The sequence below is a fragment of the Asterias rubens genome, chromosome 16 (assembly GCF_902459465.1).
Source record: "Asterias rubens chromosome 16, eAstRub1.3, whole genome shotgun sequence".
Taxonomy (NCBI): domain Eukaryota; kingdom Metazoa; phylum Echinodermata; class Asteroidea; order Forcipulatida; family Asteriidae; genus Asterias; species Asterias rubens.
In genome coordinates, this window is record NC_047077.1 from 11,095,296 (window position 1) to 11,217,936 (window position 122,641).

The 122,641-nt window shown below is 38.2% G+C and overlaps 7 protein-coding genes and 8 non-coding genes across 17 annotated transcripts; 8 read left to right on the top strand and 7 right to left on the bottom strand.

The window, feature by feature from the left end:
- Positions 1-878: 878 nt before the first annotated feature.
- Positions 879-13,792, bottom strand: LOC117300987 (squalene synthase-like). The gene is made up of 9 exons (XM_033784862.1): positions 13,728-13,792; positions 12,058-12,163; positions 10,059-10,156; positions 8,399-8,582; positions 6,367-6,495; positions 5,542-5,733; positions 3,823-3,999; positions 2,575-2,727; positions 879-1,549 (listed from the first exon to the last, which is right to left on the bottom strand). Exons 2-9 carry the CDS (start codon positions 12,151-12,153, stop codon positions 1,349-1,351), a joined length of 1,230 nt encoding a protein of 409 aa, XP_033640753.1. The 5' UTR covers positions 12,154-12,163; positions 13,728-13,792; the 3' UTR covers positions 879-1,348.
- Positions 13,793-16,381: 2,589 nt separating this feature from the next.
- LOC117300589 lies at positions 16,382-25,028 on the bottom strand. Its single transcript, XM_033784250.1, has 6 exons — positions 24,894-25,028; positions 22,850-22,985; positions 21,012-21,144; positions 20,287-20,361; positions 19,323-19,452; positions 16,382-17,832 (listed from the first exon to the last, which is right to left on the bottom strand). Exons 2-6 carry the CDS (start codon positions 22,967-22,969, stop codon positions 17,595-17,597), a joined length of 696 nt encoding a protein of 231 aa, XP_033640141.1. The 5' UTR covers positions 22,970-22,985; positions 24,894-25,028; the 3' UTR covers positions 16,382-17,594.
- Positions 25,029-25,382: 354 nt separating this feature from the next.
- Positions 25,383-32,824, top strand: LOC117301185 (protein archease-like). Its single transcript, XM_033785090.1, has 8 exons — positions 25,383-25,736; positions 26,355-26,379; positions 26,986-26,996; positions 27,970-28,080; positions 28,262-28,344; positions 29,601-29,653; positions 31,062-31,098; positions 32,334-32,824. Exons 1-8 carry the CDS (start codon positions 25,565-25,567, stop codon positions 32,421-32,423), a joined length of 582 nt encoding a protein of 193 aa, XP_033640981.1. The 5' UTR covers positions 25,383-25,564; the 3' UTR covers positions 32,424-32,824.
- A 4,757-nt stretch (positions 32,825-37,581) lies between these two features.
- Positions 37,582-57,518, bottom strand: LOC117300687 (dual specificity protein kinase CLK2-like). The gene is made up of 13 exons (XM_033784417.1): positions 57,241-57,518; positions 54,754-54,887; positions 49,976-50,231; positions 47,551-47,686; positions 46,518-46,587; positions 45,730-45,846; positions 43,322-43,412; positions 42,487-42,562; positions 41,676-41,770; positions 40,626-40,755; positions 39,876-39,958; positions 39,218-39,297; positions 37,582-38,041 (listed from the first exon to the last, which is right to left on the bottom strand). The coding sequence occupies exons 1-13, from the start codon at positions 57,382-57,384 to the stop codon at positions 37,762-37,764; spliced, it is 1,692 nt and encodes a 563-aa protein (XP_033640308.1). The 5' UTR covers positions 57,385-57,518; the 3' UTR covers positions 37,582-37,761.
- A 2,167-nt stretch (positions 57,519-59,685) lies between these two features.
- Positions 59,686-67,413, bottom strand: LOC117300868 (UPF0705 protein C11orf49 homolog). The gene is made up of 7 exons (XM_033784721.1): positions 67,174-67,413; positions 65,929-66,031; positions 65,511-65,641; positions 64,476-64,646; positions 63,120-63,324; positions 62,116-62,280; positions 59,686-60,278 (listed from the first exon to the last, which is right to left on the bottom strand). Exons 1-7 carry the CDS (start codon positions 67,214-67,216, stop codon positions 60,248-60,250), a joined length of 849 nt encoding a protein of 282 aa, XP_033640612.1. The 5' UTR covers positions 67,217-67,413; the 3' UTR covers positions 59,686-60,247.
- Positions 67,414-75,024: 7,611 nt separating this feature from the next.
- On the bottom strand, positions 75,025-90,426 carry LOC117301147. Its single transcript, XM_033785043.1, has 4 exons — positions 90,255-90,426; positions 86,533-88,015; positions 80,056-80,112; positions 75,025-75,717 (listed from the first exon to the last, which is right to left on the bottom strand). The coding sequence occupies exons 1-4, from the start codon at positions 90,276-90,278 to the stop codon at positions 75,587-75,589; spliced, it is 1,695 nt and encodes a 564-aa protein (XP_033640934.1). The 5' UTR covers positions 90,279-90,426; the 3' UTR covers positions 75,025-75,586.
- On the bottom strand, positions 81,057-81,128 carry Trnaa-cgc. Its single transcript has one exon. It is a non-coding gene; the product is annotated as a tRNA-Ala (tRNA).
- Trnaa-cgc lies at positions 81,409-81,480 on the bottom strand. The gene has a single exon. It is a non-coding gene; the product is annotated as a tRNA-Ala (tRNA).
- On the top strand, positions 82,834-82,905 carry Trnaa-cgc. The gene has a single exon. It is a non-coding gene; the product is annotated as a tRNA-Ala (tRNA).
- On the top strand, positions 83,642-83,713 carry Trnaa-cgc. Its single transcript has one exon. It is a non-coding gene; the product is annotated as a tRNA-Ala (tRNA).
- Positions 84,087-84,158, top strand: Trnaa-cgc. The gene has a single exon. It is a non-coding gene; the product is annotated as a tRNA-Ala (tRNA).
- Positions 84,521-84,592, top strand: Trnaa-cgc. Its single transcript has one exon. It is a non-coding gene; the product is annotated as a tRNA-Ala (tRNA).
- Trnaa-cgc lies at positions 84,920-84,991 on the top strand. The gene has a single exon. It is a non-coding gene; the product is annotated as a tRNA-Ala (tRNA).
- Trnaa-cgc lies at positions 85,819-85,890 on the top strand. The gene has a single exon. It is a non-coding gene; the product is annotated as a tRNA-Ala (tRNA).
- A 2,589-nt stretch (positions 90,427-93,015) lies between the features above and the next one.
- On the top strand, positions 93,016-121,504 carry LOC117300997 (DNA (cytosine-5)-methyltransferase 3A-like). 3 transcript variants are annotated; one of them, XM_033784871.1, is made up of 23 exons: positions 93,016-93,139; positions 95,645-95,698; positions 96,960-97,061; positions 97,827-99,387; positions 100,556-100,626; positions 101,712-101,852; positions 102,616-102,717; positions 105,283-105,453; positions 106,304-106,411; positions 107,311-107,497; positions 107,972-108,079; positions 109,302-109,346; positions 110,199-110,278; positions 110,717-110,764; positions 111,778-111,897; positions 112,751-112,964; positions 113,781-113,929; positions 115,099-115,189; positions 115,939-116,087; positions 116,814-116,899; positions 117,888-117,963; positions 119,142-119,260; positions 119,680-121,504. In XM_033784871.1, the coding sequence occupies exons 1-23, from the start codon at positions 93,026-93,028 to the stop codon at positions 119,828-119,830; spliced, it is 4,047 nt and encodes a 1,348-aa protein (XP_033640762.1). In that variant the 5' UTR covers positions 93,016-93,025; the 3' UTR covers positions 119,831-121,504. The 3 variants fall into 3 exon arrangements, with proteins under 3 accessions (XP_033640762.1, XP_033640763.1, XP_033640764.1); XM_033784872.1 differs by having other exon boundaries at positions 113,784-113,929; XM_033784873.1 differs by lacking the exon at positions 96,960-97,061.
- The last annotated feature ends 1,137 nt before the right edge of the window (positions 121,505-122,641 follow it).

Sequence of the window (122,641 nt, forward strand, 5' to 3'; positions counted from 1 at the left end):
AACCTACATTTATACCAGACAATACACCTTCAATGTTTACAATAACATTTGATTAACAATAATTTAGCACTATTTACTAAAAGTGGTGTCAAAAAATAAAAATTGTTACAGTGATTTATTGGTGCAAATTAAAATGTCAAGTAATAATCCACAAGGGAAACTAAAAGGGTAAATATTTTTGGAAAAAACATTATCTATCAACTGCAAGGAAGTCCGATAAACAACAATAGGCGGTGCACAAACAAATAATTGGTAAATAATGATTATCAATTATGTAAATTATATGAGGCTCTGTGCACGGCCTTGCTAGAAAAGATATTTATATTCCAAGAGAGTTTTTTTTTTTTTTTTTTTTTTTTTTTTTTTATTCAAGTCGCCTGACACAAAGGCCTGAAGGCCACTTCAAGGTGTGGGCTACAATTATTTTTTTCCAGAGGAATTGCGTAAGAACTCTTCTGGAAATTCAATAAAATTTTAATAGGAATTCCTTGGGAAATTCTTAGGAATTCCATAAATATTTCTCAGGAATTTGGTGCGACTTTTTGAAGAAATTTATTGAGAATTTAACAGGAATTCCATAACAATTTAAAAGGAAGTCACTGGGAATTTTTTTTTGAAATTCTATTGGGAATTATCAGGAATTCCATAACAATTTTCAAGAAATTTCTTGGGCAATTCTTAGGAATTGGAAATCCATAACATTTTAGAGGATTTTTTGGGAAATTGTACTTTTGTTATGAATTCCAGGTCTTAGGAACTCCTTTGAAAGTTTTAAAGAATTCCTTGGGAAATGTTCAGTTATTCCGATATAATTTCTCAGAAATTTGTTGGTATTTTTTCCTTAGGAATCCCAGTTCTTAAGAACTCCTTCTTAGGAATTCCTCTAGAATTGTTCAGGAATACCTTGGGAAATTCTCAGTTCTCAGGAACTCCTTTGGAAGTTTTTAAAAATTCCTCTGATATTCTAAGGAAGTCCATAACAATTTCTTAGGAATTTGTTGGCAATTTTTGAGGAATTCTACAGGAATTCCTTATAAATTGAGATAGTAAATATCTGAGTGCCATAACTATAGCTGATCATGACAACCATCAGGAATTCCATTACAATTTTCTAAGAATTTGCTCAAGAATTTTTTAGGAATTATTTGGGAAATTCCTAGGAACTCCTTGGGAAATTCCTAGGAATTCCTTAAAAACTGAGATAATGAAGTATCTGAGTGCCATAACTATAGCTGATCATGACAACCATCAGGAATTCCATTACAATTTTCTAAGGACCTGCTAAAGAATTGTTTAGGAATTCCTTGGGAAATTCCTAGGAATTCCTAGGGAAATTCCTAGGAATTCCTTATAAATTGAGATAATGAAGTATCTGAGTGCCATAACTATAGCTGATCATAACAACCATGATGGCCAAGGAAACATATAGCGGAGGATACAAACTGTGCGTCGCTAACTGCTCTGAAGATCGACTCAAGCTCAAGTTGATTTCAACAATCTTTCTCGTTAACTCAGCGGAGGAATCTTTAGAGGGTATTGACCTGCTAATCTGAAGGAATACAAAACAGAGAATATTTCAGAGAACAGTTTTAGAATAGAAACTTCATGTTTAAAGACAGTGGACACCTTTGGTCTCGAAATCAAATTTGTGGAAAATTACTTTTTTTCTCGAAAACTACTCCACTTCAGAGAGAGCCGTTTCTCACAATGTTTTATAACTACCAACCTCTCCCCATTACTTGTTACCAAGTAAGGTTTTATGCTAATAATTATTTTGAGTGATTACCAATAGTGTCCACTGCCTTTAAACCTTCAAGTAGGAATTACACAAAATGCAAGAATCGTATCTCAGATTTACATTGGTATATATTGGTATATTTTGTTAACATCATCATTGTGACCAAAACATCAAAATCTAAATAGACAACAATTAAACAATAATAATAAATTGGAAAAACAGCAAGGGATAGCACCAACCTGGTCTGATTGGCAACATATTGGGCCACAGTACCTTAATCAGAATACTGGCTTCTTATATAGGGCGTAGGTGCCCTGTAATAATTATACAGTATTTCCTGCAAGATGTGGGACTACATTTGAATTATGAGAAGTCCTTTTACAGCACCCTGTAATCAGGGCTGTATGCTTCATTTCAGAAAGGGTAAGGGCACCAAGGCATTTTCTCTTTGGCAAAGGGCACCCTATGAGGAAATGGTAAATTTCTACTGGAGCATTTCAAGGGCACCAAGGCAATGGCAAGGGGCAACGGAGGCAATCGCCTCCGTTGCCTCCGTGAAGTATCAGGCCTGATGTAATGTGTTACAAGGTGCTGTGGCGCAATTTGCTGCGGATCAGACCAGGAACACCGGGGCAAACACCTTCTCTTAACGATAAGTGCACTGGGTTCATTTACGTGTGTACACAACACTTTGCAAGCCAATACATGGTGCTATAAAGAAATAAGTCTCAAACTTTAAAATGTAGCTCCGCTGTACCATGCAGGGAATAATACTAAGCACCTAGGGGTGTGGTAAAACGCTATAATAAGATTCGAGTATTATTATTATTTATTACCTGTTGGGTGTGGTGATGGATGATGGCCCTGATGTTGGCCATACTCGTTGCTTCCATCATCATGCTGACCGCTTGACCCTTACGAATCTTGACCACTCGAGAGAATACATCAGGATTGTTGTAACACTCGGCTAAGGTAGCTATGGCCATCACCTGTTGAAAGAGAAGGGTAATAGATTGGGTTTTGGGCAGAAAAACGTAGTGTAGACTTATATAATAATGAATAGTAATAATTAATTGATTTATCAATCTCCGATTCCATTAAACGTAGACAAGCGCATTGAAAAATCATCAAGAAACAATATTGGAAATTATCAGGAAATATGTACAATAAAATCACTAGGGGTAAGTTTCAGCTTAAGTCAGTGCCTACTTTGAACAGATGTTCCTGATGCATCTAAAACGTGAGCCGTTTATATGCTAAAAAAGTAGGGGAAAAGCCAGCCTTTCTGTTTAAAAGTGGGGTCATACATGTAGATTGGCTTTTGTCAACTTACTGGCTCGGCCACGACACGTCAATCGAATAGCTAGGTTGGGACCATGTTTTGAGGTTATTCGGTCATAAATTGGTCAAGTAAAGGGTCTAGGTAATTTTTGTAGGACACAAGACACAATGTCCACAGATTTACATTAAAGTTACACCGTTTGAAGATAATGATAGTAGAAAGCTTCCCTTAGAATATTACTTGCCGAGGTGCTGCATTGTTTTTAGTAAAACAGTGTCACCAAAATACTTGTTTTACTCGTTTCTCAAAAAATACAGCACCTCAGTAAGTATTTTTTTAAGGGAAGCTTTCTGCTATCACTACCTTCAAACGGTGTGAGTTTGATGTAAATCTGTGGAAATTGTGTTGTTTCCTACAATAAGTACCACGACCCTTGAAAAGAAAATTATTTTCATGACATTGTTTTACTCATTTCTCAAAAGCTACAGCACCTCAGTAAGTAATATTTGAAGGGAAGCTTTCTACCACCACTATCTTCAAACTGTGTGAGTTTTATGTAAATCTGTGGACATTGTGTTTTGTGTCCAACAAAAAGTACCCAACCATCGATTTCACAAAGAGATAGGACTCGTCTTATCTCGAGTTAGGACGAGTCACTCGTCCTAACTTAGGATCAATCTTAAGGTCTGCATGCTACAGTGCAGGGTTGGGACTCGTCCTAAGTCATAAGATTAATCCTAAGTTAGGAAGAGTTTTTTGAAATCGACGGCTGACCCTTTAAAAGAATGATGTTATACTGCACCTGAGGAATTGCACAGAAGTTGAAGACGCTCTGGTTATGAAGCCTAGACATGTATTTCAAGACGTCAGGAACGTGATGAAGAGCGTTGGTGACGAGTTCATTCAGGCACTGTAAGGAGGACGATAGGTTTTCTCGCTTCTGGAAGTTCTTCAGTTCACTTGTGTATTTACTCCATGTCTAAAATAAAAACAAAACCTTGAAATTGAGAACTAAGTCTTTGTTAAACCAATCACTTGGTAATCATTTGCATTGTGTTGTTTTTGATGTAACTACTGTTTACTTCTATATGTAGGCCTATATATATTTGTTCACAGTAACAAGATAATTTAATTAAGATACTAAATACTTCTGACTAGCACCCCACCCCCCCTAAAAAAAAAGATTTTGAAAAGGTAGGGAGATAGCCAACATAGCTTAATAATAAAAAATAATAAAAGTGGCTTCTTATATAGTGCGCATAGCCGTCACTCAGTGACGCTCTGTAACATTCAGTATTTCCTGTAAGATGTGGGACTACGTTTGATTTATGAGACCTAATCCTTTTGTAGCAGGAACACTGGGGTGATGAACCCCTTCTCTTTAAGATAAGTGCACTGGGTTCTTTTACGTGCGTTAAACAACACACGCTTAGAATGCTGGCATAATAATCTGGAGGTCGCAGGTTTACGTTCTGCTCTGGCAAATATTTCTTTCCTCAAACTTATTAACCAAATACATCTATGAGAAGTGACAAAAGATGTGTTTATTATGGGGTAAACAAAGAAAAATATTAAGTAACAAAATTAAAAAGAAATGGTACTGTTCTGATAGGAAGAAGCAGGAAACCAGATTCACAAACAAACCTACAAGTTCAGACAAACATTGGACACAACAAACTACACTGATACAAGATGCATAAAATAGATCAGAGATAATACAATGGATTGATGTTTTTTTTTTCACACACAAAATTCAAAAAATAAAAAAATCAAATCAAAAAAAAAAAGAAGGAAAAAATAAATTAATAAGAATAAAAAAGTGATTATCAATAACATACATCATGCAAACATACAGACATTTTACAGCGGCCCATAAAGACTAGAGACCTTTACAAAGCTAACATATAAATATACAAACAAATAATGCACTGAAGATACAAAACTATACAACAAAAGCATTACACAAATAAATGGGTTTTGAGCAGTGTTGTAGCTATCGTCGATGGTGCTGGGCGGGCCTGCGCAGAACTCACAATTTTTGCCCAGCACAAATACATTGTGCTCCAAGCACAGATTTCCCCCTAGAATAAATCATTGTCCACTGTGCATTGATCTGAGACACAGCTAATGATAAGGAGTATCAATTGTCACTGACAAATAAAAACAGTCAAAATTCCATTCAACTTATTGCATGGCCCCCATACACCATCATGAAAGCTTGAAGAGTAAAGGCCCGGTCACACAGGCCCTGATAACTAGAGCGAAAACGAGAACGATAAGAATGCAAGCCCTCGATTGGTTAAAGTGCTCTCAAGAGAATCCGCCCACGCTAATTCAACCAATCGAGGGCATGCATTTTTATCGTTCCCGTTTTTGTTCTCGTTATCGGAGCCTGTGTGACCGAGCCTTTAGAGTGTGTTGGCCTCCTGGTTTTTTTTTTTTTTGGGGGGGGGGGGGGGTTTGGGAGGGGGGGTCTTGGGGGGGGGGGGGTAATGGACATTTCTGGACTTTAAAGAAATACCTCTTTTGGCCAAAACTCTCTTCCTTCTAGACTATCTTCGAGATAATCTCTGATGATGTTTGTCTTCTGAAGGAAGAGTCCCATGGAGTTAGCCAGATATGTGTCTTCGCCAACGATGGCATCTTCAAGATGAGAGGCTGAGAATAGTCGGGAGAGACCGATACCAACCAAGCCAGCTACATAGTGGCAGTACTGAAGATAAGAAAAGAAGTTTAAAAAAAATATATAAATGGGTACATTCGTCTCTGTAAAACTACCAAGAACCAGGCCTCGTTGGGATTAAACCAATAGTTGAAAACCTCTTCACCACACATTGATTCCCTTATTACTAGTTCTTATATAGCGCATTTCACAATAACCGTCTCAATGCACTTTACATTCGTCATGTTAGTAGTAAGGTATCTTGCTCCAATGCTGTAGTGCTCTTCCACTGTTTAAAAACTTGCTGAAAACTCATTAATTTAAATCCTCACAATACACTTAGCTCCTTACATGTCTTGACAGTAGATTATTCATTGTATTTTTATTTTTATTTTATTTTTTTTTCTGTATTTCTTTTCTGTTGTAGGTATATATGTATTGTTTTTTGTTCTGCGCCTAGGAATAGGGTCTTGTACACTAGATAAATGGCGCATTATAAATGCATTAATATTATTATTAATATTATTGCTCCAGGACACAAGAGTCAAGACTGGGATTCAAACCCACACTACGATGACTTAACCACCCCAACTTGAATTTGATGCTCATAACCACTCGGCCATCACTCTTCTATAAGATCGGTTTGTAATTATTACTAAAATGTTAGGACAGCTTTATGCTTACCAGATCCCAGTCCTTATTCGTCACAACGTCTCGCTGAGCAAACTCACACATACCATTGCCCATCTTATCAGTGATGTCTGATATCACAACACGATAGCACTTGGAAAGACTTCGAAACTCATGAGCAATCTGCATTTAGAAAAGTATTTTTGAAAAGTTCAAATAATTTGTTAGTTTCAAATCTATCAAAATGTTGCTGCTTGGAATTGTTTCTTCTCCTTTTCAAGAGTTGTTCAGAATCCCTGCGTTCAGAGTGTGGAGATAATGGTTATTACAAATGTACACAAACAAGCAGGGATTTTGGCCTGGTTCGTAAAAATGTACTCGTACAAGTTTTTCATTGACAACAAAATATTATTGTAAATACATTAATGGTCTCATTCCCGTTTTTTTTTTTTTTTGGTACTCGCAGAAATATACTCAGGAAAAGTACTCACAGTTATAATCATGGAAAGTAATCATTATACTTGTGATACTCAACGAAAAGTAATCATCGGATCATCACTCATGGGAAAAAGAGTCCAGTTCAACTCTGCATTAGCTATCATCCATACTACTACAGGGTTGTATGCTTCGTTTCTTATAGGGCAAGGGCACCAAGGCATTTTCTTCTTGGTATAGGGCACCCTATGATGAAATTGCAAAATTGTACTGGAGCATCTCAAGGGCACCAAGGCAATGACCAGGGGACACGGAGGCTATCGCCTTCGTTGCCTGCTTGAAGTATCAGGCCTGCTATTAGTACACGCACAAAACACAACTAACCATGTTTTATAAACATGAATATCCCTAATTGCTTTAAAAGGCACTGTACACGTTTGGTAATTGTCAAAGACCAGGCTTCTCAATTGGTGTATCCCATCATAAGCATAAAATAACAAGCCTGTGAAAATTTGGGCTCAATTGGTCATCGAAGTTGCAAGAAAATGATGAAAGAAAAAAAACACCCTTGTTGGATGAATTTGTGTGCTTTCAGATTGGAATAAAAGATTTCTAGCTAGAAGTCTTTTATTATTTTAGTGAGAAAATACCTCTTTCTCAAAAACTACATTACTTCAGAGGGAGTCGTTTCCCACAATGGTCTATCAATAGCCCTCCAATTCTCATTACCAAGTCAGGTTTTAACTTAATATTTGTTTTGAGTAATTACCAAACGTGTACCTTCCCTCTAAAAGAGTAATTTAATGTTTAGTGATAGCTGATACAATGGTATTGACACTGCACTTCAACAAGTTATAAATAATCAGGCATTTCTGATAGAGACACAATGGAACTGCACTGATTATCTTTTTTTCAGAAAAAGGATGATTATCCTTTTTCAGAAAAAAGGATAAAGCTGATAAGGCTTGTCTAGAACTCTAACTTTAGTGGCAACTGACAAAACATAATAAAACAAATTTCTATTTTAATTTAGTTCTGCAACTATAAATTAAACAGAGAAATACATTCTGTTAGTAATGCTTCTCAGATTAAACTTTGCGGTATAAAAAAACTACAGTATATATCTGTTTCCATAACTGCAGTACTTAAAATACTATCCAATGCAGCAGTATTTCTTACCAAGTAAGTTTTTATTACCAATAGCTTTCATAGTCATAATCAAACATATCAGACCCTTTAAAGGAACAAGTTGCCTTGAATCGAGCGAGTTGGTCTATAAAAAGCGTTTTTAACCACTTGTTATGAAACGCAACGATACACACAAATATGCCTCAAAATTTTAGGTTTTCCTTATACGTCATGAACTAACACGGCGCACCATTTTGAGGAGTCAAATGTTGGACTCCATAAAATGGCCAACCGTGTTACACATAGTTTACAAAGTAAAAGGAAAACGATACAACTTCGAGGCATACTTATGTGGATCATTATATTCTACTTTTAAAACATCTTTCTAACCATGCATTTTATAACAAATGGTTACGAATGCTTTTCTGATGCATGGTTCATTAAACGCCTTTATAGACCAGCTCGCCCATTCCAAGGCAACGTGTCCCTTTAACTTAGAGAAAGACAAGGAGCAGTGCTTTACCGACTGAAAGTCTTCCAAGACGATACGATCCTTCTCATTGCTCTTTGTGTAGGTCCACGTTGTGTCTTCAAGATTCTTGTAGAATGTCTGCAACATTGGGATCTTCTCCTTAAGAGGGATGGTCATGTCATCTTCCACTGTGTCCAAGGCTCGCAGGACCAGGTAGAAGATGCAGACCGCATGCCTGTATCAAACAATCCAATGCGTCTGTTGTTTAGTACATTATCGTTTTTTGTGTCGCACAAAAAGCCAGGTCCCTTTATTGCTTACTTAAACATTTCACACAAGGACTGATTGTCTGCAGGAACATTTCCATCATTGCATATTTTTACCTACTGTTAATGCTTGCAATGTGTAATAATATGGAAAGGTTTGCGGTAACACCATATAATGACTACCTCTGATGAGTCGGGTGGTTCTAAAAAGAACCGTTGGTTTCAACTCGACATTTCATTCAGTATGCTCTGATGTCCACCATGCAAAGTTTCAAATCCTACTTATGTATAATAATGTTTTGTATTTTAGATTTTAGAACTTTTGCATTTTGCATTTTTAAGACTTTAGGATTTCAATATTATTTAGTTTGTTTACTAACTGTTGCTATAATTCCGTATGTTCTTAATATTTAGTTTGTCTATATGTTCAACACCCTAGAACATGTTCACATGATTAGGACGTTTTGGCATTATTATTATTATCGTTTTTTATTTAAATTGTTCTCTTTAGAAGTGTTTTCTTTCAGTTTGTTTATCCTCTTTTATGTGTTTTTAACAGGTATTTTTAATTGTTAGTTCAAAATGAAATTCGATCGTTGGATCGCAAATTTTTTAGTGCTTTAAATAAAACCAAAACATATCAAATCACAGAAAATTAAGGGGGAAATCAAAACTACAAAGAAAATGTTCTCAAATAAATTGGGGAAAAAAAATCAGTACAAAGAGCATTTATAGATTGCGAGGTTAAAAAACACACGTATCTTTTTTTGTACGTATAGAACTACTCTAAAACTTGTGTACACAACTACTACTATAAATCTTGTGTACACAGCTAGGCAGTGACAGCACAGTGTGATATTACTAGCAAGTGATGATGTGCAATCAGATAATTAGGGTTTATTGTATATATATAGTATACAGTGCTAACACACATTGGTGTATATGGGTAAAAGCCAAAATTAATATTCTTTATCCCCGATGCAAATTTTAACATCTATTATATACAGCAGCTTGGTTGCTACAAACTGGGACAGCGTGAAATGATGAATGCAATCCTGACTCTAAGTATGATTTACATACGTACAGTGTAGGTTTTTTGACATTTGAGGGGCTTTCAGTTTTACAGGTGTTTCAACAGCTTCACAGGGCCCAATTTCATACAGCTGCTTAAGCACAAAATTCTGCTTTAAAAGCAAAAAATCCACGCTTAGTAAAACATTAGCTTAATACATGTCACAAGCAATGTATATGGCATGAAATTTAGGCCAGTAACATACATGAGTAGAAGAAGCGAGCTATTTTCGTGCTTTACCCATTTTTTTTATTTAAAGCAGCTCTATGAAATTGGCCCCAGGTGCACAAACTGTAATTTTTCCCCATTATTATAGCAGGACTCTGTCTACTGGAAAATATGTGGACCACAAAAACTGCATTTAACCACATACCTTAGCTCTCCATCTAATGCCTGTATGACTGCAGCAAAACTTCTGCTGGTCAGATTAAGGTACTTATAACATGTCCTGGCAGTACTGCTCAGCGAGGCCTGAAACGAAAATACAAAGTAACAATTTGAAGGCGGTGGACACTAGTATTGGTAATTACTCAAAAAGAATTGTTAGCATAAAACTTACTTGGTAACAATCAATGGAGAGCTGTTGATAGTATAAAACATTTTGAGAAACGGCTCCCTCTAAAGTAACGTCAATTTCTAGAAAGAAGTTATTTCTCACACGTTTTTGAATTTGAAGTAACAGATTTTTGAGAAAGAAGTAATTTCCCACTTAAATATGTGATTTTTTTTTTTGAGACCTCAGAATTAGATTTTGAGGTCCCGAAATCAAGCATCTGAAAGCACATAATTCCGTGTGACAAGATGATGTTTTTTCTTCCATTATTAATCTCGCAACTTCGACGACCAATTGAGTTCAAATTTTCTCAGGTTTGTTATTTTGTGCATATGTTGAGATACAGCAAGTGAGAAGACTGGTCTTTGACAATTACCAAAGGTGTACAGTGTCTTTAAGTAAATAGACAGGGAAGCATTTGTCTTGTCTGTGAAAATTCCTAAGAATGATTTGTGGGCCTATGTCACCCCCATAGTCTTTATTGTTTTTTGTTTTTTACCCCAAAACTGATGTGTGTTAGCACTGTATACTCGGGTGGTAACATGCATGTGATCAAGATTTTTTCACAGGACTCGGGAAAGTACTGAGTATACAGTGCTAACACACATCGGTGTATGGGTAAAAAAATGTTTTTTTAAAACAATTAATATTCTTTATCCCCGATGCAAATTTAACATCTCTTATCCCCTTCGTCTTGTTGTTTTGTATTAGTCACCAATAGAGGGCGCAACATCAATTGCCTCGGATGAGGCTGGCTTGGAGCGACTGGCATGTCAACAAATCTGGAATACTGGGCCCCAAAAACCTATTTAATTACGTACCAAAATATGGACTCTTGGGAAAAATATCAAATTACAATTAAGTTATAATCAAACACATTATACAAACAAATTCCTGCAATTATTTTTTTTCCAGTCCATAGTAGCTATTTCAACACTGTAATTCTACAAACAGGAAATACATGGTTTATGCAGGTATCATAACTCCTGCACTGTCTTGTACAAAATCATAATTGTGTGTACATGTGTGCAAATATTTAAGTTGTGCTGGTCAGTGTATCCTGTTCTAATGCACTGTAGGAAGGTTTCAATACAATTCTGCTGGTACTTTCACAATAGGTCAGTTTTGCTTTAACAGTTTAAATGGACGAAATTGCCGAGTGGCTGTACAACTGTAGGTGGCCTAGCTTAGGAACTGTGATTTGCTACATGATATTTTGAGTTGAAACCAACGTTTCTTTTCAGAACCACCCCAACTCATTTGGAAAAATTAACAATTTGAGGTGGAACAAACACATTTACTGAGAGGGATTTGAACCAACGACCTCTTGCTGGTGCTCTTTCAACTGAGCTATCTAGTTCTATTTTGTCAATATCCTTTTACATGTATACCCGGGCCGTGTACCCAGGGATCACTGGTTTTGATTCACAAAAAGTTAATGATACAACCTGGGAAGTGACAGGCAGAGGATCACCGTTTATGTTTTAAAAAAGTTCTCATTTCGCGAATCAAGTGGTTTATTACTAGATATTTCATCAACAAAAATTGTACTTGTAGAACTATCATTACGTTCGGTTTGCGGTAACACCATGTGTGCTTACTTTCTGGCTAGGTAGTAGTTAAAAAGCACAATTTTCAGTCCTTTTCAGAACTGAGAAGTCTCCCGAATTCCGAAAATCTACTCTGTTCAACTCTGCAGTGGTAGAATATAAAGCAAGACAAATTTCCACAAAGAACGAATCAACTTAGCAAGTAGAAACAGAAATTGTGTTATCGCAAACCAAACCAATGACTTTTATAATGAACTATTAAAACTCACCAAGTTTTGTTTAGATTTTGTGGGACCGCCACCAATCTTGTACTTGAGCAGCGCAAGTACCTCATCAGGATGGGTTATAGATTTCAGCAGATCCATCGCTGATTAACTGTTTTAAAAAAAAAATGGATTTCAATTAAAAGCTTGAAGATGGTAAGATTTCTATAATCATTGAAACAGATAACTACTAGATATTATGTCCACAGTTCACAGACATTTTTTCAGGAAAAGTTGTTGACGATTTTTCTGCAAAAGTATTTCCACAATGATTTTGTACTGGGTTAGTTCTAAATATTAACCATTCAATCAAATACATGTTCATAGAATGTGTGTTGCGGTTCATCAGTGGTAAAAATTTTGCTAATTGGGGGCAATATTATTGCTTGTGCTAGCATGGAGTTAGCCCTGGTAAGACATCAGTCAGTGCATGGAGTGTGCTAGCCCCCACGAGCACTCTCACATTTAATTTTTAGGAATCATGAATTGTGTGGCGAATTGTGAACCAGAGGTCAATTTCTACAAAACTTTTTCCCTGACTTCATGAATTTAGATCGATCCTAGGATTTCAGATGAGTCCCAGCTTTTAATAAGACTGTTCCTACAATTAAGAACAGTCATAGGATTCTCAGGAATGGTTTCACAAAACTTGCTAAAAGCCATTGGCAGTTTTCGGTAAACTGTATACAACTGATATAAAAAATAACAAACCTGTGTGAAAATTTAGGCTCAATCGGTCATCGGAGTCGGGAGAAAATAATGGGGAAAACCCACCCTTGTTTCCGCACGTTTCGCCGTGTGGGGCAAGCTGTTCGTCGCGAAATAACGTTCTGAAATTTTAAACTTTGCGCGTTGCACGCGAGACTGGAAGATAAATTAGTTATAACATGCGCGCTCGTGGAATACGAAAAAATATAGCGCGTCTGCATCCCATATCCTTCGGCCTCGTTGGATATGGGACGCAGAAGCGCAGCTATATTTTTCCGTATGTCCCTTCTTCTCAGGTAAGACAAAAATTTGGTGGTTTTGGAGTTAATTAACGGCGGATAAATTGGTGGCGACATGCAGAAAATTGTCCACTATTTCTCCTTCAGAAAAAAAACAGATCGTCTGCCATTTTCATTTCGCTTAGCGTCCGCGCTTCGTAGCACCAAGGTCAAAAGTTACAAACATACACACACTACAGTTCAGGAGTTTTTAACCGCGTGATTGTAGCTACTGGGCCCAATTTCATGTCTATGCTTACCGTCGAATTCTGCGTTTCAATCACGATTCCCCGCTTGTAAGTGTAGAATGACTAGTAATAGTAATGTGGAGTATGCACACGCGCGCAGACGCCCAAATTCGCCGCTAACCCGTGAAATAGGCTTGCCGTAAGCACGGAATTCCCTGCTTCCGTAAGCGCCGATTCTGTGCTTACGGTAAGCAGAGCCATGAAATTGGGCCCTGATTGTTCTTTAAAACTGTTAAAATTTTTCCCTCGCGCCTGGCTGGGCTACAAAAACTGCAACTTGTGCAAGTCACAAGTGCAAACTAAAAAGTAATGAAATGTTCTTAAAAACAAGTAATTTTACCACAGCATTGATTTATGAGACTGAAACATCTCAGGTACAGTGCTGCTTGTTAACAAAGGAACAAATGCTTGTTAACAAATTAAAAAATCAGGATAAACTTACCCTCGCATGAAGAAACTGCGACTGATCTTGGCGAAAAATGGATCAGCTGATAATCTTGATTTGCATGCTGTGACTGCAGCATAGAAACCATGCACTTCAAGGTGGGGAAATTTTTAAGCAAGCGGAGCGCCCTCTGTTGGTAAAACAATTGGTAGGCGGGGCTGTTTTTCCTACTTATTCTGTATTTTGACAATGTTACAAACAGACTTTTAAAGGAACAGTAGTTCATTTTTGACAGTTTTTTTCCCTAGTGAAACTGAATAATTGTTCCCCTTCAACAGGAAACATAAAGCCTGTAGTCCCAAACGCCTGAACCAATTATTGTCAAACATGAAGACCACTTTTTACTAGAAAATTATATTATGGAACCTTCAATATAGCCTTTTATTGTTTAAGGGGGGAAAAAAAGGAAAATAAATACATATTCTGATCTGTGACAATAACTTGGCTATGCAAGCTGGAGCCATCGATACTAAATTTTTAAAAGCAGTTATTTTAATTTGAGTGTGCAGTGCCTCTTGTCATGTCAAGTACAAGTGCCTACCTAAAAAACTACCCCGCCCCAGTAAGACTTATCTAAGACAAGTGTCCACAATATTGATCCTGATTTTCATGTTGTTTTTTTTGGGGGGGGAGGGCTTTGGCTTTGTAAGAAAACAAAACATAGTATCAATCTATCTTATCAAAGATTATCCAGTTGAAAAGTGAACGAGTGCAAATTCATCCCATTATTGTAGGGTCTACAGGACGCCCTTATTTTGTTTAATCAACAAAAAGAAACAATGAATAAAAATGCAAATTAATTGATTATGTTTTATTACAGAGTAGGAATATTACACTTTTAAGAAATTTCGCCATAATTTTATGAAATCTTCACAATTTTCAACCAGCACAAAAGCCGAATGGAAATTATACTGGTTTTAAACAAAACTGTAAAATGTTTTAAATACATTATTACTCTGTTCTTTTGTTCGTAATGTTTCTTTAAGAGGGTGCAATGGGTTTTAAAGCCTTTATTTTCTTTGTTATTAGTCGGTTCTTGAGGTATACACAAAATCTTCATTATTGTAGTACTATTACTATGGTACTTTTTTTTCTAATACTGGGCTCTGCTTTAAAGCAATTGGACACTTCCGGTACAGAAAAAGAAGAAAAAAAGTTCACAGGTTTTCTAATAGCTTACAGGGTTTACAGAAGGTAATGGTGAAAGACTTCTCTTGAAATATTATTCCATGAAATGCTTTACTTTTTGGGAAAACGTTAAAACAATTATCAATTCTCGATAGCGAGAATTACAAGTCATCATGACACGGCGAAACGAGCGGAAACAAGGGTGGGTTTTCCCGGTATTTTCTCCCGACTCCGATGACCGATTGAGCCTAAATTTCCACAGGTTTGTTATTTTATATAGAAGTTGTGATACACGAAGTGTGGACCTTGGACAATACTATTTACCGAAAGTGTCCAATGGCTTTAAAGCAAAGAATAAACGCTTACAGAAGCAGGGAGTTGCATGCTTGGACTGATTTATGGGGCTAGCTTACAACAAGCGTAGTTCACAGGCTAACAGGGATTTTTTGCTTCTGGACATGCCTACTCGCCCCTTTCTAGGCTTTGTACGCTAACACAGCTAGTACAGGGCCAAAACAAATCAATTTCATAGAGCTGCCATTTGACATGGTAGTTTGGCTGGTGACCTTATACTGTAAGCATCATTTGGTAAAGCTAAGCTACTTTTTGTGCTTAAAGGAACATTACAGAATTGGTAAAAACAAAAATTGTGAAGATCACGGATTTACATAAAACTTACATGATCTGATGATGATGATAGTAGAAAACATCCCTTGAAATATTTCTGTCTGAACTTTCATATTTGATGAAAAATAAATAATCTAATTGTGATTTGTTTTACTCATCTCTCAAAAACTACAGCACGTCAGCAAGTAATATTTTAGGGTGCTTTCTACTATCATTATCTTCAAACTGTGAGAGTTTAATGTAAACATGTGGACACTGTGATTTGTGTCCTACAAAAAGGACCATTTAAGATACAACAGCTGAGAAGATAATGATTATCATAATAATAAAACATCAACTTGAACCTAAGAATTTAGATTTACTAAACATACTTTACTTTTTTACAAGATTGGCCATTAATTACTGCCTTTTTTTATACAGAACTGTCATATTAGATTTCTACACATAATTCTATATAGATTATTTGTCCAAGTGATGCTAATAGTGCCAGAACATTGACACATTTTTCAAGGTAAAATCCAAGAAGCTAACATTGTTAGACATGTTAGAACTCATGAATATGGTTTAAAGGCAGTGGACACTATTGGTAATTACTCAAAATAATTATAAGCACAAAACCTTACTTGGTGATGAGTAATAGGGAGAGGTTGATAGTATAAAACATTGTGAGAAACAGCTCCCTCTGAAGTGACATAGTTTTCGAGAAAGAAGTAATTTTCTACGAATTTGATTTTGAGACCTCAAGTTTAGAATTTGAGGTCTCGAAATCAAGCATCAGGAAGCACACAACTTAGTGTGACAAGGGTGTTTTTTCTTTCCTTATTATCTCGCGACTTCGACGACCGATCGAGCTCAAATTTTCACAGGTTTGTTATTTTATGCATATGTTGAGATACACCAACTTTAAAGACTAGTCTTTGACAATTACCAATAGTGTCCACTGTCTTTTAAAAAAATAATAATAATAACCTGAAGCCTAGGCGATAAAGATAAGATAGACGCTAAAGCGTTTGTGTGTTCAACAAGAACAGGCAGGTAAGGGCTAACAATAGTATGAAATTGGAATTGTTCAGACCAAGATAACAGCATGCGCCATACAAAACACCCACAGTCATTCAAAAACATAACAGAGCTGAGCTCAGTTTTAGGGTTTTGCTTTTCGCGAAATTCTGTGCTTACACAATTTTATGGGCCTCAAGTGCAGAATTCCTTGGTCAGCAGAGCCGTGAAGTTGGGCCCAAATCTGCAGGATATTATGACTTGACATAAATAAAACCTGAAGCCCTGCCACAAAGTCTGCAACTGGAGACAGAGCCCATCAAAAATACTTGAGAAAGGCATGGAGGGAGATTAAAAATACAAACCAAAAGTCTAAAGCCCTTCTCACACTGTATCTCTTATCCCCGAGAAAGGCCCAGGGACTTCTCTTACCCCCACGGTTACCGCAGGGCACTTTCACACTGTGTCCCTGTTCCACGGGGTGCTGTTGGCATGTTTAAAGAAATACCCCCGGGTTTTACCGCTTACCTCTACTCCGGAGCAGGGGAGGCTATTTCCCCGGGGCATGCCCATTTTACAGGACAGACTGGGGGAAGACTGGGGGTAAAACGATCATAGTGTCAATAGGCCGGCCATTTATCTCCTGCAGGCCTGATACTTCACAGTAGGCAACAAAGGCGATTGCCTCGATGCCCCTTTGTCATTGCCTTGGTGCCCTTAAAATGCTCCAGTAGAAATGTACAATTTCCTCATAGGGCGCACTTTAACATGAAAATGCCTTGTGCACATTCCCTTTCAAAAAACAAAGCATACAGACCTGCCCCTGGGACAACCACACGGGAATAGACCGTATTTAATAACCCCTTCGTTGCTATGAAAGTCGCCATCTTGTAGGGCAAACCGTATGCGTGTCTAAAGGCGTACATCAAAGAAGCACGCAACACGCAGCGTTCCCGGTATGATTTCTAGGGCACATGTACGCGCACACACACGCACACACTTACAAACGCCATGTTGTAGGGCAGATATATGAGTAGTGATGTCATATTCAATGTGGTCTATAGAATAGTGTGAATAAAAAGGGCTTAATATTTCTTAGCTCACTTAAAATTACAACATACGAGAGAAAACTCGCAGACCCTTGTAGACCATGTATATTGCACCAAGAGCGCAGAAAAGCAACTCCCTGCGATCACGTCGGATGTTATCATTCTCCATGATGGCTACCTTCCTAGTCAGGAGATGAAGATGGCGCTGTAGTGCCTGCACGTCGAGGGCGGGGCCACTTTCTATCATGGAGGAGTTGTGTTGGAGCTTGGAGGAGCCCAAGGGTGTTTCGTTGAGGCCACTGAGGAGAAAACAAAAGATTTAAAGAGATAATAATATTAATAATAATAATAATAATTTTAAATGTTTATATGGCGCTTATTCACACACCAAGGGTGTCCCAAAGCGCTTCAAATTATTACCCCTGGTCACTGGGCCTTAAATCATTCCTTAAACCATCGGCGGTAGAAGAGCACATTGTTCATTAAGGGTCCACACACATTTGCTTCGAAATTGCGTGGTTTTCCTTTTACTTTGCGAACTAACACGGTCGGCCATTTATGGGAGTCAAAAATTTGACTCCCATAAATGGCCGACCGTGTTTGTCGACGAGGTAAAAGGAAAACCACGCAATTTTGAGTGATACTTGTGTGGATCATTATATTCTACTTTTAAAATATCTTTCTAATCATATGCATTTTATAACAAACGGTTACAAACGCTTTCCAAAGACCAACTCGACCGATCCAAGGCAACGTTTTTTTTGGGGGGGGGCTTTTCATTTGTGCTCGGAAGGTCTTTCATACGTTCAGTTTACAATTCAAGGTGCTGCGGCACATTCAGCAGCCCTGCCAGAAACACCCCAAACCCCTTCTCTTAACGGCAAGTGTAACTGTGTTCTTTTACGTGCTGTACACACAGGACCTTTCGGTACAGAAAAATTTTAAAAAGTTCACAGATTTACAAATAATTTACAGGGTTTACAGAAGGTAATGGTGAAACACTTCTCTTGAAATATTAGTCCATGAAATGCTTTACTTTTTGAGAAAACGGTAAAACAATATAAATTCTCGTTAACGAGAATTACGGATTTGTTATAAACACATATCATGACACGGCGAAACGCGCGAAAACAGGAGTGGGTTTTCCCGTTATTTTCTCCCGACTCCAATCCGATTGAGCCTAAATTTCCACAGGATTGTTATTTTATATACAAGTTGTGATACACGAAGTGTGGGACTTGGACAATACTGTTTACCGAAAGTGTATAATGGCTTTAAAGGATTCAGGCACTTTTTCAAAATGTCCACAGGTTTACATTAAACTTACAGGGTTTGAAGATTATGATAGTGGAAAGCTTCCCTTCAAATATTACTTAATACTGAGGTGCTGTAGTTTTTGAGAAATGAGTGAAACAAGTCACAAAATAATTGTTGTCTCATGAGGCCAAAATTATTTTAGCATGTAAAATCCCCTTAACCAGTTCTGGTATTATACCAAAACCATAGCATAACTGGTTAATACGTTTTTACATGCTAAAACTGAGACGAAAATTATTACTTTTACTCATTTCTCAAAAACTACAGCACCTCAGTAAGTAAAATTTCAAGGGATGCTTTCTACTATCATAATCTTCAAACTGTGTTTGTTTAATGTAAATCTGTGAACACTGTGTTTTTCGTTAAAAAAAGTACAAAATATTACCCTTTTTAAGGACAAAGTTTCATGACTGGGACTCAAACCCACACTCTGCTACGGAAACACCAGAGGTATTTATTTTTGAGATCTTACTTTTGCACAACTCGATAATTAGCACTATGCTCGTCTGGCTTCAACACGCTCTGGTCACCAACTGTAGGGAATCTTACATCATCCATTTTCAGTGTATGGGGAGGGGTGGTTAGTCCGACAACTGTGTCAGCTGAGAAAAGACACAGACAAATAAATTGTGTTAAACAAATTTAATGATACCATACTGATACTTAATGGTGATTATTCACATTTTGGGGATGCAAAAGTTATAGTAAGTTTAAGAACACCCTTTCATCAGGCATGATATTTGGTCCTAAGAAAAAAGTCTATTGACTGCAAGGGTTGACCTATACCATGAAAGAAGTTCATCAGGCTGGTAAAATATCAACTTATTAAATGAATTTTCTATGGAACACAGCCAATGCTCACGTAATTTTTGTTTACGTTTCGACTAGTTTCATTAGTCATCCTCAGAACCAGGCACCACCAGCTGGTTGGTGGCGCTGTTTCCTGCTACGACCACTGAATGGTGGTTTGGCCGACTGGGAGGGTACGAACTTTCACACATATGGGACCCCCTCATACCCCAAGTTCCACCCCGGGGGAGGACACAATCGGCCAAACAGGAAACAGCGCCACCAACCGACTGGTGGTGCCTCGTTCTGGGGATGACTAGTGAAACCTAGACCTACTTGTTCATACTGTGTAGAGCTTAATGTTTCAGCCTACTTAATCACAATACTCTACTTTTAAATCATTATACTCTACTTTTAAATCATTCTTTCTAACCATATGCATTTCATAACAAACAATTTCAAACACTTTTCATAGACCAACTCGAACGATTCAAGGCAACATGTCCCTTCAAAAAGGAAGACTATCATGCCTGTTACAGAAGGACTACATTTATCAGAAAATTAGTGCATCACCAAACTCAATTTGAACTTGAAGCCCCGCGGGCAGAAAGTTTATTTTTTAAGGGATTATTCAGAGGAAATCTAACCTGTGGGGAACGGCGTCATTTCTTCAAGATCCAGATGCCTGGGTGTTTTTCTTGATCCAAAGTGCGTATCTGATCCTGTAAGTATTAACAAACAAACAAACTGTCAGAGAAAAAAATTGGTTAAACCTTCTTTTATCAATTCATTCATTAAAAAAAAATACAATTCCTTCTAGAAATGATGTACAACTGTAAATCAAACGAGGGAAATTTAAGTTTCTACCGGGAAATTTCAAAAGACACCTCATCAGTAAACAGTTAAGAATCAGGCCTGATGTTACTATGTAACGCACACTCTGACTGCTGCTTCTCATTAAATTTTTCGCTCAGCGAACAAAATTTGTTTAAACACTCTACAGGGAGTTTAAAAAAAAAGTATACATTTAGAAAAATGTATCCCAACTGGATTTTTTATAAGTTAAAAAAAAAGAGTAACTTAAAGGCAATGTACAATTTAAAGGGAAGGTACACTTTTGGTAATTGTCAAACACCAGTGTTCTCACTTGTTGTATCCCATCATATGCATAAAATAACAAGCCTGTGAAAATTTGGGCTCAATTGGTTATCAAAGTTGCGAGAAAATGATGAAAGAAAAAACACCCTTGTTACCAAGCGTGTACCTCCCCTTTAAAGAGAGAGAGAGTGCTAACTTTCTGCTTGATACTGGCTGTTCCGTCACAGCGCAAGAACAATGCAGGTTGACCTTAAGGCAGCTTTGGGGATCTTACCTGCAATCATGATTCTTTCTGGTACGTTCATGGCGTGGGCCGGACTGTTGGTCATAAAATCCAAATTTAACTCTTCCGAATCTGCGTAGGAATCGTCTGCGCTGGGTTGGCCCATGCTTAATCTGGTTGGAATCTAGGCATGGGGAAATCCAATCAAAACGGAGTGATGCATTCTTCAGGAATGATTATTTGGTAATTAGAAAAAGGTAAATCTACACATTTACCGGTAGACAGATTTCATTTCTTGGCCACATTTTAAGTCAAGAGAGGGCGCTATGTACAAACACACTGGGCCCAATTTCATAGAGCTGCTAAGCACACAAATTTGCTAAGCATGAATATTATTCCTTGATAAAAACAGGATTACCAACTAAATTTCAATTATTCCTTGTTACTGGTGTTCAACTGTTGTTTGCTCATCCTGAAAATCACGTTAAAATTTGGTTGGTAATCCTGTTTTTATCAAGGAAGAAAATTTCATGCTAAGCAAATTTTTGTGCTGAGCAGCTCTATGAAATTGGGCCCTGATTAATTCTTAGCGGTTAAAGAGAACCCTCTGTTTAAAACAGTTCATTCATTTTATGTGCGTCATTGGTCCAGTCTAGTGGAGTTTAAGGAAATCCCTCTAGGTTTCCTCTTTCCCCCTGTGGCTTCAGATTCCAGAGTGGCGGCTTGGATGCTGTTAAAGACAGTGGACAATTATTGGTAATTGTCAAAGACAATTTGAGCTCAATTGGTCATCGAAGTTGCGAGAAAAATATTACGAAAAAAACACCCTTGTCACACGAAGTTGTGTGCTTTCAGATGACTGATTTCGAGACCTCAAGTTCTAAAGTTCTCGAGGTCTTGAAATCAAATTCGTGAAAAATTACTTCTTTCTCAAAAACTACGTTACTTCAGAGGGAGCGTTTTCTCACAATGTTTTATACCATCAACCTCTCCCCGTTACTCGTCACCAAGAAAGGTTTTATGCTAATAGTTATTTTGAGTAGTTACCAATAGTGTCCACTGCCTTTAAGAGCCATACCCCACCCCGGAATTGTGACAATATATTGCACGTTGGCATACACTACTGCTAGAACTATGAAGTTCATTCTGCCATAGTCAAGATGAAAAAAAGAATGAACCTTAAAAAATGTAAATTTTTGTTTTTACCCATATACACCGATGTGTGTTAGTACTGTATACTCAGGACTCACCCGAGTTCTGTGAAAAAAATTCACAGGCATATTACTATGGTAAATGGTTCTAAAAGAAGGCATACACTACATAGTGGTGTCTTGCCTCATTTCGAAATCCCACGAGGGGCAGTTCAGTATGTTGATTGGGTTTTCAGTCACTACCTGACTATATGTGGGTTTTCCCTAGAATAGTTCTCTGGGGTTTTCCTCTCACATCGGAAACTAAAACTTCTCCATTGCCTTCTCCCCTCGTCCAGCTGCTGAATAGTCTTTAAAGGCAGTGTACACTATTGGTAATTACTCAAAATAATTATTAGCATAAAACCTTACTTGGAGACGAGTAATGAGGAGAGGTTGGTAGTATAAAACATTGTGAGAAACGGCTGCCTCTGAAGTGACATAGTTTGTGAGAAAGAAGTAATTTTCCTCGCATTTGATTTCGAGACCTCAGATTTAGAATTTGAGGTCTCTAGATCAAGCATCTAAAAGCATACAACTTTGTGTGACCATGGTGCGACAATGTTTTTTTTCCCACTAATATCTCGCAACTTCGACGAGAATTATCATAGATTTTTAGATGCAGAATAAGTTTAACGTCATTAAAACTTGAAAATTGAATGGCGGACAGACCGTTTGAATTTTGTTTGTTTTAGTTACCTGCATTTTACTATTGATGTCAGTACTGAACTCTGTGCTATAGTGCATCTGTTGTAACTCATCCATTTCTTGTTCCATCTGGTATTTTATGTCGTTACCCCCGGGGTCTTTACTCCCCATGACGCCACTGATTTACCTGGAAATAACAAACAAAAAAAGTAAATCAAGATTATTATTTATTATGAACATGGCTGTATTTTAAAATGCATAAAATGCAGCTTTGCTACCATGGTCAATGATCAGTGTCACTCGATAGATCACGTGATATGGCTGCTATTTTGGATTCTATCGTGTGCCAATATGGGAACAAGTTTGTTAAAAAATTAAGTGAAGACAAAAACAAAATTTCTTAGTTTAACTGCAGTCTGTAATAAATTCTGATAAATATTGTCTACAATAAACAAAAATAAACAGATGGGTTGATTTTCTCCTGAAACCAAACATGGCCGGTCTGAAATGGTGGAAAAACAGAATGTTATGAAGTGTTTTTGCTGGGGGGGGGGGGGAATGCTTGGGGGGGGGTCTTGTACTGTCATGCTCTGTAATATCTCAGGATTCTCATTAAGTAGCCATAATTATTTCTTAGGACAAAAAATTGATAACATTTTTACAATATTGATAAAATGAGTTGATGAGTTTTATTTATTTTGCACGCCATACTAGCTTCTGAATATTCATTAAAATACCAACCAATGAAAGTCCCTGAAACATAAGTTCTAAGCTCCATTTCATAAGCTCCATGCATTACCATTAATGGCTGACATTCTCTCGAAATGTAAGACCAAAACTTTTAAGATTTTAACACACAATGAAGTGCAAGTGTCTTGTAGAAAGGTTGGTGAGATGATTTTTTATAAAATCATTCAGTTTTTGATAATATGAGCAATTTTCCCTTTACAAATCGTATCGGAAGCCCATGAGGAAAAGTTTCCGTATGGCGCCACCACTTTTTCATTCGAAATAAAATAATATAGTATCTAATTTACCTGATTGATATATCGCTTTTTGTAAAAATTAGTGAAAAAGTGGTGGCGCCATACGGAAAATTATCCGCCCATGACACCACACCATCATTACATCATCTCGGACCAACCAAAAGAGGACACTTTAAAATATATGGATAACTTTCCGTATGGCGCCACCACTTTTTCACTCATTTTTACAAAAAGGGATATATCAATCAGGTAAATTAGATACTATATTATTTTATTAAAGTGGTGGCGCCATACGGAAACTTTTCCAAATATATTGGATAACTTTCCGTATGGCGCCACCACTTTAATTTTGACAAAAAGGGATATCTCATTGAGGTAAATTAGATACTAAATTATTTCATATCGAATGAAAAAGTGGTGGCGCCATACAGAAACTTTTCCAATATATATTTAATTAATTATACTTAAACCATGGAGGTAGAACTCTTCTTCTTTTTTCTAGTTACCTACCGCATTCAGGGCCATGACAGGTGCGGTGCAGATGGACGGATGTCAAAATCAAACAATTTTATATTTTTATAAAAACAGGAGCACAGCCACAGTGCCCCATCCAGTCGGAAAAGTTTCCGTATGGCACGTATGGCGCCATCACTTTATCGAAATAAAATATAGACAGTATCTACTAAACAGTTTATCAATTTGTTTTGTAAAAATTAGTCAAAAAGTGGTGGCGCCATACACAGTCACAATCAGATAGTTATCCATCCAGTCTGCTTGGTACCTACGTGTAGGCTGTATGCAGAAATTTAGGAGTCCATTTCATCAGATCACTGGAGATCCATTTTTAAATAATGATTCACCCTCCCCCCCCCCCCCGGCAAAAACACGCCCCAAAATACCAAACTCGAGCTGTCTCAATTTCATAACTTGCGCAAAATCGACAATTTGTCTCCCTCTGACGTTTTGCTCAATCTCGAAATTGTGCAACACACTAATGAGCAAATCCGAGAATGCTCTCAACATGATAAGGTCGATGACGAGAATGAAAGTAAATGAATTGAAAGCCCTTTTTGCTGTTCTTGAAGGAACATTAGAAGAAACAAACTTACTTCGTATGGTCTACAGGTACTCCTGTATAATCTCCAAAACTTACGCAGCCGCTCAAACTGAAGAAATTATTCAAGGCAATAGTGGACGTTTACGGAAATGTTGACATCAGCAATCAACATTCTCAGCTAGCACTGTGAAAGTTGAGAGGTCAGAGATGGGTACCAAGTTGAGGCTGAAGTAAATTATTATTCGTGTTGGGTCTAAATTTTTAGTTTCGGTCAACTGCTACAAACGGCCGTCACCCTCAGTATAGTGGGCTGAGCGCAAAATGATTTAAAAACCCTAAATGCACCTATTTGTTACTCTTTGTTGTTTCAAAAGTATTTTCCCCTTTAATTACACTAAACATTACAATTTAACATGTTAAAACTCGCCAAACCGAATTTCCAAGAAGTTTAGATTGTGATTCTTAAGAAAACGGCTGGAGTCGCGAGACTACGCGTACAAAATAAACCGCATGTGGGTGGATGATTGCACCATTTCTACAATGCGCACGTAATGCTAGATCGTGGAAGTAAAACAACACGAAGTATACTACACTTACAGTGTACTGTAATTCCACTCAATTTATGCGAAATGCTGTAATGTTAAGTGTTCCTCATTAACCCAAATATTCATCAAGTTTAGGAAGTTATCTCAATAATAAAAGTCGTAAACACTACTAAACAGCATGGCAGAAGAAGTTGCAGAAACTACGGGGATTGACCCAAGCGACAGTCCCAGATCTCCCGGGGAGAAAGAGCCACAGGACGGCGTGGACTACGCGGAGGGCGATGAGGGCGAGGAGGCCGCCGGCGGGGCGGACGACTGGCAGGATATACCAGAGGGATCCAAATTTGAGTGTGAGTTTAAATGGCACATATTGTGGTTTTTTTCCTTGATTAAATATTTCCAGCTAATTAAATTAGTGAGTATCAGGTTTGTCCCAAATACCATTTATTATGGTACAGAAATTAAATGATTTAGTGTAAACAAAAAAAAAGGATAAATTGATGGATAAGATAATTTATTAAAAACTATAACTTTATATGAAGACAAAACAGTCATGATCACAATGGTTTCATGTGAAATGTGACATAATTTACTTATTATCTTTGACCAAGAAAAACTGCAAGATGAACTAAATTTGGGCCAATATAATATTGCATTTTCAGGATTATCAGCACATTACCAAAAAATCCTGATTCAAGTCTAATCACCATTTTTTTTTTTTTTTTTTTTTCAAACTGCCTCTAGCTACCGGGCAACCTCGGTAGTCTAGTTGGTAAGACCTTACTCTATGGTAAGACACTGCTCTAGAATTGCAAGGGTCGTGGGTTCGAATCCCACCCGAGTAACATGCCTGTGATATTTTTTTCACAGGACTCGGGAAAGTACTGAGTATACAGTGCTTTATACACACATCGGTGTATGGGTAAAAAACCAAAATTAACACCATTTATCTGTTTTTCTTCCATTAGTTCTTGACCACACCGCAGATGTACAGTAAGTAATCCAAAACAGTTCCTTTTAAAACAAATGAACGGTAACATTTTCCAGCTTTTTTTGTTGATGTTACAAGAGGCTGGAAGAGGAACTCATTCAGTTCATTCTTTTAGGGTCATTATTTTGTGGAGCATTTAATGATTATATTTTTTGTTTAATGGACTTTTAAAATGGTTTATTTATTTAAAATGTCATCGCAGCATACTGCTGAATTGCGACATTATTTACATACAATCGTTAACAAGCTTTACAAAAGAAATACATAATGAAATATTATTTTAAAAAACAAAAAAAACAAAAGCCTGCCTGAAATGTGACACTGACAGTTTTTAACTGTTGATTTGAAAATAGTAGAAGAGCCTATTGATGTGAAGTGAAAGCTAAATAAGCATCAATCTTGTCAAAAAGAAATGTACAGTGCCTGGAAAATAGAATATAAATACCACACAGTTGACTTTTTGAATGAGTAGGTTAGTTGATAAAAAGTGAAGCGGAGAGTTTACTTTAATTCACCACATTTTGTATTATAAACGTACATTTTTCAACATATTGATATTTGGTTGACAACTTTTATTAACCAACTTTTTATTTTTGTTTGTTTTGTAGGTTGCATTCATGTATCCTTTTGAAGTAGATTGATTAAAAGACACAACATTTTAATAATGAACTCAGAAAGTAATGAAGTTTGTGGGAAAATCTTTAAGATTTGGCAGTCACAAACAACACTTTTAGTGATATAGGGTCCTCAAACTGTTTTCTCAACAGATGATGTTTCAGATGATGGAAATATTTCTCTGAAAGAATGGTTAACACCAAGATTAGCTATAAATTACCACTTAATGTTCATTTTGTCTTGTGGGAACAATGGGTTCAACCAATACACACATGTTCAAAACTGGCTTACCTGACTTGGTTGTGGTCACAAAATTAACCTTAATTCACACAATGTCAAAAGAGTATTTTTAGGTCACCTGGTTTTTTGCAACCAACAGAAATGCAGTCAACTTTCTAGAACTCTAGAAAATACACAGTTTTTGTCTATTCAATTGGCTGGAACACTCACTGGCCCTTTCAACACTGTGTCTCTCATCCCAGTGGATTACAGTTCTGGGAAGGCCCAGGAGTTTTTTTACCCCATGCGTGGTTACCATGCATTTTCACACTGTCCCCACCTAGGTCCCTATTCAATGGGGTTCCGGCTGCACCTTTCCAGACACCCTAGAGTTTTACCACTTAACCCTACTCCGGAGCAGGGGTGGCCATTCCCCCATTTGCCGGGGTAGATCAGGGGTAAAGAGATCCAAGTGTGAAGACCAGTTTATAGTCGGTCGCGCGACGGTCGGGCGATGGAAATCTTGACGTGCGATCAAAGAAAGACACATTTTTTAGGCCTCAGTGATGACTATAAACTTTGTCCTGTGTCAAGATTTCCATCGCGCGACCAACTATAAACCGACCTTGAAAAGGCTGGCTGTTATTCCCCAGGGTTGCCCCCCAGAAATAGAGAAGTGTGAAAAGGGCTTTTTAGAGTGACTTTTCTACACCATTGTTTGTACACATTTGTATTTGCCTTAACTGTATCTTTCTCAGGGGGCGACACGTTAAAAGAGTCGTTTGAGTATGTTGCATTGGCAATGTTCGCTTACATGACAGAAATCAGCAAAGTAGACAAATTGACAACAGTTACAATAGAAGCAGAAGGTGAATATCTGATTCTTTTTTTAATGTTTTTTTAATCATTTAAAACCTGTTCATATTTGATAATGTATCAACAGTATAGTTTGGTCATAGTATTTTGATGAATCTTTGTAGTAACAATGTTTGAACCAAGCAAAGGAAGGCATTAATGTGGCAACTTTTTATTTTCTATATTTTTTTTCAGGAGATGACATGCTTTCGTTACTCTATCATTTCTTGGATGAGTTCCTGTTTGTATTTTCAGCTGACCCATTTTTTATTCCTAGAGTAAGTATGGCCATGTTTCTATTTTTAAATCCTAACCAACAACCCTCACCACCCTAAACCCTTACAACACTGAACACTACAATGAACCAACCCTAACCAACCAATCCTCACCACCCTGACCCTAACAGCCAACCCTAACCACCCTGAACACTAACCAATCAACCCTAAGTAAAGCTTCACCCTCCTGAACTCTAAACCAACCAACTCTCAACACCCTGAACCCTATTCAACTATTCCTAACCAAACCCAACCACCCTAAACTCTAACCAACCAACCCTAACTAAAGCTTCATCACCCTGCACTTTAAACCAACCAACTCTCACCACCCTGAACCCTAATCAACCAACCCTAACCAAACCCTCACCACCCTGCATACCCTTACCCCACACAACCAACCCTCACAACCATGAACCCTGTAACCAATTACCCTCACCACCCTGAACCAAGAACCATCAAACCAACCAACCCTCTAACCACCCTCAACCCTAACCCCTAACCACCCTGGATACCAACCAATCCTAACCAAACCCTCACCACCCTGCATACCCTGAACCCCAACCAAACAACCCTCACCATCATGAACCCTTTAACCAAACGACCCTCACCACCGGACCTGAACCCTAACCATCAAACCAACTAAACCTCTCACTACCCTGAACCCTAACTCCTATTCATTCATTGGTGTTGCCTGAGTTTAGTGTATAATAAAATAACCCCAACCAACTGTCACCACCATGAACCCTGTAACCAAACGACCCTCACCACCCTGAACTCTAACCATCAAACCAACTAAACCTCTCACTACCCTGAACCCTAACCCCTATTCATTCATTGGTGTTGCCTGAGTTTAGTGTATAATAAAATAACCCCAACCAACTGTCACCACCATGAACCCTGTAACCAAACGACCTTCACCACCCTGAACTCTAACCATCGAACCAACTGAACCTCTCACTACCCTAAACCCTAACCCCTATTCATTCCTTGGTGTTGTCTGAGTTTAGTGTATAATAAAATAACCCCAACCAACTGTCACCACCATGAACCCTGTAACCAAACGACCCTCACCACCCTGAACTCTAACCATCAAACCAACTGAACCTCTCACTACCCTAAACTCTAACCCCTATTCATTCCTTGGTGTTGTCTGAGTTTAGTGGATAATACAAAAAATCCAAACAGCCCACGTTTAGCAGGTTTTCCACGGGGTGTGTTTTACCCAGACACTGATGTTTTATTGCTTATTATTTTTGCAGGAAGTAACAATTGATGAACTAGATTTAGAGAACTTTAAGATAAAAGCCACAGGGTAAGTAAACTCTTTCAGTGAAAAAAAACACCACTCTCTGGCTTATTATTGTCTTTCTTCTCTTTTTCCTTTTCACTGTTTTTTTTTTTTTTAGGTTGTTTATTTCTGATTTAAAGGTAGGGCTTAGATTGTTTTTTTGTCAACGTTATTTATTGCCAAAAGTGATAAAGAAAAGATAAAACTCACTGTGTGAAAGTTTCACAAGAATGAAAACTGTCCAACTTTAGCAAGGTGAGAGCGGGTACCAACTTTATCTCTGGCTGCAGCATTTAGGAAAGCACACCAAACCACAGAAATCTTACAAATTATTTCTCTGTTTGAAATCTTTTTGAGTGACAAATTCTCCAATTCATTTTTACTTCGAAGGCAATCCTTTCGCAGTATTTGGTTACCACCAAAAGCTGCAGTGTGGGGCTACTCACCAAGTAACATTTTATAACTGCTTATTGTAAGAGTTTTTGCCAGTCTTCATGTTTGACCACACCTTTTTAAAATCAAATGAACTCGCATAGTTCATATGCTTTGTATCATAAACAAATGCAGACGTGCCTTGGTTTTTTTTGTCCATTTTTATGGTCTTTTTCTGGATATTGATTTCTTTTTTTGTTGCTTTGTATCATAAACAAATGCAGACTTGCCTTGGTTTTTTGGTCCATTTTTATGGACTTTTTCTGGATACTGCTCTTTTTTGTCTTCTTCTTTTTTTTTTTTTGGGGGGGGGGGCGGGGGCAAGGGTTGGAGAATTTACCAACCATGAATGCAGTATACTGCTGTGGATGTGGGTGGAAAACAATTCCCAATACACGTCAAAATACACAATGAATGCCAACTGTATTTGTGGTGGAGGTGCCCCTGACCTGATACCTAACAAGCTCCCAACAACAAAGAAGCGTGACATTAAATAACAATAGAATGTTGATATTTTAGATCAATGGGAACACCCTGCTGAGCAGTTTGCAGTCCCCAAAAAAATATCGGGTGGGGTTCTGCTGGGTTGCTGTTTACTCTGGGTCTGGGTGTTGGTTTCTACACTTGTTTGTCTTGGTTTTGTTAAAAGAAAAAAATTATAACAGAAAAAAAACAGGTTGGACAAATTCCTATAATGTCAAGAGTAGAGAGTAGAAGACATTTCTAGGCACGTATTTTTTTTTTCTTTTCTATTCTGTGGTAAAAGTTTATTTCAAGGCACTGGACACTATTTGTACGTTTCATTCAGCGTTGGGGGCTTTTTACGTCATAATCTGTCAAAATTTGTTAGGAACTAAAAAATCATACTGTTTTTTTTGTTTTTTACCCCCAAATTTGAACAATGTACATCTAACCACACCCTCTAACAGGCATTGGTTGACATACATTGTTCTGATTTATAATTTTGTTGACATTGTTTATTGTCATCTTTTTGTTTCAGGCACGGAGAAACATTTGATTTGACGAAGCATCCTCAGGTAAAGTTAACAAGTCTTTTAAGGCACTGTACACGTTTGGTAATTGTCAAAGACAAGTGTTCTCACTTGGTGTATCCCATCATAAGCATAAAATAACAAGCCTGTGAAAATTTGGGCTCAACTGGTCGGCGAATTAGTTGCGAGAAAATTATGAACAAAAAAACACCCTTGTTGGACGAATTTGTGTGCTTTCAGATAGGAATAAAAGTCTTCTAGCTAGAAGTCTCTTATTATTTTAGTGAGAAATTACCTCTTTCTCAAAAACTACGTTACTTCAGAGGGAGTCGTTTCCCACAATGTTTTCTACTTTCATCAGCTCTCAAATGCTCGTTACCAAGTCAGTTTTTAAGTTAATATTTGTTTTGAGTAATTACCAAACGTGTACCTTCCATTTAAGCAAAAATATCTGCTCAACTTTTAAATTTGCACTTCAGTGGTGTGATACAAAAGAGGGGTGCCATTTGCAGGCCTGCAGCCAATTTCACGAAATGCTTGGATTAATCCTATTTCGAGTTAGGACCAGTAACCCGTCTTAACTGAGGATGGGTTCAATGCGTCCTAACGTCTTTGGATACGGAAATTATCTCGTCCTCAGTCCTAAGTTAGAAATAGTTTGGTGAAATCGACGGCTGGTACTTTAAGGAGGCAACGAAGGCGATTGCCACCATGCCCCCGATCATTGCTTTGGTGCCCTTAAAATGCTCCAGTCGAAACTCACAATTTCCTCGACGAAGGAGAAAATGCCAAGGATGTAAAAAAACAAAGCATTTGCGAGTTAGATTCGAACAAAGTCTGGTACAATTACTAGCTTTAGTCACTTGAAGGAACATTACAGATTTGGTTTTGCTAGCAAAAAAGTTGCTTGCAGTGTAAGCACTTTATTTAATCCACCATATACATAAACTGACACACCTGTAGAAGTTTGAGATTGATCGGCCATCTGGGTCACGAGAGAATAGTGAAAAACCATTACAAATTTTGCGTTGCATCGATGCAAAAAAAAAATTAATAAATGCTCACTGAGCGATAAACTCAAAACGCGTAATTAGATTGTTTATTTTTTATACACTATGAAGTTTCAGACAGAAATGTTTTAAGGGATGTTTTCTACTATCATCCTCATTAGACTGTGTAAGTTTTATGTAAATTTGTGATCTCCACGATTTTCGTTTCTTACCAATTCTGTAACGTTCCTTTAAGTTTGTGTTAAAAGTTGTTTCCTTTTTGTATTGCAGGGCACAGAAGTGAAAGCAATCACCTACTCCAATATGCAAGTCCATTCAGAGAAAGACACTCACGACATCTACGTAATCATTGATATCTGAAGAGAGTAACGACATTAGTAATAATAATAATAGTTGCTTCTTATACAGCGCGCATGTCCATCACTCAGTGACGCTCCTGGCGCTGTAGTTGCTTCTTTTACAGCACCAATATCCGTCACTCAGTGACGCTCCTGGCGCTGTAGTTGCTTCTTTTACAGCACGCATATCCGTCACTCAGTGACGCTCCTGGCGCTGTAGTTGCTTCTTTTACAGCACCAATATCCATCACTCAGTGACGCTCATGGCGCTGTAGTTGCTTCTTTTACAGCACGCATATCCGTCACTCAGTGACACTCCTGGCGCTGTAGTTGCTTCTTTTACAGCACGCATATCCGTCACTCAGTGACGCTCCTGGCGCTGTAGTTGCTTCTTTTACAGCACGCATATCCGTCACTCAGTGACGCTCCTGGCGCTGTAGTTGCTTCTTTTACAGCACGCATATCCGTCACTCAGTGACGCTCCTGGCGCTGTAACATACAGTATTTCCTGCAAGATGTGGGACTACGTTCGTATTATGAAACCTTGTCCTTTTACAGCACCATGTAATGTTTTACAAGGTGCTGTGGCGCAATACACTGCCGATCAGACCGGGAACACTGGGTTGAACCCCTTCTCTTTTTGATAAATGCACTAGGTTTTTTAATGAGCGTTAAACAACACATGGGACCAACGGCTTTATGTCCCATCCAAAGGACGAAGGATCAAGATTAAGTGTTTTGCTTAAGGACACAAGTGTCATGACTCCTGATCCCGCACTTTGCTGAACAGCAGAGCTTGAGTGCAGCGCTCTTAACCTCAGTTCTTAACCGCTAGGCCATAATTAGCATTCAGTCAATTGATTAATAATAATAATAATGACGAGTTTTTATATCGCGCTTAACACGCGTGGCCATTCAATAGGAGACTTTCCAACGCTAGGCGGCAGCAGACATACCGGGTAAATTTCCATTGTTTACGTAGTTCTGAACATGCGCATAATTCTGAGAACAATGGATTTACCCGGTAAGTCTGCTGCCCTCTATCGTCCCAGAAAGTCTCCCATTCATTCCTTGCATTGGGTTGTATACAGCCTGTGCAACAAATATGCACTATTAAGCTATTAAATCAAACACAAGAACCATCTCTGGCCCTCATCAGGTACCCATTTACCCCTGGGTGGAGAGAACCAGTGTCTTGCTCAGGAACAGAAGTGTCTTTAGACCTTTAGGATAGACTAGTCAGTAAATGTTTGTCACGGTGCATGCTCTTGCGGCATTTTACTGCTCTCTTGATGTTGCTGGCTGCTGACTGAAGTTTCCCACAGAGTAGCAGTCTCGTTTTTATATTTGCCAGAGAGTTTTAGGCTAACCTTACGGCTAAAGTGCATTCCACTTTTAAGAAACCTTGGTGGCCACCTGTTCAGTCGAAATATGACGTAAACTAGAGGGTAGTACAAGTCATGGTCACATACGATAACGTTCACTTTGATGACATCCCACAAAAAAAAGGTTGCCTTCTCGGTATTATCTTGGGATTACGACATCTGAACAAAAATATCTTTTCATTGTAAGTGGTTAGACTGCAGGACTTGCAATCACAAGGTTGTGGGTTCGAATCCCCCAGCTAACTGCTGATTTCACAATGACTAGAATAAATATTGTTGTCTAGTTAATGAATCACAATTTCTTGATTTGTGTAATTCATAATCATAGATGTTAAACCAATGTTTGTGAGAGAGATTGGCTGTTGCCAGCTTGGTGTTTTTATCCCTTAGTGGGAGTTTGCCGAGTTCCCTTCATGGGAAGATCATTCAAACAAAAGACTACAACTGCGTTTCTGCGAAACAAGTAAAATATATATATTTGGTTTGCGGTAACACCATGTGTATATCTACTTGCCAGGTAGAGTTTGTTCTTAGACATGTTAGAGAACTGTCTTGCTATATTCTACTACCACGGAGTAGATTTATCAGATTTTTCGGGAGACTTTTCAATTCTGAAAAGTACAAAATCTACCTGGCAAGTAGATACACACATGGTGTTATGGCAAACCAAATATATATTGATACCTCACCATGCAATGCCTCAAGTCAAGCAATTTAGATTAACAGACTTGGTTGAAATAGCATGGTTATATTTTCCTAATGTTGGCTTTTCTTGTATGTAAGTTATAAATAATTTTACATTTTTTAGAAGAAGAAAACACAGACTATTTTATAATTGATTTAAGGCTAAAAATAAATATTATTATATATCTTGTAGTAAAAATAGAAAAAGATGCAAAGAGACAAAAAGATTCAGAGTGTAATTTCATCAATATTTTATTTCAAAGTTGTTGTACAGTTGATAATTTGATAACAGGCTTTGAATTTCATCTTTGAGAGGGCAAGGCCATTTTCACTCTGCAAAGGGGCAACAAAAGTCAGGACCTCCTTGTATATCCAGGTCTGTGACATTTAATATAATTTTTGGACACTGGACACTATTGGTAATAATACTATCATAAAACCTTTTTTGATTACGAGTATTGGGGAGAGGTTGGTGAGAAACAGCTCCCTCTGAAGTGACGTAGTTTTCGAGAGAGAAGTAATTTTCCACGAATTCAATTTCGAGACCTCAGATATCTAAACGCACACAACTTTGTGTGACCTTGGTGCGACAATGGTGCTTTTTCTTTCATTAATATCTCGCAACTTCGACAACCGATTGAGCTGAAATTTTCTCAGGTTTGTTATTTTATGCCTATGTTGAGATACACAAGCTGTGAAGACTGGTCTTTGACAATTACCAATAGTGTCCAGCACCTTTAATCATATTTGGGGTAAAAACACACAGAGCGGAAGTGTAGCCTTCATCACACTCTGCGTGCTGGAAAAAACGCACTTGTGTTAAAATGATATAGCATTGATTACATGTAACAAGAGACAGACATCATACAAGTGGACTTTTCTTTAATTAAAGGCAGTGGACAATATTGGTAATTACCCAAAATAGTTGTTAGCATAAAAACTTACTTGGGTAACGAGCAATGGAGAGCTGTTGATAGTATAAAACATTGTGAGAAACGGCTCCTTCTGAAGTAGTGTAGTTTTTGAGAAAGAAGTAATTTTTCACTGAAATATTTGAACTAATTTTGAGACCTCACAAGTGAGGTTCACGAAATCAAGCATCTAAAAGCACAAACTTGTGCAAGTTTGTGAGGCATGGTGTTTTGTCTTGCATTATTCTCTCGCAACTTTGACGACTAATTTCAAATTTTAACAGGTTCGCACCAAGTGCGAAGAATGGACTTTGACATGTACCAATATGTCCAGTACCTTTAACCAAACAATAAAAGATGCATCGCCTCATTTGAAAACTATCAGTCACATAACACATGCAAATGAGTAATTTAATCAAAGTCTGTTGTGAATTCCCAAAGGATTTGCTGACAACTTCAATATGCCCCAATTTGTGTAAACACCAAAACAAGAATAAATTGATCAGAGGAAGAAAAAACAACATGAAACCAATTGTGGGAAATCACACAAATAGTTATCAAGTTTGTTGTGCAATTTTGAATAAATACAAGTTTTAAATAAAACAATTACATATAATCCATACAACTGTGTCTAATTCATGGGTTAACTAATAATCAAACTAATAATCGCAAATGGATAAATGGGCTTGATAAGGCTGTACCTGAATTGGTGACAACAGCTATGGCCAAGACTGTTGCTAAGGACGCCCTTACTTCAACACTTATTTGTTGATTTTAATTAGTTTTTTCAAATGTATGTGATGCCTTTTTTATTTGATGACCTTTTGATAATTAAGGATGTGATATTACAATTAGTGACCCCCATTGCGCTGAGCCGACGATTTTGCTTCCGATAGCAAAAAGGTCAATTATATTGTAGGACAACAAATTAAAACTTATACAAATGCTGGTATTCTTCAATTCCTAATTCAGTGAGACACAACTTTCAATTCGTTCACTTTCAAACTTTTATGTTCAAAATGGAAGCATCTAATAATCTATAATTCTAAATGGAAACAATTAAATTAACGGCCTCATTATTTGAGTTAATTTATTACATATCTAATCTATTTTACATCAATATACAACAGTTGTTCTTATGGGGTAGAAGTTGGTTTTTGTTTAAAGGGTACTTTTTGTAGGACACAATACCCAATGTCCACAGATTTACATCGAACTCACACAATTTGAAAATGATGATGGTAAAAAGCTTCCCTGAAAATTGCTGAGGTGCTGTAGTTTATGAAAAATTAGTAACAAAAATAATTGTCGTCTCTATAAAATGTATTTTCGTGTCATTGATTTACTCATTTCTCAAAACTACAGCACCTAAGCTAGTAATATTTTAAGGTACGCTTTCTACTATCACTATCTTCAAAGGGTGCAAGTTTAATGTAAATCTGTGGACATTGTGTTTTGTGATACAAAAAGTACCCAAACCTGACCACACGTGGCCAGTAGTATGGTTACAATTCACCATATCTTTAATTATGCGTGCGTAAGGGGTGAGATGCTAGCTGGTTTGACAAATAGATAGTAGCGAGGTTTAGCTGCACATTACGCGAGCAAACATGTGAACATGTGAACAAATTGTATTGTTTTTAGGTGACGCCACCACTTTGGGCTTATTTCATGCTCATGTACGCAGCTGTGCGCACGTACAAACCCGACGTGAAAATGTTAATGGCAACTTCACGTATGCAAAAACAAGTGAGATTTTAACTACAGAATTTGCAATCACGTTGCTCGCGGAACGTGCAGCTCAACCTCCCGATTTTATTGCTTCACCTTCATTAAAAAAATGACGTGGCTGTCACAATTAACAACAAAACAAAGTCCAAACAATGGGAGAACAAAGAGAATCCTCAATTATTTTGTATTTTCATTTTTTAAATATGTTTTGAGAGATCACCTTGCATCAGAAGGCCGTATGACGACTTCAAGGTGAGCGCTACACTTAATTGATTAGGGCAATCAACCCAAATTAACTGCCACCAGGGGAACATTGCCACTTACTCCTGGGGCTGAAACAGGGTTACCCCCTTCGCAGTCCGTAAGGATGTAAGCATGGGTATCATCCACAAAGAGCCTGGCTTAAAGAACAGACTTTGACCAATCTTTTAAAATTACAAGTTCATTTATTCATTTTTTTTTTTCAAAAAAAAAAAAAAAAACACAAACACAAACACGACACCATGGTAGTCGTAAAACATGCAAACACAGATTCATTCTGGAGAGTCTGTCCATCATGGTGGGGAAAAAAAATAGCCTAATCCTATTCTACTCCAGATGATCCAACAGATAGTCTGTGGTTTATCAGGTGAGAGGGTTGTGGCTACCGTCACCTACTAAGACTATGCGATTTCCTGAGAGGCGAATGCAGTTTCTGGTGGCTTGGTAGATCATCGAAGTAGGGGTGATCCAAAGCGTCTGCTAGCGTCAGCCTCTTGGCAGGGTCATACTCCAGCATGAGTTCGATCAAGTCAAACAGCAAACGATGCTCTTCAGAGTTTCGTGATCGTATGTAATGGTGGAGGGGTTTGCAGTTCTCGCGGACATAACGCCCCGAGGAGCTGTTCTTGTCCCAGTCCACACAGTTGCGGTAGAAGTACTTCTGCTTCCTGTGGAACAAGAACGGCAGTTATTTTAAGGCACCGGACACTATAGCTACTAAAACAAAACAGACACTTTTTGCATAAGAATTCACTTGGTTACGAGCATTGTACAAAACATAGTGAAAAAATGGCTCCCTCTTATAAAGTATTGTAGTGTTCGAGAAATTCCTAGTTCATAGATCGAAACAACATTGAATTTTTATTGGGCAGGTATCAATTTTTCAGAAGCTCGCCTTTCGTCAAGGCCTTTGTGGATTAACCGAATCAAACTCATAAATAACTCATTGGCACAGGATCGTTAAGGCCTCATTTGCTGCAGGCCTGATACTTCAAAGAGGCCACAAAGGCGAGCGCCTCCATGCCACCTTGTTGCCTTTGAAATGCTCCAGTAGAAATTAACAACTTCCTCATAGGGTGCTCTTTACCAATAGAAGATGCCTTGCCTGCCCTTGCCCTTTCAAAACGAAGCGTACACACCTGTTGTTCATACAGGGTTTTACACTCACAATATGAGAAACTTCCAGTGTTTGTTTAGTGTGTGGTCTGGACCAGTTTCATATAGCTGCTTACGCACAAAAGGTATCTAAGCGTAACAAAATTAGGCTTACCACAACAACCATGTCAAAAGTACCACTTGTGGCTGGTATCCTGCTCATTTCTACTTGGCAGAAAATTTGTAAGCAATGTTTTCTGCTTAAAGACACTTGACACCATTGGTAATTGTCAAAAACCAGTCTTCTCACTTGGTGTATCTCAACATACACATAAAAAAAAAAACCTGTGAAAAGTTGAGCTCGAAGTACTTTGAGCTCAATCAGTCGTCGAAGTCGTGAGATAAAAAACACACTTGTCACACAAGTAGTTGTGTGCTTTCAGATCCTTGATTTCATGACCTCAAATTCTTAATCTGAGGTCTTGAAATCAAACTTGTGGAAAATTACTTCTTTCTCGAAAACTACATTACTTCAGAGGGAGCCATTTCTCACAATGCTTTATACTATCAACCTCTCCCCATTACTTATTACCAAGAAAGGTTGTATGCTAATAAATATTTTGATCAATTACCAATTGTGTCCACTGCCTTAAAGGCACCTTTATAAAATTGGGCCCAAGTTCCTGGTCAAGATACTGAAGTGGAAAACAAGATAATGATCAAAAGTAAAAACATTTCATATTTCTTACCTAGTTTTCTTGATCATAGTTGATGGCATTGGACCTAGAATGACCTCCATCATCGATAGATGCTCTCTGTTGTCATGAGTCTAAGAAAAAACAACAAAGGGGTCACAATTATTCTTGAACAAATTTACTATTATTCATATTATTATTTTTGTTTATTCGGCATAACAAAATGAACAAGACAAAATACAGAAATAACAAAACTAAACAGCAAAGACAATTAGCCTGGAAAATTTCAATTAAATTTTGTTTATTTTACAAAATACGTCACCAAATAAAAAGTCAAAGACTAAAGGAATTTAGTTTACAATTAAATAACATTATGAAGTAGATAAAAAATATGTTATTAAGTAAAATAATATTAAGTAACGTAATATTTAAAAGATTACTTGAGTGAAGAGATACAGACAAACAGGAATTGTCAAAGCAACTTTAGAAAAATAAATAAACAAAAAACTGATGGACACAAAATTACAGAGGGAAAAAAAATCAAGTACAAAACGAGAAACTGTGTTAACATTTCCTTTATTTTTTTCTGATTAGAATCAGTGAGAAAAAAGAAAAAAAAGTTAAACGGTTCACTGGAAGTCATAAGTTCCGTTCAACTATTTAATAAAAAAAAAATTGACAGCTGTAGTTTGTTTAGGTCTGGACCACTTACCTGGAACAGTGTAAACCCTGTGTAAAGTTCAAATATAATAGCACCAATGCTCCATACATCACAGGCCTGATCCCATCCCAGTTCTGTTGACAAATACATAATGATAACAATAATAATAACGAAGACATTTGTAAAGTGGCTTACGCAAAAGCCTAAACAGAAAAACAAAATAAACAATGAGTGAAAGATACAAATTTCAAATAAGAAGAATACAAATAAACAGCTTCAAGCAAATGAGTAAAGAACAAGCCAGGTGAATATGCAAAAAAATTGCTTGAGTACCGGTAATAATATTATTTAAATTGCACATACACTATGCAGGTTACGCAGCTTTCAATTTAGAAAACTAATCAATATTTGTCTTAAGAATCTCCTTAACTCCTGAATGACGCCTTCTTTTGGTTTCAAAGGACACGATGCCTTGAATGGAGCAAGTCGGTCTTTGAAAAGTGTTTGAAACCATTTGAAATGCATATGGTTAGGTTAGAAAGACTGTTTTAAAAGTTGAACAAAATGATTCACACGAATATGCCTCGAAATTGCGTAGTTTTCCTTTTATTTTGCGAACTAACACGGTCAGCCATTTTGAGTTTACAACATATAAGGAAAACTATAGAATTTCGAGGCATTTTTGTGTGGATCATTATATTTTACTTTTAAAACATCTGTCCAACTGCATACAAATGCTGTCCATAGACCAACTCGCCTGATCCAAGCTATGTGTCCCCAAGTTAATCAACATATCTTTACCTAGTAATACTTCCAATGCTCTGTAGTGCCTAGTAGAGACAATAGTGCTATGATGTTCATGCTCGAATGTCGCTGACCCAAAGTCAATCAGACGGATATCTGAACACCTTACCGTCTTCTCATCCCGTTTCTGTATAAAGAACAATGTGGATGCTTACTGGGGAGGAATTACCCTGCTTTGGGGGGAAGATCAAATCTGCAATAGAACTCCGCAGAACAAGAAGGGTCTGACACAAAACACTATGTACACAGTTTACAAGTTTTGAGAAGAGATTTGAATGTTGTGGTACAAAGACAAGATCTAATATTAAGTGGTAGAGAGTTCCAGATGCGTGGCGCAGCTGAAGAAAAAGACCTGTCTCCCCATGAGTGGCGAGACTTGGGTTCAATGAGAAGAAGTATGGGAAAATGATGATAGTAATAATAATAAGACATTTGTAAAGCGCCTAATGCAAAAGCCTCTAAGCGCATTAAAGAAACAATAAAATAAACAATTAGAGAAAGATACAAGATACAAATAGGCAAATTACAAAAAAGAAGCTTTAAACAAATGAGTTTTCAACGAGGACTTAAAACATTGTAAAGTATTAGTTTCCCATAAAATATTGCTTGCTAAGGTGCTGTAGTTTTTTGAGAAATGAGTAAAACAAGTAATTTACCCCACTACAAACGAAAATTATTGTAGCATGTAAATTTTATTTTTGTGAAATTTTGCGACGTTAAAAGGAAAATCTTGCAATTTCGAGGCAAGTTTGAGTGGATCATTATATTCTACTTTTAAATTATCTATCAAACCATTTGCATTTCATAACAAAGGGCTTCAAATGCTTTTCAAAGATCAACTCAGATCCAAGGCAACGTATTCCTTTAAGGACACAAGTATCGCAACAGGGACTCGAACCCAAACTCTGCTGATCAGAAACAACAGAGTTGAATTCGGTGCTCTTAACTGCTCGGCCACAACACTTCCACAATAAAGCTATAAAGCAATTTGAGACACAATAACTCACAATGAGAATAGCTGTGCTTGAACCTGTTCTTATTACATACCTTTGATGGGTTATAGTGGATGTCATAGTCGGAGCTGACAAACAGGATGTTCTCTGGTTTGAGGTCAGTATGGGCTAGCTTCATATCATGCATGACTACGGACAGAACAAACAGCATTCATTCAAAACTTACTTTTTCAGAAAGATAGATTATTGATGTTATGAATTCTGAGACCCAATTTTGAGCACCTTAAAAGGGTTTAAAAAGGTGCTTCAGCGCATACAGTAGCCACAGCCACGAACACGCATACAGTAGCCACAGCCACGAACACGCATACAGTAGCCACAGCCACGAACACGCATACAGTAGCCACAGCCACGAACACGCATACAGTAGCCACAGCCACGAACACGCATACAGTAGCCACAGCCACGAACACGCATACAGTAGCCACAGCCACGAACACGCATACAGTAGCCACAGCCACGAACACGCATACAGTAGCCACGGCCACAAACACCGCGACGAACCCTTCTCTTTTCGATAAGTGCATTGGGTTCTTTTACATGGGACCAACAGCTTTACGTCCCATTCGAAGGACAAAGCAATGACTGGGGGACTCGATCCCACACTCATCTCATCAGAAAAACCAGTGTTTGAATTCCCTGCTCTTAACCGCTCGGCCACAACACTTCCACTTGCAGTGACTACATTGACCAATAAAACTACTTGGTGGACTCTTAGTGTTTCATAAAAATATACAATGTAGACAAAATTACAATATCATAAAAGCACTTACATCATAACAGGCACTTTAAGGGCCAAGTCTGAGGTGATGGTTTAGTCATGTCTCCCTATGGCTTATACTCACATTTGACTGCATAGCATAACTGGTACGCCATGTGTCGGACTTGGTCAATTGGATATGGAAGATAGTTGTTATCCTTCTGCAAAATAACAAAAACAAAAACAAAAGTTACCACAGAATCTTGTGCGAAAGGCAAAATAACCAACTGATCGTTAAGGATTTGCGTACATTTTGTAACATAAAACACAATGTCCACAGATTTACATTAAATTTAAACCGTTTAAAGATAATGATGGTAGAAAGCGTCCCTTTAAATATTACTAGCTGAGATGCAAGCTTCCCTTTAAATATTACTAGATGAGGCGCTGCAGTTTGTGAGAAATGCGTTGACAATGTCACAAAAATACCTTTTACATGCTATTTGCAACTTGTTTTACTCATTTCTCAAAAACTACAGCGCCACAACAAGTAATATTTTAAGGGAAGCTTTCTACCATCATTATTTTCAAACTGTGTGAGCTCAATGACCAAGAAGTAATTGACTTACATGTACCTGCAATTGTTTTGTTATTTACTTATTTGCATAATGGAATATTAAAATATTTCTGTTATCTTATGTAATCAGCTTCGATCAAATAAAAGAAATTTAAAAATAAATTTTAATTATAATTTAATTTTACGGAAAATAACAGAATTGTTTAGATTTTAAGAGCGATGGTTTTTGTAATTTAATAATAATAATGGAAACTTTTATAGCGTAGAATCCGCCGCAAGCGGCGCTCATGGCGTTGCTCTACAAAAGAACAACCAACAAGCAATGAAAGTAGCAATACACCTTTTATGGGGTAAACCAAGCAGGTAGAATGCATCTCAAAGCTCTACTGTTGTGCGGACTTACCAGGAAATCGAATACACTGAGACCAAGTACCTCAAAGGCTAGACACATGTGACCATGATAGTCAAACCAGTCTAGCATACACACACATAAACTGCAATAGAATCAGACAAAAAAAGGTAATCATTACCAATGAAATGCCAACAAAGACTGCCAAAAGCAGCCGTTTAAAGATGGGTTTATGGGGTTTTCACTGACTTTCTCCCCTAATTGTACTGTTACAATGCATTAAATATAATAATTTGGGAAGCTAATCATCCTTACTTGCAGCTAAGAGCTGAATTGCAAAAGACACGGCTACAATGTACGGGAAGCAGGCATGCAAGGGCGCCCTGACAGGCAGACACATCAACCGATCAGACCACGAAGCACAGCCAGAGATTAAAAGTGTTTGTTTTTTCCCAAGGGAGGAAAACCGGATGGTCTCGAAAACCCTTGTGGCACAGCATAGAACCAACGCACAACTCAACTCACATATGGCCCTGGCCGGGAATCGAACCGGGTCACCTTGGTGAGAAGTAGTGCTGGGCGAATAGTGAAATTTTGATATTCGGATACCGCTGGCCAACTATCCGAAATTAACCGGATATTCGAATAGTTTTTCTCGCCGCTAGAGGGTGCTATTTAAAAAAAATAAAAAAATAAAATATTAAAAATATTTGTTTTTTGCCGCTAGAGGGCGCTGTTCGTTTGTGAATGAGATCGTATGGGCGGATTGATATTAGTTTTACACAGTGTCACTCGATTCATTCATAAAAATAACCAGATCTAATTTAAAGATGGCAATTTGCTTTTTCTTTTGATTGTGATTGACTCTACGTGAAGGAAAACTTTCGTAATCTTTGAACAAATTACGTCAGAAATGTCATTGTTTTAACTCTTCACGGAGGTGAGCATAGTTAAATACTTAATTTATGCTGTTTTATGCTGTCATAATAGAAGTTTCTTAAGGATTCAGACAAAACATTCCTATCAGTTGTTGCCCGACGTCTGCGGATATTCGGATATTAAAAGAATATCCGGTTACTTGGTTGTAATTACAGAACTATCCGGTTTATAAATAGGTATTCGCGCCCTATGCGGATATCCGGTTAAGAAACAAAAGGCATTCGCGGTTACGGATAGGAAAACCTATTCGCCATTAACCGAATATTCGAATAATTCGCCCAGGCCTAGTGAGAAGCAAGCGCTTAACGCACAAGCCAACCATCCCCCCCAAATTATTAGTACATATGCAAAATGTAAAACAAATTCGTTTTACATAGGTTCCAGCTTCTTTTTACAAAAGCAGTGGAGAGAGATTTTGCCATGATGGTCTTAATGTTAGTCAGAGGGATGTCTGGGTGTCTTTTGGACACCCCTTTAAATTCGGACACCCTGTTTTACCTATCATTTTCACATGTAAATATATTGTAAGTGAACAATTTGGACACCCAGTTTTTAAATTTCCAACAATTTTTGACACCCTTGTACCAAATCCTTACTAATAAATAATTACACAGCATTTTTAAAGGCGCACTGAATCTGATTTTTTAAAAAGGCGCCGGTCAAGATGGAAAAGAGGGAATTCTCAAGTGGTAGGGAAAACAAGTGTGAACAGAAGAGTGAGACCTTGTTGTTTCCTTAAAGACCTGCTTGAACGAAAACGTCAAGTCGTGAACTTTGCTGAATTCCACTTAAAATGTTTTCGATGAATAAGGAAATCAAGTCATATGATTATAAATAGGTTTCAATTGTGTAAAAAAACTATCATTTTGTATGCCCTTGTCCAGAGCTTTTCTGCGAGATTTGCGAAAAGCCCCGTTACGTAATCACTCTCAAAACGTCATAAGTAGATAAAGCCGCTTTGTTGCAGCGTGGATGTATAACAAAGCAAACTCCCACAAATGACGTCAGCGGCATTGTCCTTTGATGCCCGCTCTCAACAGCAGAAGTGTTTTTAGTTTTTCAAAAAACCTTTAGGTAGGGGCCTGATTTTTTAATCGATAATTACGAAAAGTTCAGAAGTATACACATATCAAAATTACATTAAAATGGTGAACAAGTGCATTATAAACAAGTAAAAATACCATTTCTGTTGAAAACATTCCGCTCAGGTAGCTGTTTAAGGTTTTCAGGAAGTGAATTCCAGAGCCTGGGTGCTGTAATGGAAAACCCCTGTCCCTGTTGCTGGCTAGACGAGACTGTGAACAAGGAGCATGTTGCTGGTGATTCTAAGACCTGGCCTTGTAGTACAAGGAGTTAACAGGTTTTGAATGTAGAGTGGAACTGAACCTTGGAATGCCTTGAAAGTGAGGATTGTTATTTTGAAGTGGATGCGTTGTTTGATGGGAAGCCAATGTAGATTATAGAGGATGTACTAAAATCTTGGCCAGGGTTGTCCCCTTATAAACCAGAGTAAAGCTACTTACCTCTTGCCGTCAGGATCTCTGCTTAGTAACTTAGTTAAAACATTAATCTCCAGCTTAGCTGCTTCGGTGTATTTCTCAATGTTCTTGATGACCTTCAAGGCAATGTGGTTATTACCCCTGTGGGATTAGACAATGGAAAGATAGGATGTAACTATTCACTGATGTTAGAGTAAGACTAGGGATACATGTAAGCTTGAAGGGTCTATGTCCACAAATTTACATCAAACTGACACGTTTTGAAGATAACGATTGCAGAAAGCTTCCCTGAAAAAATTACCTGCTGAGGTGTTGTAGTTTTTGAGGAATGAGTAAAACAAGTCACCAAAATAGTTTTTGTCTTAGTGAGACAAAAATAATTTCAGCATGTAAAACAGATTTACCATAACTGTTTTTCTCATTTCTCAAAAACTACAGGACCTCAGCAAGTAATATTTTAAGAGAATATTTTGTCCATGGCTTTATAAAAGAAAAGCTAAGTATCAGGCCTAAAAAATAACCTGCGGCACCCACAGCACTTGGCGTGGTGCCATTTACTGTGATGCCCTTTGCAAAGTTCCAATACAAATTTAACATTTCCTCGTAGAGTGTCTGCCCCCTTACCAAAGGAAAACTGATGCGCCCCTCCAAGAGCGAAGGGAAAGGCCTGAATGAGGAACTACTTCTAAGATGGGAATAAAGAAAAGAGAAAAAGAGGAGGAAATCAAGATGGAAAGGCCTGAATGAGGAACTACTTCTAAGATGGGAATAAAGAAAAGAGGAAAAGAGGAGGAAATCAAGGTGTGACTCACTCTGATTGCATATCCTTGCACTCAATCACCTTCCCGAAGGTTCCTTCTCCGAGCGTTCCAATAACTTCATCTAAATAATCAAACATGAGGGACGGAGACAAAAAGGCAAATCGTCCGGCATTAGAATGTTTCTTCAACCTAGTGAACAATGATGCATAAGTTTAACATGTAAGATCGAAAAGCAGAAAACACCTCAAAAATGGACAGTAAAGCGGTAGGACACAGTGGGATGGGGATGGCAACATTTTTATTGAACCACTTAGTGGAAAATGAGTTTGATTTTCATTAACCATGTAACGCTAAGCAGCTCTACAAAAATGTGCACAGAATGCGAATTTTAAAGACCACAACCGAAGATAATGCAAACTATTAAAAGGCACTTTGGAAACAAGATATTCTGCAATTTGTTTTTTCCTTCAAGACACTATAAGACACACACTGTATCTGTGTTGAATTGAACCAAGTTTAACACTTCCTGTTTTGCGAAATAAAAAAACATTCCATGGATATTCCTTTGTGTCATTTTAGGTATAGAATGTGGAATGTCAATAGATCAGGTTACAAAACAAGAGGCCATTTTAATACTTTGCATCGTTGCTGAACAATGATGAAATATAAAAACCGACTACACAGTGTATTTATATGAGTTAAACACAAAGAGGAAAAGCTTGAACTTGCTTTAAAAAAATTTAGTTTAAACTATCTGCAATTTTTAAAATGTTGACAGCATATATCTGACAACTGTGAGTAAGAAAACTGTCTTGTTGAAATTTGGCCACAATTAAAAAATAACTGGAACACACACAAACACACACAATTCAGTTAGGGGTAATATATATGTAAAAAATTAATGGGATGTCTAATAATAAATAAAAAAATTCTTTATAAAAAAAAAGAGAATAACAAAAAAGCCTTGAATGGTTATTGCATAGTTGTTATTTGTACGTGTCTGTCGTGAGCGTTTGTTGACAATTGTAAACAGGAGATTATAAGGCACTACGTAAAAAAGATTACGGAGCATTTGAGACTGTACATCTTGCTTGAAGGACGTCCCCGGCACGGTACACGAGGTGACCCTCCTCATCATCAATCACGCCTCGACCTTTGACCTCCTCTCTATGACTCCGCCCCTCATCTCTTGTACTCCGCCCTTCTTCTCTACGACTTCTCTGTACAACCCCAAAGCAAAGCAGCGCCACCAATCACATCAGGGCAACCACATCATGTGACACAACAGCAGTCGGAGTCGACGGGACGCAGCAGACAGCAACGAGGTTGAGGATGGTGTTGATGGAATGGACAGATGTTCGATCGGCAATAGATTCGTAGTTGGTACCACAGGTTGTTTTCGTGTTATGCGCCCGACAAACGGGGTGGTTGTGGTGGTACATAATATAAGAAATAAGACAAGGATGCAAAACGGCACACAAAATCTTGGTCAATCCAATGATTATGTGTAGGATCAGACAAAAAATATCACAGGGAGAGATGTAAAAAAATAAATTGTATAATAAAAAATCAAAATCAAAGTCCATTCTCGTGGCTAGCCATATCAGTAAACTAATGCTGAAGTTTGCAACTGAAATGCCATTTTTTCCCTCTAGTTTTAAGTACATTTCCACATGTGACCACAGATGGGTGGCAGTAATATTTTAAGGGGTATTTAATACTTGAGAACATAATAATTTCAGGAGTTTGAAGGAAAATAAATGCTGTGGCAAATTTAGAAATTCGTCTAAGAATGGCAACAACAACAAAATTGCTTTCTCTCTGACTCCGACTTAGACAACGGGAATCAGTTTCAAGTGAGCACTTGATCGAATGCACTAAGTATAGTCGATTTAAAGCGCCAATCTAGTACATCAACCAGGAAATAATATTACGCTTTATCTCATTTTGGAGAAGATTTCACCAATTGGTGAACAGTTGCCTTGAGACGTAATTGTGAAGATTTGACTCCAATAGGGAAACTTTGGAATGCTAGGTGGCAGCAAACTTACCAGGTAAATTTCCATTGTTAACCTAGTTCTGAGCGCATGCGCACATTACCGAAAACAATGGATTTTACCTGGTACAGGTACCTGCAAGTCTGCTGCCACCAAGCGTCCCAAAAGTCCCCCATTAAAAACATGACATATTTAATAAAGATTTTTAAAAACCCAGCCTGGATTGACTGGATTGGCTCTTTAAATTATAATTTGAATTCCAGGGCAGGCCTTGAATTAACAACAGCAACCCAGGACAACTGCCATGAGTGCTCCTTGCGTTTGACTTAATTCCTAATTTAAGTGCACTTCACCAGGGGGACAGTGCCTTGCCTCTCCAAGACCTGCCCAGGAAATCCACATACATTGTACATAATATTTGAATGCACAATGTCTGTTCTTATATCCTAAGAATTGTAAAAAGCCTAGAAGAAAAATAAACACACGTAGGTTTTTTTAAGGCTGTGCACACCAATGGTATTTTCCCCAACCCAGAAAAAAAACTCTCACTGCTTCACTTGAATGCTTCATACTACTTTTTGAAGAATAGAAGTTAAGTGTTAAGTCATCTTCTTTCAAACACGCAAATGTGTAATTGAAATAAAAAATATAAAATAAAAATAAAAAATAAAAATAAAAGAACAGCTTTGTGAAGTGCTTTTAGTTTACTCCAAAACAAATAACAAAGAGAGATAAAAAATGCCCTGAACAAAAACCAGAGGAAATCAGCGAGTTTAACTGATGCATGTTTGCTTTTTGGGAAGACATTGTGTTTGTAGATTCCCCTCTTTTTTAATGTTCTGTGTTGATTCAAGGAGTAATCAAGGAAAACTAAGATTTTCAATGGTTGAACTTGTTTCATTTATGAGCAAAAACAAAAACTTTTGCGAACTCTTCCAAAAGTGTACACTTCCTTGACAACCTTCAAATCATGCGAGAAAAGCAGTTGGAGCTCAACAACACTTGATTGTTCAAAAGAGCAATTTTTTTCATAAACATGCCAAAATAAATGAAGCAATTATTGTTGTTTAAACAACCAAACATGCTGAGGAACTGTTGAAATTTTTATTTTCTGATTCGATTTTTGTTGAAATCCATCTACTTTTCTTAGTACGAGTCTTTGCCCTAGAAACCAACACTTGAGTTTGCGTTTCTTTGATTTCAATCCAAGAATCATAAATACCATTGAAAAAAATGTGAAAAACCGTTTGAATGTTGACATTTAGATATAAAATTTGAACGCTTTCCGATTGTAGTTCTCAAATCAATCTGGTTTCCATGGAAAAGAAAGTAACATTTATGAATCGCTTAAATCAATTCTTCGTAAGACATTCATTGGGACAATGCTGCATTTAAAACCCAATAAAATCTAAGCTCTTCATAATATGCTACGCTCGTACCTAGTCACAAACATATATCTAATGACAGTCACAGTGGTGAGTCTACGACTGTTTCATGACTTGAAATACTGACCCCTGATGATTTACTGTGCGTGTGATGACGCCTGTGTTTCCTGTGGCGTCTACTCCTCCTATACTCATCACTGCGGTGGTGGTAGTCGCTACTTGGCTCTTCTCTTTCCCGGTGGTAGTAGTAATCTTGCTCGTAGTAGCCGCCGCCGCCGCCCCCTCTGGGTGGGGAATCTCTGTACTCGTATTCGTGGTAGGGGTCGTGGTAGTGTTGTCTTCTCGAACATGAAGTGTAGGAACTTTCCCTCCTCCGTTCCTGGCTGTAAATGTGCAACGGATACAGAAAATTTTTGATCAAATTAACTATAATTTGTGAACTGAAACCACAAAGCTAGAACTAGAAAGTACAAAAATTTTCAAAGCTTTTCAGTAGAGGTCATCTTCTGATGAAGCAACTTAAATGATTTTTTTTTAAAGGTACCATGGGTACATGTGCATTGTACATAAAATTATCACAGGACTGGAAGACAAGGAGGCCATGACCTCTGTTGCCCCTTCTCTTGATTTTGGTGTCCCTTCAAACGTTTCCCAAAATCTTCAAGGTTTTCCAATGGAAGTGCCCTCATACCTGTCCTGTATGCTTCATTTTTGAAAGGGCAAGGTCACCAAGGCATTTCCTGCTTGGTAAAGGCCACCCTATGACTTATGAAGAAATTTTGAATTTCTATTGCAGAGCATTTCAAGGGCACCAAGGCAGAGGGCATGTTTGAAGGCAATTGCCTTTGTTGCCTCAAAGAAGTATCAGGCGCATGGAAGTCCCCTTTGCAGAATGAAAATGGCCTTGCCCTCTCAAATAAGCAATACCAGGCACTCACTGTCACTGTCAGTGCCGTCCAGCATCATCATGATTGTCCAGTCGAAGTCACTGACCGACTGATCATTGACTTTTTACTCTTTAGTGCTTAGGACCAATCAATTGGTAATTGGTGCAGGAAAGTGGATACTTCCTTCAGACTAAAAAACTACAGGGTTCGCTAAATATGTTCACCATTGTTTAAATGCGTAGTGCGTACAGTATCTCGAGAGGTACAATACAGTACTCCCTGAACAGTTTACCAGGGAGAAGTCATTGATGCTGTGTACCATGGGAAAAAGGGTCAACAAGCTTTTGGTCATTGACACACTAGAACTACAGGCCTCGGCCTGTGGTGTGGTGCAATGTAAAGTTTTAGCCCTGATTTTGGCCAGGAACCTCCCAGTATCTACTATTTATGTTAAAGGGAAGGTACACATTTGGTAATTACTCAAAACAAATATTAACTTAAAAACTGACTTGGTAACGAGCATTGGAGAGCTGTTGGTAGTATATAACATTGTGGCAAACGACTCAAGAAAGAGGCATTCAAGATAATCTTCAAACATTTAAAAACAGGAAATACAAATTGCTTACTGCAGACATAGGCAACATTCAAGTTGCAAGAAAAGAGGAAATGGCTGATCACACTTTACTTTTGTACAGTGTTTTTTCGGTTCTCTATGGCTCGTTTTGAAACGAAAAAAGAGGAAATTAGCCGATCAGCTGAAAAATTGCATGCCTGGTACTGTCAACACCCTTAAATAAAAGTGACAGAAAAAGCAGGGTGTGCCAATGTAGAAAGAAAGACATGATACCCCTACGGCGATAATCACTCAACCCATGTATGGTATGACTAGACCATGTTTTTTTCTGAATGATTGCAAAAAATGGACTCTCATTGTTTGCACAGTAGGAATATCCGAGACCCATGACATGATTGAAGCCCATGGCCCACATGAAATGCTTCCCTGCAATTCTTGACAGCCTGGAAGGGGGATATAATCATCATGTGCTTAAACTTCACCAGTGTTAATTGACGTGGCTTGTCCTTCCTGAGAATCAATGGATATACATGTAACCACAATGCTCTCTTCTAGACATACATTGTAGCAAGAATATTCAGAGAGCTGTGACTGATACGGAATGGATGGACTTATGTTATGTACTGAATAGACAAAGACACATGAACCAAAATGATTGAAGCTGTTTGTGAATATTCTACGTGTTCAACTCATGTACAATGCAGGTCTGACATCTGTATTTCATTCTTATAAGGACAAGGCAGACTCTCACAAAAACAAAGAGCCTCTATGGGCAAAAATGTATCTGGAAAATTTTATAAGGTACAGGCCTCTACATTTGGAAAAAGGTGGGGGGGGGGCATTGAATCATAAGGTTGCCTACAAGAAGTATTACATGTATTAGGACTGACAATATACGTACGTACTCGGGTGGCTTCATTATTATCTTGAGTAAGGCAGGCCTGCCATTTCATCTTGAAGGGGCATAAAACGATTTTGAAGAGGGCATTTGCATTTGCAAATTCGGACCTTATGTTTCGTGTTTTAAAGGGCAAAGGCACCAAGGTGTTTTCTCATCGGTAAAGTGCACCGCTACTGGGAAATAATACATTTTGATTGGAACTTTTCAATAGGCACAAAGGCAATGACCAGGGTCAGCAGAGGCTGTTTGCTTTATAAACTGCCTCCTACATGTAGTAACGACTTGAAAATATTCCCAAGTCTTATGAAAGTATTTTGACGGGGCATGAAGGCCATGACCAAGGGGCAACATGGGCCAATATGGTCTTTGTGTAACTTCAGGCCTGCTGCAAAATCATCTGAAGTCTTGGAATCAAAGCAGGATCTATTATTATAACCAACATTGTGTACATGTAGCATGTGTAAGGGAATAATTACATTACAGGTTAAATTTTTGATAGTTTTAAAAATAGCTATGTTTTTGTTTGTTTTCTTCTAACAATTATTATCCGTCTTCAAAACTTAGGAAAGTAAATCCTTTTATATGTTTTCTTACACGCCCGTAAGACTAGTACGAACATCTGTGGGAGACTATAAAAGATGTAAAAACATTAAGCATTTCCCCAATAATACAGTTGAAGATTGCACTTTATGGCATTTGTACACAACCAGTTGAAGCTGTGCCCTGGCCTTGGCACACATTTCAATTCCTTTGTAAAAAAAAAAACAATACACAGGAAAACTAAACCTTCCCTTGCAGGTTTTCTCAAGCCTCAAGAAGTGCTGCTATTATTTGATACAGCAAAGGACAGAGGTCGAGTTTATTGTTCAACCATTATACAGAAATCAAACAATGGTTGCATGTAAAGTAGTTGGCAAACAAAGTGACACTCTGCCAAGGTTTTTTATTTCTGAATTGTTGGGTGTTCGATTCCAAAACATTGGCCTTGAATATGGAAGGACAAGGGCACAGTCCCATTTTTTGAGTGTGGAAAATCTTATAAAATTGATCTGCAGTTTCTCAGCAGAGTGTGATGGCAAGACTCGTTCTTAAAGACACTGGACATTTTTGGTAATTGTCAAAGACCAGTCTTCTCACTAGGTGTATCTCAACATATGCATAAAATAACAACCTGTGAAAATTTGAGCCCAATTGGTCGTTAAAGTTGCGAGATAATGAGGAAAGAAAAAACACAAGTTGTGTGCTTTCAGATGCTTGATTTCAAGACCTCAAAATCTAATTCTGAGGTCTCAAATCTAATTTGCGCAAAATTAAATCTCTCTCGAAAACTACGTCACTTCAGAGGGAGCCGTTTCTCACAATGTTTTATACATCAACCTCTCCCAATTACTTGTTACCAAGTAAGATTCTATGCTAAATAATTATTTTGAGTAACTCCGGTGGTCTTGTTATTATTAATAATCACACCTCACTGAAATTGAAACCGATCAATACAAATATCGTTTCCAAATTAATATCGCGATATTCGATAATATCGTGATATCGCCCAAGCTTAGTGCTAACTGCAAAATTCTGCGCTTACGATAACCATTCTGCGCCTACGTGCAAGCGCTGAATTTCTGCACTAGCTGTGTAAGCGTAGATTGCCTAGCTTTGTGAGTACACAGGTGCAGAAGCAAAAATTTTCCGCTAACCCTTAAAATATGCTTGACATACATGTAAGCACAGAATTCCCTGCTTTTGTAAGCGCCAATTCTGTGCTTATGATAAGCAGAGCCATGAAAATGGGCCCAGATGCCTCAAGACTTCTCCCTGTAACTCCAGGCCTTAAAAGAAGAAGTTGTGATATTGTTTATGAATCTTGTGCAATTTTTAGTATTTCATTATGATGGCGAAGCATGGTTTTTGATGAGCTCATGTACAATGTATTCCTATTCATCTGTTTTCATGAGACTATAAAAACTTACCTGTAAATTACATGACAAGGCGTTTCTCTTCTACATTGAAAAAAAATGTATTAAAAAAAATATTTAAGAGTGTCCTCACATCAACAAATTCTGGAATCTTTGCTCCCCAACATCTTTCAAGTCTTTAGAAGTTTACCTGAAGTGAATAACATTTTTCAAGTACAAGTATCCTTCCGTTTCTTCAAAACCTAACCATATGGGAACTCAAAACCCAAACTGATGGACTCTGATTATCAGTCCGGAGTCCAAAAGGTTTAAAACTTCAAAGCCTTCACTGGATTTTTGCCTCAGACCACTCACTACATGTAGACCGGTTCATACTAAGCTTAGTTCATACTTCCTGCCAATGCAAATGCGATACAAGTTTTGATGTCACAGGGCTGTTTTCACAGCAAATGTTTCGCTGGAATTGAAGCACAAGTCACAGAGCTGTTTTCGTTTTCGCAGCGAATATTTTGCAGGAGTTAAGCACAAGTCAACTGATGCGAATTCTTTGTTGCAAATTTGTGTCGTCAAAATTCCTATCACAGCATTCGTAGGAAGTATGAACCGGGCTGAAGAGTTTACCATACATACCTTCGTGACCTGTATCTATGCGTCCCGTACTCATCACCATAGTAACTCTTGCAGGGCGTGGCCCTCCTCCGTCTGTGCCGATAATGATTTGAGTACCTACTAGTTGAACGTTGTCTGTGATGTGACCGAGGCATCTAAATAATGTTCAAAAAGAATGAGAACCTCAAACTAAATTTGATCATGTTGGATGGGGCAGTTAGTCGCCGAGTTCAACACTTCCCTTTAAACAAATAAGGCATATCTGGATGACTTTGCGTCATAGTGAATCATGAAATGAGTGAAAAGGTGACAATTGTCTTAAGCCGGGGCAACTAGTGCCACTAGTGTCAAAGTTGCAACTAATGATTGCTTAGTCGACTCATGACTACCGTTTTTCAACTAATCTGTTGCTTGTGGCAACAAGACTAATAGGAAATAGTCACGACTACCTGCTTGGTGAACCAATTGGTTTGGTCACGATTATTCACAAAAACATAGTTTACTTTTGAAAAACAATCAGACAGCAGTGACACAATCCTTCAACCCTGTTCACTTTAGCTTGAGTATTACTATGCTGCGGCTGCGGCAAACAATATGGTGTGATGCATCTTGGCAATTTAAAAGTTGCGACTATTTGAGGCGCGACTGGTCGAGTAGTAAATAGCACTAGTCGCCAAGGCCTAATTGTTGTATTTGATACTTTTCCTTCAAAGTTTTGTTGGCGTGAATATCATTTTTTTTTTACCATCATGTCATGTGCATTGCGCACACGTTATTTTGTTTCTCAACTCTTATTTTTACTTGTTTGAAAATCCTGACTATTTATAAATAAAAAACGGCATCATCTTGATTATGAATCACACAATTGAATTTAATATAAAATATTATTATTCAACCCTTTTCTCAGGCAGTGGATAAATTGTTACCAATTGTGAAAAAACAATTCGCCGATAATCCTATTTCAATGGTAACAATTTGTGTCCGGACACTGCGTACCTTTGCCATTTCGTACCCTGGACACGTACGAACGAAGTGACTTTGGACACTTCAGACCTTGGACACTTCGTACCTTCTTACAAGACACCCCACCCCATACCTTCTTACAAGACACTTCGTACCTTCTCACGAGACACTTATTCGGGATTTCTGCATCGTTTATGGCTATTTTGTGCTTTGTGATCGGATGATGAAATAAAAGCTAATCAAACCAATTATTACTATTTTGTTGGGACCAGACCAAGGAGCCATTTTGACGATTGCGTGATTCTTTGACTTTAAAATATTTGAACAAAATATTTGCGGAAGATGTTGTCCTACCGGTAATTAACTTATACAAAACATTAATTTCACATTAAAAATGACACTCACATAACAAATTATTTAAACAAAAATTATAATTCATTAGATATTATTAATTTTTATCTCAATGAACATAAAATTATTGAGGAATACACATTTTAATGAAGGTACGAAGTGACTCCACTGAAGGTACGAAGTGACTCAGCTGATGGTCACTTCGTACTCTGCCCACGTTACAAAGTGACCAATTTGTTTATGGTACGAAGTGTCCCGAAGGTACGAAGTGTCCAGGGTACGAAGAGTGGCAAAGGTACGAAGTGTCCTACATCCAACAAATTGTCAGAAATTTACTGTACGGTCCGACGATAACTATATATTTAAAACAGCGTTTTAGATTTGTTACCGTCATGATTGTTGTTGGTAAAAAGCTAAAAAAATACCACAGCCTGTGTTTAAAATTAATTTAACAAAGTTAAATTAAAATAATGAAGTTTCTAAATAGGCCTACTTTCCTTTACTTACTCGATTATAAAATTATTTTGCTTGATTTTTTTTAGATTTAGTTTAGTTAGGCCATTATTATTTATACTTCATTGCACACAACCAATAACGGCCGAAACACTAAAAACACTGGCTGAACTGGAAAAGTTTCCGTATGGCGCCACCACTTTTTCATTCGATATGAAATAATATAGTATCTAATTTACCTCAAAGAGATATCCCTTTTTTTAAAAATGAGGGGAAAAGTGGTGGCGCCATACGGAAAGTTATCCGCTGAACTCACTGATGTGTGCTTCTGAACAGGTTTTTGTTTTGTCCGTCATTCCACAATCACTCAACAGACTCAATTATTTAGCCACAGACCCAGTCGGACTGACTCTCTCTCTCACTCTGCTCTGGCTGCTATTTCGAACGCTATTTCTAGCCGTGTCTTTTTATTTTTGGAATTGTCTACCTCCATCAATCAACCCTTTTTCCTGTAAATATTTCTCTTGAATCTCAAATGATTTTTCATTCAAGTTATTAATTTCAGAGTACACCGGCAGAATGTTTTGCGTGTCGTCCTCGGGCGCCATTTACATTTCATGCAAATTACAAAGTCTAGACCATATCGCACACAGTACACCGGCTTGCTGTTTTTGTACGACGTAGGCCAGGTCGTAGAGCATCCACGGTATAGAACCGCATAAAAGTCATGCATGTACTTACCGCTGGCGTTGCAGTGAGGAAATTCCTCACTTTGTCGAGAATATACTCCACGGCAGAGGATGAATTAATAACAGGAGTAAAAACGTCAGCGCAGGGCGCTTTGACATCCAAACTTTCACAGTCAAGTTCTGCCGCTTTTGGCATCACCTTTTAGGGTTGTTTTTTGTTTAACGCACAAAAAGATATCTAGGAAAAATGTCACCGGCCAGCAGATTTTAGTGTATGCAGTGTGTAGTGTATGTAACATACGTACATGTACATATGTACATGTACATTACACGTATGCCGTGTACACACGTAACACCAAAGTACTACAAGTACCGTTCAATGCATGCGGACAACTGCGCGCGCGCTGTGTGTAAGTGACTTTGTCAGAGCCTTCTTATGATTGGTCGTAATTCTGACGAAATTAAGGCAATAACTCACTACAGCCAATAGCATGAGGTTTCTTAAAAGCCAACGCGAGCGAAATTTGGCTGTAACGAATTATCAAACACTTGATTGATTTCTCAAAGAATAAACGAAAATATATAACAGACACGATAAAATGTCCCTTGTTCAAATACTGAACACTAAAAACCCTTTTTTTTTATTATTAATTAACCAATGGCAGAGGGAGTAGAATAATTACGGCGTTTTATTTTTCGCCCTTATGTTTCAAGCGGGTAATATTTTCTGTTTCTTTTATCATAGGATCCTTTTAGGCCAGTTTAGCGTCCGGTTAAAAACACAAGGAGGAGGGGCTTTTGATTTTCTTTATTTTAAAGATGGCCCAATCCTTTTTAAAATGTCAAAAATCCATTGTTTCTACTGTTCAAACTCACAACACAAAATTAAACATGCTGAACAGGACATTGAACAAATAATGGCTGTCCTCGCGACAAAAATTGGTGAAAGTTTATTTTCTACGAGACTGTTGAAGTATATCCCTTTTCCGGATTTTTTTTTTTAACAAATATAAACAAAATTAAACAAACATAAACACATAAAAAAAGTTATATAAAGAAAAAGAAAGAAAAAAGGAGGCGGCCTTAAAATTTTAGGGAAGAGGGCGGGGGTAGCTAAACATGTTTATTATTTTACTTGGCCTTAGTTCTGCTATTCAAATGTTGGCTATAAAGTTTTAAAATTAAACAGCCCTTTACTTTATGCAGATTATATTATTATTCCTTTCGATATTAAAAGCAATTATGGGCTTCAACTACCTAAATAGAGAGTTGAATTATACTGTAACAAAATGGAGATTTAGGACAAAGGTTGTTATTTTCAATACATGTAGTCATTTATTTCAGAACGTCGACTTATCCGTTTATCTGATTTCATAAGTGGAATGCATCTTTAAGTAATAAGGATAAAATTTTATGTAGACATATGTTTCTTAAACAGATGCACCATCTAAGAATATGCCCACACTAAGAACAACTGATAAATAACTGATTGACCATTATAATATGTACAAACTTGTTAACAAAAAACATGCAGTTAATAAATTGCATTTAACCACTTCAATTTGGTTCTTTAAAAACATCGACACCTTTGGTAATTGTCAAAGACAAGGGCCCAATTTCACAGAGCTGCTAAGCACCATGTTTTGCTTAGCATGAAATTTCTTCATTGATAAAAACCGGATTCCAACCACTAAAAAAATGCTTGTTACTGCATGTTCAGCTGTTTGCTTATCCTGAAATTCACCTGGAAATTCGGTTGGTAATCCTGTTTTTACCATGTTTTTTACCAAGGCAAAAATATCATGCTCAGCAAATATTTGTGCTTAGCAGCTCTATGAAGTTGGCCCCATGCCTTCTCACTTGGTGTATCTCAACATATGCATATAATAACAGACCTGTGAAAATTTGAACTCAATGTCGTCAAAATTGCGAGAGACTATGGAAGAAAAAAATCCCTTGTCGCACAAGTTGTGTGCTTTCAACATTTTTTTTTATTTTTTTTATTTTTTTTTTATAAATGTTGAAAGCACACAACTTGTGCGACAAGGGAGTTTTTGGTTGGTAATCCAACAGCCCACAGGTGCTTGATTTCTAGACCTCAGGTGAGGTCTCGAAATCAATTCAAATATTTTAGTGAGAAATTACTTCTTTCTCAAAAACTATGTTACTTCAGAGGGAGCTGTTCTCACAATGTTTTATACTATCAATTATCAAGTTAGTTTTTATGCTAACTACCAATAGTGTCAAGTGCCTTTAACACACTTTTTCTTTTCTTTTTTTCTTTCTTTTTAAATCTATTTTAGGATAAGAAATCATTAAATTCACCCCTCCAAATTGCAAGATGCCACCATATGTTCCAGTACAAGTCCTCAGCCCACTCATAAAGCCATTTGCACAAAGCAAATAAAATTGTGAGAAAACAATGGGAGACTTTCCAACGCTAGGCGGCAGCAGACATACCGGGTAAATTTCCATTGTTTACGTAGTTCTGAACATGCGCATAATTCTGAGAACAATGGATTTACCCGGTAAGTCTGCTGCCCTCTATCGTCCCAGAAAGTCTCCCATTGTACACCTCTTAGCCTTTTTTCACACTACTGTATTCCCTGAGGAAATGTGCTGCCAGACTCCCGTGGAATAGTGATCTAGGCGGAGACTGATGATGTTAACGGTAGGGTGAAACAAATCCTGCTGCCTCTTCAGGGCTGAACTCCCAGGGGATAAGAGACAAGTGTGAAAAGGGCTACATGTAGCCCCCGTTTGTTTTGCACTTGGATGAACTTTTCCAGTTATAGTGTACAGTGTCGTAGCCAAGGTGGGCGGTTCTGGGCGGGCCTGCCCAGAACTAACGAATCTCGCTCAGCACTCTGAGCAAAATACACTGTGCTACCCAGCACAGATTTCCCCTAGATTCAACTTACATGACTTAAGCAATGATGGCCCCATATCTAAACATTTAGAGCCCAACACTAAACTTGGTCTATAGCTACAACACTGATGGGGTGTGCAACAGATCTTAGAGGGGGTACTTCCTCGGTTACAAATCGTCTCTTGTTTGCTCAGCTGGTTTGTTGGGTTCTTGTGATCGGTCTGTAAAATATAAACAAACACTTAGTAAATAGTGGTATTAAAGGGACATGTTGCCTTGTGGAGTGGGTGAGTTGGTCTATGAAAAGCATTTGAAAACCGTTTGTTATAAAAAGCATATGGTTCAGACTGATACGGTTGAAAAGATGTTTTAAAAGTATAATATAATAATCCACACAAAAATGTCTCGAAATTGCACGGTTTTCCTTATAATTATGTTGTGAACTAACACACTACACTGTTTATGTGAAGACCAAGACTCAAACCAACAATCAGAAATACCAAAGATTGAGTCCAGTGTGCTAAACCACTCAGCCACATCACACCATGTCAAGACTGGGACTCAAACCAACACCTCTGCTGAACAGAAATACCAAAGATTGAGTCCAGTGTGCTTAAACCACTCGTCCACAATACACCATGTCAAGACTGAGACTCAAACCAACACTCTGCTGAACAGAAATACCAAAGATTGAGTCCAGTGTGCTAAAACCACTCGTCCACAATACACCATGTCAAGACTGAGACTCAAACCAACACCTCTGCTGAACAGAAATACCAAAGATTGAGTCCAGTGTGCTTAAACCACTCGTCCACAATACACCATGTCAAGACTGAGACTCAAACCAACACTCTGCTGAACAGAAATACCAACGATTGAGTCTAGTGTGCTTAAACCACTCGTCCACAATACACCATGTCAAGACTGAGACTCAAACCAACACTCTGCTGAACAGAAATGCCAAAGATTGAGTCCTGTGTGCTTTAACCACTCGTCCACAATACACCATGTCAAGACTGAGACTCAAACCAACACTCTGCTGAACAGAAATGCCAAAGATTGAGTCCAGTGTGCTTAAACCACTCGTCCACAATACACCATGTCAAGACTGAGACTCAAACCCACACTCTGCTGATCAAAAGCACCAGAGCTTGAAACCAGTGTGCTACATTTAACCACTCGGCCATAAAATTCATACACCATGTCAAGACTGAGACTCAAACCAACACTCTGCTGAACAGAAATACCAAAGATTGAGTCCAGTGTGCTAAAACCACTCGTCCACAATACACCACGTCAAGACTGAGACTCAAACCAACACCTCTGCTGAACAGAAATACCAAAGATTGAGTCCAGTGTGCTTAAACCACTCGTCCACAATACACCATGTCAAGACTGAGACTCAAACCCACAATCTGCTGATCAGAAATACCAAAGATTGAGTCTAGTGTGCTTAAACCACTCGTCCACAATACACCATGTCAAGACTGAGACTCAAACCAACACTCTGCTGAACAGAAATACCAAAGATTGAGGCTAGTGTGCTTAAACCACTCGTCCACAATACACCATGTCAAGACTGAGACTCAAACCAACACTCTGCTGAACAGAAATGCCAAAGATTGAGTCCAGTGTGCTTAAACCACTCGTCCACAATACACCATGTCAAGACTGAGACTCAAACCAACACTCTGCTGAACAGAAATGCCAAAGATTGAGTCCAGTGTGCTTAAACCACTCGTCCACAATACACCATGTCAAGACTGAGACTCAAACCAACACTCTGCTGAACAGAAATGCCAAAGATTGAGTCCAGTGTGCTTAAACCACTCGTCCACAATACACCATGTCAAGACTGAGACTCAAACCCACACTCTGATCTGTTGATCAAAAGCACCAGGCTAAAACACACCATGTCATGACCGGGACTCAAACCCACACTCTGCTGATCAGAAACACCAGAGCCTGAGTTTAGTGCTCAAAACCATTCGGCCACAACAAACAGGCCAATGAACAAAGTGTGCGAATATCTTGGGAGTTCACAGGCATGAAACTTACGATGTGAGCTCTTGGTCGGTACCCTCATACAACGATCCCTTGGCCGGAAGCATCCGAACACTCTCATTTATTGCTCCACTCTTAGCGAGACGACTCAGAAAGCCGTAAAACGATACCCTGGGGGCGCTGTTTAGAATTTTAGACAAGCAGATGACTGGCGGGCAACTGTTGAAAGAAAAAGAGTGAAGAGAAAAATAATCAATTTTGGCAGGGCTTCATCGAAGACACTGCTGGTAGGATGTGGAGCTTGTCAAGGTAAATCTTAAAGATACTGGACACTATTGGTCATTGTCAAAGAACAGTCTTCTCACTTGGTGTATCTCAACATACTCACAATTTAAAATAACAAACCTGTGAAAATTTGAACTCAATTGGTCGTCGAAGTTGCAAGATAATAATGGAAGAAAAACACTCTTGTCACACCAAGTTGTGTGCTTTCAGATGCTTGATTTCAAGACCTCAAAATCTTTTTCTGAGGTCTTGAAAATCAAATTCAAATATTTTAGTGGAAAATTACCACTTCTTTCTCGAAAACTACTCTACTTCAGAGGGAGCTGTTTGTCACAATGTTTTATACTATCAACAGATCTCCATTGCTTATATCCAAGTAAGTTTTAAATGCTAACAATTAGTATGAGTTATTACCAATAGTGTCCAGGGGTCGATTTCAAAAAGAAGTAGAGATATTAAGAACGCTTGGCTAGTCAAGGAAGTTAGGAAGAGTAACTCGTCCTAACACGAGATAAGACTAGTCTTAACTCTTTGTGAAATCCACCACAGTGCCTTTAAGCCTGGGCCAATAGTGAAACTTGACTACTCGACTAGTCGCCCATAAATAGTTGCAAGTTCGACACTACCAAAAAATATTTTTAAAATAATTAAGAGGTGATCCGGCTGAACCTGAACACCTAACAAAGGCTAAAAATGGAGAAATCCAATCCCTGCACTGGGGATGGTTGTCTGACTCCCTGAATGCACAATAGAAGCCATGCACTAATCTTCACCTGTAGGTAGCCTCTGCGCATTCTTTTGTCAACGCTTCAAGGAACAGTCTGGACTCCACCCCATCGGGCGTGGCATGCTCCACGGGTTTGGGATGTTTCTTCTCTTGTCTGGGGGAGGATTCACTCGGGATGTACACTGCCTCTCGGGGACTCGGTAACGACGCCACCAGATGGTGGTACACGGACGAGCACATGTGCAGAAAATCTACAGTAAAAAATAACGTCAAAGTGAGGGATTGGGCATCTTGAAGATTTTTCCAATGAGAGACTTTGGAACGCTAATTGACAGCAGACTTACCAGGTAAATTTCCACTGTTTACGTAGTTCTGAGCACTCGCACATTACCGAGAACAATGGAATTTACCTGGTAAGTCTGCTGCCACCAAGCGTCCCAAAAGTATACTATTCAAACTATGCAATGGAAATTGTGACTTGGACAATGTACCTCACTGTGTAATATTTTGACAGAAACAACTCTTATAGAGGATGCAGACCTTTCAAATACTCCGACGAGATACAGAGTCTGAAATTGAGGACCTTCAAAACATGATGAGGGATAAACACTTCTGGCTTGACATTGTAAACGGAATCTCGGTTGGGACCTCTAAATTAATGTGTAGAAGCCCTTACAGTATTTTCTTTTGTCCCATTAATTAAACACGCCCAGGTGGCCCACATACATTCTTTTTATTACGTGATCCATGTGCGTTTCTCCAACTCCAGGGGTATATAAAGCCTGACTGCACACACACTCACCCTCGCACTTACATGTAGTATTCGGCTCCTGTGCAGTCCAGCATCTCGACCGACCAGTTGTGTACATTGTTGTTTAACCAACTATCGTTTTCAGTATAACCAACTATCGCTGTCAATTTGACACTTACTTAACGTATTACTTTTTCTAAGACTCTTGTTGCTGTGGTGTGCTGTTTGGCAGTAGTACAGGCGCACTGCAGCTACAAGCCAATTAATTAATTCCTACAAGTTAAGTACATTATTATTTTTGTTGGCACAAGTACTGCCCTCTTTTGTTTACATACAAAACAGGCAAAAAAGCCAGGTTCGTAATAGTTTTTGTAATTTCGTTTAATAATAAAAAATACTACCGAAGAACACGCTACCAAAAGTGAATGAGAAGAACCAAATCATGGGTTACATTTATAGGGCTGTATGCTTCCTTTTTGAAAGGGCAAGGGCAGAGGGCACCAAGGCATTTTCTTCTTGGTAAAGGGCACCCTATGATGAAATTGAAAATTTGTACTGGAGCATTTCAAGGGCACCAAGGCAATGAGCAGGGGACAAAGAGGCAATCGCCTTCGTTGCCTCCGTAAAGTATCAGGCCTGCTATATATGTACCTTCAAAGTAGAACTGCACTTGGAAGGCGTAGAGGAAGTCAGCAAATGATGTCAGGGAGTCCATAGCGTCTTCTAGAAAGATGATCCGAGCTGTTCCTTGAACGAGATCGAGGGGGAAGTCCGGACACAGGAGACAGAGGAGAGAGTGGTATTCCCCGACGTTCAATAAATCTGCAAATGGGTGTAGTTATAGAGACCTTGTAAAAATAAGTCCAGGCCCCAATTTCCTAAAGCTGCTTTAGGGTTTGTACGGCCCAAAACAAAGAGTCCACATATATTTATTAAACCGATACAATTTGATGATAATGATGGTAGAAAACTTCCCTTCAAATATTACTTGTAGAGGTGCTGTAGTTTTTGAGAAATTAGTAAAACAACGCCACCAAAAAATTGAATCTGGAGGCAAACAACGTATTTACCAGTACTGGTATTTGCGACTCTCCTGAAAACATCGCTCTGTGATTTTGACCTTTTTTTCCTAAAATACTTGACGACTAATGAAGCTGAAACTTCTACAGGTAAAAACTTGATCTACAAAAGTATCAAACTGGACATATTTGGTGATTGCTCAAAATACAGAGCACAAAAACTTAGTTGGTAACAGGCAATGGAGGGGTGTTGGTAGTTAACACATTGTGAGAAAGGACTCCCTCTGAAGTAATGTATTTTTTTGAGAAAGATTTCCTCATGCAAATATTTGAATCTAATATACTTCAGGCCTGAAGACTTTCTCAGACCAGGGGTAAAACGATCAAATAGTGTGAAAAGGACGGCCGTTAACCAAGGGGACAATTAAGGCCCTTTTCGAAACAACTGGATCTGAATTTGGATTCGGCTCAGACTAGCTTGACCCTGCCGGTTGTATTGACACTTGCGCGTGCTTTGGGTATATGCGCTAAGGACTTCAGATGAGAGAACATAGCCTCAAGCCGAACCCAAAGCCAAAGCTGTGGTTTTAAAAAGGGCCAGAGTAGTGTGAAAAGGAGCTAGAGAAGAGCAAGAGACTAAAAAGAGAAAAATAAATGTGTAGCAAACCTCCACTGTCGCCGATATGACGGAAGGATTTCCAAAATGTGCGGATGAAGGATGCTCGATTGTGGGGCGTGGCTCGGAGGAAGTTGTACTCCCGAAAGAGTATATGGGTCCCTTGCTGAATGCTGAGAAAACTTCATGAAAAACAAAAAGTAACACACGAGTAAGTAGTTTTCTTTTGTGGTTATAATAATACAATAATATTACAGAGCATTTCTACAGCGCAAAACAGAGAACACAGCACCTGACAGTGAAAGGGGGGCAAAATATAACAGATAGGCCTGTGAACTTTTTCTTTTTTTTCTGTTCCGAAAGTATATAATGGGCTTTAATGGAAATCTGTGGACATGATGTTTTGTATGGTATAAAAATTACCCAAACCCAAACGAATGGGTGCAGTTACAGAACTACTTCTTCTTACTAGTCTTGAAGAAACCTTGCCGGGTTGACTTTGGGATATTCTTCTTTGTGTTCCATCAACTGACTGATGGCATCCTCTAGGTACACGGGAATGTGCTGACTTGCTGAAAATAAGACATCACAAAAAAAATTACACTAAGTTAAAAACTTGATTTAGGGTTGAACCCGAAAAATTACTAGAGTAGAGTGGTATTTGTACTAACAATCTCCTGCCAAATCTCGTGGCTCTGCTTACCCCTGAAGGCAAAAACAGTAGCAAAAATTCACCGCTTACCCATGAAATACACCTGCCAATAGCGCAGAATTCCCTGCTTTTGTAAGTGCCGATTCTGTGCTTTCGGTAAGCAGAGCCATAAAATTGGGCCCTGTTTAACGTGCTAGGGCTCCACCAAATCATGAGCTATCTAGCCTTCCTAGACCCAGTAACTAAAAATATACACAAGTTACACTGTATTAAAAAATAACAGGTTGAATGTTTTTATTTTTAACAGTGTTTCTTCTATTGTTATAATTAAGTTTCTATTTCTTTTAATTTGTCCATACAATTACTACTTACTACTTACGGTTTAATGGTTAAATTAATTAGGCATAGCTATCTTTTCCTCCTTCCAGTGAGAATCTAGTTTTAACTTGAATCTAGTAACAGTTTTGGCATCCACTATAGCTTGTGGAAGGGAGTTCCATATGTTTATTACCCTTCGGGTGGAGACATTTTTCCTGCAGCTAATGTTTTTCTTCGGGGATGGCTTGAAGAATTCGAGAGAGTGACATCGAGTCTTGTTGTGGTTATGTCTGATGTTCTGTACCTGCTTCCTTGCTCTAATGAGACTATGTTTTTTGACAAGTGCCTTTTCTACACTTACTTACATACAAGTTACTGCATTTTCAGCATAAAAAGGTTTTATATTTAACAACCATGTTAACTGTTGGAAATCAAGCATCTGATTCTGAAACTGCCACACAATTCGTGTGACAAGACAAACAAAGGAAGGGTGTTTTTTCTTCCATTATTATCTCGCAACTTCGACGACCAATTGAGTTCAAATTTACACAGGTTTATTATTTTGTGCATATGTTGGGATACACACAGTGAAGTGAGAAGACTGGTCTTTGACAATTACCAATAATACTAGTGTCAAATAAAAACTCATCCCCCATGACCCTAAAAATATAGGCCGAATAAAACTTAAAAGTCACCATAAATAATTTGCAGTTTTAAATAAAGTTCATCCAAATATAATAATACCTAAATATTCCTCAGCTGTCATGGCAAACCTGCTTGTATCCATTCTGCATTCCTGTAGAATTATTCTACTATTGAAAAACGTACAAATCTTCACAAAGGTCGCATTCAGTTACCGACGATTATAGATCTTACTACCTAGAAACAGACAACTTTTGAGAAATGAATGAAGCAGTCGACGACATCAACAAAAATAATGCGGACACTTCCAATAGGCTGGCAACAAATTGACTGTAGTTCATTTTATACACAGAAGAGTCAGGGTCATCGACTACGCGGGTACTACGCAACGCAAAAGTGATCTAGCGCCCTCAGACACGTTTTAGCAAAGAGCAAGTTCGGTGAGCGACTAGACAGAAAGGGTTGAAAGACGAACAGAAACTGTGACGTAGCTGTGACGTAGCTCTCCAGTTTACCATTATCGGACATTGCTCCAATTCCAGGGCATGGTTCAATACAGTTTTTAAAACAATGTCGCTAAACATAATTTTCGTATCAGCTTTAGCATGTAAAACCATGGAGGTAGAACGGGCCACTTCTGAAACCAATATTTCTAGTGTATCGAGGGAGTGAGACGAGAACAATTGTGACCTGTTCGACTCATTTCTCAAGAAAACTACAACACCTCAGCTTTCATCTTGCGGATATAGACAGGGGCACAGTCGAGGGATCCTATAGAATTAATTGATTTTGTTAGCCTTCGAGAAAGACTCTGCTAGAGACTCTGGGTCGAACGTCGAACTATGGACAACATCATCGAGTGGACCGTCCGGGTCTGATGCTGAAGGACTCCCTGAGAAAGTCTGAAGACCGAAAAGGATGGAGGAAACTAACTGACAAATCTTCAAGGGGTGCCCCCACGGTCAGAAGACTACGGGATAGACGCTGATATGCTGATACCGTCGTTCCTTTTAGTTGGTCAGCAGTTTGCACGAGCTAAAGTAGGCCTTTAAACTCACTTGCGATGAAAGTGACAGCACACGTACACAATATCATTATGTTATCATTGTATGTCTGGTGATTCGAGTGCGGCTGTTTTATACATGTTTTATTGATCGTCTGGGCGGTCCTTATTTCCACCGCTCCCATTGGTTTATAGAAATCTGCCCCAAACCCGAACAGCAAGAATTCCTCAGTCAGTCAAACCATGTAGGTAGAAATAGATGGTCAAACCCACACACCAGATTTCTCTGTCTGTGCTAGGACTGTCATGAATCAAGTGAAGGGAATATATACGTCTACATTACTGATTCCTCTTGTTATGAACTTCAATTGCCTTTAGTTTTGCACATCGGTATATGAGTCTACGTTGATCAAGAATCCAGCTTGTTATGTTTGAGTTATCTCCATCCTGGACGTACAACTTTGGCTCACAGACTTTACCAAAGAGATCCGGCCACCACAGCATCATCGTCTTATCATCGTTCTCATTCTGGGTGGAAATCTGTACTTGAGCCTCTCCTCCTAACGCCACCGTACTTTGCCGTGCCCCGGGAGGACTGCCGCTACACACCAAGTCCAGGCCGCCCCTGCTTTCGGCCTCGTCCGTCTTCTACTAGGTCCTCCGGCGACTATGCCGGCTTGTGGGTGACGTATATAGATCTGCTGGCCCCCCAAAAATGAGTGTTTATTTGGAAACTTCATTTTATGCGAATATCTAATGGCCATAGTTTACTACCACCGCCGGTGTTACTACCAAGCTACCTTGCGTTTGACATTTTCTTCAACAACTGCTCAGTGAGGTATATACATTCAAGCGTATAGGTGAGACTTGCACAATCTATCTGGGCACACTGCGAATTGATATTACCAACCCTTGCCAATAATTTGAAAACATTTGACATTTAAATTTCATGATCGGCTAACAATATTTCGAAACATTTTGAAGCGTCTATATAATTCGATTATTCTATACGCACTCTCAAGACAACGGCAGAGTCGGAAGAATCTGTGAACACCAACAGCAATCTTGAAGATGTAAAAGTGCTACTTTTATCTTGTAAAAAGAAGAACTTTCCTCCCCTAAAGATAATTTTGAGCACTTTGAACTGAGGCTGTGAAACAAGGAGTTTTGAATACCTTGACGAATTCTCTTTGGAGTCCTGTACTACTTGAGGAATTTTCTTTGGATTTCTAAAAAGTGTTTTTTTTCTTTGCACAATTTCAACTGAAGAGGATTGTATCCCCTTGAGACAGCCATCCAAGAAAACTTGTCTTCAAGTGACTTTGAAAGGGTTTTGTTTTATAATAATCAAGGGGAGATGTTCTTCAGTTTGTATGTGAATGAAAGTGGAGTTGCAACTAGGCCTCTTATACAAATTTAACTGATTACGGCTACAGGAAGAGTTTGATGCACACACATAAACGGTCCCATCAGAGTTTATACAATGATCTCTGTGGTAAGCTGAAATTCGGCCTTTTTGACTACATGTAAATTGCAAATCTTGAAGCTTGTATTATTTCATAAGGACACAGCCACTACATGTTGTGATCAACATTTTACTGTTTACTAATTCCAAAATTTAGGCTGATTGCATATTGATATTTAACTCTTTTTTAAAAGGATGCAGTTGGCACAAATAGAAATAGTGTTTTCAAGTTGCCAATTTAGAACCTGTATGACGATACATTTTAAATTAATATATATTTTCAAATTAACATAAATTAAGTGAATTTCAGCTCAATTGTATTTTATCTGCCCTGCATTTTACTTGGTTACAAACATACATAATGTTTGCATCATTTTTCAGCATCGGTGCTGCATTTCTAATTTTGTCAGTTTCAAATACAATTGTTCAGAGCCAAAAGTGCTATATGTTTGTACCTACTTGTCCAGCATCTTGGCACCAATGGGGTGACTCGTGCTACCAAGTCACTGAGAAAATTTTTACTTGGGTAGAGGCTGGGGAGCAATGCCAGAAAGTGGGTGGGGTTCTAGCTGTGCCAAGCAACCTTCAAGAAAATGATTTCATGATGACATTGATTTCAACAAATGCTTGGATTGGCTGTGATGATATAGAGATTGAGGGGGAATGGGAGTGCAGGGAGGGTGACTTGGTGGTCACATATAGGAATTGGGATTCTTGGCAGGGTGAAAGGTCACGTTATGGAGGTTCCGAAGACTGTGCTGCTTTTTCTAAGCTTTACGGATCAAAAAGGCAATGGCATGATTTTCCCTGCGGTTATCCAAGTCCAGCTGTGTGTAAGAAACCTGCTGATTCATACCTTCAACCTTTACCGTAAATTCTGAGTAACTGCATCAAGAATTGGGTGAAATATTCGAATCTCAACTTAAGCATAATATTCTAAAGTCTATTTTTCAAATGTTCACAGTTCTTGCTATTTGTAAATCACCAACTGAATACACATTGCCATGTTTTAAAGGAGAAGTATACCTTTTTGAACCGTTCTATGTACTATACTAATATAATAAAACCAACCTGTGAAAATATGATTTCAAAGCGTAGCAGCGTTTTTTAGATTTCGCTGAAAGTGTGTATATTTTAAAATACATTTTCAAGAATGGTTATGATATTGCTCTTCATGGAGCTATATAAAAAGCATCATTTGGTTTATATATTTAGCTCATGCTTATGCAGAAATACATTCTTCTTGTATATTTAAGGGACACGTATAACCATCAGCCTTGGATCGGGCAAGTTGGTTCATGAGAAGCGTTTGAAACCGTTTGTGAATGCATATGGTTAGATAGATAATTTAAAAGTAGAACATAGCGATCCACACAAAAAGGCCACAAAATTGCACGGCTTTTCCTTAGAGGCCTATAAGTCGTGAACTAACACGGCACGCCATTTTGTGGAGTCATAATGGCCAACCGCGTACGTTCGCAAAATAAACGAAAAAACATGCAATAAATTTCGAGCCATTTATTATGCCTATTTTTACTGTTTGGATCATTTTATTCTACTTATACGATATCTTTCTGCGAAAGTCAGACTCACAAGAGCAATAGTGGTCCGGTTCTTAAAGGCAGTGGATACTATTGGTAATTACTCAAAATAATTATTAAAACAGCATAGGGTCTACAACCTCACTTGCTAACGAGTAATGGGGAGAGGTTGACAGTGAAACACATTGCGAGAAACGGCTCCCTCTGAAGTCATAGTTTTCTAGGAAGAAGTAATTTTCCACGAATTTGATTTCGAGACCTCAAGTTTAGTATTTTGAGGTCTCGAAATCAAGCATCTGAAAGCATACAACTTCGTGTGGCAAGGGTGTTTTTTGCTTTCATTATTATCTCGCAACTTCGACTACCGATTGAGCTCAAATTTCCACAAGTTTGTTATTTTATGCATAATGTTGAGATGAACCAAATGTGAAGGCTAGTCTTTGATAATTACCAATAGTGTCCAGTGTCTTTAATTAGTATGAGCATTGAGCCATAAAAAGGCCTTGAAAAGTTAATTATGGTGTGTCATATATTGTTTAAATTTATAACCATTAATAAACATAAAAATTACCATTATAATAGGCATTAATTATTGCTCCTTAAGGACTTTTTACTTATGTATATTCTCAAAAATTTCACAAATTGTACATAAACAATAAGCATTTGCTTTTATTTTCTTTTAACCACAACAGACTAATAGTAATTTACTGCAAGAACGTTGAAAACTAATTACCTTCTCAACGAACTCGGGCGGTGCAGGGGCTATATGTAAGTTAGTTTATATGATTAATTTTGTTAGTAATTACCAAAGATACATTTGAAAGAGTCAAAGTGTCAAGGATGGTAAAATTGCATTTACATGGAGCTTTACAATGTATTGTTATAGATCAATGCTTTTAAAGAGAGTTTCTTCTTTTCACAATTGAGTTGACAATTAATTAAGCCTCAATGTATATTTGGTTTGCGGTAACACCATGTGTGTATCTACTTGCCAGGTAGAGTTGTTCTTAGGGAACTGTCTTGATTTATTCTACTGCCGTGGAGTAGATAATCGGAGGTTCGGGAAATATTTTTGTTTTTTGGTGGGGTGGAGTTGTAAATATTAACTAAAAAACAGTTCTTCAGACCCCAAAATCGGCCTAAAGTGGCCTAAACACAAATGAACTGTTACCATGGCAACGTGTTATATTATGCTTTGAAATGTAAATGTTGTTTATTTGGACCCCAAGTCCCTACCATCCACAAAGTATAAGACAAATATTCCTTTTTTTTTACCGTGGACACGTATGTCGATATTATGTGAAAAGACCCTTAAAAAGGCATTTTTCACGTTTTTGGGAAAAAAGTCTAGTTTTGAGGCAGTACTGTCACAACAGGATACAATTGCCCAAGTTTTTGACACCAGATATGGAAAGACCAATGTTGGCCCTAATCACAGCCGAAAGGAAAATTTTCTGAGACCCCTGGCAAGTTGACATTTTGGGGTCCAAAAATAGGGTAAAAATGTCGATTTTGCAAGTTCTAAAAACATACTGTAATGCATGATGCAAAAATAGCACAAGGGTGATATTTAAAGCAATAATTTTTTTTCTCAAGGAAGGCCAAGGATGATACTTTGTAGTGATATAAAAGGTTTTTTGAAATAATTGTGCATTTTGGTGGGGTGGAGTTGTAAATATGAGCTAAAAACCAGTTTTTCAAACCCCAAAATCGGCCTAAAATGGCGAAATAACAAAATGAGCCGTAACCATGGCAACGGGCTATATATAGAAAGGAAAATGCAATTTTGTTTACTTGCACCCCAAGGCCCTTCCACCAACAAAGTATAAAAAAAAATTCATTTTTTGACCGTGAGCAACTATGTCAATTATTTACCTGAAAGAGAATGATATCAATAATGCAGGACTACGATGCGTGGTCATGGCCTCTTGTCCTGTGCCAAATTTCAAGGAGCTATACGCTAGGCGGCAGTAGACATACCGGGTAAATTTCCATTGTTTACGTAGTTCTGAACATGCGCATAATTCTGAGAACAATGGATTTACCCGGTAAGTCTGCTGCCCTCTATCGTCCCAGAAAGTCTCCCATTGGGTACACAAATATTCGTTCATATTTTGGACACAACTATATTTAATAATTTTAATAATAATTTTTTATTTAGTACACAACTTTCCCCAACAGTACACTCAGAGTCCCTCGTTGACAATGGAAGGTGGTGTATAGTTTACCATCTTTATAAATTCATATATTTATTAATATATTTACAATGCCAACCCATTAAAATATTGTAAAATTGACGTTGATCAAGTTTGTCTTCAGCCTCAAATTCCATAAAATAATTAACGCTGTTATGTATATTTTTAAAGGTGTAATTCAAATATGAAGGTCTATGTTTCAATATACGCTCAACAGTTCACATTAATATTAATAACATAGTCAACAGCTTTTTCACTAAGACTTGATAAAATATACAACCCCCCCCCCCCACCCCCACCCCACTTTCACCAGAAAGAAATATTTAAATTTTCTAATCACCTATTTATACGTACCCTGGGTAAAAATATATATTTATATGTTTTGTTTACATTTGTACACTCTTAATAACACTCTTACTGCTACTACTACGAATGAGCTAACAGCTGTGGCGGCTGTAAACTGCATGTGTTTCGGTCACTGATTTGTGTTTAACCAACGGCCAAGTCAACTGAAACAGTTATTATTTTCGACCGCCAAAACGCACACCTGATGAAACCTATCTTAAACACGTTTGACACAACAGTCACACAGCCACTTTCATCAGTAACGCATGACTGACATGAATGTAATTAATTACTATGCTTAACATATAGACGATGAAACCTGTGACATCATATGTTTACAAAAGAGCCACAGAGCCTGGACTTCCTGCAGGCACGATTTATACACAGCCCAACGGAAGAAAACATAAAATCTTTTATATAACACCCAAGCAGATCCTTGCCATTTGATTGGAGGATTGTCCGTCACGTGATAGCAAATAAAAGTACCATTGCACGCTGAGTCACTCGCCGTGCATTTTCGTTCCATCCGAAAAGTACCATTGCACGCTGGCACGCTGTCAGCGTGCAATGGTACTTTTCGGATGGAACGAAAAAGCTGAGTAAAAACATCACTGCGTGCGCGTGTCTTTGGTAACGCAGCAGGTGTTACTGCAAGAAGGCATAGTAAAATTACTAGCATTCGGCTTCTACAGTTGAAATTGTTTGTTTTGAAAGTTGTATCTTTCAATCAAAATGACAAAGTTCTACTTGGATGTTATATAAAACAAATAATGAATGTTTTTCATTCGTGCAATGGTGCGAATATGTTCATTCGTTGAAAGCTGGAATGTTCCATTCAACTCGGCTCCGCCTCGTTGAATAGAACATTCCATCTTTCAACTCTTGAACATATTCGCACCATTGCACTCATAAACATTCATTATGTGTATATTATATAACACCCAAGCAGATCCTTGCTATTTGATTGGAGGATTGTCCGTCACGTGATAGCAAATAAAAGTACCATTGCACGCTGAGTCACTCACCGTGCTTTTTCGTTCCATCCGAAAAGTACCATTGCACGCTGCCAGCGTGCAATGGTACTTTTCGGATGGAACGAAAAAGCTGAGTAAAAACATCACTGCGTGCGCGTTGTCTTCGGTAACGCAGCAAGGCATATTAGTAAAATTACTAGCATTCGTCTTCTACAATTAAAAATTGGAGGCCTACGCTTTGTTTGTTTTGAAAGTTGTATCTTTCAATCAAAATGACAAAGATCTACTTGGATGTTATATAAAACAAATAATGAATGTTTTTCATTCGTGCAATGGTGCGAATATGTTCATTCGTTGAAAGCTGGAATTTTCCATTCAACTCGGCTCCGCCTCGTTGAATAGAACATTCCATCTTTCAACTCATGAACATATTTGCACCATTGCACTCATAAACATTCATTTTGTGTATAATATTTTATGGAGATTGCACTGTCTAATTCTTATCGACTTTTGATTTTATGAATGGGGGCACATCTCCAAACCTGACCAGCTTTTACTTTAAAAATTATTGGATTTATGCGGAAATTATGACACAAAATTTAAACTTTCCCTTATGACCTGTGCAGTATTGTGCCTGCCAGAATACTCACATTTTAGGTCACACTTAGTGTAAACAAAGTTCTAATGGTCTATATAATAATAATTTGGTATCAAACAGTCTGTCCAGAAGAGAGATAAGCAAAAGTTAGATTAGCTTCGAATTCTAAAGGTTCGTCTTTACAATTCCAAAATTATGTATGATGTTACTTACATGTAATTTAGAAGTTACGTTTGTAAAAACGAATCTTTTAATTCATGATCTTCAAAAACCCAGATGAACTAATTCAATGATTTGATTAGCTCTTATTCTGAGTTTATAGTAACAACAATTGATATAAATTTCAGATTTCAGTCGCGCTGTTTTTCGGTGATTTCAGTGTTGGGCGTCGTCTTCACTCTCTCCTAGTCGAACTTTCCATTCGGTGTTTGTTGACGTTACGTTGTCTGACTGTTAGATTATAACAACACCACGTGATCAAACCTAACACCACGAGGATAGCAAGGGCACCAGCAGCAACAAAACCTGCAAGAAATCAAGAAAAATATTAGAATAAAGTTTATTATCAGAAACCTTTGGTAATTGACGAAGAAAGTACACTGAAAAAACTGGGGTGCTAAAGGGAAGGTACACGTTTGGTAATTACTCAAAACAAATATTAACTTAAAAACTGACTTAGCATTGGAGAGCTGTTGATAGTATAAAACATTGTGAGAAACGACTCCCTCTGAAGTAAAGTAGTTTTTGAGAAAGAGGTAATTTCTCACTAAAATAATAAAAGACTTCTAGCGAGAAGTCTTTTATTCCTATCTGAAAGCACACAAATTCGTCTAACAATAGTGTTTTTCTATCGTCATTTTCTCGCAACTTCGATGACCGATTGAGCCCAAATTTTCACAGGCTTGTTATGTTATGCATATGATGGGATACACCAAGTGAGAAGACTGGTCTTTGGCAATTACCAAACGTGTACTTCCCTTTAAATTGATTCTCTTGGTATATTATGTGACAACACCAAAATGGTGTTCATTACAAACGATATATAATAATTGGGATATATAACTCAATGTTGGTGTTATCACAATATAGATACTAGGAAGAATCAATCTAACACCCCAGTTGGTGCAGTGTATTCTTACTTAAAGTCTCTGGACACTATTGGTAATTGTCAAAGACTAGCCTTCACAGTTGGTGTATCTCAACATATGCATAAAATAACAAACCTGTGCAAATTTGAGCTCAATTGGTCATCGAACTTGCTAGATAATAATGAAAGAATAAAACACCCTTGTCACACGAAGTTGTGTGCGTTTAGATGGTTGATTTCGAGACCCCAAATTCTAAATCTGAGGTCTCGAAATCAAATTTGTGGAAAATTACTTCTTTCTCGAAAACTACGTTACTTCAGAGGGAGTCGTTTCTCACAACGTTTTATACCATCAACCTCTCCCCATTACTCGTAATCAAGAAAGGTTTTATGACAGTATATATTTTTAGTAATTACCAATAGTGTCCACTGCCTTTAAGAGGGAGTATAGTCAAATTGTCACCAAATTGTCACCAAAACGAATAATGTGTTTACGTGTTGACTACTGACATTCAAGGTAAACAAGAATGTGGTGAACAGCGCACTATTTTTATGCAAAATGCGAAGTCATTTACGTAAACAAGATTACTAAGTCGAATCGGGTGTAGGCTGCGAGAGTGAATCAGAAAAATATGTGGCCCTTTGTTGAATATTGTCCCGTATGTAATGGCCCAAAGGTATAAAGGGGTTTCACTGCACTGTTTGATATAAATTTGGTTTCACCCATGATTTGATCCCTTTTTTCGTTATAAATAAAAGTGTTCATGCATAAAATGAAAACAATTTAACGGTGTAGGCCCTATTCAGAACTTCTGACAGAACCACTAAAAACCGTATGCCTATACGCAAGCGCACGTGAGCTGCATGTGAAGTATTGACTTATCAAGTATACATTAAGTATCGTGACAGACGAAAAACTTACATTTGGTATTTGTCAAAAATAAGAACCTCCATATGCATAAAATAACATACCTATAACAATTTGGAAACAATTGGTTGTCGAAGATAAATCTGAATTAAACCTCTGATAAAACACAAAACACAAAAGTTCAACCTATGAACATTTAAGCTTACTTGGTCGTCGAAGTTGCAAGATAATAACGAAAGAAAAAACACCCTTGTCACACGAAGTTGTGTGCTTTCAGATGATTGATTTTCGAGACCGCAACAATTTGGGACCAATTGGTTGTCGAATTTTTTTTTTTTATTCGTTGCATGTTTCCCTCAAATTTGATTCCCCATTTCTCTTTCTTTCTTTCTTTCTTACCCATAACCCTAACCCTAACCTCAATCATTATTTCTCGAGAGCGGTGTATAGTGCTATTCAATAGCCGGGGCCATTCCCGCCTAAACCACGGTATAAACACATTCGTATGGGAAAATGTAAAATTACGCATGGTGTTGGTATGTGTTACTGGATTGCCTTTTCAAAGAATGGTGCATTGTCATTGAATGTCTTTTTTTAATGCTATTGTGGACGCCTAACATGTTTACCTTCATGACATTATCCTTAAAGGATTTGGATCGTTTTAAAAATGTCCATAGATTTACATTAAACTTACAGGGTTTGAAGATAATGATAGTGGAAAGCTTCCCTTCAAATATTACTTACTGCTGTGCTGTAGTTTTTGAGGAAAACACGTTTGTAAATGATTAAAATAATTTTCGTCTCATGAGACGAACATTATTTTCATGACATTGTTTTACTCATTTCTCAAAAATTACAGCACCTCAGCACGTAATATTTTCAGGGAAGCTTTCTACTATCATTATCTTCAAACTGTGTAAGTTTAGTGTAAATCTGTGGACATTGTGTTATTTGTCCTACAAAAGTTACATAGACCCTTTAAAGGAACGCTACAGAATTGGTAAGAACAACAATTAGTGAAGTGCGGATTTACATAAAACTTACACGGTCAAATGATGAGGATAGTAGAAAACATCCCATGACATATTTCTGTCTAAAATGTTGTATTGAAATAAAACTGTTTTCCCGTTGGGAGTTTTATCGCTCATGTGAGCTTTAGTCCTTGTTAAAATTGATGTCATGCAAAATGTGTAATAGGTTTGTTTTTCACTATTATTTTTCTCGTGACCCAGATGGTCAATCGATCTCAATCTTCTACAGGTTTGTCAGTTTAGTGTCGTTCCTTTAACTTTGTGCATAGATACACTGTTGAGATTTTGACACTGTAGTTCAATCCCTTGTGTAAAGGCCCGGTCACACAGGCCCACGAGAACGAAAACGAGAACGATAAAATGCACGCCCTCGATTGGTTGAATTGCTCCACGCAGAATACGCCCACGCTTAGTCAACCAATCGAGGGCGTGCATTTTTATCGTCCTCGTTTTCGTTCTCGTTATCGGGGCTTGTGTGACCAGGGGTCAATTTCACAAAGAGTTAGGACTAGTCCTAACTTAGGACTAGGAGATATACAAATTGCATGGATAGTCCTAAGTTATAGGACGAGTAACTGGTCCTAACTCGAGATAAGACTAGTCCTAACTCTTTGTGAAATCCACCCCGGACCTTTAAACAGACACATGTTTAAATCCAACCTTTGAAGAATTATTGAGGCGGGCCGCTATGACTATAAAACATTGAACATAGGTCCGAATTTTGAGTTTTTTTGTAAGGCTTTTATATAAAATTATTCCAATAAAGGCAAAGCTTACCTTTGGTTCGGGAAACTAATGTATACAATAAGACTCACCTGAGAACATATAATTATACAGTACTAACACACATCGATGTATGGGTAAAATAAAAAAAAATTGATATTCTTTATCCCCAATGCAAATTTAACATGTATTATATTACAACATATAATTCATTTAAAGGTGCCAGTGTTTGAGATTTCGCAAAATTGTGGTGCGGTATAAATGCAGGAAGAATAACCCGTAATTGGAACGAACAATCTGAATTGCTCCACGCAGAATACGCCCACGCTTAGTCAACCAATCGAGGGCGTGCATTTTTATCGTCCTCGTTTTCGTTCTCGTTATCGGGGCTTGTGTGACCAGGGGTCAATTTCACAAAGAGTTAGGACTAGTCCTAACTTAGGACTAGGAGATATACAAATTGCATGGATAGTCCTAAGTTATAGGACGAGTAACTGGTCATAACTCGAGATAAGACTAGTCCTAACTCTTTGTGAAATCCACCCCGGACCTTTAAACAGACACATGTTTAAATCCAACCTTTGAAGAATTATTGAGGCGGGCCGCTATGACTATAAAACATTGAACATAGGTCCGAATTTTGAGTTTTTTTGTAAGGCTTTTATATAAAATTATTCCAATAAAGGCAAAGCTTACCTTTGGTTCGGGAAACTAATGTATACAATAAGACTCACCTGAGAACATATAATTATACAGTACTAACACACATCGATATTTGGGTAAAATAAAAAAAAATTGATATTCTTTATCCCCAATGCAAATTTAACATGTATTATATTACAACATATAATTCATTTAAAGGTGCCAGTGTTTGAGATTTCGCAAAATTGTGGTGCGGTATAAATGCAGGAAGAATAACCCGTAATTGGAACGAACAATCTGAGAAACGCTTCTGCATAAAACGTTTCTCAGCTTGAAACTATAAATTGTCATCCCTTCCTCTAAAACTATCCTACCTTTATAATCATTTCTCAAAAACAAATGATCAACAGCTAAAGTGCTTCTTACCAAGCAATATTTAACGGTCATAATGTTTGGAGTAATTACCAAAGGTCTACCTTCCCTTTAATAATATTGAATTTTCTTTAACCTACCTGCTAAGTAACCGGGTCTTGACGGAAGTCCGCAATTTGTTGAACAGTTTGAAACTTCTGTTTAAATAAAACAAAATTAGAATGTGAATAAATTATAACATACAGGACTAACAGCCTGCCCTTCAGACACTCGTCTATACAAAAAAAAAACTTTTACTGTCACATATGTTTTTGGGGTAACGCCCAACTTATTCAATACCCATTTCATGATATTGTGACGTCATTCCACTGTCATTTCCATTGCGTTAAAGTTCGTTTAATTTATTCTGGTTGTGAAGTCAAGGACTTTCAGAACAACAAAAACTGAATCACTATACACTAGCCTAGACCCCTATGGAGAGAGGGCAAGGGAATGGAAGTTTCAGTTTAGACGTGGGAGGTTGAAACCCCATGCAGCTGGGAAAAAACACGCAGCCAGGCAGGGACTGAAAACCCAGTTCAACTGGTGCCCGCCGGTATGATTCGAACCGGCGTCCAAGAGGTGGAAGGTGAGGAAAGATACCACACGGTGACTAAACCCATACCGGGTGCGATCGTTTACCTTCCCTGGGTCTACCCTGCTCACTCGGGTGAACCCCTGCCAAGAGCTAAACGAACGACTACTCACCGCTCTCGTAGTGACGTCGTTTACCTGGGGCCAGCCCCCAAGAGTGACCCACTCCACAAGCATGAAGGGCACTGGGGGGCTGACCCGGGTGAGCCCCTGGAATGACGTCAAAGCTATTCAAACGCACCGGGGCAGTCCAGGGTCGACCCAGGGAATCTAAACGAACGCACCCACTGTTCGAGCAGAGTAGATTTTGAGCGGTGCTTCCTCCTCCAACACAATACAGAGCGCGGAGTCGGAGCTGCGGGGCCCAAGCCGAAGTTCAGGACAAAATCTAATTTTCTTGTTAGACTAACCCGAAGAACACATTTGTTTTAAACAAAAGCAATTTAAAGGAAAAACAATTCTGCGCTTAACAGTCTTAGTTGCCATAATTGCAAAAAAGAAAGATATCTGGAGATACCGGGATTTGAACCCGGGGCTTCTCACATGCGAAGCGAGCGCTCTACCACTGAGCTACATCCCCCTTAATACAATAACTAAGGTGAACAAACATTCGATAAAATAATTGTATCCATATCAGAAAAGGCTTCCTTTGTTTCTGTGCTTAGGTATAGTTTCCTTTGAAAATATTGATAACAAAAGTTGATGACAATATTTATCTTCTCTTAGCAAAAATTCAAATAAAAATTACCTGGCCCACAGTTTCACAAATCCTGTAAGCTCACAAAAAAATCCTGTAAAACAACCTGCGATATACAACGTCTTATTAGTTGGCATAACTACAAAAGGAAGACAACTTTCTCTGGAGATACCGGGATTTGAACCCGGGGCTTCTCACATGCGAAGCGAGCGCTCTACCACTGAGCTACATCCCCTTTCTCTCCATAATTATGATGAGGCAGTCTGATTATTAACTATCAATAAGTCGTCTTCTTCTTCTTCTTATCGTGTCCACATTTCAGCCAGAACTGAACACAGTTCCTAGCAATATCATTGTACTATGCAAGGCCCTCGGTTTTTGTAAATAAGTAACTGATGTTACAACCATTTAAAAATCTCTCATGAAGACGAGCAGAATAAACTGTTCGAAACGTCGAGACCACACTCGACCGGCCGGCTCTTTTCAGAGCCAACACTCCCGCAAAGGAGATTTACACGTGGTTGTACCTGCAAGTTTATCAGTTTCCTCTTATTTCTTCATCCACACCATGCAGCTCTAAAACAATACATATTAACTTTGCTAGTCGTATTAAAGGAACACATTGCCTTGGATCGGACGAGTTGGTCTATAAAAAGCGTTTTTAACCGTTTGTTATAAAATGCATATGGTTGGAAAGATGTTGTAAAAGTAGAATATAATGATCCACACAAATATGCCTCGAAATTGCGTGGTTTCTTTTAACTCGTCGACTAACACGGTCAGCCATTAAATGGTCTACTGTGTTAGTTCGCAAAGTAAAAGTAAGACCATGCAATTCGAGGCAAATTTGTGTGGATCATTGTATTTTACTTTTAAATTATCTATCTAACCATGCATTTTATAACAAACGGTTTCAAACGCTTTTCAACGACCAACTCGTCCGATCCAAGGCAATGTGTTCCTTTAAAGCTTCATTGGAATTGTTGATCTGTTATATTGTACCTGTAGATTCCTCATAAAAAAAAATATATATATATACAGGGTTTCTGGGACACTTTTTTAGAGGCACTTTGATCGTTTTCACAAAGATTAGGACTAGCCCCGGCCTAGGGGATATTAAAATTTAAAGGCATAGTCTTAAGTTAGGAACGAGAAACTCGTCCAAACTCGAGACAAGTCTAGTCTATTGTGTGTAAAATCCACCCCTGAACACGTTGGGTAATTACTTAATATAATTATCACACTGGTAACGAGCAACGGAGAGCTCTTGATAGTGAATATAAACATTGTCCAGGCTTTATGAAATGGTTCACAGTTCAGTTTATGTTTATATTTTTCGCTAAGCAGAAAGAAAACTGCTATAAGCAAAATGTTCTGCCAAAGCACTTCATGGTATCTTGTTAAAAATCCCAAAATGATAAGATATAGCCTTTTATTTGTCAAATGTACAAAACCATACACTCAGAAAACCTTTTTTTATCAACATTTTTATGCAAATTAAAATTATTTTAAAGTCCAAAGATAACCTATGACTGGCAAGCATAAAACAATTATATGGAATGTTTTTTTTTACAATTTGTACAGAAACGGGGATGTAGCTCAGTGGTAGAGCGCTCGCTTCGCATGCGAGAAGCCCCGGGTTCAAATCCCGGTATCTCCAGAGAAAGTTGTCCGAGTCCTTTTCCTAAAAATGACAACTGAAAGACTTTTTTTTACAGCAGTCTCTGTGTGCTGAGAAAGTTTGTAAGCTTCGGGCTATAAATGAACTGGGCCCTTTCTTAATATTAATTTTTGCTTAGCTGTAAATACCGAAGCAGTTCATAAAAAGGTCTCCTTTAAAAACAAAAATTTAACAAAAAGTTATTTTTTGCCTCAATTTTCCAAATCATAACGTGCTGTTTAAAGCCATTGGACACTTTCGGTACGGAAAAAAAAAAGTTCACAGATTTACAAATAATTGACAGGGTTTACAGAAGGTAATGTTGAAAGACTTCTCTTGAAATATTATTCCATGAAATGCTTTCCTTTTTGAGAAAACACTAAAACAATAGCACTTCTCGACATCGAGAATTACGGATTTATTTTAAACACATGTCAGGACACGGCGAAACGTGCGGAAACAAGGGTGGGTTTTCCCGTTATTTTCTCCCGCCTTCGATGACTGATTGAGCCTAAATTTTCACAGGTTTGTTATTTTATATATAAGTTGTGATAAACGAAGTGTGGGACTTGGACAATACTGTTTAACGAAAGTGTCCAATTGCTTTAAAAGCACTCAGAAACTTTTTTATCGTAATTTTCAAAGGAAACTACAACAAATATTAAAGGAAGACTTTCACTGACATGGATAATAGTAATCATTAGATCGGCTGTTTGTTAGGCTATCATTTCAATAAGGGGATGTAGCTCAGTGGTAGAGCGCTCGCTTCGCATGCGAGAAGCCCCGGGTTCAAATCCCGGTATCTCCATCCAAAAAATATGGTATTCTTTTCATAAATATTATGAAAACAAAGAGACGTTTTTAGCAGTTTTTCCGTGCTTAGAAAGTTTGTAAGCTTACAGGCTATATGAAACGGGGCCAGGTTATATAGCTTAATTTATTTTTGTTATAGCGGAAAATATTGTTAAGAAAACTTTCTGCCGAAGCAATTCATATAGGTCTCTTAAAAAAAGTTATTGCTCGCCTCAATTTGTCAAATCATAATGTGCTCTTTAACTTCTTTATCATAATTTTCAAAGAAAAACTACTTAAGCACACAACACATTTTAAAGGAAGCCTTTGGCTGACAAGGATAATATAATAATTAGATCGGCTTTTTGTTTATAGACTTCCGTCAATCAGGGGATGTAGCTCAGTGGTAGAGCGCTCGCTTCGCATGTGAGAAGCCCCGGGTTCAAATCCCGGTATCTCCAGAGAAAGTTGTATTCCTTTTCATAAAATTATGAAAACAAAACGTTTTATAGCAGTTTTTCCGAGCTTAGAAAGTTTGTAAGCTTATAACAGGCTATATGAAACTGGGCCAGATTATATATTTATTGTTGCTGCTATAAGCGGAAAATATTGTTAAGAAGCAAATCATATAGGTCTCTTAAAAAAAGGTTATTTGTTCGCCTCAATTTGTCAAATCATAATGTGCTCTTTAAAAGTACTCAAAAACGTTTTTATCATAATTTTCAAAGACAACTACCTAAGCACACAACACGTTTTAAAGGAGGCCTTTGGCTGACAAGGATAAATGATCATTAGATCGGCTTTTTGTGTACAGCGTCAATCAGGGGATGTAGCTCAGTGGTAGAGCGCTCGCTTCGCATGTGAGAAGCCCCGGGTTCAAATCCCGGTATCTCCAGAGAAAGCTGCCTTCCTTTTTGTAATTGTAACTAAAAAAGACGTTTTATAGCACATTTTTTGACAAGATTTTTTTAGCTAACACGATTTAGGAAATGGGCCTGGTAATTTGTTTATTTTTTATTTGGCTAAGAGAATATAAATTGTTGTTTTCCTTGCTGTCAAATCACTCATGCTCCTAAAACGTACACAGAAACTGTTTTTTCAGCAATCAGTATTGTTCTTGAAGGGAAACTATTACTAAGCACAAAAGCAGATTTCAAAGGAAGCCTTTTCTGAAAAGGATGTAATTATTTCATCGACTGTTTCTTCAAATGTATATATAAATGGGGATGTAGCTCAGTGGTAGAGCGCTCGCTTCGCATGTGAGAAGCCCCGGGTTCAAATCCCGGTATCTCCACAATCTTTTCATTCTTTTCATTTTTTCTGATCATGACAACTAATACAGACTTTGTGCTTAAACCGGCTTTGAGAAATTGAGCCCAATTCTAGCTGGGTCAAAATTCATAGAACTATACAATAAGTAGCTAAGCAAAATTTAATCTTGCTGACAATAAAAGGGGTAACCAACCAGAATACACTGTCACGTACCGCGTGTGGCTGGTGTCCTGGGCCCAGCTTCATAAAGCGAAAAGTACTGCTTCACGAAATGTAAATTAATGTTGAAAAAGTGTTTTGCTCAAAGTCAAACAGCTCATTTTTTTTTGTCTCAATGAGAATGAATTGATGTTTGCCTTTTATTTGGTCAAAGCCTTCATGCACTCCTACAAAAGTACTCAGCAACCCCTTTTTATGAACATTTCAAAGAGCAGTTCAAAAACAGATTCCCAAGTTCAAAGCCTAAGGACTGACAGGGTATAATTATAAGAACACCGAACTCAAGCTCTGGTGGTTTCTGTTCAGCAGAGTGTGGGTTCGAATCCCGGTCGTGACACTGTGTCCCTGAGCAAGACACTTAACTATAATTGCTTCTCTCCACCCAGGGGTAAATGGGTACCTGTGAGGGCAGAGATGGTTCTTGTGATTGATTTAGCCGAGTAGCGCATATTAATGTTGCACAAGGCTGTATACTCCCCACCAGGGAGCTGAGATGGTTTAAGGAGTGATTTAAGGCCCAGTGACCAGAGGTAATAATGTGAAGCGCTTTGGGACGCCCTCCGGGTGTGAAAAGCGCTATATAAAAACGGGTTATTATTATTATTATTAATTCGAATGGTTTATCAGACAGGGGATGTAGCTCAGTGGTAGAGCGCTCGCTTCGCATGCGAGAAGCCCCGGGTTCAAATCCCGGTATCTCCAGAGAAAGTTAACGACTTTCTTTTTGTAGTGACATCTTAAAATAATGTCTTGCGCAGTTGTTTTATATTTTGCAATTCTGTCACCTTTTGTTTTACTGACTCTTTTAAAATATTATTGTAAAGTAATATTGTGATTGTGATGGAGACACCTCTGAAAAAAGGCTTTTTACTGGATTGCAAAGAATTTTGATGGCATGTACAAAGCTCCATGGACCGCCATATTATTTGATCTTATAGAAAAATGCACCCATGTATACACGCGCACAACTCGGCCAGTTGTGAGGTTTAACAGCAAGTTTACCCGAGCAAACACGTGAACTTAAGGCGTCCAAAAATGGTATGTTTTTAGGTGACGTCACCACTTTGGGCTTATTGCATGCCTCACGTATGACGTCTGCACTTACGACATGACATAAGAAATGGTAACCTTACGAATGCTAAAACGTGAGATTTCAATGGAACAATTTTCTGACCACAGCGTTCACACGGAACGTGCAGCTAAACCTCCCTAATTTTAGTCTTCCTACACGCGGGCTATAGTTTCATCAACGATTTTGGTCAATGACGTCATATGCGATTCATCTATGATTCAAACATGGTAATATTAACTCAAACTCATTTAAAAAAAAAAGTTGATACTTACGAAGAACGTAGAGGGCGGTAACTACAGCTGCACCAATGACGGCCACTAACGCAAACAGCATGAGGACAATGAAGCAACATGCATTCCAGAAGCCACACACAGGTCTGCCACCACGGGATCCTCGTCTCCTGTGATCCCAATCGTCGGCTTGGGGTGGAGGGTAACTGGGTAAGCGATGCATTGGGTGTAAGATCTGCTCTACTTGAGGTGTGATAGGAGGCGACCAGGGTGGGGGATCCTCACTCATTTGAGGTTGTGTTGTTTGAGGCTCAGTTTGTGCCTCCTGTTGTTGGACTGCTTCCAAGTCGTCACCGCTGAGCTCTGCCACGACACGCCGGTAGTTGACAGCAAGACTGGGACTGCGAGTCACCTGAGCAGAGGTCTGCGACCAGGGTGCTACAACCTCCCAGTTATCGTGAGTCATAGTACTCCGGCTTTCCTCTTGCATGTCAACGAACCTCTCTTCATCATCGTCAGCAGCATCCGCTTCTTCTTGATTGACAGTTTGATTATGATCTGGTTGTATCATGATAGCAGTCTGTGTACTCATGTCTCTGACCACTTGCGACTCTTCGTCATCGTCTTGCGTTTCGTCCTCCTCGGCTAGGGTGTCCAGGGGTTCTGGTATTGGTGGTACCTCTTCAACCTCAACATGGGGTTGCTGGTGCTGCTGGTAAACCGCTTCCCAATCGGGTGCAACTACTCGAGGGATAGACGGAACATTTTGAATGAGCACCGGAGGAGGTGCTGGGGGGCGTGGAGTGAAGTGTGGAGGTCTCGTCATGACTGGAGGTGGCTCTGGTACCCTGTACTTATTCACGGCTGAGTAAATGGCTATTCTCGAGGCTGAGTCGTTCACACTTACATCATCATCATCATCGTCAGTCTGCTGAGATCCTTCAAACTCTGTGGTTTGACTTCCGGAACTTTCATCGCTGCTGTTGCTATCGTCATTTGCATTATACGCTTGGTTGTACACTGCTCCGGAATCACCCAGTCTTTGAATGGACGCACCGGAGAGTGGGTTCCGTGCTATGTTATAGGTAGCCTCGCTCACGTCAAACTCGTGCCGGAACCGCGGTGCGAGTGGATTCCGGATTGATTTGTGTTCCCTGGGATCCGGGAAGGCCATATCGGGCGAAACCTTGAGAGGTCGTCCCCGTGAGGCATTTCTCATGCTTATCTCTGTATTGTATAAACTCTTTGGGTGACGAGGATTACGGATGAATCTGATGGGCACGACGTTGGGTTTACCGCCGTCATGTCGCACCGGAGCACCCGGTGTAAACGTCTGACTGAACCGGAGCCCACCGAGACCCCGTGCTCCAGCTCCCTTGCTGTATCGTCCCGTTTGAGGTCCGTAGCGAAGGTCTCGGGGGCGACTCCCGCCACCGCTGGCACGCACTCTCGACCTACCACGGGGCGAGTTGTGGCTAACTCGACCCATGTAATGAAGGTCATCGTCACGAAAGCCCGACGGCTCCTACAAACAAAAGATAAACAATCAAATTTCTCATAATCATTATTATGTTCAAAACTGCCTACATTTAATTGGACACCTTGGTAATATTGTCAAAGTTTGCTTAATTACATATGCACAACATAACAAACCTGTGAAAACTTGAACTCAATTTGTCATCGAAATTGCGAGATAATAATAAAAGAACCGTTGTCACACGAAGTTGTGTGCTTTCAGATGCTTGAATTCGGGACCTCAAATCTAATTCTGAGGTATCGAAATCAAATTCAAATATTTGAGTTGAAAATTACTTCTTTCTCGAAAACTACGTTCCTTCAATTTAGTCCATTAACTTCGACGACCATATGAGTTCAAATTTTCAAAGGTTTGTTATTTTATGCATATGTCGAGATACAACAAGTGAGAGGACATGGTCTTTGACCACCAAAGATGTCCAGTGCCTTTAAAACAGTGCTGACCGTGTTCTATGTCGAGTTTTGGAACTGCTGAAAGCGTAGGATACGCAAACTGATATTGAGGAATTTAGAGGTGTGTGATGGGATGCACAAAGGAAGGTAAACAGCTTGTAACCAGATGACGTGTAATCCATACAATATAGTGTCGTCAACTCTGAAGTTTAATAGTGCAAATTTATGACAGACACAATATAATAAACCAACAATGTTTTGAGTAAACACACCGGTTGACAGAGCATATATAAGATACATTATTAATGTCACTCATGTGAATATGCAGCCAATGCCTGCCATGACCCGACACCCCTATTGGTGAATTAAAAATTAAGGTGGATGATTTTCGTTTTTAAGTGTTCAATCTCCTTTTATAACTGTTTTACAAAAAATAATGTTTAGCCTCCGAGAAGTGACTCTGCATAGTCGAATAGTCAGGACATTAGCTTTTATTGTTTCCATATATATATATATTTTTTAATATGTCAAGGATCAAATATCGCCAAGGGTCTGGCATGGTTGTTCACATCTTTCTTTTCATTTTCCATTTTATTTCATTTTATTTGCGAGCAAACATGAACACTCAAATTAAAACCTTACAAATCACAAGATCTATAACAGGAAAAAGCAATACAATAGTGTTAAGAATAATACAAATATGAAGAAACTAATAATGTATAGGGCATTATACTAATGAAGATCGGGTTATGATACATAGATCAAAGTTTACCGACAGGTTTTGTCGTTTCAGATACAACTTGTTTTGTCAGTGTCCCCATTTAATACATTATAGAAACTTTGCCAACAGATTTCATAACATAACAAATCGTTGCTATTTGTTACAACACCATCATCATCGATTTATTTTTACGTTATTGCGGGCCTGCATGCAGCCGATTTCACGAAACGCTATGATTAATCCTATCTCGAGTTAGGATGGGTAACCCGTCCTGTAGGGATGGGTTCAATATGTCCTTATACTAAGGATACGGAACTGGTCGCCCTAAGTCCTAGGATTAATCAAACTCTCTAAAATGTAAAAGAGTGAAAAACACCACTCTTGACATTTTGAGCTGCCCCTCATATGGCTCTTCAAACAGAGTGGTGGTTATTTCACTCTTTTAGAGGGGTTTCACTCCAGGACAGAGTGAAAAATCACTAAAAAAGATGCAAACTTCAATCTAAAAACGTGGAAGACCACTCGAAAAAGAGTTTTCTTTCATATGGCTCTTCAAAAGCTTTTTCACTCTTTTACATTAAGAGAGTAAGTTAGGATGAGTTTGATGAAATCGACGGCTGTTACTTCCACGGAGGCAATGGAGGCGATTGCCTTGGTGCCCATTGGAATGCCCAAGGAGTACAATGTTCTCATGATAGGCGTAGAGGTGCCCTTATACCAAAGATAAAGTTCATTGGTAAACCTTGCCCTTTCAAAACATGCATGCATGCCCTTGAAATATGAAGGGCCACACATATAGGCAACAAGTTCCAGGCAAACCCCATAAGAGAAGTGTTCTATCCGTATAATTTGCCTCGTGTGACAAGATCCATAAGGTTACGCCATTATCATCACCATACACCTTTTTTTAAATTGTATTGACCAATATTTGATAAAGTCTGACACTGCAAGTGAGTTGAGGTATGAATAAACACAATATGGTTGCAGCAAAAAGGGAGTAGACCATTTTGTGTCAATGACTAATGATTTAGATCAACAATACTATTCGATCGTCAACTAGAAAAACCCAACAAGAGTGTCCCTATTTTCATTCAAAATCTTGGTGATAACTTACCTCTATGATGACGCTCAGCGACATGGTGATGTCTCTGGTAGACTAGCCACCCAAAACGGTACCCTTTTTTTATTCCATTCAACTACAAGTACAGGTAAACCTTTTAGCATTCAATACAATTCTCAGCGCACCGTCACTGAAGCATCATGACCCGTCTGTACGCTCGCCTGGCCCGGTCTACACTTCAGACTGCTGTGGTATGCGAATTTTGTACTTCTTTTCATGGAGTTTTATTTTTCTACCGAGTTTTGAATGCGACCTTTTTCCAGATGAATGAACCAGAACTTGCTTTCTGCCAAACAAACAATATTTTCTGTGTGAGGGTCGTCCAAGCGTGGCGACCAAAGTTGGTGAGAAATGCCATGTTACAATCGGAATCAAGGTCGAATGTGTATTCATTAGGCCTTTGGGGCTGAACTTTATCAATTTGTTTTGCCATTTGGTGACAGCAAAATTTTCTCAATAAGTTTTTTCTTAAACATTACATTATTATACCGGGACCGGGTTTGGAGTGGCTTTTTTTGGACCTGCCCGGGCATGCGGGCAAGGATTCAAAGTGCCCTTTTCCGTATGCCTCGCCGTATTACCCAATAATTATCGTCTCGTGAGAATTGCTAAGGAACTTGCCCCAGTAGCCATTATTTTCACAAAGTTCTAGGTGACGATGTTAACAACTTGTACTTACCACATGCATTGCCCCTCTCCTCAGCCCCGGCATTAATATAGTTTCTTAAATTTGTTGCCTACATGCAAACTCTTTTTTATTTACTATTTGGGTAAGAACAATATTTTTTTTTCGTAATTGGGTCACCGTTGTGGGCGCTATTGTTGGTTTAGTTTATTTTGATTCGGGGGGAAATTGATTCTTGCAAAAGGCATTCTTTTTGCATCAGTCAACTTAGGGCAACCACAGTGAATGCTGCAGGACCACAAGTAGCACATGATTAATTTTTCAAACAACGTCTTGCAATTCAATACCAACAGATTGGTGCAAGAGTGCAAGGGCAATTCATCAACAATCTTCGTTTTGCTGTAGTCAGAGATAAGATGCTTAACATCCAGATAGATGGTAAATCAGTGGACCAAGTCGAAAACTTCATCTATCTTGGGGGAATGATTTCAGAAACCACCAGTGAAAATGACACCAAGCGTAGAGTTGGACTTGCCAGTATGGGAGGAGCCATGCAAAAGCTGAAATCATGGACATCCAAAGACATCAATTATAATTCAACCAGAGTATTGGCTCTACCAATAGCCACCTAGATAAAGAAAGCAGATGAACAGAGATAAAGGGTTTTCGAGATGGCCTGCTTGAGGAAAATACTGGGGGTCACAGAGAAGGGATAGACTTCGCAACACAATAGTACGTGAACTGCTTCACTACTGCTATAAAGATCATCCAACTTCATTTAGGAAAACAACCCTTATAAAAAAGTACCATGGTAAAACTCAAGTATTTTGGCCATGTGAACAGAATGGGCAGTGGTCGATACCCCCAAAATATTCTCTTAGAAGGCCACATTGCAGGAAACAGACCCAGAGGAAGACCAGGGAAACGATGGCTGGAAGACATTAAGCACTTCCGTGAAGAGGCTGACATACCATCTGTGGCAGCAGCAGGACACCTAGCAAGGAACAGAGACCTATGGAGACTCATATCGTAGTTGGGAAGCCATCTCCGGGACTCTACCTCGGGAGGACGGCTATGATGATGATGATGATGTCCAATACGTTTTCCAACAGTATTCGTGATTTGAATGGATTCTCTTCACTAAAATACTGCAGTGGGGGTCCCCACTCTACATTATCAGGTAAGGCAACTTTTGCAGACAAAAATGGGGCAACCCCTGCAGTGCATGCTGCAAGCAGGACCAACTTGCACAAGAACAATTTTTCGATTCTCAACAATAATGTGATAGGATTCTCTTCTTTGTTACTGTAGTCATGGTCCCCATGGAGTGTCCCCGTGTTTAAAAAAAATTAAATAATTTTAGAATAAAAAATAAAACACCCATGCATTGATTATTATGTCTAGGACCTGGGCCCAATTTCACATCGTGTAAGCATACAAACTGGCTAAGCACTAAAAAAATCGTGCCTAAAGGCAGTGGACACTATTGGTAATTACTCAAAATAATTATTAGCATAAAACCTTACTTGGTACGAGTAATGGGGAGAGGTTGGTAGTATAAAACATTGTGAGAAACGGCTCCCTCTTAAGCGAATTTTCGAGAAAGAAGTAATTTTCAACGAACTTGATTTCGAGACCTCAGATTTAGAATTTTGAGGTCTCGAAATCAAGCATCTGCTGAAAGCACACAACTTTCGAGTTGCAAGTTTTTTGGGTTTTTTTCATTCACATCTTGCAACTTTGACGACCAATTGAGCTCAAATTTTCACAGGTTTGTTATTTTATGTATATGTTGAGATACACCAAGTGAGAAGACAGGTCTTTGACAGTTACCAATAGTGTCCAGTGTCTTATCAGAAAAACCTGTTACCAGCCAAAACTCTATACAATTTTTGTTGCAACTTCATGGGCTGTGGAGTAACATTGTGCATGTTTATTTATTTAGACCCCGCCCATTTCAATCTTGATTCCCGGCCATAATATAATTCTAGATCCCACCCACATATTCTAGACCCCGCCCATTTCATTCGTATAGATCCCGCCCATTTCATTCTAGTTGTCCAATAAGCAACCCACGCCGTGTGTGAGAGCCACATCCGGTTCTTTTCTGAAAACGTGCTCTCCCCAAAACAGTCAAGTCATGTACACTGTACATTACATACAAAACACACTGTGTGTAATGTTTATGACATTTTGTATAGCTCTTCCTTTTTCATACAAAACACAGAGACATGTGGTACTGTCTTATCATCAGGTAATAAAAAGATTGTCCGAAAAGCTGATTTATACCTCAAAAAACGCCGTGAATGTTGTATCCTTTGCTTCATGTTCATGTGATATCATTTGTAGTCATGACTGAGACTTTATTTGTGGCCTTTAGCAGTGTTTTTATCTACTATTTTGAAGTAATGTTTAGTGGGGGAGCCAGCACTGGTGTTTTTACTATCTAGAATGACAGCAGTAGGAACACATTTTTAGTCTGGTTTCTGAATCTTGGATCATAATCAGTCACTGTGTGTCACATTTTATGTTGGAGCACTAAAAATCGGGACTTCAAAATTATGACTTGTTTCAATGTAAAAATAACTCTAGATGGTTCTTTATATGTTCCCAAGTAAATAATTAATAATCAGTTTAACTGTCAAAGTCAGACTTGTGTCTGGTATGGTCTGGTGACAAACTGATATTCCCGATCAGCAAGGTGGGAGAGCGTATGATGTCAGGAGGTCCATGCAATCAGGCCATGCCAAAATCTGTAGCAAGGCCCAGCCTTGGTGGTAAGCCTTAAGTACTGGTAGGACATCAGTCACCTGGGCTGGATAGTGGCAACCTGCATTTTTTTGAAAAAAGGAACATTACAGAATTGGTTTTTGCCAACAAAACAGTTGCTGGCAGTGGAAGCACTTTATATTTTCCACCTTAAACTGACAAACCTGTAGAAGTTTGAGATCGATTCGGCCATCTGGGTCATGAGAAAATAGTTTTAAAAAAACGTTTACACATTTTGCATGACGTCAATTTAATAACCGCCGAGGCCTGGTTCTTTATAATTTACCTCGACTTCGTCTCGGTAAAATTATCAAGTCCAGGCCTCTTTGGGATAAAACCATAGTTGAAAACCTCTTCACCACACATTGATTCCCTTAATATTATAACCAGGGACTAAAAAGTATTGTTTTTTTGTTTCTTTTCAAATATTTTCTTCAAATAAATTTCTCAACCAAGTTCATAATAAGTATTAAAATAATCATCAAGTTCATATGGATAACTTTTGGTGTCTATTTTCATGACCTATACTTAAACACTGCTAGTGCATTATTTGTTGAACGGTTTTATTGTGGATTTATGTTTTAAACATAACTTCGATAAACAAAAATTCACTAAGTGAAGAATAAAGTGTGAAATGTTATTTATTTTATCTATGTAGAAGTTCTTGTTGTATTTATTTGAATTATTTTCACAATTTCTTTTTTTTTACGCTGCCTTTTTAAAGCCATTGAACACTTTCGGTAAACAGTATTATCCAAAGTCCCAGACTTTGTGTATGGCAAGTTATATATAAAATAACAAACCTGTAAAAAATTAGGCTCAATCGGTCATCGGAGTCGGGAGAAAATAACAGGAAAACCCACCCTTGTTTCCGCACAATTTGCCGTGTCATGACATGTGTTTAAAATAAATCCGTAATTCTCGATATCTAGAATTGATGATTGTTTTAATGTTTTCTCAAAAAGTAAAGCATTTCATGGAATAATATTTCAAGAGAAGTCTTCCTTATGTAAACCCTTTAAGTTATTTGTAAATCTGTGAACTTTTATTTTTTGTTCTGTTCCGAAAGTGTATAATGGCTTTAAACATTCAAAATATGCAATCATAGACCACTTAACAAGCAAGCAGAAAATGGAAACGGGTAACATATTAATTCACACTCGAGAGAAAAAGTTTCCATTCAAAAAATTAACGACCCTAAAAACTTTCTTTGTGGGTGAGAAGCACTGCAGCTGTTGATAGTAAAATTATATTTTGAACATCACAAAGGAAGCTGTCACTATATATTATTCTGGTTTTTTTTTATTCCCTTTCACACAAGAGAAAATTAGCAAGGGTCCCTAGCTAAACTGAAAAGGCTGTACAATTTTACAAAATGCACCTCGTGTGAAAGGAATTTTTTTTTATACTGTCTAAGTTCTCTTGCAAAATCTTGTCAAACATTGCTACGTTTTACAACCGTGCTAAAAATTAAGCAAGGGACCCCAGGTAAATTGCTGTCCTGTTAATAGCACCTTAAAAACATTCATAACTCCCAGTCCAAGGGTTGAATTACATCTGAATTTATGTAAAAGAAATAAAAATAGCAAAAATTCATTAAAAAGAAAAAACTAGTACACACAAAACACAAAAATAAGAGTTATTAAGTGTTTTAGTTAAAACAGATTTTTTACGTGAACCTTTTGGTTTGACAAAGAGGAATTGCAAAGTGTTGGCATATCTGTTTCTGTATCTGTAGCCTTAAAGCCCGGTCCCATTGCAGCGATAACGATAACGATAACGACACCAAGAGGACGCATTCTATTGGTTGAATGAGCGTGTGCGTATTCTGCGTGGAGCAATTCAACCAATAGAACGCGTTCTCCGTGATCATTATCGTTCTCGTTATCGCTGCAGTTGGACCGGGCCTTTACACAACATCTCTGATAGCTGTTGTTATTTATCAGCATTGTTTATTTACTTTCCTGTTGTCCTTTTCCATTGTATTTAGATTCCAAAACTGTTGATATTCAGAGTGTTGAAAATGCCGTTCTATGGGAAACAGGTAAACCTTATATTATACTAGAATGATTTCATTATTTCTTCTACATCTGACTCTTAAAGACACTGGACACTATTGGTAATTGTCAAAGACCAGTCTTATCACTTGGTGTATCTCAACATAAGCACAAAATAACAAACCAGTGAAAATTTGAACTCATTTGGTCGAAGTTGCGACATAACAATGGGAAGAAAAAAAACCCCTTGTCACTAGGCCTGGGCGAATTGTTCGAATATCCGGTTAATGGCGAATAGGTTTTCCTATCCGTAACCGCGAATGCCTTTTTTTTCTTAACCGGATATCCGCATAGGGTGCGAATACCTATTTATAAACCGGATAGTTCTGTAATTACAACCAAGTAACCGGATATTCTTTTAATAATCGAATATCCGCGGACGTCGGGCGACAACTGATAGGAATGTTTTGTCTGAATCCTTATGAAACTTCTATTAAGACAGCATAAAACAGCATAAATTAAGTATTTAACTATGCTCACCTCCGTGAAAAGTTAAAACAATGACATTTCTGACGTAATTTGTTCAAAGATTACGAAAGTTTTCCTTCACGTAGAGTCAATCACGATCAAAAGAAAAAGAAAATCGCCATCTTTATATTAGATCCGGTCATTTTTATGAATGAACCGAGTGACACTGTCTAAAACTAATATCAATCCGCCCATACGATCTCATTCTTATATTTTTAATATTTTTTTTTTATATATATATTTTAACAGCGCCCTCTAGCGGCGAAAAAAACTATTCGAATATCCGGTTAATTTCGGATAGTTGGCCAGCGGTATCCGAATATCAAAATTTCACTATTCGCCCAGCACTACTTGTCACACAAAGTTGTGTGATTTCAGATGCTTGATTTCGGGACCTCAAAACAATGTTTTATACTATCAACAGCGTTAAAGTTTTATACTATCAACAGCTCTCCATTGATCGTTAACCAGTAAGTTTTTATGCTTACAATTATTTAAAGTAACTACCAATAGTGTCCAGTGCCTTTAATACATAACAGAATTCAGAAGTTCTGCAGTCTCAGTTATATGCAAAATGTTGCAATATTTTAGTATCATGTACAGATATGTTTTGCTAAAAAAATTTCCAATTACTTTTCAAAATATTTGGGAAATAATCTGCAGGCCTGGTCTTATAAGCCTTGGTGCTCCCTTCAAATGTTGCCCTTTTCAAAATGAAAATTGGTCTTGCCCTCTCAAAGATAAAATTCCGGGCCTGAATCTGATCTCTTTTTTTAACAGACTCTCTTGAGCAAGTATCGTACTTGGAATGTTAGGAAAAGAAAATCTCTCGGCCCATATATTAAAATCGTTCACGGCACGGACTTCTGGACGGAGTTGCAGGTAATTATTTGTTTTATTAGTTCGTTTGTTTGCTTGTTTTTTTAATGATTTTCCCATCAAGGGAACTCGGCAAACTCCCACAAAGGATATAAACACCAAGCTGGCAACAGCCAATCTATCTCATACAAACATTGGTTTAACCCCTTTAATTGCACAAATCAAGAAATTGTGATTCAGTAACTTGACAACAATATTTATTCTTGTCATTGTGAAATCACCGGTTAGCTGGGGATTCGACCCCAAAACCTTGTGATTGCAAGTCCTGCAGTCTAACCACTTTACCCAATTTTAATTGTGTCGTTCTCTCAAAAGAATTGAATGCACAGAGACTACAGTAGCGACTACTGTTTTTCAACTACTTGGTTAATCGTGCCGCCACGACTACTACAAAAATAGTCAAGACTTCCTGTTTGTTGAACCAATTTTGTCGCTCATGACCATTCACGACAGCAGAAGTTACTCGGAGTGCTTGGAAAAAAAGCTTTGAGTCTTGGGCAGGCCCGCCCAGCACTGTGCACATATAAAATTTTAAAAATTAAAAATTCCAACATGTTTGAGGAAACATATTGCCTTGTTTAACATGTCATTTCTTTAAATGATCTTTACCCCGTTTTGACTCACAAGAACGTTTGCATTAATTATTTCCTACCTTTATTGCGAAGAAACTATAAAGATAAGAACCTCACAAGTCCATCCCCTACCTTTGATTGTGAAGAGACTCTTTCCTTCATTCTTGGTAATTGTTTATTTTCTTCATCTGATTAGTTGACAATTGGCCAGGGACGCCGACACAAGCCATCCCCTAGATCGCTGGTAGCATGCCCTTATCAAGAGAAAAAGGACAACAAGCCGTCTACCTTGCCTAAGGAACTACTCTTTGAGCTGGATGATAAGAAGTCCGTTAGCCAAGACCCATCCAAGCTAAAGAGTAAACCTCCAAAGGATTTAAATCCAAAGCCTCAAGAAGCAGGTGTTGACCAGAAGCCACATTGTGACCACAAAGTTCCAACTCTGGGGCAAGATGGCAAGTTTACCTCGAGACGAAATAAAAGGATAGATGGCAAACTGGGAAAGGGTGTCACCATAAACGCAGCTCCCAGTCGACCGGAAAGCCAGTGGAAGGTCAGCGAGAGTAAACGATCTAAAAAAGACAGCCTAGCTAAAATCCAGAAAACCGGATCAAATAAAAAAAGTCCCAAACTGCTTGAACGACCGCCGGCCACTGGAGGAAGAAAAGCGAAGACCAGGAAGAGTGGGAAACAGAATGACCCTCTAGAGGCTGAAAGAGATGACAGTTTACCAAGCTGGGCGATGAGAAGTCAGGAGGATGCAGACAAGGCAGACATGGCTATGTCCTCTTCTGTGCCTGCTGGACAAGTGGACACGCCAACCTCTCATAATATGACAGCTGTTGCTTCTAGTAAGTCGCGAAGGTTAAGCCAGACGGCAAGAAAGTTGCATCCAATTCCAGAAAGCCTCTTAGAAGTACCAACATGCACCTCTACCCTTGATCCTATGACTATGTCCTCATCTGGGCTTGATGGTCAAGTGCAATCGCCAACTACTCATAAAGTGAAGACGACCATTGCTTCTCGTAAGTCACGAAGACAGAAGGCAAGAAAGTTAGATCCTAGTCCAGAGAGCAGCTGTCTCTTAGAGGTACCGACATGCACCCTTGGTCCCTCCACAGAATCATCCGTGAAACATCTTTCTGTCAAAATTGGCAAATTGCCTTTCGCGTCTCAGCATCCCATCTCAAGTACAAGTTCTAATCAGCAGAAAGGTCCAGATGTTGATGACCAAGATTGCAACCATGATGGTGTGTCACTCTGCTCCCTAAGAAATGCCTGCCTTAAAGATGACCGAGAGTCTCCCAGACAAAAAGCTGACACTTTAGACACAATGAAGAGTAACGGTGTGCCAGCTAGCGAGAGTGTGTATAACCAATACCTCTGGAATCTTACTGTAGCATCAGACATTAAGAATGTGCCGCTGTTAGAAGACGACGAAGAGAGAAAGTCACCACAAAGCAATGATGCCAACTTGAAGACGACTGAGAGCTTTGGAAAGTCTGGGTTGCATCCCTGTACTCCTCTTGTCTCCGAGGAAGATATTTTTCAGGTGACAATGCCACTTGGTGAAGATGTCAATAACAACTCAATTGTCAACGAGTCTGTCGATAATGAGGGGCACTCTGATTCACCGGCTTGTCTTCCTGGGTTATCCTACCTTCGACACCGTCTAGCTACAGACCTTCCTGTACATGCACAGCCGACAGGCCCAGCTTCAGAACATACCCAAGACCAAAGAGACTTCACTGCCAATGGTGAGTGTATTGAGGGCTAATTTTTGGGAAAAATTTTGACACGTTGTCTGTTGCAGTGTTTTTGTTGGTAATTTGACCCATCAAATCAGAACAATTTCTGAATAATGACGAGAAGTAGGTATGTGAAAATTTCTTGAAGGGGTTCAGCACAAAATGCCTCCTTTAGCGGTAGAAACAAACATTTTGTTCACTTGTTAAATTGGGAGCAACAAGCCCTGTATTCTTTGAGGTTTTTTACCCCAAAAACTTGAGCCCTGCAGTGTCAATTTCGGGTGTGTTGTACACACTGTTATTTCATGAACATTTATACAAGGTTTTTTATTCATTTTAAAATCACTTGACATTTCCTAACAATAAACAAGGCGTGTGATTTCTCAAGATTTTTTTCTGATTTCAGGATTTTCTCCAACCTTGATAACAACATTTTGTTTATGAGCTGGCCTGCAAGTCCAAATATACACTTTTAAAATACTCAGGGCTGATATTTCACATAAGGCTACAAAGGCAATTGCCTCCATGGCCCCTGATTGTTGCCTTGGTGCCCTTTGAATGCTCCAGTTAAAGTGCCCTTTACTTAGGAGAAAATGCCACGGTGCCCTTGCCCTTACGAAGCATGCAGGCCTGTATACTTATCTGTCTTCAGCAGATATATCCAGCCTGATTTAATTTTCTGCCTTTTAGCTGCTGCTTAGATGTCCTTTTTATCTGGGTTTGCTCTGTGGGCCAATTGTTTGTTTTTTCGTCCTTAAAGACACTATACACTATTGGTAATTGTCAAAGACCAGTCTTCTCACTTGGTGTATCTCAACATGTGCATAAAATAACAAACTTGTGGAAATGTGAGCTCAATCGGTCGTCGCAGTTGCGAGATAATAATGAAAGAAAAAACACCCTTGTCACACGAAGTTGTGTGCTTGCAGATGCTTGATTTCGAGACCTCAAATTCTAAATCTGAGGTCTCGAAATCAAGTTCATGGAAAATTACTTCTTTCTCGAAAACTGCATTACTTCAGAGGGAGCCGTTTCTCACAATGTTTTATACTATCAACCTCTCCCCATTACTCGTTACCAAGTAAGTTTTTATGATGATAATTATTTAGAGTAATTACCGATAGCGTCCACTGCCTTTAACCTTTTTTACAATGCTCTTTATATTATTGTGTTGCAGCTTCAAGCCCAGTTTTCCTCCAAACTCTGAAGGCTCCTGTTTTGAGAATGAGAAAGAGAGGTCGAACAGAGGTCGGACCGCTTGAACAATTTCTTAATATAATACAAATTATGGCTTTGTGCTTCCACATTTGGTTTTGATTTTGGAGAATGTCAGTAAGAGGGGCTTGATGAATGTTATGAAAATCCCCTTTCGACTTTCGCCAGACCATAACTTAGATTTTTTAAAAGAGATTATTCTATTTCCAGTGAGTGTCCTTGGTCAATGATGTTTCTGCTGAGTTGTCCCACAGATCTTACTGTCCCTGATGCATGTAGATATTTCCCCAGCTTTTACAAACCCAGCTTCATTTAAATCTCTTGACATATTATGATTTCAAAACAATAAATTAGGCGTGTAATTTTTTATGATTTTTCCAGATTTTAGGATTTTCTCAAAACCTTGATATAAAACCATAGCTTTCATCTGTTTGATATTTGGAAGACTTTTATATGGTTTTTGGTTTTTTGTATGCAAGTCGCAGACACACAAGGCCGGAAAATCTACTGTTTTAAGAGGGGACGTTGCCACCTACTCCTTGGACTGAAACTGGGTTACCCCCTTTACAGTCCATACGGATGTAGGCTTGGGTTCACAGGTTTCCTCAGGCTTGCCAGCTAAAGTGATTAAGTTCACTATATGAGGCATCCTTAGTTTCACTACCAGAATTATCAGGCATAGAGAGACTTCCTCTTTTCAACTGATTTCCTCTTTTTTGAATGTGTTTTCTTTTTTTTTCTTTTTTTTTTTACTTTCTGTGTACAAAACTATAAGAATGTTATCTTTTCCTCTGTTTTTTCTTGCCTGGTTCACTCTTCACCTCATTTTTCTCGGAAAGTTACTCACATGCCTGATTTAGTGAACTTATAGTGCGCTCTCTCCTGGACCAGCCTGTTCGAGAGCGCATAACAATTGAACACAATTCCAGTAACAAAATTAAGTTATGAAAATGAATCCATCCGAAAACAATCAAAATGCGTAAATTACAGCAGAAATTCATCAAAAAGTTTCAACAAATAACAAAAATCCATCAAAAAGTTACAGCAAATAACAATCATTTTAATAATAAAAGAGAGCAGGGTGTGATTTTCATTGTGTAACTTCATTTAACGGGCAGGAAGGAGTAAGGGGGCATAGCGGATGGGAAGAGAGTCTTCGACAAAGACCGGCAACAATCTCCAGGTTCCAAGCTGGTGACGCGTCTCCGATAACGTCACCCAAGAAACCTGAGGCCAAGACCGAGAAGAAAAGATGGCAGGTAATTATTAATGAAAATAACTCCACATTTATTCAGTGTTTAAAGCAACATTGCATAATTAGTTTCGCTAACAAGACAGTTGCTGGCAGGTTATCACTTTATGTAATCCACCATTTACATGAACTGACAGACGTGTAGTTTGAGATCGATCGGACATCTTAATTTTAATGATTTTTCTTAAATTAAGATTATTGTTTTATGTGGTATAACTTGTGCAATTTTACATTTTGATATTTTATATGTTGCTGTACAATAGGATTGTAAATTTCATGGATTTTTATATACGTGACAAATAAACCATTCAATTCAATTCAATCTGGTTCAAGATTTCACATTTTGCATGACATCGATACAAATAAATTTTTAAAAATAATAAAATGCTTACTGAGCGATAAACTCCGAATGGGAAATTAGTTGTATTTATATTTGTTATCAAATACGACAGCAAAATTTCAGACAGAAAAATTTCAAGGCATGTTTTCTACTATCATTATCATTAGACCGTGTAAGTTTTATGTAAATCTGTGATTTAGACAAAACAAATTCTTACAAATTCTGTAATGCTCCAAACTTGAAACTTATTTGGTTTGGAAAAAAACCAGTAGTGTAAAAATTGCAAGAGAAGCAATTCGGATTAGTACAAAGGAAATTCTTGTACTTAAAATAAAAATGTAACTGATAACAGTAGGGCCTGTGATTTGGGATTTTTCCTACTTTCACAATATCTTGGATTTTTTTTTTTTTTTGTGCTTTTTTTTTACAGTCGCCTCCAAGCAAGAAACTCAAACGTTCAGAAGACGCCGATGGCCAACCTCAAGATCCTGTGGATCAGAAAACAAACGATGCAGTGTTGCCAACCAGCGTGGTAGGTGAAAAACATTTGTGTGCTGTCTTCGAAAAGGGATGGTGCACAATTTATTGTTTTATTTTATTAAATTGCATAGTTGTTATTATTAAATGTTCAGTTTTTGTCAAATGTTGTCAGCTCAAAAAATATATTTTAAAAGTGATTGATAATAATTCCAACATATCTTTTGAAAAAAAAACGGTTTTTTGTGCTACCAAGTGTCGTCGCTAAGCTGTTCAAACCAAATTCAAACTCTGGTGTTTCTGATCAGCAGAGTATGTCCTTAAATCGTTATTGCTTCTTCCTTCGGATGGGACGTAAAGCTGTTGGTCTCCAGCGTTGTGTAACGCATGTAAAAGAACTCAGTGCACTTATCAAAAAGAGAAGGGGGTTCTTCCTCGGCATCACAACACCCTGTAAACCACTACATTGTGCTATGTAAACGGAGTAGGTCTCAAAACTCCAATATAGTCTCACATACCTTGCAGGAAAATACTGTATGTTAAAAGCGCCTTGAGCGTCACTGAGTGACAGATATGCTAGCTATTGACTCCTTGCACGCGCATCACACGCGGCAACTGATGACACGCTCACCATGTTGGTGGTCAATAGGTTTACGTGTAAACGTCGCGTCGCCTAAAATGTGCACTTCTCTGAACATAGAGCAAGGATGCTCAGAATAACACACATTGACATTGACCACCAAAATGGCGCATCCAAGATTATTCTGATGATGACGTCAGGTGAAATGGGTCAATATAAGAAGCTGACTATTATTATTATTACTATTATTATTTGTAGCGTGTCATGGCCGAGCCGATATAAGAGCACCGGATTCAAGCCCTGGTGTTTGATCAGCAGAGTGTGGGTTCGAATCACGGTCGTGACACTTGCTACGTAAAAATGGGGAGGTAGTGCTTTCTGCTCTACCGGCCAGGCTTCGGACTGTTGATACCCAACATCCGTATGGACTGTAAAAGGGGTAACCCTGTTTCAGCCCTAGGAGTAGGTGGCATCGGCCTCTGGAAAAAAAATAATTGTAGCCTACACCTTGAAGTGGCCTCGGGCCTTATGTGTCTGGCGACTTCGGGAAAAAAAAAGAATTAAACAAAAAATCAGGCATGAGAATCTTCCGGTTTAAACCGGAATTCCGTTTTTTTTCCTTTCAAAATTGTGGTCTCCGAGTTCGATGTGAATTTGCTATAAAATTCGGGGGGTAGGTTTTTGGGGGTATACATTTGGATTTCTCTAATCCTTCTTCTCTAGTCAGACAATGTCAGTTTACCTTTGTAATTGTTATTATCGCGGATCCACACGTACGGCGTTCATGAAAAAACGGCACCTAAAAACTAAACAATAAATTGCCGTCCAGCAACTGGCCCAGTTTATGGCTTGTGGTCTTCCTGGCATCGCGCATGCATGCAGCAGCAGCGACAGATGTATAAACTTGCCTCATTCCTTGCTTCGTTTATAGTGGTACGGTTCAATAATGTTTGCGTGTAATGCGCTTGCTGCTGCAGCAAAGATAACACGTGTGGAGACTTTTGAAAGTCTACTGAAAAAACAATGCACGTGTTTGCACCATGTGTACTGTGTACTGTGTACTGTGTACGTGCAGGTTTGTACACGAACCAATGAGCAGCGCCGCACGAATCTGAGATCGCCGGCAGGCCATGGAAAACTGGTACCTGTTATTGCCTCACAACCAGCGAAAGATATATTGGGAACCAGCGAACACACTGTACGTCCGGACGACATGCTTTCTTCATTGGTTCTATTTCTATGTTGGGGTCTAATCTCAACCTCGTTCCAGTTATACCCTATGCTGAATAACAACCTCTTTCTCAAAAACACATCGCTCTCGCCAGATATATAGGCCTATATATATTTTAAAATGTGCGTCGCCGACGGATCGTTAAAATCACAAACATTTAATTGCAAAAGAATTTCTTTTACACAACCGAATTTCAAATCAAGAACCTATAAAAATGGTTGTTGGTGAGAAAAAAAGCATTTTCAATGGCAGAAATAAGGGATAAGATCGTCAGAAAAATTAAAATATTATTACTATTATTTTTTTTTTTCCTTTCTTTTTCCGGAATTGTTACAAAATCGCAGGCGAACCCAAAATTTTTTGAATTGTTTGAGCTTTACATTCCTTATTTTTCCTTAAACCTATTTAAAAAAAAACAAATGGAAAAATCACACAAAAGTAGCTCACTTCTACCTGGAAAAATAGGTGTCAGAAATGCATCAGAGACCACCACAGAGCTTCTAAAATACCCAGAGCTCCCAGGGCCCTTAAGCGGGCCCTGGACCCCGGCCGTAGGGGACTTCGCGCTGCGCGCTTCGCACACAAAAATGATGGAATATTGACATTTCCGATCAACTGAATTTTTTTCCTGTTTTTTTATCATCACCCATTCTCATGCCTGAAAAATACAAACTATTATTAGGAGTAACGAGCGCGGTTGCGGGTGGTATTCTTGCTAAAGAGTCAACTTATAACTTTATCAACTTTGTCCCTACAGCACTTACAGATAACATCCTGTCTTCTCAGTCTTGTTTCTTTTCTCCTTGCAGTCACTCGGTGTTCTCCAGGACAGGTATCTATATGGAGAGATCATCTGGGGTAAAATGAAAGGTTTTAATTGGTGGCCTGGCCTCGTTGTCCATCATTTCACCTGTAGGAGGGAGCCTGCCCCCAGCGATGCTTGCTGGGTAAATTGGTTTGGTGATAACAAGTTTTCCAAGGTATTTTTAATTTATTTGTACTCTCTGATGGACACCAACCCTAATACAAATAGTGGGTGTTATAATGCTTAAAGGCAGTGGACACTATTGGTAATTGTCAAAGACTAGCCTTCACAGTTGGTGTATCTCAATACTATGCATAAAATAACTAGCCTGTGAAAATTTGAGCTCAATCGTGCATCAAAGTTGCGAGATAATAATGAAAGAAAAAAACACCTTTGTCACATGAAGTTGTGTACGTTTAGATGGTCGATTTTGAGACCTCAAGTTCTAAATCTGAGGTCTCGAAATCAAATTCGTGGAAAATTACTTCTTTCTCGAAAACTATGGCACTTCAGAAGGAGCCCTTTCTCACAATGTTTTATACCATCAACCTCTCCCCATTACTCGTCACCAAAAAAGCTTTTATGCTGATAATTATTTTGAGTAATTACCAACAGTGTCCACTGCCTTTAATGATAATCATATGTGGATTTACATAGTGCCAAATAACCCAAGGATGCAAGGATCTTTTAGGAAAAAGAAAAGAGCAAAGTGATGATGACAGTCAGCTACAGATTGGAGATCCTTTTCGAAGGACGGAACCGTGGAAGCATTTTTTAATGGGGACAGGAAGGCCAATCCAGAGGCGGGAGGCGACAAAAGAAAAAGCTCTTTCACCAGCTAGTTTGTGTAACCATAAGTGTTCACACTGCAAGCTTGTTTGTACCTAGTTACCTGTTTTTAATCAGTACATTTATGTGAATTGTGATTATGTTTTCTTGTTTAAAAGTGTGGGAATAATTGTCGTCATCAGCAGAATAAATCTTGGTAAACATATTTATTTTAATTCTCCCTTTTCACCGCTCAGTTGAACCTGAATCAGGTTGTTTCATTTCAAGAGTTCCCCGCTCATTTCTCAAAGACTACATTTCTGCATACTGCCCTCTACAGAAAAGCTGTATTTCATGGTCTGGCGGTAAGACTTTAAGCCCCTTTTACACGCAAACAAATTTAGCAAGGATCCCTCGCTATATTGTAGCATGTTTGTTAAGTATTACAAAAATGTACCTTGTGTGAAAGGACAACCATTTTGTCTACTGTCCAAGTTCTCTTGCAAAATCTTGTCAAACATTGTTATATTTCACAACCATGCTAAAATTTAGCAAGGGACCCCAGTCAAATTGCTGTTGTGTGAATAACACTATTATAACCGACATTTGTAATTTTGAACGCTTTTTAAACGTACCCGACATTCCCATGTCTATTGCACTGCCTAAAATAAACTTCTTATTTGTTGCAAACCTAGATATTTGAAATAAAGTCACTTCCCCTATTAGGGTTCCGCCCACACTACGTGGTCGGTGCCGGAAAACCCGCCTGGCACTCAGGATTCCCCAACCACCACTGGTGGAATTCCCTCTGCTTCTGACCCCAACACATTTCCAAAAATTTGTTTTATTCAACTTGCAATTTACTTTTTAAAGTTTCAACAAAAAGAAAGATTTAATATTTATCTAGTAAAACTTGGTGTCCAGAGCAATCAATTTCAAGAATGGTTTAGTTTTAGTCTTTCTTTGTTGAATATTCTTTTTTAAACAGCCCTAAAAAATATTTAGATTTTCATCTTTCAAGCTATATGTACACTGGAAGGCCATTTTCATTTTGTAAAGGGCACTTCCATTGGAAAATCTTAAAGTCAATGGGAAACTTTTGAAGGGGCACCAAGGCCAAGACCAGGGGCAATGGAGGCCTTGGCCTGTAAGGCCTTGCGTGTAATTCCAAGCATGTTTTTTGGTTGCCAACCTCTTCTTAATTTGTTTCCCCAACCCCATGCAAGTGTTTAAAATCCAAGTATTTACTTCTTTGTTGTTAAAGTTGGCATCTAAGAGAGCAGTCAAGGCCTTTTCCGCTGACCCAAATCCATTCCTAGTTGACCAGCCTAAAAACAGTCGGCATTACAGTACAGCGTGGATGGCATTCATGAACCTGTGTGATGAGATGATCAGCTGGGCCTCTGAGGGATTCGAACCCTCCGGACCTGAGGGAATTAAGCCAACTCAAGGTTTGTATCATACAGATTAAGGCCAGATTTTAAAAAAATTGCTAAGCAATATTTTCTGCTTAACGGATTTAGGTAGTTTTTGTAACACAAAGCACAATGCCCTCAATTCAATAAACTTACATAGTTTGAAGATAATTATAGTAGACAGCTTACCTTCAAATATAACTTGCTGAGGTGCTGTTGTTTTTGAGAAATGAGTACAACAATTTCACGAAAATATGTTTTACACGCTAAAAATAATTTCGTCTAATTGAGACGAAATTTATTGTCGTGATCAATCTTACTCGTTTCTTAAAAACTACAGCACCTTAACCAGTAATATTTTAAGGGAAGCTTTCTACCATCATCATCTTCAAACTGTGTGAGTTAAATTTAAATCTGTGGACATTTTTAGGCAACTCTGTGAAATTGGGTCCAGGCTTTAGGATTCTACAGAAATCATAGCAACTTATTTATTTTTTCCTTTTGAGACAGACGAGCGGCAGGTGCCTGTGAGACCCCGCTCCCCATCGCCCCCACCGAGCCCAAGGATGTCCACTCCCTCCAAACGGACCTCCAAGAGGGCATGGAAAGATATGAGAGGTAATCACATTATTGGTAGTTACCCAAAATTATGTTTAGCATAAAAACTTACTTGGTAACGAGTAGTGCGAAGAGGTTGATAGTATAACACATTGTGGGAAACGGCTCCCTCTGAAGTATCGTAGTTTTTCGTGAAAGAAGTAATCTTCCACGAATTTGATTTAGAGACCTCAGATTTAGAACTTGAGGTCTTGAAATCAAGCATCAGAAAGCACACATCTTCGTGTGACAAGGGTGTTTTTTCTTTCATTATTATATCGCAACTTCGATGACCGATTGAGCTGAAAGTTTAACAGGTTTGTTATTTTATGCACATGTTGAGATACATGAAGTGAGAAGACAATTACCAATAGTGTCCACTGTCTTTAATTTAGAGGAGCATAACAAAATTAGCAAGAAAAAAATCTGTGAAGATCACAGATTTATATAAAACTTATGCTGTCAAATGATGACGATAGTTAAAAAAGACTGTTTAGATATCTACTAGGAGACTTTTGAGCTGCTGGTGGCAGCAAACATAATGGTCCTTTTTTTTTCGGCGCTGAGCGTGTGCGCGAATGCTCAGTATTGCTCGCGTAGGTCTGAACACGCGCAATGATGTGAACAGATTTTCTAAAAGTCTCCCATTAGTCATTATAGTGGTCTGATGCTAATAATGTAAAGCAACAACAGAAAAATAATTCTCAAGCTAGAGCCAAGAAATCTGTGAAAATTTGTAATGCATCATAGTTGAAAGCTTCCCCTAACATATTACTTGCTGAAGTGCTGTAGTTTTTGAGAAACAATGTAAACAAAATTAGTTTTACTTGCTAAAATAATTTTTGAGAAAATAAAATTAGCTGTTGCAAACAACTTACCAGCCAAATGGACCGATAGTATAAATGCAAAAAAATGTTAACGGCCTGACGTTTCAGCCCTAGCAGAGTCATTCTCGAAGGCTAAATGACAACACAACAAACATGAACAGGTAACTAAGTGAAATAAAATATTAAAAAATTGTGACTTGATATACTCATTTCTCAAAAACTGCAGCCCCTCAGCTAGTAATATTTTAAGGGAAGCTATCTACCATCATTATTTTAACATCCTGTCGGTTTTTAATGTAAATCTCTGGACATTGTGTGTTGTGTCCTACAAAAAGTACCCAAATCCTTTAATGTAACTTCAAATGGAAAAATAAGTAAAAGTTGCTTATTAGTTATGTTTATGTTTGTTTCCATAGAAACAGTCATGGAAGAAGTGCGCAATGGTTCAAAAGACATCCAAGGTTTGTCACAGCTTTTTCAGATGTTAAAAAAAAACATTGTATTATTCATAAAAATATAAAACACTTCATCTATTCTGATTGGTTGAGATAATTTCACGCGGGCGTGTTTAAACGTCTGATAAAGACATGGCCAAAAGTGTTTAAGTATGGGCGTGACACGCGAGGGTGCACCTGTGCTTATAAGACAGTTTATTCATTCCTATTGGTCGAGAGCAACGGCTGGAACATCTGTGCCACATTACGCGTGATGTGCATGCCGATCTCCTTATAAGAAGTTTTTACCAAAGGGCCTCATTTACCATTTCATAGCTGGAGAGGTGCTTTGTTGGAAGAAAAAAGTTGGACCAAAAAGTTGTAATGGATGCAAAGCGCTAGGGATAATGCAACCAAAAACCCAAAAGAGAATAAAGACTAGTAAAATAAAAACGTGCTTGGCCGGTATTAAACACTCTGTATAGTTTTACCCTCAGATGAGCCATAAACCTAAGAACATGTGACTGCCTTTAACAATCTGCGCTTATACGGTGTGCAGTATCTGAGGGGAAAATGCAATTCAAGGGCGCTGGTCCGCTAAGAGAGAAAGTAAACCATTCTAGAAATCTGCGATTTTCGAATAAATCCCTTGACTCCCCAACTTGTCATACAAATGTAACAATGGTTTCTGCTCTTTCAAATATGCAGCAGTTCAGTTATGGAACAGTCTTCTGGAGGTTGTCAAACAGGCTGAGACATCAGAACAATTCAAAACCTGGATGAAAATATATCTGTTTTCTTTGTATGAGAATAGTTTATTTTTATGAATATTTTTTTTAAATTTTTATGTGAGTTTTGTTTTTCTGCTATTTCCAACAGCTGTGTGTCTCGGATGTGGGAGTTCTGACTTGAGTTCGGAGCATCCGTTCTTCATTGGTGGCATGTGTGACGTCTGTAGGGTTAGTTTAACCTAATCTAAAATAAAAATAGTAACGGCATTTATTTAAAGGGTCTGGGAATTTTTAGTTGTACACAAAACATATAGTTCACAGATGTACATTAAACTTGAAGATAGTGATGATTGAAAGCTTCCCTTAAAATATTACTTACTGAGGTGCTGGTTTTTTTGTTTTTTTTTTAAATGAGTTAAACAAGTCCAAACAATAATTTTCGTCTCAGTGAGACGCTAATTATTTTAGCTTGTTTCTGCACCTCAGAAAGTAATATTTTATTTCTCATCAAATTTGACATTTCAGACAAAAATATTTCAAGGGATGTTTTCTACTATCGTCTTCATAAGCCATAGTAAGTTTTATGTAAATCTGTTATCTTATTTTTTTTCTTCTTACCATGTGTAATGTTCCTCTTACTTGGTAAATGTCTGATTTCTGTGACAGGTGGATTTCATCGAGGCAGTGTACGTGTTTGATGAGGAAGGCTACCAGGTTGGTGAAGTTATCAATTACATATTCAGACCAATAATAATACAATTTATATTGCGCTCGTTCGAGGGCCAGCCTGTTCGAAGGCCCATTACATTAAAATTCCAGTAAAAATTACACAAGAATAATTGAAAGTATAATGGAAGAGAAAACATCAAATTTTACATGCAGTAAACGGTGAAAATGGTAATTTCATTAATACAAGAAAAATTTAAACATGATATTACATGCGCTGGTATGTGTTTGCCTTTAAACTGTTGATACCGTCTCCTGACGATGGCTAGAGCAAGCTAATTAAAATAATGCGACCAATTTAAGAACTCACTCCATGGTAACGCAGTTAATTACGATCCTATAAGCTAAAGGTCCAAGCTGATTTTCTATCTTCCGCCCAGGTAGTAGTTAAAAAGGAGGACAGTTCCTCTTCAGATTGGAGAATTCCCTCAAAAAATTTGAACAAAAAATCTACTTTATATTGTAAGGTTTCCGGTAACACCATGTACAATGTAGATGATCTCTAAATGAGTTGCGCTGGTCGTGAAAAGAACTGTTGGTTTCAACCTGACGTTTTGATCAGTATGCTCTGATCGTCTTCTGGAGAAGCAAACGTAGACCTCAGAATGCAATCCCATATGCCTTTAAAGGCAGTGGACACTATGGTAACTACTCCAAATAATTATCATCATAGAGTTGATAGTATAAAACAATGTGAGAAACAGCTCCCTCTGAAGTGACGTAGTTTTCGAGAAAGAAGTAATTTTCCACGAATTTGATTTCGAGACCTCAAGTTTAGAATTTGAGGTCTCGAAATCAAGCATCTAAACGCACACAACTTAGTGTGACAAGGGTGATTTTTCTTTTATTATTATCTCGCAACTTTGACGACCGATTGAGCTCAAATGTTCACAGGTTTGTTATTTTATGCATATGTTGAGATACACCAACTGTGAAGACTAGTCTTTGACAATTACCAATAGTGTCCACTGTCTTTAAACTGTTTTTCCTCCCCTGTTTAGTGTTATTGTTGTATCTGTGCTGAGGGCAAAGACATTATCCTGTGTGACCAGGCTGAGTGCTATCGCTCTTTCTGCTATGAATGCCTGGATTATTTGGTTGGACCGGGTACGGTTCTGAAGGTAATATTTCTCTCATTTATATTTTCTAAATGTTTTACCAACTTTTAAAAGATAATGTTTTTGCATCGGGGATAAAGAATATTCAATTTTGGTTTTACCCATATATACCGATGTGTGTTAGGACTGTATACTCCGCACTTTTTCTGTAAAAAAATCACAGGCATATTACTTATGTGGGATTCGAACCAATGACCTTTTAGTTTTTGATAAAGCAAATCTAATTGTTATCAATAAGGTTAAATATAAATTGTTGTAAAGACTTGTTCCATATTCATTTTAAACAAAGAGTTGAACTTGTTTTCAATAAGATGTTAAAAGTGAAGTGCACATTTTGATTTTAGTTTGGTTTTGAATTATCAACAACAAAAATCAAAGATGTTCCATATCGCATAAATGGTAGAGGCTCAAAATCTTGGCACATGGTTTAATTAATTTTATTAATAATGTATTTACTTATTTTTTAATTTATTGTGTTTTCTTTCTTTGTTTTCTATGATTCATCTTTTGGCTCTTGTCTAGGTTCGTATGTTTTTGGTACTTCCATTTCTTGTTGGTGTTTTTGCCGTTTTTTTGTAAGGACCCCAAAGGAAATAAGTCTAAGTTTAAGTTATTGGCTTTTTTTGGCTATACTTGGATAATTTTGTGCAGTATTTCTATCTTAAATTCTATTTTGGTTTATGTTATTTCATAGTCTTTTCTCTTTTTTTTGGTGTATGTTAAGCATGTTTTTGCTGTATTTTTATCCGAATAAATTAAATAAATCAATCAACCAATGGTTTTTTAAGTTGTTCCATTGTTTTCAGAGCTATCAGTGTTTTTTTGTTTATTACCAATTAATTTCTTTGCCCTGTAGGTTCTTTCCAAAGAGCACTGGAGCTGCTACTTGTGTGATCCCGAGTCGACCCCTGCCGGCCTCCTCTCCTGTCGCTCTGATTGGGCTCAGAAACTGCAGTTGTTATTCCAGAGGGACAACAAGAACTTCTCGCCGCTGCGGAGCTACCCCCCTGTGGAGATGGCAAAGCGTCGACCCATCAGGGTCTTGTCTCTGTTTGATGGCATCGGGACAGGTCAGGCTCTTTAAAGTCCAGGCTCGCCCTTAAAGGGTCTGGGTACTTTTTGTAGAACACCACAAACATAATGCCACAGATTTACATTAAACTCACACGGTTTGAAGATAATGATGGTAGAAAGATTCTCTTAAAATATTGCTTGCTGTAGTTTTTGAGAAATGAGTGAAACAAGTCACAAAAATAATTGTTGTCTAGGGAGACGGAAGTTATTTTAGCGCGTAAAAAATGTTTGATATTGTGTGATATTGTCCGCTGTGATTGTCTGTTAAAAAGGGAAAACATTTCTTATCTGCTTCACTTTTCTCCTACGCTGGCTCCATTTTCATCTGCTCTGTTTCTAAGTTTCAATAAACCAATTTATTGTTCAATTAATTACCTCTGATCATCGACATAATCTGTTTCATTCCCCTGAATAATAATTAATAATAATGGTGGCCTCTTATAGAACGCTCAGGTCCGTCAGGCATGGCGCTGTACAAGCAAAATTTATACAAGTACAAAAGAAACAGTCGGTATGAAATAAATGTTGTTGTCAGTGTTGTAGCTAGACCAAGTTTAGTGGTGGGCTCTAAATCCAATTCAGTCCGCCAAGGGAGAGCGGTTCAACAAAATGATTCATGTTTAGATATGAGACCGTCATTGCTGAAGTGCAATCTGGGGGAAATCCGTGCTGGGCAGCACAGTTTATTTGCTCAGAGTGCTGGGCGAGGCCGCCCGGCATCGCCCGCCGTGGCTACAACACTGGTTGTGGTTATGTTATTCTAGAAACCGACTTTGGAAGTACAGATTCCCGGTTTGTTTCTTTCTATGCAGCAGGAATGGTAGCTCTGAAGGAGCTTGGGGTGATGGTTGACTGTTACTTAGCCTCGGAGATTAACGAGGAGGCTGTCAAAGTATCGACGGTACGACACGATGGCGTCATCCAGCAGCTTGATGATGTACGACAGATCACTGAGCAAGGGGTGAGCAACAATTTCAATTAATGCAACTCAAAAGACAAGCAGAGTGTAGACCCAATTCACAATGCGCTCTGCACATACACGCGCTAAGCTTGGGCGATATCACGATATTATTGAATATCGCGATATTAATTTGGAAACGATTTCGATATCAGATGGATTTGGTTTTAATCGAAATATCGATATATCGCGATATATCGCGATATATCGCGATATCGATTAAATATCGTGATGTATTTGCTAGCTGAGACATCTTGCACCCCATAGGTTTGGAGTAAAACCAGAAGAATACATGTAGGTCATTAGAACACCTCTCTTGTGCCATGACTGTCACTTCTACAACTTTCCCTTGGAGTTTGAAGACTGATGATGTCAAATTTAATTAATCGCGATTATATCGAATATCGCGATATATTGTCGGCGATATATCGTGAATAAAATAAATCGATATCGCCCAAGCTTAACACGCGCATCTCCTGTCCGCCATTTTGGGTGTCAAAACGTTCACAAAAGGGTGGCACACATGTGTACACACCTCTAAAGAATGCGTGTCTACCATTTCTGCCTTTTTTGAGAGAGAGTCTATTCCTTTTGTGTAAGTTTTGATACACAAAAAAGTGGATGTGCATGTATGTGCCCTGCCCGTTGTGAGTAGGGCCTAAACTGTTTGACATGTCAAGACCAATCTGGCTCTTTTCTAAGCCATTACTCCCTAAAACAAGAATAATTACATGGTTGAACCTGCAAGTTTACTACTGTTTATAGTTTTATTCTTATCCAAATATGAACTTGAAAGATGAAGTTTTAGATCTATAAAAGACAATTTTGTTAACTCCAAAGAGACAACTTGTGGAACTCCAAAAATAACTTTTGGAATTCCAAAGATAACTTTTGGAACTCCAAAGAAAACTTTTGAAACTCCAAAGATGACTTTTGGGACGTCAAAAAGATAACTTTTTGTACCTCCACAGATAACTTTTGAAACTCCAAAGATAACTTTTGGAATTCCAAAGATAACTTTTGGAACTCCAAAGATAACTTTTGGAACATCTGGAAAATGCAAGTCTTTCTTTAATTGGGGGAGGGGGATAACATTGAGTTTGTGAAGGACAAACAATTTTTTTTTTTTTTACTTGGATGTAATTATTTCATCTTTTTTTTATACAATACAGATCCGATCCTTGGGACCGATTGACCTCGTCATTGGTGGGAGTCCCTGCAATGAATTGTCCATCGCGAACCCGGCCCGCAAAGGTCTATATGGTGAGTCCGCAAGAGCCATCTTCAATCACTTTATATCCACATGATCAAAATCACAATCAAAATCAAATCAAGCAGGAGACTGTCACCTTGTGTTCTTAACTGTCTAGATGGTTTGGTTACACAGAAACAATCTTACAGGCATTACTCATAAGCTTTTTGTTAAGTAGCCAACCGGGCTAATAAACTCTGCACAGGTTTAACTTGCCCCTAGGAAGTTTGATAAAAGTTGCCTCGATTTTAAACATGTATGTCATAAATGTGCCTTTCTGATGCATTAATGGTCCGGATGGTAGAAATCACAACCAGTAATAATGTAGGCAAATAAAGTTACACTCAAACACTCAAACATAATTGAAGAAATAATATTAGCATTTTAAACAAGTATTCATAAATACCTCGTACAGTTTCACTATTCCTATTGGTGGAGAGCGCTTCACAGGGGGGTGTTTAAACCTTTGATAATGACCAGTGTTTATAACCGGTTGTGAGCGGATGCTCCGCGCTAGTCTTCATGCTCGGGCCTTTATCACACGGCAATTCGACCCTGCCTGTTTTAAACGGCCGTGAAAGAACTAGTCGCTACCCTTTTACTCCCTTAGTTTGCACAGTTTTTAGTAGCCCACAGGGCAAGTTGAGAGGTGTTGTTTTCTAGCCCGTAGCAGTTTTTACTAGCAATGTACGCCGTGTTAAGGGCGAGCCCGGTATTATCAGAGTGACTGATTATCTTTTGCATTGATGGTGTTTTGCAGAAGGGACGGGGCGATTGTTCTTTGATTTCTACCGGCTCCTCAACGCAGCGAGACCAACGGAGGATAGCGACCGACCCTTCTTCTGGTTGTTTGAAAACGTCGTTGGGATGGCCAACCAAGACAAAATAGACATCTCAAGATTTCTACAGGTATGATAACCTCTTAACACTCCTCTACGAATTCTTTGGTCCACACTTGACATCACTCTGTTCTGTTCCCCGAGCAAGCAAAGTTCTAGGTCGGAAGGCTTTCAGTGTAGCTGGGCGAATGATTTGGAACAATCTCCCTATTGTCATAAGGGAATCTAATACTCTATCTGCATTTCAGAAAGTTCTAAAGACTCGCCTTTTCCCATGTTAGTTGCTTTCTAGTGTGCTATGATCTTGATGGAATAGCGCCTTATAAATTTTAATTGTTATGTAATATTAAAATGTGGAGTTTTTTTTGACATCTTGTGTCATTGTGTATTCTGTTTTAAAGGCAGTGGACACTATTGGTGAAAACTCAAAGTAATTATTAGCATAAAACCTTAATAGGGAGAGGTTGATAGTATAAAACAGTGAGAAACAGCTCCCTCTGAAGTTATGTAGTTTTCGAGAAAGAAGTAATCAAGCATCTGAAAGCACACAACTTCGTGTGACAAACATGTTTTTTTCTTATTTAGTTATCTCGCAACTTCGATGACGTATTGAGTTCAAATTTTCACAGGTTTGTTATTTTATGCATATGTTGAGATACACCAAGTAAGAAGACTGGTTTTTGACAATTACCAATAGTGTCCAGTGTCTTTAATGTAAATCATCATTTTGTATGGTACCGGCAAACATGGTGAAATGGAAATAAATGTTGTTGTTGTTGCTGTTGTTGTTTTTTAGTGTGATCCAGTGGTGGTCGATGCCAAGGATGTGTCGCCAGCCCACAGAGCGCGCTACTTCTGGGGGAACTTACCTGGAATGAACAGGTGAGTGCAAAGATATCTCACTGCAACATTATATAGCCTAATAATAATAATAATAATATAGAGAATTTGTTAGGCATCAACATCAACAAAATTAAGATAGTCAAGTCAAGAGGGAATCCTCACACAGTCAAGGAAAATCAGACAAAGAACAGTTACAGATAAGCCATATTTAACAAGCTAATTTTTCAAACTAATCTTGAAATTATCAACACTAGAAATATTACTAATTTGAAGTGGTAAGTCATTCCATGGTGTTGCTCCAGCATGCGAAAATCGCCCCATGATTTCTTGTTCTTAGGAACCTCCTTTTGGGTGGAACAAAGACGAAAGTTATCAGAGTGGGGAGTTGAACCTGCCAACCATCCAGATGAACGCGCTTGTGATCAACCAACTGAGCTATTTGACCCTGATGAGCAGGGTCTGGCTATTTTTATCAGCATCTTTGAGGATTGATTTGCAAGTTTTCTATCCCTTTGACATAAGGCCAAAAGTGTAACTTTGTTTTGCGTTTTGTTCTTTTAAACAGCCACTAAAGGATGATCTCAAATATATAGATATAACAGTTTTCTAACAGCTGCAGTCCATAGGAAACATTAAAAAAAAATAACGAGTCGCTTACCTCACGTTAAAACATGGTAAAAATGGGTTTTTCTCCAGAACGCTCCGAGCAAAATTTCTGAAAAACGCGGGGTCAAATAAACCCGCGCGACGAAGGAATCGTGACGTCAGTGGCGGCTATTTGATGTGGATAATAGCGCCCTCAGTTTGCCAAAGCTGGAGAACTGTGTTCAAACACAATTAGGGGAAAATCGTCACTGGCGTCAAGGGGTCATTATAATAGATAAGTCGTTTTTATACTCTCGGCTAAAAAAAGGCCGCGCGGCGAGGTGCATTTTTGTGCAAATTTACGATGTCTATTTGGCCATAAAAAGGTTAAAGTCAAAATATTGAGATCATCCTTTATTTGCTGTTCAATGTTATATTTCAGGCCAAAGGTGACTACAGACAATGCTCACCTTCACCTCCAAGACTGCCTGGAGCCCAACTGCAATCGCCAAGCTCAGGTAGCAATAAAAAACCAAAACACTTTTTCGTTGTCCCAAATTTTGAAAAACATCACCAATCCCAGTCTAGTTGGTAGAAGACACTGCTCTAGAATTGCATGGGTCATAAGTTCGAATCCCACCCGAGTAACATGTCTGTGATATTTTTTTCACAGGACTCGGGGGGAAAGTACTGAATATTCAGTGCGTACAAACATCGGTGTATGGGTAAACAAAAAAATTATAATAATATTCTTTTTCCCCGATGCAAATTTAACATCTCTTAAATTCCAGTCAACTTCTTTTTGACTCGCCATGTACAGGGTCATTTACTTGGATATAATAAACCCTAGGATATAACGTTTAATCTCATTAACCTCTGGTCCCCACATTGCCTGAGTTTGCTGAAAAAGGGGTCTTTATAGTTTCAAAGACCCTTGCAGTAAGTGACTGGAATATTGGATCAAATTTCAAAAGTCTTTTGGGTGATTTTTGTTTAGACGTAATAAGCCTATTTTGCATATTGTGTAGTGCTTGCAACATTATCGAATACCATGTTACTTTGATCAATTTATATTATTATGTTTTTACTAAAATAAATTAATTAACTGCTAAAAGTTTTTAGAAATTGTAATTAATTTGGAAAGACAATCATTTCAAGTTGAAGTGTCACTTAAGTTTGTTACAGTTGAGTTTAGATTCGTAAAAATCTACAAGTAAGTGTTGATATGTAAGTTAGTCTATACTTTCATTAAAGCCATTGGACCCTTTCGGTACAGAAAAAAAAAAAAGTTCACAGATTTACAGATTTACAGAAGGTAGTGGTGAAATACTTCTCTTGAAATATTATTCCATGAAATGCTTTACTTTTTTAGAAAACAGTAAAACAATATCAATTCTCGTTAACGAGAATTACGGAATTATTTTAAACACATGTCATGACACGGCGAAACGCGCGGATACAAGGGTGGGTTTTCCGTTATTTTCTCCTGACTCCGATGACCGATTAAGCCCAAATTTTCACAGGTTTGTTATTTAATATAGAAGTTGTGATACACGAAGTGTGGGCCTTGGCCAATACTGTTTACCGAAAGGGTCCAATGGCTTTAATAGAGTCACGTCACAGAAATAGTTTAAGCGATATTAATGTACATGTAGGTTTGGTAGATTTATGCTGGTCTATTTTTTTCACTGGTCAGGTATCCAAGGTTCGAACAGTCACAACAAAGATAAACTCACTCAAGCAGAAGAATGAACGCCTGCAACCTGTGATGATGAACGGCCAAGAAGACACACTGTGGTCTACTGAGATGGAGAGGTAGGTAATGGGTCAGTCATTGTCTAAAGGCACTGTGGTAACCTTTGGTAATTGTCAAAGACCCGTATTAAAGGCAGTGGACACTATTGGTAATTACTCAAAATAATTATTTTCATAAAACCTCACTTGGTAACGAGTAATGGGGAGAGGTTGATAGTATAAGACATTGTGAGAAACGGCTCCCTCTGAAGTGACGTAGTTTTCGAGAAAGAAGTAATTTTCCACTAATTACCAATAGTGTCCACTGCCTTTAAACCCCAGGGAATCATTCTAAGGAAACCCACTCGACCATGTAGGGAATAAAACCTAAATCCACATTCACATCTCGCATTGATCTGTACTCTTTGTGAAATCGGCTACGGGTTTCTTCTCCATGGCTAATCTGTTTGAAAACAATTAATTTTCCTCTTGTCGTGCAGGATCTTTGGCTTTCCAGAGCATTACACAGACATTGGTAACATGAGCCGCACATCCAGGCACAAGCTGATTGGTCAAGCGTGGAGCGTTCCTGTTATAAAGCACCTTCTGGCCCCACTTAAGGAGTACTTTACCTGTGAGACCCATCAGTAAGACCAAAGACCGAGACCCATAGTAAGGCCCTGCTAGCCCCACTTAAGGAGATCTTTACCTGTGACACTCATCAGTAAGGCCCAACACCAACACCCATCAATTAGGCCCTCTGCCCTCTGTAAGGAGTACTTTACCTGTGAGACCCATCAGTAAGGCCAAAGACCGAGACCACCAGTTAGGCCCTACTAGCCCCATTTAAGGAGTACTTAACCTGTGACAGTCATCATTAAGGCCCAACACCAAGACCCATCAATTAGGCCCTCTGCTAGCCCCTGCGAGACACAAACCGCCTGCTAGTCCCACCCAGGGAGTTACTTTACCTGCAAGACCCATCAGTTAGGACCAAGACCCATCAGTAAGGCCCTGCTAGCCCCACTCAGGGAGTACTTTACCTTTGAGATCCCTGGCCCTGATAGCCCCACTTAAGGAGTACTTTACCTGCGAGACCCATCAGGAAGCCCCTGCTAGCCCACTTAAGGAGTGCTACCTAGGCTTAGCTACATTTTGTGCTTAAGCAGATCGATGGCACTGGGCCCTGTTTAAGCTGAATTCGAGATTTGTTGAGTTTAACATTAAAGGTTGTTAAAATCTTCTAAAAATGGAAGGATCTGAACAAGCCGAGATCTGTTACTCGGCAGGTCAAAATATTCCAATTCAAATCTAGACCTGACAAGGAGCACAAAATAATGATGTGCAGAGAATCATTAGAATCATTTCTGCTTACAATTTAAGTCAACAATCATCTGTTAGAAAAAAAAGAGGATAGAGAACACAATTTTGTCTGCAGAATTAAAATAACAATTTGCTTAAAGAGTAGATTCCACCTTAGTGAAAAAAAATAGTTTGTTTTAAAATGTCTTTTTGTCCATTTGACAACGTTTATGCATGACTTGTTGCTGCAGCCTGTTTGGGCCTACTCGTTATATTTCTTGAAATCAGTAATTCTTGCCTGTTTTTGTAATAGAACCAAAGAACAAAATTATTTATTAACTGTTTTTATCAAAAAGTACTTACAGGTTTATTTTCAAAACTTATATTTATTCATGATACAGTATTCAAATACCTTCAGCATGTATGTGTTCAGTTTTTTTTTTATTGTTGTACTATTTAAATGTTTGTGCATGGTTTTGTGGCATCATGAGAGTGTTGTGTGTTTTTTCAGAATTGAATGTAATCAAGGGGTTAGAAACTTCAGTCTTTTATCTAAAGTCACAAGAGATCTTACAAAGTAGACTAAAAATAATTTGTAAATCTATTGCAACATTGCTCAGAGAAGTTGCATTCAAAGTATTTCAGTTGTTACATAAAACTGAACACGTTCCAATATCTCTCATGACTTGTCACTAAACTGGTTACTCTTCACTTTTTTTGTTTTCCTTAACCATTCACCGTATAATGTTATGCAGGGCTAGAAAACACCAACTAGACCACTGGCCAAGTCCAGAGTCCTGTAATCTTATTAGCATTGGTCAAGTATCCCATACATGTAGCAACAACATGACCACTGGCCAAAGTTGAGCAATCTTAGCGTTGGGTAACTGTTTATGCAACTCAAAAGTATCAAGTTATCTTAGCTTCGGAACAGTAACTGTCCCTTCAGGGCTAAAAAATAGCCGCAATCTTAGTAATGGCCAAGTAACTGTTTGTGCTAAAACAAAATAACCATAAGTCAAATTCAAGTAGTCATGATCGGGGTACTTTTTGTAGGACAAAAAACACAATGTCCACAGATTTACACTTAACTTACACAGTTTGAAGATAATGATAGTAGAAAGCTTCCCTGAAAATATTACTTGCTGTGGCGCTGTAGTTTTTGAAAAACGAGTAAAACAATGTCATGAAAATAATTTTCGTCTCGGTGATCATGAAGCAAAAATTATTTTAGCATGTAAAAACTGTATTTTCATGAAATTGTTTTACTAATTTCTCAAAAACTACAGCACCTCAGCAACTAATATTTTAAGGTATGCTTTCTACTATTATTACCTTCAAATGGTGTAAGTTTAATGTACATCTGTGGACACTGTGTTTTGTATTGCGAAAAGTACCCAAATTGGACAACTGGCCATGCAGTTGTCCAGTAATTTTAGAAGTGGGCCGATAACCCCACAGTCCTACTGTCGAGTGTTAATTCCAACACACACTTTCATGAAGTTTACGAAAGCCCATGCTTGGTCCAGTGGGTTTTTTCTTTAAAACTGTTCCTGTTGTGCACCCAGTTGTTATGCTTTCTTTACCTTTTCCTCCTTTTTTTCAGAGTTATATTTTTACAGAGTTATTTTTGTCATTTTACATCTAGCATCTTAATTTTAAAGTATGAATCATTTATCATATTCAAAGCTTATTGATTTGAGCATGTACATGTCTAATCATGAAATTGTTAAGCACCTTGTTATGTTTTATGGAGTTTTTTCTTCACTTGTTCTTCCCTTTTTCATAGAGTTATATTTTTACAGAGTTCTTCTTCAGAGTTTATGATTTTCATTTTACATCTAGTATCTTAAACAATATTTATCAATATAATATCGTTATCAAAGCCTTTTGATTTGAGAGTGTACATGTCTAATCCTGAAGTGAAGAAAAGGAAAATGAGCATTTGGATTGGCCACCGTTCAAACTTCTTAAAGGGAAGGCACACGTTTGGTAATTACTCAAAACAAATATTAACCTAAAAACTTACTTGGTAACGAGCATTGGGGAGCTGTTGGTAGTATAAAACAATTACCAAATTGACAATTACCAAAGTGTATATTCCCTTTAAAATCATTGTAACTTAAATTCACGATTATCACAAATATTGTACTCGAGTTG

Bases quoted from the DNA above. Each gene is read 5' to 3' on its own strand.
- LOC117300987 (XM_033784862.1), bottom strand. From the start codon at position 12,153: ATGGATCTGCTGAAATCTATAACCCATCCTGATGAGGTACTTGCGCTG. The intron at 10,157-12,057 runs GTGAGTTTTAAT...TTTTCGTTTCAG, and splicing joins CAAAATCTAAACAAAACTTG to GCCTCGCTGAGCAGTACTGC. The intron at 5,734-6,366 runs GTAAGCATAAAG...TCTTATCTTCAG, and splicing joins CGAATAAGGACTGGGATCTG to TACTGCCACTATGTAGCTGG.
- LOC117300589 (XM_033784250.1), bottom strand. From the start codon at position 22,969: ATGGGGAGTAAAGACCCCGGGGGTAACGACATAAAATACCAGATGGAA. The intron at 20,362-21,011 runs GTAAGATCCCCA...TAATACTTACAG, and splicing joins AGAAAGAATCATGATTGCAG to GATCAGATACGCACTTTGGA. The intron at 17,833-19,322 runs GTAAGATCTCAA...TTTTCTCCTCAG, and splicing joins AATTATCGAGTTGTGCAAAA to TGGCCTCAACGAAACACCCT.
- LOC117301185 (XM_033785090.1), top strand. From the start codon at position 25,565: ATGGCAGAAGAAGTTGCAGAAACTACGGGGATTGACCCAAGCGACAGT. The intron at 28,081-28,261 runs GTGAATATCTGA...ATTTTTTTTCAG, and splicing joins AGTTACAATAGAAGCAGAAG to GAGATGACATGCTTTCGTTA. The intron at 31,099-32,333 runs GTAAAGTTAACA...TTTGTATTGCAG, and splicing joins ATTTGACGAAGCATCCTCAG to GGCACAGAAGTGAAAGCAAT.
- LOC117300687 (XM_033784417.1), bottom strand. From the start codon at position 57,384: ATGCCAAAAGCGGCAGAACTTGACTGTGAAAGTTTGGATGTCAAAGCG. The intron at 39,959-40,625 runs GTAAAGATATGT...ATTTGTCAACAG, and splicing joins AGCATTGGAAGTATTACTAG to AACTGGGATGGGATCAGGCC. The intron at 39,298-39,875 runs GTAAGTGGTCCA...GTTTTTTCTTAG, and splicing joins CAGGGTTTACACTGTTCCAG to ACTCATGACAACAGAGAGCA.
- LOC117300868 (XM_033784721.1), bottom strand. From the start codon at position 67,216: ATGGATACAAGCAGGTTTGCCATGACAGCTGAGGAATATTTAG. The intron at 63,325-64,475 runs GTACATATATAG...TTTTTACTGTAG, and splicing joins AGTGCAGTTCTACTTTGAAG to ATTTTCTGCACATGTGCTCG. The intron at 62,281-63,119 runs GTGAAGATTAGT...TTCTTTCAACAG, and splicing joins TGCGCAGAGGCTACCTACAG to TTGCCCGCCAGTCATCTGCT.
- LOC117301147 (XM_033785043.1), bottom strand. From the start codon at position 90,278: ATGTCGCTGAGCGTCATCATAGAG. The intron at 88,016-90,254 runs GTAAGTTATCAC...TTTTGTTTGTAG, and splicing joins CGCTGAGCGTCATCATAGAG to GAGCCGTCGGGCTTTCGTGA. The intron at 75,718-80,055 runs GTAGGTTAAAGA...GATTTCTTGCAG, and splicing joins AAGACCCGGTTACTTAGCAG to GTTTTGTTGCTGCTGGTGCC.
- LOC117300997 (XM_033784871.1), top strand. From the start codon at position 93,026: ATGTACACTGTACATTACATACAAAACACACTGTGTGTAATGTTTATG. The intron at 93,140-95,644 runs GTAATAAAAAGA...CATTGTATTTAG, and splicing joins TGGTACTGTCTTATCATCAG to ATTCCAAAACTGTTGATATT. The intron at 111,898-112,750 runs GTAATATTTCTC...TTTGCCCTGTAG, and splicing joins GACCGGGTACGGTTCTGAAG to GTTCTTTCCAAAGAGCACTG.